Source organism: Buteo buteo, chromosome 2 (assembly GCF_964188355.1).
Source record: "Buteo buteo chromosome 2, bButBut1.hap1.1, whole genome shotgun sequence".
Taxonomy (NCBI): domain Eukaryota; kingdom Metazoa; phylum Chordata; class Aves; order Accipitriformes; family Accipitridae; genus Buteo; species Buteo buteo.
In genome coordinates, this window is record NC_134172.1 from 78,518,916 (window position 1) to 78,653,739 (window position 134,824).

Here is a 134,824-nt window from a genome sequence, read left to right on the forward strand (position 1 = left end):
AGCCAGGGCCTTGCCCGCGCTGCCTGTGCTCTCCTGAGCTGCCTGCTGGTGGGGTACAGAGCCGCAGGGGCCATTTGGGGTGTGAAGCTGCGTGGGGTAGGGGGCTGTACGGGGTCCGGAGAGCCGTACGACGTGCGGAGCTCTATAGGTGTGAAGCTGGTTTGGATGCAGAGCCATACGCTGCGTGCAGCCGTACAGCGCGCAGAGCCGTCACACGGGCTGTGGAGCCACGCAGGGTGCAGATCCTTACGGTGTGCAGCACCGTGCGGCGTGTAGCACCGTGCGGCGTGTATCACCGTGCGGCGTGCAATACCTCGTGCAGCACCGTGCAACCCCCTGCAGAGTCCAGCACCGTGATGGGCAGCCCACAGGGCCCCCCGCGCCCGGCTGTCCCCGGGGATGAGGAGGGTGCTCCCAGCCCTACCTGCTCCCCTCGCTCTGATGCTGACCCCGACCTTCCCGGCCAGACCACGAGACTCCAAGCGATGTTTTGGGATGGATCCTTCATTTGCCACCCAGTTTTTGAGCCTCCAGCTGGGGCTCCAGGCACATTTTCCATCACCCCAAGGACCGGGCAGTTGCTCTTGTATTTCAATGTGAATCCGGCTCTGCCGAGCCCCGCGGGCAGCGCGGGAATTACGGGCAAGCGGTTGGTCCTGCACACGGGGCTTTTTCTGCTGCTGCTGTTGCAGGTTTGGGAGATGCTTTGGCCACCCCCAGCTCAGCACAAGCAGAAGCTTTCCCTGGCCCGGGTGCAGCTCAGTGCCGAGCCGAGCCTGCCTTTCCCTGGGGAATCAGCACAGTGGTACCCGCATCCCGACCCCGCGGGCAGTGCCAGCACCATCCTGACCCCGCGGGCCCATCTTGCTCCAGGAACGACGCTAAGAGGTGATGCTCCTGCGCGGGGCCGGTGCAGCCCAACCGCAGCTCCTGGGGGATTCAGGTGGTGCAGGAGGGACCCAGCCCTGGAAATCTGCGGGATGGGACGATGGAGAAAGGGAGCAGGGGAAGGATGCGGCCGGGGGCAGCCCACACGGCGGCGCGGAGCGGCTGGCAGCAGGAAGAGCGCGGCAGCATCGGCGCCAGCCGCCCCACGCCGTTTTCTATCGGGGCCCTTATCTCGCAGGGGGATGGGAGCAGCTGCCGGGGCTGACTCCTCTATCTCGAGCGGCTGTGGTTTGGCATCGAGCGTGGGGCTGACGAAGTGGCATGAGCGCCTGAAGCTGCCTCCCAGCTTTAACGTCTTCAGCCTGCAGCGGGTTTTGCTGAGCGCCTTGTTTTCGTTTTTAATCTCTTCGCCCGCTGTGATGTAGGGGCAAAGCTGCCGAAGGAAGGCGCGCGGCTTCCTGCCTGCCGCACGGCACGGCACGGCACGGCGGCTCTGCTGCCACAGGTCCCGGCCGGCTCCAGCAAAAACCATGCCAGTGTGCCATGAAGTTGGGCAGCCTCCGGCCGGACCATGCAAAGCGGCTGTGCTACATCCAGAGGGGCTGCAGTCAAACCGGGGCCACCATCGGTGCAGCACCCTTGTCCCAGCACCTTCAGAGTTCATCCCCCAGGCGCATCTCCCGGGGGACACCGGGCATCCCTTGGGGTAGGGATGCCAAACTCCCCGTGAGGAGGAGAGGAGGAAAATTTGAGCCCCAGGGTCCGAGGGTTCCGGGTGCGCGTCCAGCTCTCCTGAGCGTTTTTTGGCACCCGTTGAGGCTACAGCACCTGCGGGAGCGACATGGAGGCAAGCGGGCAGCAAACGCTCCCCAGCTCCGACCCCGACCCCGCGCAGAGCCCCCGAGCCGCGGTTTTAGGCACAGCCACGGTGAATCCCTGCTCCGGGATGGCCCACCTCATTGCAGCAGCTCTTGGCGGCGGCTGCGCATCCCCATCTCGGAGGTGCAAAACCACCCGTGCAGCACGGGTGCGCCCGCTCACGGTTACGCTGCACCCAAAGCCACTCTCCCAGCGCCGGCACCACCGTGTTGCTGCAGCAGCAGCACCAAGCACCAGCACCAGGGTTTTAGATCCAGCTTAAGAGTGTTTTCTCCTGACAAGGATAAACCCCTCTCAGCCTTTTAATGGTGTTTGGGAGACGGCTGCTCGTGGACGCACCCTTGCACGCATCCGAAGGGTGGGAGTGGGTGATGGAGGATGGGCGGTCGCCTCGCACTCCCTTGCACCAAGGCATGGGGCTGGCCCCTGGTCCCCATAACTGGGGACATTCCGTGATGGGAGCGAAGCTGCTCCATGCATCCCAGGAGCTGGACAGGCCCCTGCTCTCCCCTAGGCAGAGGGAGGAGGATGGAGACCCTCGCTCATGGCATAACCCCGCTAATGAGGGGCCTGATCCTGCAGCCCAGGGCCCCAGGACTGGCCCACAGCCCTGCCACCACCCACCCCAAAACACAACTGGTCCTAACCTGGTTCCCACCGGTGGTCCCCCCGGGCTCCCACGTGGCACCCAGCACCCATAAACTGCCCATCTCGGGGCATCCCAACATCAACCTGCTGGCACGGGGTGGGTTGAGCCGGGACAAGGAGGCTTAAAGAAAAGTAACAAAACATATATACAGAATGCAGCCGCCCCAGCGGGCACCGGGTTCGTGTGCGCCCATCCCCGCAAGGCTCAACCCCGTGGAAAACCAGTTCCAGTGGATCCCCCCTCCCTGACAGCATCCGACTGGGGTGGGACCACCCCGCGGCGAAGACCCCGCTCCCTGGGGGGGGATGCTATAGGTTGGTGATGTACACCTCCAGCCCGTTGGCCGCCGTCCTGGTGGACGCTCGCCGGGACTCCGCCGCCCAAATGTCGCCGACGCTTTCGTACAGGTTTTCGGGGGCACAGGGCTTCCTCGGCTTGTCCCGTTTTGCCGCTTTCTTCCAGTTAACGTCCACGGCCTCGTAGTCCGGCTCGGGGCTGCGGCCCTGAGCAGTCCAGGCTCTGTCGTTGATGGACTCGTAGCAGGGGTCGGGGGGGCCTTGGGCTGCCGAGGACCAGCACCCGGCCAGGGCACCCTCCTCCCGGCGGGGGGGCGGCCACCCAGCACCCACCTCCCTCTCGGCCCTCGGGGACGATACGGGGACTTGGGTTTTCTTCTTGGTGGCTTTGCACACTGTCGAGTACATCTCTTCCAGCTGCAAAAGGAAGGTGGGGGGTCGGGGGCAATCCCTGCCCACCGCAAGGTATCTCCACGCCCGTGCCCCCCCGGATTCCCAGACCCCCCCGGAGGATCCTGGCAGCAGATTAACCATGGGGGATCCTGCTTTTTGCACAACCCGGGGAGCCTTTTGCAAGGCACAGAGAGCAGCACCGTGGGCATCGTCTGCCCTTAGGGTCTTGGCTTCATCCTGCCCCCCCAAAAGCTCTGCTGGAAATGCAGTAGCCTAATTTACACCCTGCTCTGAACATGGGCAGGGCATCACATGGCCCCCCACTTGCCCCATCCAGCCAGCACACCACCAGCCCCGTGCCCCATCCCTGCCACCCCCCCAGAGCCGTACCTTCGCCCGGGGAGCATCACCCACGCCGTCCCAGCACTGCAATGCTCTGGGAGGCCCCGCCACGGCCCCATCCTGCACCTCCCCGGGCACCGTCTTCTTCACTTTGCGGACACAGGCGTAATCGGCCGCCCCGTGCCCGGCACGTGGAGGGGGCAACTGGGTGCCAGTGGGCACGGAGGGCACCAGGGCATCCTCCCCTCCCACCGCCAGGCACTCGTAGACTGTGTCCGGCACCGGCTTCCGCAGCGGGGTGAAGAGCAGGTTGGAGTAGGTCTGGTCAGGGGACGGGGAGGCAACCGGGGGGTCGGGGACGGGGATCTGGGGCAGCTCACGGTGCAGGAGGACGCTGATGCCGGGGCTGTGCAGGGAGTCGGCACTGGCCGTGGAGGCTGTGGGGCAGGGGAAATCCAGGCTGGCCGGCCGCTGGGCTGCGGGGAGAAGAGAGGAGATGGAGGGGACACCGGGAATGCAGCAAGCACCAACCCCTGCGCCGGCACCAACCCCTGCGCCGGCACCGCGCGGGCACCGTGGCGTTGCCGCGATGCGCTTGGTGGACCGTGCGGGGACGACGGGCACCCATCAAGGGTCACCAGCCCGATGGCCACTCACTGTCATCCCTGGCCTTCACCCGGTACAGCTCGTGCAGCTTCGTGTCGGATTTGCTGAGCGACCGCAGCTGCGTCTGTCTGAGCAGGGACTGCAATGGGGGGAACGCACGCTGTCAGGCTCCTGGCTGGGAGTTGGGGTGCCCAGAGCTCCCCCAGGGTGGATCCTGCCCCCCCAATGTGCCCTTACCTCGTCCACCAGCTTCACCCCATCCGGAGGCACCTTCTTCCTGCCCTTGCTGCGGGGAGAAGCGGAGCTGAGCCCGATGCAAGTGGCCAAGCTGGGGGCAAGGAGCCGGTGCCCCAGGACCCCGACGTGGCCATGGTGGGCATCGCCACGTGCCCCTCGCCGGAGCAGCAGCACCCCCCCAAATCCACAACCCTGCTCCTTCGCCAGCCCTGCAGCAGGGTCCGTGCTGGCTGGGGAGGTCTCGATTGCATCCTGCACCCCACTGAGCCGTGCCGGACACCGCTGGCATCACCCATCCCGCCCATCCCGCTTGCAGCTCAGCCCTCTCCAGGCTGCTCCTGCAAGGCTTTTGGGTGCAGGGGGTGCAGCGGTGGTGGGGGGCAGGCAGCGAGGCACAGGGGTGCAGGATTAGACCAGGCAGAGTTGTACCGGGGCTGCAGCTGGGGGTTCAGGGCGAACAGAGCAGCAGATCCCAGCGGTCCCAGCTCAGGACAGGCACACGTGGGGTCTCCACGTTCAGCCACCAAACGCCACCGAAGGGTCCCCAGCCCCATTCCCAGCACCAGGAGGCAAAGCAGAGGGGCGGCGGGCAGCACGTACCGTCTGCAGGCAGCGCACAGGGCGCCCAGGTAGACCAGGACACCGAGCAGGGCCAGGACAGCACCGGCCGGCAGGAGCGGGGTCTGTGCCAGCCCCTCGCCGCCGGCTGCAGCCATGGGGGACCCGCTTCCGACACCGCTGCGGGGTCAAGCTCTGGGGAGAAAAAACACGAGTCGGGGTGCAGCTGGGCTCACCGTGGCACAAGATGGTGTTCCGTGGCCCCCCAGGGCTTGCCATGGCCTCTGCAGTGAAGCCCCCCCGGGGAAGGGGGTCTCTCCGGGTGCTCTGGAGGGGGACGTGCACCGGGGGCCCAATTTTCTGGCCGGCTCCTGCCCTCCCCAGGGGTGCCGCGCTGCCTCCAACGCCCTGCCCAGCCTGGTGCGGACGCCCAGCAGCGGATGCTTTGCCACCCCCAGGGAATAACTTCAGATTTTGGTTCCTTTTAAAAAACCCCAAACCCAACAAACCCAGCAGGATTCAAGCTCCCAAGTTGCCACCAAGATGTTGAAAAGGAGATGGGGGCCCTGAAAACCCTCTGGAGACATCCCAAAAGTGCCGGTGTGCTTTCTGGGGACACTGGGACACAGCCCCAGGTCGTGGGGTGGCCCAGACAGGATGGGGAAACAAATGACTCAGCTTCCCGGAAACGGGGTGAGCTTCAGCCTCGCAGCCGCCTCTCCCTCCTCGCACCCTGGGCATGCCGGCATGCACCGGGACACCCTCCTTCCACAGCGGGTCTCGCCCTCTCCCCCTCCGAGCCCCGTAGGATTTGGCTCCATCCACCCGTGCCATGCGACCTGCGGAGTTACGGGGGAGAAAATCCTGGGTGGGAGTGACAGTGCTGCTGGCATCCCGGGCGGCCAAGCCCAGCCCAGCCTTGCAAACCCCACAGCGACATTTCTGCTCTCACGGGAACCCGAGTCGCTCCCTGCAGCATCCCAGCACGATCCGCGCTTGAGCCAGGAGCTGCGGGATCACAACCAAGCACCATCCCGGCCACGTCGGCAATTCGGCACAGGCAGCGCGGCATACACGGACCCCCCCACCACAACCCCGGTTCTGTAGCCACTCTGTGCTGTGACACGAGAGCAGAAAACTCCTGACCTTTTGACTGCTTTCCTCTGCCTAAAGAAAAAGCCGTGCCTTGCCCAAACCCAGCCCTCTTCCCCGCGCCTTATTCAAGGAAAAACGGTCCTCCCCTGCAAACCACGGCAGCGGCAAGGCCAGAGCAAGCGGTGCAGAAGCATGAAGGTGCCGGGGAGCCCGACACAAATCGCGGATGCTCCCCAGCCTGTCAAGATCCCACGCCTTTCCCACGGGGGCTCTCGGTGACGCCCCGTCCCATCGTCCCCGTCCCCGCTCGGCCGTCAGCGTGCTCCAAAGCCCAAAGCAAAAGCCGACACCGCTTCACCTGCGCCGACGTCGAGACGGCGGCTGCTGCTCCCAGCTCTGCCCAAGCCCAGCTCTGCGCACGCCCTGCTCCCCAAAAAGGCTGGTGTGCTACTAGAGAAGCGCACGCCCGCATCTGGAAAACGCCTGGTCCGAAGGGAGACCGAGGCAGATCCCAGCACCGGAGTAAGGCATGGCTCGAAGAAGGCAGTCACTGATCCAGACTTGGCCGGCGGCAGAGTCCCCAGGCGGGACAGGGCTGGCACAGCCGAGCAGGACAGCTTCCACCGACGCAGCTGGGGACACAGAGATCCCGTGGGGCACGCCGAGCGCCTCTTACTCACCCTCTTACATATCTTAATCCGGATGACAAAGATCAGATGAGCGCCGACGAGAAACCGCCCTGCCTCGCACAGATCTCGGGTGCTCCAGCAGCCCCAGCCCCACGGCGAGCGGGGAGGTCTGCGCCCATCGAGGGACCGATCTCGCTCCCCTCTGCCCTGCGCCCCGTGTCACACGGCAGCATCTCTGCTGCGTCTTTACCCCAATAACCGGCAAGCCTCTGCCTACCTGTAGCACCTTTTTATCTGAGAACTTCCCACGCCTTTGGAAAGTTCCCTGACTGAAGCCTTAACCCCTGGAGAGCAATTATTTCAACGCAGAAAGTGAGACACCGAGGTTTTAGGGACTAACCGGGCTGGACAGACTGGCTTAGATCAGAGCTGGGAAGGGAAGGCTGTTCCCTCTCCAACGACATTTTAATTAGACAACACTACTTTTCTGTCTGAGCATACATTAATTAGACGGATTACCTGCAACACGGGCAGTCGCTTTAGACAGTCCTTGCTGAACTTGTTTAGCTCATTAGAGCGACAGGATCGCAGGCTGCAGAAGCAACTTCGTTCAGGGTAGAACTGAGCAGGCTCTGAGGTTTAGCAGACAAAATTATAACGAGGTACGACGGCTGCGAGCTGGTGTTATGTCGGAATCAAAGTGCGAGCTTTTACCACGCTGAGGCAGGCACACACAGGGCAACTTATCCCACAGCGGGTGGATTTTCCATCCCTGAATTTTTAAGATTGAAGAAGGAAGGCAGAGGCTTCCTAAGTCAAAATTAACACAGAGAAATTCTTCTGACCTACTTTCTGTTGTGCAGGAGGTCGGTGGTTGCTCCTGGATTTCTGACCTATAAAAATGCCCAGTGCACGCTCAGCAGTCACTGGAAGAAACCACTTCTTGGGACAACACGTTGGTTGTCCCAAAATTACAAATTTGAGAGGAAAACCCAGTGCCTGACCGAAGCCACTCAGGTAGGACTAAGCAGGTTTGCAAGGCAGAAAGTCTCAAACAGACCTTCCGCAATGTACACCTGAATTCCCTGCCAATAAAGTTATTGATCTCCCAGTCCTGGGGCTATTCTCCGGGGCAGGAGACTCAGCAGACAGCATTTCATAACACGCTGGCTCCACAAGCCAAGATGGCTTTGAACATGAGAGCAGTCGCAGCCGTTGCATACGTGCGACGTGCACCCATGGCCCACCGAGGAGGGAATAACTCCCTTTTGTGATACCTGAGCACAGGCACGATAAATGCAGTTGGTTTGTTACTTGTGACTCCTGCAAAAGGCACAAGTTTCTCAGCTGGGCTTCATGAAAACAATATTAAATTTACTGTAAAATTAAGTGCTGCTGCTGCTGCTGATTTTGCTTGGCCTCTGATTCATCTACCCAGATAAAACCGCACACAGTGTTTGGTACAGGGTGATGAGAAGAAAGTCTATGAAACTACTAAAAGCGTATTTGCAAGAAACCAGGGCGAACATTACAAGCTGATTTCCATCAGTGATTGCGAACACGGCTGCAGCAAACACAGCTCGGGTACCCTGGGGAGTTGCACTGAAAAAAAGTCCCAAGAAGCAGAAGTAGGTCTTTTTTTTTCTTTTCAATTATGAAGAGTGAAAGCCCCGTAACAATTAGTCAACAACGTTGAATCTGCCCTAGACCATGGGATGCAATTAGTACATCTTAAGACTATTTCAAACATGGAGCAGGGACGAGCTCTCACCCACTTCACTCGCATTTCTGCAGCAGGGGGGAGAGATTTCACGGTCAAGGCGTTTCATTTAGAAAGGGCCAACTATATTTCTACACGCCAGACCCAAATGTCACAAAACTTGGACGCATGCTTCTAATTACAGTTCTGATCATTACTCATATGCCAGAGTGGCTTTTGTGAAAATATAGTCTTACGCCTTAAGGTAAGTGACCCGCCTGCTCACACCGTGTGGCTTTGGTCGAGGCTGACATCATCTCAGCATTTTTCTCTCTTCCCGCCCTTCCGTGACTGCTGGAAATGTCCTCACTTGGGCAGAGAAATGCACTTTCAAGCAGAAGCCGAGAACCTGCTAGAGAGATTTTCTGCAGAGCTGAGCCACAGAAGGACACCAGCAGAGACCTCGGTCCTGCAGTTATGGGAAGCCAGATTCCAAAATACAGAAAGGGCATATTAAGGAGAAACATGTTTTCTCGAGAATCACCTGCCTACCACAGTGGTTTTCTTGCCACACATTCAGTAGTTTTACATAATTTCAGGTTTACAGAGGACAGCGTTTCAACGATCACACTCTCTCAAGCCTTCTCACCTGCAGCCAGGAGCTCAGCTGTTCCCCAAGAGCTGTTCCACACGCAAGCAAAAACTCTAGTCCCCCTCCCCACAAGACAACTGGAAATTTTTCTGTTGGAAAAAAAAAAAAAGAATGCCACACACCTCTGAACTCGACAATTCATTCCCCAAGAAAGTAATCGGTTCCCACTCAACCTCTAGATTCAAGCCATGGAACCCCAGCAGTGTTGTCAAGCTCAAGCACCTTTTCTTCCTTTGTAAGCCCAGATGCTTGCAGAGCACAAAGCATTAAGCGGCACAAAGCTCGCAGCCCTCCTCGCAGCCGACTGAAAGTTTAACCCAGCCGATACTTCCCCACTGCAGCATTACGAGTAGGAATCCTGCCTGTCCAGTCTAGCTAGCTGCAACGGCATCTCCGACAACGCTGGAATTTCTATATCGATCAGGGTTTTTTTAAGTATTTTTCAACCCCTGGTGTAGCTGTGGATACCCGAGTTTGCCAGGCAAGAAAGCAAACACCACTTACTTAGCAGAAACTCAAAAGCCAGCGAGTGTGAAGAGTGGGAATCCGATCATGCTCTCTTCCTTGTCAGCCAACCTGGAGAATTTTGTTTCTTTTATCCCACAGAGTTACTCCTCGTTAGGGGTTTCCAAACATTTCAAACATCTCGATCTGAGCTCTCCCACTCCTCTTTATCTCCTTCTAGAGCAGACAGCTCTGAGCAGATACCATGCAGCACACACCACAGCTCGCTTCCTGGCCTGCAGAGGTGGTTGCTTCACCCAATGGTAGGCTGGGTTTCTCCCCGCCTTGGCTGTGAGCAGCGCCGCAGACGGGCTCTGCAGGCACCCGGCACATAAGAGCACCCTCTGCCGCGCTCCACTTCCCACCGAGCTGGTTTTAGTGCCAGCTCTCTATCCGCAGGGGAATATAAGGAAAGAATGGGTCGCCACAGATCATCATTACATTGCAAATGAACAATGCCTTACAAGGACAGAGAGGAAAAAAAAATAAAAAACAACTTTATTCACCAGGGATGTGAACTGTCTTGGGTGGGAGGGAGCAGCCATTCGAATAGGAGTCTGACAAGTAAGGCTGTGGAAATCCCAAGGAAGGGTCAAAATACACCTTAGCCGAGACACAGCGCTAATACACCCAATTCTTAAAGAGGAGATGATGATGTTATACAGTGTCAGAGCACAAAACAAACCCAAGAATTTTCTCTGCCCAGCTTGGCTCACCAGTCATGGGCCACTTCAGCGAGCACCCATGCTAAGCTGGGCACATTAATCCTTGTCACCACTCAACATTTCAGTGTGGGGAACAAACAGTCATTTGTGAGGGAAGGGCACTGAGCAACCATTGTTAAACCCTCGAGTTAAGCCCAGTGCGTGGAGAACACAAATTCAGAACAATGAAGATAGTACGGCCAATTTAGTTAGAAACTGATGGATGCTGAAGTGCTCAAGGCAGCCCACACCACCTTTCACATCTACACGGTGCCCATCACAGCAGGATCCAAGTGCTTTCCAAGAGAAGAGAGTCACTCTAACAGGTTTCCTGAAGACGTCCATCTTGTTTACTTTTGCTGTTGCTCTGTGTTTTCTGAGGTGTGTCTGCAGCAACGCTAAATCCCACATGACTTGAACAACTCTGATCGTATCTCCTTCAGCCTTAGATTTTCTGGTTAGTTTGGCAGCCTGACCCTACAAGTAGGTGCAGCCCCGACCAGGCTGACAGCTTTATAAGTTTCTTAGGAACAGATAAAAAAAGGTGGTACTAAAGGAGCAAAACTTTTCATTAGAAAAATGACTCACAGAATAAAAGGAAATCAATTTCTTAAATTAAGAAAAAAACGTGCCGTTAAGATACTGGCATGAAATTGCAAACAATTTTTTTTTTTTTTTTAAAAAGCAGTTACAACGCACAAGTTCCACCAGAAACAGAATCTGGTGAAACCACCATCTCCTCTCGGGCAAGGACTGGCTGCTGCCAACGCAGAATATAACCTAGGGGAGAAGACGACCTTCCTGTCCAAAGACTCTCCACGCTGCAGGGAAGGGCACTTCGCTTGCTTGGCCTGCTTGCAGCATAGCCTGAAGCTCTCCCACAGACAGGGCTGCACGCTGGGCACATGCAGACCTCCTGATCTTTGTGCTCATCCGGGGCCCAGTCCAACCTGGATCTGGGTCCTGAGGTTTTTTAGTAAAAGGACACGTGTTCAGTGAGCCACCTAGGACAGAAAAACTCAAGTAACGATGGCAAAAAATCACAGGGTTCCCTGTGGAGTTGTTCCTAGCTAGGAGGTTTGAGAATCCGTTAGTCTGCTGTCTTATTCCCCCAGCTTTGGCACTCTACTTGTGGAACCACGCAGCTTTCCATGCCAAGTCAATGAGTTAGGCTATAGCACGTCCTAGGGATACTCTTACAGTCAAAGTGATGAAATATGATGCTTGAGGCCACTAGTACCCACCTCCAAACTGCCAGTTTTCTGTCTATTCATTACACTAGGGCTACAAGGAACTGCTCCCAAAAAACCTCAGTTCTCAGATAAATCCCATAGCAAACACCAGAAGGCAGAGAGCAGTTGAAGCAATTTGCCTTTGCTGTTTTTCATCCAGCACAAGCCTTTTCTGCTTTGCCAGAATGTGCTCGGGACCCTGCCTCCACTTGTGTTCGTCGGTTGGCTGCAAACACAAGCCACAGTTGATGGCAGGATGTGGGGCTTTCAAAGCCCCTCCTCAGCTGGTTCGTAGCCAGCAATGTTACCCCCCGAGTAGCTACAGACTCTGGATGGAGGTGCTACCGTAGTGATAATGGAGGAAAGAAGTGTGCAAGAGAGCAGAGAATCTTATTTCTTGTAGCTAGTCCTTACACAAGGCTCAGGCTTACTGAAGGCTTGCAGGGCTGGACAGATGTGTACTCCTCCCCCTCCCAGCAGAGCTCAGAAGCATCTAGTTTTAGAAACTGCTGCTTTTCAGCCCAGTTTTCAGGCTGGGCAGCCTGAAGCCCAGAGGAGCAGGATGGCTCACCCAGGCTTTGAGGCCACAAGCACCGGGGCTGGCTAGAAGGACAATCACTGCAGTCAAACACCTTTCTCAGAGACTAGAACTCAGTCATTTTCTTATGCGTGTCTGCTTTCTTCTGCTCCCGCTGCAGACTGGCTTCCTGGGCCTGCAGCTGCCCCAGCTGTTTGTGCGCATTAGCCAGCTTCTCCTCCAGCTGAGCTGTAGCAATGCTGTGCCTGAAAGCAAAAAGCATTATGGCAATGTCATCCTGCATGATAAGATCAAAGGCATGTCATCATCCCAGGAGGGTTTGCCCTTTCCTGCGGGATTAGCGCAAGTGACCTGCTGAAAGCCAGGAAGAACCTGATGCTCAGCACAATCGGGGCTAGAAAATGTCCTCCTGTGATGCTCAACAACACCACTGCAGAGATGGGCATGAGAAGGAAAGAACTCCAGTACCTTTCCTCAGAGAGCTCCTCTCTTCGTCACAGCTGAATTCCAGCCAAAGGACCCCAGACACATCTGCCAGTGTCCAAGCTGCTCTGAAGCACACACTAAGGTCTCTCTCCTCCCCTTTCCCTTAGGTCTCATCCAGGTATGTTTCACTTGTTCCTCCTACACCTCATTTCAAGCCCACCCTTTCCCAGAAGTGCCACGAATTCTCAGTTCATCCTGCAGTCCCAAAGAGAATGTTTTCCTACCGTCCAATGTTGCGTGCCAGGGCCTGCTGGATTCCTCTGATATCCCGCTGCGTTTGTTCAATCTTCTCCATTGTCTGGAAGAGGCGGACACTCAGGGCCTTCTTGGTGCTCTTGCTAGCATGGTAGATCTCTTTGCTGTTCCTCTCTGGCAGTGCCATCCCTCCAGCCTTCTCCCCAGTGCTCTTCCCTCGCAATTTCTCATTCAAAAAGTCAAACACATTGCGGGGAGGCTTACGGCTGCCTGCAGGGGACTGTCCAGAGCTGTTTCCCTTTGCTCGGCATTTCCTCGATTTGCCTGGGTCTAGCTTCCCCTGTTTCTTCTTCTGAAGCACCTCAGCACACTGGTCGAGGGACTTCCCTCGAGGAAGTACCACAGCCTGCACCGGCTCCACTCGGCCCTCAGAATTCTTCCCTAACCCTGAGGACAGACACCAAGCGATTACTGTGAGCGAGGACATCCCCTCTCAAGTCACCTCCCACCACAAGCTCACGCTGACAACTGCAAGCTTAGAACAAGTAAACAGGCTTTTGAGGTACAAAAAGCCGTAACTACCATCCAAGTCAAGGGGAGCAGCAAAGGCCGCAGCATGGTGGATGCAGACGCTATGACAGGAGCCTTCTGCAGCACAAGATATGTGACAAAAAGGCCGAGGCCACCCATCAGGTTGGTTTCTGTGAAACTAGGTTCAGCCTCACATTCTCAGCTTCTCAAGCCAGGTTCTTCTAAAAACTGGTTTGGTTCCTCTGGGAGAACTAGAGACAAATGTAAGTAGCAGACTGCCCTCCTAAAGCCCCCAAGGCTCAATACAATTTGTGTAGTGAGAAGCTAGTTCAGCAGGCTTTGAAGTCTGCGTCTAGAGCCAGGACATGCTTTAACACAGACATCAGAAGCTTCATAGATCAGTTCCCTTGTACCTAAAGCCTTTGAACATCTCACACAACAGTTCTCACGGCTTTAATCAGGAACTTGACCATGGTTCCAAATGCCTCCAATTTTTGCTATTACCACACAGGGGCTGGTGCACACATATGCCTGTGCTTCGATTAAGTAAGTTATCCCTTCTTGCCTTCGAACATGCTGTGATTCATCACATAGCTTGAACCTTATCTAACAGGGCCTTCAGCAGAGAAAAGTTTTAGCTTAATCCAAAATCTTGTTTTTCTTCACTAGCTTTAAGATCCATCAAGGCAGTCAGGCTCTCACAGCACCAGGACCGCCTTCTCCTCTTACCTTTTCCAAACTCATATCCCATCTGAACGAGCAGTTTGGAGCCAATACCACGAGTATGGGCTTCCCAGCCACCAAAAGAGGAACTGCATGCAGGAGTCCATTCCCCATTCTCTGGAACTCCTGAGTCTATCACTGTGGCACAGAAGAGAAGAATCAGTGAAACACAGAAACAAAGCTGCTATGCAAACCTTCATCTGGGGCATCCACACAGCATGAAAAGCCTTTACAAAGCAGTGCAATATACTTCCCTCACCCTAGAATCATTCAGCAGTTCCTCCAGCCTTACTTGGTTCCTACTGAGCAGTCACCTTTTACGAAGGCTGCACAGTGAGTTACCTGAATGAGAGACCTCACTTGATTTAATGCACATACCATCTCATAGTTCCAGGCAGAATCATACAGAAGTGCTTCCTTTCCTTCCTTCTAGGATGGTCATACAGACTGACATACACCATCAAAGTAAAATTTGGCACAGTGGCATGTAATACCTACTCTGTGCCTCCAGCTCATGTCTCTGGTATGAGGCTCCCCTAGGCCACAATGCTAATTTTGTGTTATTAGGATCCAATAATCTCTATTAGGCTAAACTAAAGAGCTCTAGGATCACAACTTTGTCCCTGTGGCGTAACTGTGGCACCAGCACAGGGACAGCACTGTCCATGTAATCTCAGCGAAGTCACTTGGGCTCTCTCTGTGCCAGCTCTCAATAGTAAAACAGGACATGGCTGTTACTGCGACCTCATCGAGGCACTGGAAGGACCAAACACACACAATTACTGGGGTCTCATACTCTTGTGTCATGGAGCTACATGGAGTTCCCCAAGATGAGGAAGTCTCCTGATTCACTTATTAGCTCAACTCAGCCAGCCACATAAGAAACCAACTCAGAGCTTGGAACTCAGCTCTAAAATATCACACCCTGTTCTTTCACGTGTTGGAAGTTCCCATGGAAACCTCCAACCTTCATTAGTCCAGTAATTTGCATAAACCAAAGATTTTAGTTTGCAATTGTAACATAATAGCTAATTACTGTTTTCTATCTTTCAGCAACATATAAAGAGACTAGCTACTCTTTCATCAGAGGTGAGACACTTAGAATGAAAGCTCCAGGAGAGTAACTCAGTAGGTCTCGGAGAAAGGCAGACCTAGACCGCTTTTGCTCACACCATCCCCACTTTCTCACCTTTAGCATAACCAGAATCATCAACACTGTCTTCATCAGACTCGGCAGATTCAGCACCATCTTCACTTCGCAGTGGGGGAATGACACTATCTCCTTCCACAACAGCTTCCTTGAGCAGCAGGGAATCAAACTTCACAGTGTAGTAACCACTGTCGATGTCTACAGAAGGAAAAGCAAGGAACAAGAGTTCAAGTAAGTCTCCAATATGCAACTGGCAGAGGGCTTTCTAAAACAGAGTTAGCTCCAGTGGAACGACATGGGAGAGGGGTAAGGCCCAAGGAACACGTGTTTTAAAAAATTCTGTTTCTTCTTTGTGCTTTAGTTTTCTGTCTGGGAGGGAGAAGCACCCACTGCAATGAAAGTTATTTCCACAATGCCTGTGTTGAATACTTAAATGTTTATTTCTAAGAAAGAAGAAAGATGGGCTGCTGAGAAATGGAATTAAAGAGAAGTTAGACTTACTCCTCTCTGACCTAATAATTGTCAAAGAAAGATGGAAAGAGAGACTAAACCCTCACCCATCGCAGGACATAGGGAAGCCTGTATCAGCAGCTGATGGGCAGGGGCAGCTCCCCCAGCTTTTGTGTAAACAAGAGCAGATTATTGCAATTCTAACCTAATACGCATGCCAATTCCTGCAATAACTGCCTCTTCCCTTTTGGTGCAGTTAATGACCACGTAGTCATTTCCTTTCCACATTCCTGCTCTTTATGTCTTCTTTTTGTATAACACCCTCCTGTTTCCTAGCCTATTCCCTTCCCAATCCTGACAAAATTCAGACCGTTTTCTCAGCTATGTCGAGATTTTCAGTTTAGGGCTGCAGCTACATAGTTAATGTTTTCCTATCATCAACCAAAATAGTCAAGTTTTACATTCACTTAAGCATCAGCCTTCATCTTCCACACAGAATCCTGGCAGTGCACTGAAACACGACTCACCAGTTATTTTTGCAGTGTACCATATTCCATCGCTGTGTTTCGCCAGGCAGGCTGAGCCCACCTCCAGCGCGCTCAGATTGGGCTCCTGAAATGGCTGAAGCTCTTCCACAGAGACCACCTGACCGTGCGAAAACCTGCCAGGGAAGGCGGAAGAGGAATTATCTCTACCTCATTTGAGCAGGCTTTAAATAAAAACTCCTTCTCTCCTTAAAGGAAATGCAAATGAGTCGTCAGTGGTGATGAATCTTTACCAGTAATTACGGAAGTTCTATCATGCATTATTTCAATTACATAAGATATTAATTTTTCATCTTAAACATATTATTTATGTCACATAACAAAGAATGCATCCCACCCCAGAGAATTAAGCTCTCCTTGCTAGTGACACACGCAGTAACAAAGTTCACGGGTCCTTTGAGATAAACAGGATCACTCAGACACACAGGCCTCTGGTCCCACCTCCTGCTCAAAGCACAACCAACTTCAAAGACCGATCAGGTTGCTCAAGACTTTATCTAGTTAAGTTCTGAAGATCTCCAAAGACAGAGACTCTACAACCTCTCCGTGCAACTGGAACGTATGCACTATTGACAGACAAGCTTTGGTGTTTATTTTACAATACTTAATCGGTTATTAATTTAGCCAGTTGACTGATTATGTAAAATCTCTCCAGCTTTCCCATGAGATTTTCCACTTCATCTCTGCATTACCTAAAGAAAACAGTCAAACCGATACCACTGCTTGCCATAACACATTTTAAAAACATAAACAAAAAGGCAAAATTTCATTGGGTAAAAAAGCCAAACACGGTACTTTCAGAGGAGGTTTATCCCTTTGAACAACAAGGCTGTTAGCGACAGGAAGGACAAAAGCCCCCTCCCACCCCTTTTTCTTTTTTACCGACAGTTCTCTTTAAATCTGCATTTATCATCCAAGAAGAACGGGCACGGCTTCAGAGACTTGTGAGTTGGATAGAGGTACAGCACTCTGACTCCTGCACTGCCATCTTCTAAGTCCTCTGTCCCCACAATCATGGCATTATGGTACTCCAGGGTGCCCCAAGAACTGTAGTAGGGGGCTTTAACCTTCATCCCACTCAATTCCTCCTCCTCTTCTCTGTCAGACTCCTCCTCCTCTTCACTGTACTTTGATTCACTTCTGTCATCAGTTTCTTCATCTCTCTTTGATGATATCCCATCATCATTAGCTGAAGGCTTCTCATCAGTTCCGAGCTCAGCAATGGCTTCCTTAAAAGCAGCGTACTCCTCATCTTGGGCAGAACTGTCTGGGTTGGTGTCCTGCTCCGGAAGACCTACTGGGGAGGAGGAGGATGCATTTGTATCTAAAGTAGCCAGAAGTTTGCTCTTTTTCACTGACACCAGGCTGGATTCAGTCAGCTCTATCAGCTGCTTTAAATCTTCCTGCAACTGAATCAAGTCCGACTGCTGCGATGGGTCCAGGCCTGCCCCTAAAGCCAGCTCCACTTGCTGCAGCTGGGCATTATAGGTCTGAATGGCTGCTTCCAGACTCTCTTCATCCATTATCAGCAAAATAAAGGTGTGTTTAACAGCGTCCTTTCCAAGAACTCAGAACATATTCCAAGAGTTTACTTAAGATGAGCAACTTTTTGGATAACAAGCCCTTGTCCGCAGAAGCTACCATCTACCCCGCCGTCCCGCTTCTTCCCTCGGAAGTAACCAGGCCGGTGCTCCCGCAGCAAACAGACGGCGAAAGGCGATGAGAGAGTCCGAGGAGAGGCCGGTCCCTGCCCTCCCCCGCCACGGCGCCCGCTCGAGCCCACCGGGCCCACGCACGGCACCGCTCCGCCCGCAGCCCGGGCGATCGCGGCGCGACCCCTCCGCCACGGGACTGGCAGCAACTCCCCGACCTGACTCTGACTCGGCCTCCCCACTCACCCCTCGGCTCCCCCTTCCCCTACTGTACCGCCGCCATGACACCCCACCAACTTCCGGCTCCCCCAGCACCCCCACTTCCGGCTTCTTTAGCCTACGCCTTACGCCACTCAGCAGCGAGCCCGCCCCCCACCACCGCGCTTGCGCACTCGGCGCCTCCTGGCCGTCCGCGACGCTAAGCATCCTGGGAGTTGTAGTCCACCAAGTCGCCCCCGCGCCGCCCCCGCAGCGGCGAGAGAACTACGTTTCCCAGAGTGCCGCGCGAGGGACGGCGCCGGCGGCCGGCGCTGATGGGAAGCGTTAAAGGAGCTGTGTGGCGGGAGGTGTCTCCGGTTCCCGGTGAGGGGTCGCGGGTTTCGGGTACTGTCCTTCGCCTTCCGCGCTGGGGAGACGCCAAGAGCCGCGGTGGGTGCTCGCAAGGCACGGCTGGGCTGGGGGGAGGGCCTACGAGGCGCCGCCGGCCCGGGACCTGGTCCTGGCCCTGGCCCCGGGCCGTTGAGGGGGGAAATGGCGGTGAGGGTCGGTTTGTCCCTTCTGCCCTGTTAGGCTGTGACAGGGAAGGGGGGGGGGGTGAATATCTCGCATCTAGGGGGAGCGGGCCGGTAGCTGGGCACGTCTACGGTCGTTTGCTGGCCCGAAAGGGAAGCGGGCCGGGGGGGGTGGGCTTGTCCCTAGCCTGCGGCCTCGCTGCCTTCCCGGGGGGCGGCGTGAGCCTGCCCCTCTTGCACAGCTGGAGACGAAGGGTCCCCCCTCGCTCGGCGGGTACCTGTGGGGGGTAAATAAGGCCCCTGCGCCCTGAGGTGCCCTGTCGTCACTCTGAGTACCCCAGCCTGAGAAATCCCTTACTTCTGGTCTGGAACACCTTGGGTGTTTTCCCTTTTTTTTTTTCCCTTTAGGCAATGTTGTTTGACTTCAAAGTGATTATTTATCTTCACGCTTGCTCAAAGGCAGTTGCCTCTCAAAGTCTTTGCCTTGAGGTTCCCTTTGTCTGTGTTTAAACAGAAGAGTGGTTGCAATGTTATGTGAGTCAGCTGTAGCACTTGGTAGCAATACTTCCTGCATCTTAGAAAATCTTCTCTGCCTTGTTTGTGCAAATCCAAGAACAAAAAACATGCGGGCTTCTGCAAGTGTTGGTGTCACTTTGTCTGATTCTTAGTCTTGTGCTTTTTGGCTAGTTAACTTACTTGTCTTGTCTTCGTGGCATTGTAAGATGACAAAATACTTATATGGTGGATACCGTAACAGAAGACCGTTGCTGGATAAGGCATAAATTAAGATAAGGAGGGGGTTTTACGCTCCTTTAAGATGCACTGCACCCAGTTCAACTATTAAAGATCCCGTGATACTGTTAACATGGATTGGGAACAAGGAGGGGGGGACTGGCCTCCATATTCTTGCTTAAAAAACCTATTCTGTGTATTTGTATGAAGTTGACTTTACTTTCTGTGGGTCTTACATGTACCGCAGAAGACGTTCAGGCTATTCTTTAGCTCTCCTTTAAGCCCCAAAACAGACAGGATAGTTTTGAAATGAGGGTTGAGTTTGTAGTGGATGCTGTGCACTACATGCGGAAACAGAGGTTAAGCTCTTTGGAAGATCATCCCCCACTTGTATGCATTTGAAAATTTGATCTTGAGCTATTTGCATGATCTCCCTGGGATCTGTGCTTTGTCCTGGGATTGCCTAAATGTGAGAGTTACTCATAAAGGAATAACATCATTCATTTATCTGGTGTTGGGAAAAACTTGTGTTGTGGAATGAGACTTTTGAAAATGACCTGTTTGTTAATGATTTCCTGGTACTTGTTGCAGGAGCAGGATGTATACTCTCCTGTCTGGGCTCTATAAATACATGTTCCAGAGGGATGAGTACTGCGTCTTGATCCTTGGTTTGGACAATGCTGGTAAAACTGTAAGTGCTGTTTATTACCAATTGCATGGAGGACATGCACAATTCTAAATGTCCTCCAAAGATAAAAATTCCAACAGATGGGTCAGTCTTTCTTTGGCTGTATCATGAGATATTTTAGTGATGTCACACCAAAGAATCAACTTTTGCCTCTTACTTAAATTTAGCATAAGCTTTCAGAGGTGTAGCTGAGGCTTTGGTAATCCCGTAATCACCTGAGATCCCTTCTTTCCTTGCTAAAATAGGGAACAAGAAGAGTGGTTTGTTCCAAGGTTAGGTAGGGCAGTATCTGTTGGAGCAGGATTCTGCAGAAATGAAAAGGCAGGTTTGGGTTAGGATTACCCCAGTCAGTAAAATATTTGAGAGTAAATACTTTTTCTTGTTCCTTTTCAGACCTTCCTTGAACAAACCAAAACTCGATTTAACAAGAACTACAAAGGGATGAGTTTGTCCAAAATCACAACCACTGTAGGCTTAAACAGTAAGTAAATCTGTTTGGATTTTTTTTTCAGCTTTCCTGCACAGTTAGACAACAACTCGTTCTTGTTTGAAATATTTAAGAATTGACAAGGGCAAAATAGTTCCTGGAAGTAGAGATTGTATCTCCCAACTCCCCATGTCTTTTTATAGGAGAATAAAATAGGCTTTCTTAGCTTATGAGGCAAAACCCCTGAAGTCTTAAAAAAACAAGTATCCCATTTCAGTGCTATGCTCAGAGGTTAAACTAAATTTCACTGGAGTTCATTCGTTGGCCTGATTCTGGTATTATTTGCACTGACACGACTCTATCTGATATTAGTGGTCACTCTTTGCAAAGATATTGTTCTGTTGTTGAAAGTAGCCACTGCATGTGATTTGTTCCTCTAGAAGACTGTCCTACCCCAGATTTCTTAGGGGTGTGTGCAGGTGTTTGTGCTTTAGAGAACACCTTTAGTTTTCTTTGGATTGTCTTTTCTTCTTTCTCTCTAGTTGGTACTATTGATGTTGGCAAAACTCGGCTAATGTTCTGGGATCTTGGTGGACAGGAGGAATTGCAGTCTCTTTGGGACAAGGTTGGAGACTTTTTTTTCTCTTAGAAAGACTTTTGTCTCTTTTAGAGCTGAAGCAGTATGATCATTTAGTAATCATACAGGCTTATCGGTAACCCTAGTATTTAGCATCAGCAGTTTTCCAGAGATTGAACTATATCTGTGCAAGATTAGCAAAGATAATGATTTGCATTATTGTTTACAGACAGCAGTTACCAACCCTGGTAATTATCTGAGGGTTGTGCCAGTAGAGATAAGCTTTTTGGGGGGACAGATAAGCTTTTTCACCTGTTGTATTCAGTAAGCCTGCAAACAGAACAGGCAATGCATTCTGTGTGCCACCGTTCTTCTCTCCAGCCACATACTGTGGAAACAGCTGGCTCAAACTGGTTGATCTTTTCCATGTATATCAAAATTTTACCAGATTTAAAAAAAAAAAATCAGGAAGAGGAACAAATGGTCCTAGTGGGTAGATACACTAATATCTGTGTTATCCTTGCAGTATTATGCTGAATCTCATGGGGTGATCTATGTTATTGACTCCACTGATGAGGAGAGGCTCTCAGAATCTAAAAGAGCTTTTGGTGAGTACCTTGTGTTTTACCTGTACTGTGATTTCATGATGTATTGTGGCATGGTTCTCTAATTACTGTCGTGTCTGTTCCTGTGTCCTTGAAGTAAGTTGTGCGGCCTGTTGATGACATGCCTGTAGTGCTTTTGCACTTTTTTGTTGAAGTCTGTCTTGTGTGTAACACAGGACTCACTTTTGTTGCCTATAATGACCTTGAATCTCTTTCTGTGTTTATGCTGATGCTATTGAAATTTTTATTCCTTATTCTGTATTTATCACCTCATTAATTCTTAGTAATGTGCTTGTTGATGACAATCAAGTTTGGAGTTTGATCTGGAAAAAAATTCTGTGAAGAAAATGGACCTGAAAGGTTGTATCACATGAAACTGTAATGCAAGAAGGAGCCTCTTGCTTCATCCCCTATGTCCAGATAGTCTGTGTCAGGCATTTGCACAACTTTATCTTCCAGAACTGGCTAAACCTCTGGTTTTGTTTCTGTGCTTTATAGAGAAGATGATTACCAGTGAAGCTCTGGAAGGGGTTCCCATTCTGGTGTTAGCTAACAAGCAGGATGTAGAGGTAAGATTATTGCAGATTTACTTCTTAAGTGAGCAACTAAGCCCTGGAAAGGTGAGCTCTGCATTCATGTTAAATTTGTTTTACATTCCTGTACTGATCCTATCACACTTTCCTACTGCTGGAAATAATCGCTTTGAATTATTTTTAATTTTTTTCCTTTCTCCTCCAACCCTTTTCCAGTGGCATAAATGAGCTTACTATAGGCACGTCCAGCTCAGCTGTTTTCAACTTTTTATGTAAACAGAACAGACTACATAGCTATGTTGGGTCTTTCTTGTACTGTGACTTGGTATCTTGATACTGTTTTTTCCTGTTTATTCAGAAAAAAAAAATGTTTAGTGCACTTTGTTTAAATTGCCTTCCTATTAATGTGGGAATAGCACAACAAATATATGTGAAGCAATATCATCCTTTTCCCATAACTGGGTAAGATCTAGTCAATGAAACATTCTGTTTGTCCTAGAGCATTCCATCAATGACAGCAGTGAATTGCAAGGAATGCTTTTTCTTGATAGTATAATTCGAATTCTTTCTAGCATATCTAGAACTGCAAAACTCTTGTATTTGACAAGTTAGTGGGCACTACGGTGTGACTGTTTAGGTGATGCATCCAGGGCAGTCCTTGTCTCCCCCGACAAGAAAAAAGGGAAGAGAATGCCGAAGGCCGTCGTGGTATTTTCCATGTTTTCCTCCTCCTTTCCATGCATTGTACCTGGAATTCCAGTACTGCAGTTCGGGTGATTAATCTCTAGATGGAGCCAGAGACTTTCAGTAGAATTTGGAGTACCAGCCCTGGCAGCCGTGACGGGTATCTGTTTCAAAGTATGCAAATACTTCCCAGCTTCTTCCCCTGGACTTTACACCTATCTCAGTGAGTGTACGTGTGGGAAATACTTGAGACTTCCATAGAAATCACTTTGGCTTTAAAGGAGGATTTGGTTACGTTTCATGTGTACAACACAACGGATATTTTTGGATGACCATAAGATTATCTAGTCATAGAAATAAAAGAAACGTAGTTAAAGGCAGCATGAGATTGAGACGGAACTCCTGATTTATGATCCTGACTTTGCTGTGATCTCTGGTATGTGGGGAAGTTGACTGTCTTTTCTGTGTGGAAACCAGAATATTAACTTTCATATTTCCATGCAACACTACAGCTTTACAGCAGGGAGCAGTCTGTGCTCTTGCCTTTAGCTGTTGAGAAATAAACTTTATGCAGTGACCTGGAAAGCTGTTCCAATTTTCCTTGTGGCTGTATGTGCATATTTTGTTATGGGCATACTGCAAACGCCAGCTCTTCTGGCACCCTAGCCAGGCTAAAGAAAAATGATTGAACAAGTGGACTTCTTCATATGACTAGAAAGAGTTATTTGGAACAGGCTTTAAACATAAAAACTATGACTGACTCCTTGCACCTTCTGGAGGGTCCAAGACCAGCCCACAGATTTAGTGCCTTTATGCAGTCGTAGAACTGTGACAAGAGATTAGCAAACCTATACTGACTGGAGGTATACCTGTTTTTAAGAAATACCTAAATTGTATATTTGGAAGTCTACTCCTAGAGTATGGTCTTGGATATGGACACAGAGCAAAGAGATATTATGCTATTAACAAAACATTAAAGGGACTATAGCTTATTTTTCAGTAATTATTCAGGTTCATTTAAGCAAGGTTTAGAAAACTACAAGGCCTGTTTCTCTTCCACTAATCTAGCATACTTGAAGACTTCTGGAAGAAAATTGAACCTTACAGGATTATCACTGGTAGAGATTTTTCTACTCTGGATCCCCAGACATATAAATGTAGTGGGGAATTCTCACTGGCATCCCTCTGTCATTTATGTGGATCATGGTAAAGGAGGATAAGTGATATCTTAACCTTGCTGGTGTTTGCGGATGAGAGATAATTCATAATGATTACATCTTTAAAGGCCAGCAGAAGGCTTGTGGTGAAATATATCAGTAGTAGTACATCTGGCACAGATCTTCCTTTTTTTTTTTTTTCCCCGAAGTTTACATTCCTCACAATAAGCTAACAAAAGTTCTGACTCAATGCCTGAAATGCCTGAAATTGCATAAACTAAGAATTTTTGGCCCTGATGCTAAATTACTTGTAGAAAAGAATTCCGCTGTTAATAGGCACCACTACTCTAGGGTAAATTGCATCCACTCAGCACTGCCAAGCATGGGTGGTGTTTGGCCATATCAGGAGACGAAATACAATCATAGACTGCAAAACCAATTCTAGTATTGTGACAATACTGTATGTGATTTTTTTTTTTTTTTTGTTCCAGGAGAATGCTCTGTGTTTAGCAGGGGCTTCAAAAACTGGGTCATTTTGTAATTAATTAAAAGATTGGGTCAAATGTGTGTTGTGGGAGGGAGTTTGTTTTGTTTCTTAAAGGAACTATTGCTTTGTAGGGGAAATAAATGTCTAATATATAATAATTCATGTGCACTCCCTTCAAGTCAGAATGACACTTTGGAAAATATAGGCAGTTTGGCTTACCTACTGTTTACTGCAGAAAAAGCTGCAAAATAAGAATTTATATTTGCCGTTTTGATGTGAATGCAGCTGTTTAAAGGTTTATAAAAGGTATATATTTCCAAGATTTACAACAAACTGTGAAAACTTGAGGATAGAATGGCTCATTTTGGAATGCTATTAAAAATACTAGAAAAACTGAGCTGGAAAAATAGCTTATGAAAATAACTGGGTATTATGTGATGTCTTTGGGAGGAAGTTTTGTCTTCCTAATCTTAAGATAAATTTTGGAAATTTAATTTGAAATCTCCAGAATGTTGGAAAGCCTCCTAGTGTCTTTGGAAAATGAGAGGTGTCATGGTGAGTAGTAGCATATATTTGAAGACTCAGTGTTATCTGTTTTCCACACAGTTGTTAGGAAATAGGCCTTCTGCATGATGGCCATTCTAATTTCCAACTTAAGAAATAGCACAGCTTCCCTGTAAAATTATTTTTCATTTAAATAAGCTTGTGTTAATTTAAACAAGCTTAAGTTTTAATTTAAAATAAGCTTGTAAAAAAAGATAGCCCAGAACATAGCTCAGGTTGGTTAGACTTTTTATTAAATAGTTTTACTTAGGCTATCCACCTTTCTGGTGTTTCTATTATAGTTCCATTCTGCTGACTGATCACTCTTGAGGTGGCTGAAGAGCCTATGCTTCAGGTTTTATCCTGATATGAGACCAAGCAGCAGCATTGTCTTTCCTGCAGTGGATTTGGCGAATGGATAAAGACTCTACAATGCAACTCTTTTTTTGCCTAAAACAGCCATTCATGCTTTTCTACAGGTGGCTCCAGAAATGGAGCCTTGCTGCTTGATATATTTCTAGGTGTACCATTCCTGAGTCTTAATTTGGGTAATGCTGTTCTGAACCCTTCATAAAAGGAATTTGGTTGTGGAGGCAGGTCAGTCCTGGCTAGACTATGCGGTGAAAAGCCTTCATGAAAAGGTGGTTCACAGTGCATTCTTTTGGGGAAGTTGAGATAGAAATATGATTCGTCAAGTTGTATGAGTTTCCTCTGAAATGTATGGTAGATAACATCACTCCAGAAAGGTCATCTGTGGATTTTATTATTGTAATGTTACACTGTTTATGTGATCACAAATCCAGCTTCCCTAGTTTGCTCTTGGTTTATGTGGTGTTGAGAAACAAAACACATCTGTAAACAAATATTTTGTAATGTAGATAGGGAGGTGGAAAAGAGGGGAACTCAGAAGCCGCAGCTGACATTTTCTCCAAGCACGAGAAGCTCAAATGCTCCTAGTTGAAGTGATGGGTAATCTGCCTCATCCTCTACTGTAAGACACAATTCCAGTTCACGGCTTCCCCTTGAACACTAAAACAAGGCTTCTCTGAATTGATAGTTCAGTGGTGTTATCCCCTCTGCTGTGTTACCGTACTTCATCCCAAGGGGGAAAAGCTGTTCCTCAAAATAAGTGTAGTGTTGTGGTGCAGTGATGTCCTACTGTAAACAATGTAAATGGTGCAAAGTCTTCTCAGAAGCAAAACTCTTTCTGATGCAGATTTCTATGGAGAGCAATGGCTGGACAGCTTTGTGGAAGTTAGGGCAGGCCACAATTATACCAGAGGTTGAGAAAGGGAAGTGATTGTAATGGATTGAGCAGGGGAAAAAATGACTACAGCAGTTGTAAACTGCACTGGGAAAAGTGGGTTTCTCAAAGGCCTCAAAGATGGACAAGGTGAAGGAGGTGGATTCTCTGTGCCACTAGATATGTGCAGGTGTCCTGATCTGCTGACAGCTTTTGGGAAGTCCATTGCCTGATTGCTTTGCACAGGCCTGTGCAAGTAGAAGTAAAGGACAGCATGACTGTGGTCTGTGCTGTTACTTCCTACCCTGAACACTTTTTCTCAGTTTTATTTTAAAAAGTTTTAAAAACATATCATCATTCAGAAAAAGGAGAAATTATTATAATATGACATTAAGCTGTGGTAAGCTGAAAGTATATTTCAAGAAATGTTTGCTCAGTTTCAGCTGCCTTGGGATTTAACCTTCCTGCTGCCAAGTCTCATTTACTGAAAAAAAGTAATGACATGAAAAATAGCTCAGATTACTGACATGCAGCTCTTCGTCCTTCCCAGTTGTTGGGTACTTGACTTGTCTAGAGCTTTGGCTTAAATCAAGAGGCAAATTGGACCTGCCTTTCATATTTGGCGGTGAATGTCATACCAAAACTAAAGTAGCATCTTTTACAAACTTGTAGAGAATGATTGTTTGGTGATAATCTCTTGCCTGTCTTCCAGACCTACTGGTATGACTTCCAACTCCCAAGTCCAGTCCGACTCCCTCTAAAGCTAGTACTTGATTTTTTTTTTAAAGTTATTTAACTGTTTATCCTGTGGATGACAGCTCATCTTTATGAATTGCAGGTTTTTCATTTGGCAGAAATTTGGTGCAATGAAGTTAGTAACACTTCTGGATACAGTTTCCAGCTCATTGATTGAAACTGCAAGTTTGAAATGCAACTTAGGTCATAAGAAAGTACAGTCATCAAAGTTGCACAACTAATGGATTCTAGGCCCTTCGCAGTGGAAAATCACAAGTCTGAATTCAAGGGCACTGGGTGAATCGGGTGTCATTAAACTCCTTTCAAGCCATTTCTTAAGAACCCTTCTTATTTATAAGGACTGAAAACTGCTTATTTGTCACATGGTCATCCCCACAGTAGTTTCCCATGTTTAATTTCTCCAGAACCAGTATTTTGCAAAATGGATAGCTGGTATTGTGAATTTCCATCTTTCTGCTAAGTCAAGGCTCAGACTTGTAGAAGACTGAATTCCTGTTTGCAGGTAGCCTGTTCTTTCAAAGTGTACCTACACTTGGACTAATCCTCAAGACTCACAAGGGCCCGATTTGGCATTTGAGTAAACACTTGCCCAAAACATGTGCTTGAGCCTCACTGAAGGTTCAAAATGTCTTTGCAGAGAGAGGAAGAAAGCTGGGCTCATGGCCAGCTAAGGTGCTTAAATGGCTTGTCCAAGGCTTTCTGAGGAAAAAGTGAGCACTGAGATCAGAAAAGGATTTAAAGGCTGGTGATTCTTCTTGTTCCTGCTTCCTGTGTTCAGGGAGGAAGGTGCAAGTCTAGACTTCAGTAGGGCAGGTTTGCTTTTGTTGTGTTTGTAATTCTAAGAGGAAAATTTTTGTGTAACACTGTGATTTATGTCAGGAAAGTAATCCACTGGTTTACTGGGGGGCTTATGCATTTGTGTATTTTAAAACCACTTCCCAGCAATCTCCTAGCAGCCTTACAGAAGTGCAAGACCTGATGGTGATCAAGAACAAGGTGACACTGGGCATCAGAAAATGTGCTGCGCTCAGTGCTGTCAGCATTTTCTCCTGCGTGCAAAATGCAAAGAAACAAGTCCAGGGCGGCCATGCCTTTAATGTCAAGGGATGTGCTGAGAATTTAGGAAAAATCACTTCCAGGCCATTTTCTGAGAATGTGCATACAGGGAGACATCATCCAGGCCATTGGCAAAGAGTCAGCTACATGAACTGACTTGTCTGGGATTCTGGCAGGTATACAGTTTCAAAAGGCTTTGTAAATAGATGCGCTCTTGTAGTGTTCTGGTAGACAACCTGCGTTTGATGATTGGGGCAGGTTGGAAGGAGTATCCCAAGGGTGTGCAGGTTGTACTTATTTTCATGACTCTTATTTGCTTAGAAGTGCACATCTTGTGGATCAGGGAGGTGTGGTAGTGTGTGTATACTGTCTGAAAATAGCATTCTCTTTGGTGAAAAAAGAATATGTTAATTTTTTTTGGAAGGTAAAGAAATTAATTTGCTGTGTTAGTGGGTGAGGGGGTTTAACCTAACAGAGTTGTGCCATCCTGACCGAAGCAGAACTGTGGATGTGGTAGGATTCATTTTGGAAGAAGGTAACCATCTCTTGTAGCATAGAAAGCAAGCTCTTCTTTGGTTTCCCTTGCAGACTTGTCTGTCAATACCTGACATCAAGACAGCATTTAGTGACTGCATTAACAAAATTGGGAAGAGAGACTGCCTGACACAAGCCTGCTCTGCTCTTACTGGGTAAGTATGAGAATGGATGGCATTTTGGTTAACTGAACTGCTGCAGGGTGTCACACAAGTAGAGCAGTACTATAGGATTTAATAACCCCTAAAAGGGAGCTGCTTCCTTCCCAGCAGTGACAGACACTTGTTTGTGAACTTTGGACTTGCGCCAGGTCAGTAACTTCATCTGTAAATCCCGCTGATGAAACACAATGAAAATGTACTACTGGTTGAGAGCAACAGGACTTGGAGTCACATGGAGCTGTTGATTCTTGTCCTTTATCATCCCTTCTCCATACACAATAATCTTCATCATTGGCTTGCTGCAGCTCCTGGCTTTTATGTAAGAAGTCAGTTGAAAATATAGCTGTTTATGACACTGCCAGAGAAATGAGTGGTGTTCCATTGTTGGTGGAGTAATTATGCTCTTGCTTTCATATTTTTTGGCATGCAGATGTGTTTTGTTATATAGATAAGAACACTCTTGGAGATTGTTATATTACACTGGGGATGCTTGTGGTTTAAGATACAGTGACTACAACAGACCAAAATTTGGGACACTGATTCTTCTTCAGACCTATGCAGCTGTATGCCACAGAGCTGCATGCCATGACCTTGACCAACCCACTAGATTCTTGGTATCTTAGTATTACTATTGCACATTGAGTCTTGCAATACTTTGGTTACGCTTTCAGTTCTTTGGGTGAAAAGTGCTATTTGGCATAAGTCAAAAGTACCGTTCCAGATGGCTAGAAATACTCCTCACTGAATTACTGCCTATGCTGAATCCAGAGCTTCGAGGTTTCTTCTTTTTTTAATCTAGCAAGAAATCTGTATTATACAAGCTCCTGCAAAGGATAAGAAAAGCTTCTTAAACCATGAGAAAAATCTCTTGTCTGCATTGCTAAGAATCAAATGCCATTAAGTAGATGAATGACCACAATAACAAGAACAATGGTTCAGCACTGACTGGAAGAGAAGTATTAGATAATAATCTTATGAAATGCAACCTTTTCAATTGTTGTGGGGTTTGTACAAACACTTCTAGTTTTGATCTGTGTGGAATTTCCTTTCAAAATTTCAGTTTGAGTTTGCACAAAAAAAAAAAAAATAATTGTGGAAGTCCTGGCTGGGAAGCTGTGCAGACTAGTGAGTTGGTGACTTGCTTGGCAGCCCCAGCACAGATGATTACAGCAAGCTGGAGCCAGGATTGGAAGATCTGATACAACTAGCCTGAGGCTTGTAGCAAAATAACCTCAAGCCAGCTGTCAGGTGGTTTTTGTTTGATGCTTGTTCATCCCAAGGTTTCCACAGAGTTGATGACTAACTAAATTGGATGTAGACTAGTACAGACACCAGAAAAATAAAGGATGGAGTTTACATACTGAGTTAAAAGAAATCAGATGCCCGTTGTTTGTGTGTATGAGAAACTAACATAGTAATGCCAATAAATAACTGCAGGGCAGAACTCTTCACTTGCTCTTGTAACGGCTCAGGGACTACATGAGCCATGGTTTTGTTCTTGGTTGTTTTTTGTTGTTTGTTGTTTTTTTTAATCTTCTCTACTTATCTTATTTCCTTAGCAAAGGAGTGAACGAGGGAATTGAATGGATGGTGAAGTGCGTGGTGAGGAATATTCACCGGCCCCCAAGAAAGAAGGACATCACGTAAGAAATTGCAAGCCAGCCAAGGAGCAGACAGTCTCTTTCCGCACAGTTTTGTGTTCCCTTTTAAGAAGGTGGTCCACTGGATTCCTATTACACCTGATTCTTTCCTAAGTTTGGAGACAAACATTCTCTTTCTGTGTCTAAAAAAACTTGAGCAAAGGATTCCAACTGGGTGGGGGGTGGGAATCTCTTACATTAAGTATTAAGCTGTTGGCCTGAGAGCATAGACAGAGTGGCAATCTACACATTGTTGCAGATGCAAAGGACTTAATTTTCTACTGTATTACTTTGTGATTCTTGATTTGTTAGTCTAACAGGCTAGAGGCCAGTGACATGAAGGAACTCCTGAAGGAACCGTGTAGGTGAAAAAGAAAGGGGAGGGAGAGCCTGGGGAATGGCTGTCCCTTCTAATGGAGAAGATACCTTGCTGCTCCAGCCCCATGGTTACTATAGGTGGTGTTACTGGCCCTGATATGCTGCTGTTTGTTTGTATAATGGGGAGAGACAGTGTTGATTATAACTCAATTTTCAGTCAGCACGTTGACTTGTAACTTTTACCTGTGGTAAATGCAGATATGGAAGCCAGCAACTGCACAATGGTGTACTGTTTAAAATGGGTATTCTTAATAGGACATGAACTCCAGAAGCACTGCCTTGCTTTGACTGCCAATCTTTTTTGTGCATTCTCTTTAATTGTAAGAATAATTGGTATCTTCTGTAACTGGAATGAATTGAGGCCCTCTCTGTGATCTTTCTAGGCCGAAAGCTGAACCTCTAGGCAGGGAGAAATCAGTATGCAATAAAGCTTCCTACTTCTTTGAACTTCTCTTGCTGAAACAACTGATGTTCAGAAATAATGGTACTTAGCCCTCTAGTTTTTTGAAATATAATAAAGAACAGAAAGCCAGCTTGCAAAGTCAAATAGCACTCACTTCTTATGTAGCCTACCCAGATAGTAATTCTGCTGACGTAAAAAGAGATATTCAGAGAAATGTTAGTGATACATGTATTTCACAGTGGTTTGGCAGTGGGTGTTGCTCTTTGCATGTTTTAGTTACTCCTGGCACTGGTGACCATTCTGTGCTATTTGCTCACACAACTAAGAGGATATTATTCAAGCTCTATTTGAGCAAGTTAGGCAGTGCTATTTGTTTAAAGATGTGTTATTTGGCATCTGTCAAAGAACTTTCTGCTAAATTTTCTGTATGCAACTCATTGCAGTTTTTTTTTTTACGTGAGAACGTAATTCATTCTTTCACATTTGGGTCAAAGTGTAAGGGCAGCTGAAATAATTGCATACTGGAAAGCAGAATCTTACTTCTCAGTAACACTAGGATAGGATAAGGCTAGGCAAACTGTCAGAAAAGATATGAAATCCCTTTCAATTACTTGCTTTTGTTAGAAAAGGTTGTATAACACAGTACCCAAGTTTTTGAATTTGAATGGTGCCAATGTCAAGGCCATATCCCAGAAAAATTAAACTACAATAGATCTAACTCAGATACTACAGATCTCATTAGGCTCCTTTAGACCTAGTGACCTGTGAATATAGAGGATCCTTGAAGATCACTTACCTCCTGTACGAAGTTCCACATTCTCTAGGTGCTGCATGTGGTAGGGCTGAGAGTTTCAAGTGTACAGAAGTATTGGATACTCAGTGGCCATTGATGATAATGGAAATCTCTCTCAGCCATCTCTGAAAGCCTGAGTATTTTCAAGGTATCTCTGTGGTCCTGGCTCTTGTTTTGATTGGCAGGACTGGTGCTAACAATTAAACTGAAGATGTGAAACAGTGACTGGTAGACAGAAGTGCATTGCTGAGAGAAAAAAACACTTTAGTCGAGTAACTTGAAATGTCTGTTTAATGGGACACAAGGGATTTTCCAAACTTTCCACATACTCTTCTCAGATCTCTCCCTATTCCCTAGGAGACCAGGGAGGAAAAAACAGGTTTCAGCTTGAGGCCATAGCTGTTCTCACATGTTTCTAGACACAAAGACTGCTTTGTGACACAATAGTAGCAGGTGGTCTCAAATTAAAGCAAACATTTTGACTTCAGAATTCCAAGTTCTCAAGACTGGGGGAGTCTTTCACCCAGAAAGATGCATCAGCTGCGATACATAAGTATGAGCATGCTTTGATGTCCACAGAAAATCAGGGAGGATTTATCTGAAACCGGCAGTGAAAAGTTGGTTATCATTCAGAGTTAGCTTCTAGAGTTGTAGCAGCAGTTGCTTGATGGGGCACACAGGTGCAGCTGCTTGGCTCCCAAAGTCTGTTTTAAGAAAGAGCTTCGCAGTCTGGGTTTTCCACCATTACAGATACAGTGCACTTACCTGATACTGTCAAAAGATTTCCTGAGTGCTAGGGAAGCCCAGCAGGTAAACAGTGAAGCCAACCGTTGAATTGCTTTGGTGTGTCCTCCATGCTGCAGCATGACTGCAATGCAGGAATTCAGCTTGATCAGCTGTCAGGTGGAAGATAAAGATCTTGCTGTGCAAGCACAACCTGGACTTGGGTCTCACTGATCATGTACTATGTGCAGTTACTTTACGTGAAGCACAAAGATGATGGAATGCTGCTAAGTCAGCTGGGGTTTTTGGTTGCATCTGCTTTATATGGTCATAAATGGCTACACAAGGACACTGATGACTTCCTCCTTCAGTTGGTTTTATTGCAGCTTCAGTCTATAAGCAGGTCTATTCTGCTAATGATGCCTCAGTACAGACGAATGGCATACAGCCAAATTGACATGGAATAGCATTCTGAAAAGGGATGGCAGTCAATGCATAAGTGCCGCTAAAAAAAAAAATCGCACTGGGATAGTCTAAGATCATATGCTGGTAGCCGATAACTTTTTTATATTTTGATGAGTAATTTAATCAATAACTTACCATTTTTTTTGGACTTGTGCTTTAATTAAGCCCTTACAGGAAGCACAGACTTTTATTTAAAATGCTTTTGCATTGCAAGTGACCCCACTGCAAGAAATCCAACCAAAGCGAGGATGTTTCTGAGTAGTTCAAATGTAATCAGTTTTTCAGATTTTTGATGCATTTGAGATGGACCTGTTTTGCCCATGCCTGTTTACAGCAAGTTATTTCTCTGAAGAGCTACTTTATCTTCCCAAGGTGAAACAGATTCATTGTTTGCGCTCAGTAATCACTTTTTCCCTTAGTGTGCTTTACACTGAGATAAAGCTAAGTGTCTAATAATCATGGTAGTTATTCTGCTTACCTTATTTGAACATTGGCAGAAGATTAACTTTCTCTCACCCATCTGGAATTTCCCTGCTATGCAAACATTTATTAGCTGCTAGCAGCGGGAGGCAAGAGCATTCCTTAAAAAAACAAAACTCCCTTCTAATGCTTTTGAATACTGTATGAATCACAGTGCTGTCCATGTGGTGGCAATTTCATCTTCATTTGGAACTATGGAAAGACACAGAATAATTGAGTTAGAGCACTTTATGCTGGTACTACCTAATCCCATCCCATCCTAATGCAAGGCAATGGTGATGTGTTAGCCTTGCTGTAATGGCCTGATGGTCTGCTTCTCAGTGATGCTGATGTCAGATCTTATCCCACTCACCATGACATTCCGTCCCACAGAACCAGGGGAAATAGCGGGACAAATCAGACACGGCTTTGTGCTAAGTCCAACGTCTTATTTAAAGCTCTAGTCAGTACCATCTGTTTCAGGGAAAGGTGAAGAAACAAGCAGAAGGCAGGTATGGGATGTATGCCCCCCGGCCATCCTTCCTACTCTCTGCTAAACTGAAATCAGCCTATAATAGAGAAGTGGACTTAATATCCCTTCCAGTGCTGTAGGGTTGTTTTATTCCTAATTGAGCTATTTTTAGTCTCTTCTTCCTTATGATCCTACTTTTGTACTGCTGATGCATCCTATAACATCATTTCTATACCAATGCATCCAGCATATCCATCGGTTCATTTAAGGTAAAGATCTGCCTTTACATGTTACAGATAACAATCTCAAGCAAAAGGGCCTGGAAGTTTGCTTCTTCTCAGTTATGATATTTTAGCTTGGTGATGATGTTTAGGGCATGAGACTGTTGGGTTAGTCATGATTTCCAGAAGTATGTGGTCGTGAATAACTAACTATGAGGTACCACTGTGGGTTTGGAAAATGTAAGGTTACAACAGTCCTCAGCTAAAAACCTGGATTAAAGTACTTGACGGTAGCCTTCAGTATCCCAGGACTTCTCTGCTGGCAAGTGGTATTAGTTCAAGGAGGGAACTTCTAGAGGTGTCTGCTAAGAAAGGCAAAGAGTAGTACTGTCACTGGTCTTGACCATTATCCCTTTAAATTAAAAAAAATCTGATGGTAACTGACTGGCAGCCAGAGACAGCAGTGTCCACACATACATAAAGGAAAGTGGGTTCTGCTACTGCTTGCAGGTCTGCTTATGCTCCTCAGCTTTTACCAAAAGAAGCACTGCAGACTGAGTTTGCCTTCAATCTTGGGACCATTTTTCAGACACTGAAAGAAATTACTCTTAAGTGTTTGTAGATTTCCCAAAAGCAATTTGGGCAATCAAGAAAAACAGGCTGAACTGACCCTGCCACAAAGACGGGCTATAGGCTGGATGCCCTCTCAAAAATCCCTTTTGGCATGGTTTTCTATTAAAATTTGGCTCAAACCTGTCTCCAGGGAGATAAGAGGCAGTGGAGAGGGGGGCAGAGCCTTTGCCCTCTGCCAAGCTCTCATTGGGACAAAGGATGCCAGAGAAACTAGAGCAGGTGACTTTTTTTTTTCCACACTGCAATTTTATACAAGTTGGAAATCCCACATGAAACATTCCTGGTGTCTAACACTATTTTGTTTTCTGTACCTCAGGCATTTCCTGAAACATTGCCCTTTGGTTTTGTTTCTTGTGCTTCTGAAATCCCTCAAAGAGTTGTTTTGCTGTTCCTCTGATAAAAGCAGCTTCCATGACAAGTATTGGGGGCTTTCCGTTAGTTTCTTTATGCACGCTTAGGCTTTTTTATATCCAAAAGCATGTCACAAGGATATAGTCCCAGCTATGAGTAGTGCCTGCTCTTTTATACAACTTCATCTCCACAACTTAAATCTGATCACAAGCCTTCACACCTGACACCCATTACCTCAGAAGGGAGTGCTGATCAAATTTTCTGCTGAAAGAAACAAACAAAGCAGTACTAAAAGCAATCAGAACCTCAGGTAGGAAAATGACTGAGGACTGGCAGAGACTTGGACAGCCCAGTATGCAACATCACTGGGGAAAAAAAATTACCTAAATTTCTTCCATAAACTACATGCTTGTCAGGTGGAAACAAGAAGAGGAGGAACATTTGCAGTGACTAACTCAGTTGTGGAATTCTGCCTGACATTTAGTTTTAAACACATAAAAACACTTCCTGGAGGCAGGAATCGCCTCATTCCTTCTCAATTGCACTGTCTTTCCTTAAAGCTGCTGATTCCAAACACATTTCCAAAGTTCGCTTTTGTTAGCAGTGTCCTCTGTTGAATATCACATTCCCTGCATACTTTTTTGAGGATGTCTTTGCAGCAGACTCACCTTTCCCACAATCATGTTGTCACATGCTATCAAAAGCAGCTGTGAAGATGAGGCAGTAGATGTATTTGCTTAGGAACTCACAGGATGAAGTGTCTTTTCCTTGCTGAATGAATCTTTACTAACACTATTAACTCATGAGTAATAACTTTTTTTTGGTGCATGTCCATAGATGGTACTGTCTTTCTATGATCCACAAATGCACTGCTTACACTCTGTCATCCAGTCCTCTCTTAACTGCTCCCTGCCATTGTGGCCATGACAGAAGCAAGCACACACCATGGAGGACTCCGGTGCTTAAACCCATCTGCTTAAACCCTCGTTCCTCACAGACAGAATCATCTGCTGCCAGCTGTGCCTGGGACATGAAGCACAAGCAAGCGGCTACACACAGCTGTTGCACTCGCTGCTCTGCTAGGGATTTGCCCAGCAGCTGCCGGCGTACAAGCACAGCATTATTTAGTAGAAGCATCATCATTTGAAGTGTACATCCTTCAGCTGAATGGATGTCACGCTGACTGTTTGGAGGAGCTAATTCAGACCTCTGATCCAGTGCAGCCTTAAGATGTCTGTATCCAGTATATACCATAAGCACTGCTCTGAGGAGAAACTAAATTTGGAGTAAAATTAAGTGTATCCTTAAATGCTTTCCTGAAGCAGACACATACAGAGTTGTTTCTGTTTGTATTCCAGTTCAACTGACAGCCAGGAACTCCTCTGCTACTTCTCATAAATCAAATAGCCTGATACCATCTCATCTGTACATTTCCTTTAGCAATTTATTTTGGTTTTTTTGAGTCACACTCCCAGAAAAAAAAAAGGGTTTCTATAAGACAGTCATAAAGCAGAATAAGGAATTCATTGTTCCCAGAAACTGGTACTGCAAATAGCACCTCCTCACTGCCTAGCCCTTTGAACAGAATGAATACACAGGCAGCCCCTGTACTTCACTCCGAGATTTTGCTGGGTGCCCCCGTTCCGTGACCGAAGCCCACTGCTCATTCAGATGGGCTTTTCTATCAGGGGACCAACATGACCTCTGAGATACCGAGGGTTATCCTGCCCTCTTGAAAGACTTTGCTCCTCTGACACAAACAAAGCTTATTTTTACATTTGACCCTATGCATAATACCCACATATATTGAACACCACGCTTTTAGCAGAAGTTTTTTGCCCTGGAGATGAAAGCAGTGGAAGCAAAAAGGCAGCTGGCCACCTGTGGAAGGGGGAAGCAGCTGATCCCACCCAGCCCTGTCCTCTGCAAGGATTAAGCTCTCCTAAGTCTGCACCCACATCCTCAGTGTGGTGGAAATTTTGACAGCTCATCTCCATGCCACGAGAAGCGGCAGGATCACAGGATAGTCTATGCCACAGGCTGTGAAAGACCTATTAAACGGTTCCCTGTGAGTACGACTGTTGTATCAAAGGGCAGGGGCTCTCTGTAAAGCAGAATCGCTGAATCACGGGCTAGGTTGTTCCTGCGTGACGTCATGTCAGTGCACGACACGCAAAACTGGGTGAAAGAAAAACATGGGTTTGATCTCGCCAGAGCTGATTTGTTCTTTCAGGTTCAGAGTCACGAAGTGGGGAATGTACACTCCTATTCTTATCTTCCGAGTTTCCCAACTAAATAGGCCTTGTCTTAACTTCTGGGAAGACTGAGAGAAGTCCAAAAAAAAAAATAAAAAAAAAAATCACCCACTAAGCTCCAGTATTACAGAAGGAAGTACAGAGACAGAAATAGAAGCCAGCATCAGGGAAACTCTGTGATCTGACTGAGGCTGAACAAGCACATCAGAGCATGTCCCTGAAGCCTATCTGAACTCTCCAAACCTTTAGCTAGTCCCTTATGCTTCATAGTCAAAAATGCCCTTAAGTCCCCATGCCCGAGACTCAGCAGCAGCACCCAGACTGCCCAACGCACAGCCTCGCTGACCTCATTTCTTCATAGCGATAGCTGCGACGTCATCATTCCCTGCACTTCCATAGAAAAACGATCAAGTCTCCCAGCTCCGCTCCACTCCCCTGTGTTACAGCTAGGTCACAGCACAGCTGGAGCTCTGCTATGTTCAAAGCAGCTGGGAAAGCCCCAAACCGAGCATAGGACACTGCTGGTACCTTGTGCTTCGGCTGCCTGAGGCTCTTCCTCGGGTGAGCAGCGATAAGGGACAGCACACGCAACGACCGCGGCCTCGATTCTGCCCCTCATACATATAGCAATACGTGGTCTCTGATTTACAATACTGCTTAGTCATTTAGGCACAGCAGACTGTTCTAGCCTTCTCCCTAAACATTGTGTAAGATGGAAAATGCCATTGTTTTTAAAGGGTAAGCAGAGCTGCTTTGGGAAGACTCCTGGTTTATGCTGACCCGGATCATAGTACATAAAGTGCTTGCGGTTCTCAACAGTGAGGGTGTTGTGTAAGGGTAGTATAGCTGTAGTCATTGCAAGCTTCCTGACCATGTTTCCCAGAAAACTAATGTAAGCAAAAGGGCATCAGAAGGTTTATTAATAAATTCTAATTTTGTTCAAGCTAAGAGGAGGCAGTGCCCAGACCTAAGCATTATAGGCTAAGTACCTTGGGAGCAAATTTGGGGGAACCAAACAAGGGCTGAACAAATAGAAGAAACATGCTTCAGTTGTGACCCTAGTTACTGGATGAATTCCTGTAAGTGACCTTTTAAGCCTCTCAGAGCAAAAGCAAGCTTTTCTGTAAAGGATAACTGGTCTCCTCCCAACACTTACTTGGAAGCAAACACTGGAAATATAAGTGAAAACTAGTGTTGTGCTCTGTAACCGCCACAAGAAACCAGATCCAAGGTTTTGTTAAAAAAGACAATTTCATGCTAGTATTTCTTTAGGTCCCTTTTTAACTATTGACTCAGTGCTACAGCACTGTCTGAACAAGTCTTCTGGGTACTAAATAACTGAATCTACTTAGGGAGATCGTGGATGAAAGGCACTGTCCCCTGTTCTCGCCTTACTCAGCAGCAGGCAGCAATAATTTGCTTTATTGGCACATGCTTACTGCAAAGACCTCCAAACACCTTTGAAATGTGGACCCTAGAAAGCTCATCATGTTTTACAAGGGGGGAAGAAGGGCCCTTTGGGGACCCACGCAGGCAGCTGGGCAGTGAGGGAAGGAGTGGGGGGCAGCGACCCTCCAGCACCCTGAGACCGGACACGGCTCTGAAGTGGGGACCCTTCGGCAACACTCGTAGGGTCATCGGGCTGCCAAAGTGTTTGAGTTTCTTTAATAGGAATAATACTGACAAACCAAACTGTTGTCTTTTCATTACTGTTTTTCATTGAGGTTTTCATATTTTCATTAAAAGGATTTGCCAGAGTCTGGTTTTGGTCGGCGCAAGGCAAAAATTCTCATGTCATTAAAAGAAATACGAGGAGAAGAGATTAGGAGGCAGAGTTTCACCCAGCTCTGGCCAGCTGCAGATCAATGTTTATGAGCCACGCTCACCCAAGAGCCCTCGGTCCATCTCCTACCCTGGCATGCCGAACCGATGCCGAACCGACACCAACCCGCCGCGGGGCTGCCTGGTCCTCACCTCTCGGTTCCCCTGTGTCCGACCGGCCCAGGCTGGGAACGGGTCCCATCCGCTGTGCCGCCTCTTGCTTGCTCTTTGAGACATCCCACTCTCAGGCAGCTCCTCGAACACAGAAGGGAACAGAAATTATAAACTGAGGAGGGGAAGTAACGAGGGCAGGGGAATGAAGTGAGACCCCGTGGGAGAAGAGCACCTCACCGGTCCCACACGTGTGGCCGAGGCTGGCGGTACTGGAGCCCGGCCGTGGTGCTGCGAGAGGAGACCTGCTGCAGGCAGAGCGGCCGAGCTCAACGCCCCGGTGCAGCCAGCGTTGGAGCAGGTCAGCGCACCTCAGTAACTGTTTTCTGCAAAAAACAGGGATGCAACTTCTTCTGCTTCTCCTGCTTGTTTTGAGACTTCACCCCCTGAAAGCCACGGGAGGTTCAGGCAGAAAGAAATGCGTACGAAGAGCTGCAGCAAAGGAGGACTGGAAAGTAATAGCAGGGTGAGCGAGGTCTGGGTCTGGCCCGGCAGCACCACCAGCGCTGCGATACCAGGTGGCAATGGCTTTGTCCTGAGTCAGGGGTCCCCTCTCAGGTCACATTCTCTGGTACCCCAGTTCAGGTACCCCCTGAGCTGAGCACAGGTTGGTTTGCCCTGCACGCTTCAGCTATCTCTCTGCTCCTGCTCTTGGACACGATTGACTTCGTCAGTCTCACCTCTGCTTCCCCGGCACGGCCGGCACTCTCCACCTGCAGCAGGAGCTCGGTCCCATCGTCGGGTCGCTGCAGAAAAAGCACACGCAGCAGCGAGGGACGAGTCGCAGCAGGGAAAGCCTGGGCACGCAACACAGGGCACCCTACAATCAGAAGAAAAAAAAGATGCACGCTTCAAAAGAAGATCAACCGGCACCTCTTTGGAATAGTGATGGGCAAATTCAAACGAGTTCGGTCTGTGTTAGCACTTCCCGAGTCCTCTCCCACAGGGTCTGCAGGGCTCAGGCCACCGTCAACCGCTGAGCGACACGGGAGGGCAGAGAGCGAAGAATCATCTCTAGCAAAACAAAAACATGGGGAAATCTGCAGGCAGAAGAGTGACTTTACCTGTCTTGTGACTCGGTTGCCACCCCAGGGCCAAGGGTGGCTGGAGTCTGTTTCGACAAGCAGGACTACAAGTCTGCACTGGTCACATCCCCTCTGCACCCCTCAGAAAATTCCCCCTCGGTTTCCTCTAGCAATCCCGGCTCTCCGCGCTTGCGACGTCAAGGCGTGAGCCAGCTACGTATGACCTCACTAGAAAAACTCCCACTGACTCCTTAAACTAACGTTAATCATTCACCTAACCCTGTTTCAAACCCTCCAGCGCTGGGCCAGAGCACATGGTGCCCTCGTTGCGTTAAAGCGTAAACGTGTCCGAACCGCTCTCGCAGCGAGCAAGTCGGCTCCTGCCGACGGCGGTTTCGTGGGTTTGAGGAGCCGCTGCCACCCTGAGTCATTGCCACACCTCGCCGCAGCGAGAGGCATCGGAGTCAGCCCGTGGCACAGCCATAACACGTGGCCGTGCCTCAGCAGTTTATTTAAACTGGTGGGTTTGTGGGTTTTTTTTTTTCGTTTTAAGTATTTAATAGCCATATGGTGATAGGGAAGCCTGACTCGGAGAACAGTGTGGACTTGGGGTTTTTATGTAGTGTTCATAGTGTTTGGGGAAATTGTCTTCTGTGGACTAAATATCTGAGTCATTCCTAGGAGGGAGTTACATCCATCTTTAAATGTTACCGTGTACTTGTCCTTAGCCGCAGCTTATAAGGAAAGCAGTCATTTAAATGATCAGGAAAAAGCTCATGTGCCAACTGTTCCTCTTCTCTCTCTGGGCTTTGGAAACTTCAGTGAAAACCAAATGGGGTTTTCATACTCTTCAGTTATTTCACCTTTTCAACTAATTAAACTTACCATCAATCCCCCAGTTCCCCACTGTCACATTATCTGTGAGCCCGTGTGAGGAGAAACTTCACTCTGCAGAAATTCCAACTAACTTGGCACAAGGGGACCCGGCTCGGGGAAGACTGCGGACTACAGCAGCAGGGAGAGCTGGGGAGAGGTCTAGCACTGCCGATAAACCGCCTGCAAACGGCACCGGTGCCCAAACCGTTACCTGCCTGGAAAGCTCCCAAAGGGACGCTCCAACCTGCCCGTGCTGGGTTGTAAGACACCAACACCCAAACACAGCGCGAGCCACCGGCAGGTCAAAACCACCTCGGCAGAGCAAAATAACACGTGGGTGCTCACGAGGTACCTTGGAAGAGCAAGTCGTGCTGGGGAGCTGCCGGATGGCGTGGGGCATCACCTGCCTTCCCCAGACCCTCGGTCCTGGTTGCGCTGGCTGACCGATGGCCGAAGGAACCCGACAGCGCAGAGCCCATCCGACATGAGCTGGGCGATCCCCAGTTATTCGACCATCCTCTCCTGCTCCAGCAAGCCGAGGTCTGCAGCCCCCCCACTGCAATCTGGCACGGCACACGGGTGACAGGACGCCCATCGTCTCCCCTCCCGGGGGGGTCAGACGTGGTGGACCCATGCTCAGTGCTGGGAGGGCCACGGGCGCTCAGCAAGGCAACATTTCTCGGGAGAAGAGGATGGGAGGAAGCCGTGCGGCTCTCCTCTCTCCTGCACCACCTACACGTAAGGGTGTTTGACCCCTCGGAGTCACAGCGGTGGGACCTAAACCGGGAGCCCGGGGACCTGAGCTGGCTGCCAGCGGAGGGAAGCCTCCAACCCGCACCCCGGATTTTGCCTTGTTGGTGAGAAGGGCAACAAGCTCCAAGGACAACACGAGGTGTCCCAAGACACTGAGCTCAGCCACAGTGCCCCATGGGCACTTCCATCTCAGGACTGAGGTCTTGTATCCTAAAAAGCATGCAGAAAAGGCACCACTTTTTCTGGAAAAATTGCCCAACTAAACCAGCGTCCAAGATAATGATTACCAGCTTCTCACCAATAATATTCTCATTTTCTCTCCCTCACCCCCCCCATCTCTCATGGTAAATACATATTTGAAGAAGCGAGGGTGGTGTGGACAAAGAACCAGAGGCAGTTCCTACACTAACAACCCTCTAACTCCTGTTTTCTGTTAAACCAAGGACACTGAATACTTAGTGCTGAGTCAGGACTAACTGCAATGCAGCAGGACAGGAATCCCTCGAGGAGCTGTGGCCAATGCCGGAGTCTCTGGCTGCTCCAGCCTTCAACCCGTCAGCGCCAGGTGTCCTGCCTTGCCCTCTGCCTCAGAGAAAAGCACCGCGCTGCAGCAGTGCTTCATTTCTCACAGGACTCTGATGGAAACCCTCCTCGTCTCCTGCCCGAGCTGCTCTTGGACCGTGCCGTCGGCACTTCGCTACTGCCGAGGGACTCGGAGTAAGTCACGCTTGGGGACTGAGCTGCAGCCCACTGGAATAAAGCAGCTCAGCAGGGCAGAGATTAGACGTGGTGGTAACTGAGCATTGGAAAGGGGAGCTACGGTCCCTTGCACAGCCTCTTTTGTAGGATTTCGAGGCCAGGCTCGACAAAGCTGCGAGGGGATTGCCAGGATCAGTCCTGGCTCAATGCAGCGGTGCGAGCGAGGGGTCCCCTCTGCTGCTTTTCAGCCGTTTGCTTCTCTTTGTCTCTGGCTGAACTGACCCAGGGCAATGTCAGGATCACTGAACTTCTTCATCCCCAGAGCCCAAAACCAGGGTGAGCTGGTTGCAAGCCTGGGATCCCCAGCTGCAAGTCTGGGATCCTCAGTTGCAAGTCTGGGATCCCCAGCTGCAAGTCTGCATCACCAAGCAGATGCGAGCAGACACCCAGGGACTCCGGAGCTACGAGGAGCCGCAAAAAAGCAAGCGCTGCCCCCAGCACCAGCCCCGTTCATCCAGCCTGCCATGGGTGAAAAACTTGTTGTTGCAGCAGGAAGAGCCCAGGACGTGTCTGCAGACAGCAAGGGGAGGTTAAAATCCCCTCGTGTGCTGGGTTATGTCAGCCTTCCGCCCGTGGGGGAAGTGTGGGGACGCTTTCACATAGCACATGTTTCAGAGTGCTTTTAACAGCTCCTAGCTGCAGGAAAATATTCGTCTTTTGAACCACAAACTATTCCTGGCAACAACTCAGCTAAAAAAGAGCTATAAAAAAGTCAAACTCATTCAAGGCAGAACATGTAGGCTGTGTGTCATCATTGCTACAGGCTGAAAGATGCCTGAGAGGGTCATCCTTGTTGACTTCCCTAAGTGACATCTGCAAAGCTAAAAAAAAAAACCACCCGCCTGCAGTCAGCACAAATGCCCCAAGACACAGCTCTTGACTGATTAAGTGCCTCTTTGCACGCCACAGGGTCTGGTTGACTCTGGGGACAGACCTGGGGCTCAAGGTGACAAGGCTGGGTTGACCCAAGGGACATGAGCTTCACCCTGGCCGCACCGGAGGCAAATCCCAATGCAGACAGGCTATATCCCATGTGCAGCCTTGCTGTGGCTCACAGAGGCTCGTTTTGGGGGGCTGTTGTGTCATGTGGATGGCTGATGTCGTGTGATCTCGGGGTGAAGCACGGGCAAAAAGCAAGCAAGGGTAAGCGGAGTCAGAAGAGGATGGTCTGGGACTCGCAACACCACCTCTCTCCTCCAAATAAGACTAGGAAAGAACTCTGGTGACAGAGAATTGTATAATAAAATAACTTCTTTGGTTTCTTTAGAAAACATCTCACACACAGTATAAAACCAGGTAGTTTAGAAATAAATTTAAAGCTGGCTGTACCAGTGACAGCAGTTACTGGTACTGAGACTGAGAGCAGTCCCAGCACTAAACTCCTTTCTCAAAACAAAGCATGACAAACAAATGCAAGTGAATCCTCTGTAGGGAATACTGTTAAATACCTGAAAAAACACCCCAACAAAAAAAAAAACCACACAGTTTAAAACAAAGCCAGTTTTCTAAAGAGGGGGAGCTGGGTTCTTCCCCAGAAAAAACAACCCTGGCCGCATGTTTCTCTTCTGATAAAATATTGACGTTTGCTGAGTGCTGGAAAAATCGGGGGCCAGCACCCGGGGAGCCCCCGGGAGCTGCACCGGCTGCGGGCGCAGGGAAGTTGCCGCTCACAGCATCCCATCCTGGAAGCAGCGTTGCAGCCGCACGCAGAGCGGGACCCGCTGCTGCTGCCATAGCATGGTTTAATTCTGACCCATCACTCATCTCTAGCGCTGCATTTCAAGTTAGGTTTGGGAAGAGTAATAAATTAACGAAGCCACAGAAGAAAAATCAAACCAAAAACCACCCGTAAAGTTCAGTTCGTGTTCTCAGGACAGGAGGAAGCGCTCGCGGACCTTCTCCTCGACGGAGTGTAGCTTGGCAGCTCGCAGCGCGTCCAGCAGCTCCTTGGTGACCTCGTAGTGCCCCTCTTTGAGGCGGATGAGGAAAGCCCTGAACTTCTCCTGCATGGCTGCCTTGGTCCCCAGCGCCTGCTTCCTCTGTGAACCCTCCAGGATTTGCTGCAGGCGCTTCAGCTTTCTGATGGGGATGTTCTGGTACGCCACAAAGTCTATCATGGCTTGCTCGCAGTCGTCGTCTCCTAGAGCTGGTGGGAGAAAAACGCCCGGAGGTTAGAGGGAAGGGGACTGTGGGACACGGGGAGAGCAGGTCACAGCCCTACCGAGCCTCTCGGTGGGACATCTGCCCAGAGAGATGGCTGATGCCCCAACCCTGGAAACATTCGAGGGCAGGTTGGACGGGGCTCTGAGCAACCTGATCTAGTGGAAGCTGTCCCTGCTCACGGCTGGGGGGGGTTGGATTAGTTGACCTTGAAAGGTCCCTTCTAACCCAAACCATTCTATGATTCTGTGACGTTGTCCTCACCTGGGCTCCGCTCTCCAGCCGCGGCTCGGACCAGGGGTCCCAGCCCAGTGAGCCCTACCAGGACATCTGAGTCTCACAACCCATCTTCCAGATTCGAGAGGGTATTTTAGCTCACACGACCACCTACATCCATGAACACGAGCTGGGGACCGCCTGCCCGCCTCTGCCCACGCACGCGGGTGCCCAGGCAGAGCACGGGTCCCTGCCCGAGGATGCGGCAGCATCTGGCTTGCAGCAGGGTCATCCTTTGCCTAAGTCAAAGGGGCAAGAGGGAGGGCAGCCGGCTCGTGCTGCTGGCACGTGGGTGGTGGAACATGCAGGTCAGAATAAGCATTTTGCAAGTAGAAAAAATGAGGTTAGAAGGAAGAAGGAGAAAAGCACCAAATACTGCATCATTAACTGGCCAAGGCCCATCTCTGCTAGCTAATTGTCCTGGAAGGCTGAGCCCAGCCCTCGCCATAGGCTGGATTTCCCAGCAGCAGCCCATCATATACAGGCCAGTTAGAAAACATTGTGTAAAAGTTCCTGTAATTCTGAAAAAAGTAAATATACCTTTTCCATGCTCCTCTCTGCCATGGAATAGGGGAAGAGTGAAACTCCAGAGGAATCTGAAGTAACTGCAGTAAGTATTTACACAAGTTATTTTTCCTGAAAGTTTCTATTCTCCCATGCAGATTTTTTACATCTTGGGACAGGACCAGCCCCAAGTGCAGCCCAGATTGGGGCTTTTGGACATACCCAGTCCCAGCTGGCTAAAGCACCACTGGAGCTTGTCCAGTGTAAGGAACAAAATCAGAACGAACTTTCAAGAGACCGAAGACAAATGTTTACTCAATCAGGGAGAGACTAGCCAGTTTTGTGCCATCGTAAACTAAGGACGGTTTCGCTGGTGATAGTGGGGTGGGTCGAGCTCCCTTGCCCAGACTCTGCCTCTCCTGCAAACCCAGGGTTTATATTGAATTGCTCCGGCAACTGCCGTTGCAGCAGGGAGGAAGGCAGGTGCCCGTGCGCCTCCAGAGTGAAATCATGATGAACCAGAGTTAAAAATACTCCTCAGTTCCCATTGCTCACGGGCCTCCTCTAGCTCTATAAATAGCTGAAAGGCTGGTCTGGCCGTGGGTGCCATTGCCTAACAAGCGGCAGCACACGTGCTGCTGACGCAGCCCTCACCTGACCACCCACCCTATCCCCGGGACTGAGTCCCGCTGATGACAGAGTTTTCCATCTCCTCTCTCCGGCGGGATCACGCTACTGGCAAGAAGCTCGTGGCATGAGTCAGGCTTCATAAGGAGAAATGCCCTGCGTTGGCAGTGCCAGGAGAGGATATGGAAAGGCAAGAGTTTCTCTCGCGTGCTGCTGACAGTCTCCTTGCTCCGTCACCGCGGAGGAAAAGATTTCTTTGAAGCTCTTCTATCAAGCTTTATCTTGATGGAAGAAAGACTTTTTTTTTATACTGGAAAAACCTCTGCAAGGATGCGGTGGAGTCCCCATCGCTGGAGGTTTCAGGATGTGGCTGGACGTGGTGCTGGATATTCTTATCCAGGCTCCCTTTCCCTTGAAAGGTTGGACCAGATGAACTTTCAAAGTCCCTTCCAGCCTGGGCTGTTCTATAGCTCTATGACTGATTTTTTTTTTTTTTTTTTTTTTTAAGTTTGAGAGTGCAGGTTCACTGCCACCCAGATCAGTCACGTTGAATTTGTCTCCCATGTATCTTGGCTGGATGCTCAGGGCAGAGCGGGTGGTTTGAAACAGCTGCCTGCCTCACCTTGACTGACATCAGGCCCTTGAGATGGTTTTCAGTCCCTTTCTCATGCCCTAACTTGATGGGGTGCCTGTTACAAAGCACCCCCAGAGCCAGCCCATTGCTCTCCTCCACTCCTTTGCCCTCTGCTTTTGCCAAGAAAGGTCGGACCAGATGATCCTTGAGACCCCTTCCAACCTGGTATTCTATGATCCGTGCCCGCTGGTGGCTCCTGCCCAACCTTCAGCCTCCGCTGAGGCTCAGCGCTACATTTGCACCATCGCGGTGACACAGTTGACACCACGTCTCTACTTTTTCACCTAACAGGTCAAAAGCCACCCTACGCTCAGCTCCAACGAACCATGGACTCTGCTCCATTTAACCTGCACGAGACAAGGTTGCGGCCACAACAAAAGCTTCCCGGAAAACAGGCTGAAAGCCCGGGAGAAGTGAGCGCAGGAGGCACGCCAGGACCCGAGCTGGGTGGCACAGCCCTTCACACCGCGTCTGTTTACGTGACCGCCAGGCACCAGTTATCACCGCGAGCTATCAATCAGGCACAGCCGAACAGCTGCCAAAACTGGCCTCGTGTCCCACAACCCCACTTATCACAGTCCTTGGTAAGAACGGGCAGGATTTCACTGCCAGCTCTTTGTTCTCGCTAAGCAAGGAGCCTGCACGGGCTCTGGCTGAGCAGAGGCTGTTGCTTAAGCCGTGCACCCTGCCTTTGCCCTATGGGACCGACCCTGGAGGGGAAGAAAGGCAGACAGTCTATATTTTATCCATAATTACTAATAATTACAGATCACTTCCTACTTTTACAAGCCGCTTCACCTCATTTTCCATCTAATTAGGAAAAAGTCACCAGAAAGTTCACTCTTGCCCCGGCAGCCTCGTGGTCCCAGCATCCCCCCGCCAGCCCACAGAGCCACGGCAGCTCACCTGGTCCCTGCGTGCTGTTGCTTCTCCCCAGTCTGCAGGAGGTGCAGAGGGTGTCGTGGTACTGGTTGCCCTGCACGTTGGTCACCTTCCCCTGCTGCTCGCAGTCTTGGTGCGGCTGGCACGGTTTGGTGCTGGAGTTGGAGGAAGAGAAGAAGCCGCGAGGGCAGGCGCGGCACTGGGTGTTCTCGAAGGGGGTACCTGCACATGGGGAGGCAAGGGGACCCTTAGCCCGGGGTGATAAGCTGGCAAAGGAGAGGGGCAGGAGCTGGGGACCATGCCGGCAGAGCAAAGAGTGCCAGACACCATTCGAGCACGAGGGTGACGTTTTGGAAATGATCATTGCTTGCAGCTCCCCTGGGCATCTCGTGTCCTCTTGTAGGGCAAACAGCAGTTCCCCGGTCATCTCCCAGGCCAAAGCATTTGGCACGTGCTGATAAATTGTCACCAGCCTCCAGCCACAAGAGGAGATCTCATCTGTTACTGAAAAGGGCTGCGTCCTGGGCGGCAGACACCAGCTGGGACGATGGGTAAGCTAAGTGCCAAACCAGCCCTTTGATTCACAGCAGAGTCAGGAGGCTCCTGGCCAAGTGAAAGTAAAAGTTGCCGAGAAGGTGAAAGCTCTGCTCGCTTCTGCAGCGCTGCAGTTTCCCACCCAGGCTCCGGGCCAGACCCACCGCCGTTTCACAGGGACGGTGCCACGTGAGTGAGATTGCACCAGGGTGTCTTGCACGTTCCCTGGGAGAAGAGGGAATGGCCCTGATGGCAGCAAATTTCACACCCCTTTTCATCTCCTCGTCATATATCTAGTAAAGAACAAGGTTTCTACCTTGTTGCAACCCACTTCAGGCCATAGCTTTGGCTTTACCAGAAGTCCTAGCTAGCCCAGCCGATGACCCCAGCACCCGAGTCAGTATTTGCAAATGGGAAAGCCAAAAAAAGCCCGCATCCCCAGAGGATCCGCACACAGATCGAAGGACCCATCCAACCCACACAAGAAGCCATTTATAAAAAATAACTAACAACAACAATAAAAAATGAGCTTCTCCTCAAATGCCCCAGCTTGCTCGCACGGCTCCTCAGTCCTACAGCCAGCTCTCCGGCCAAATTTGATGTTTACTTTCAAAGGGCTTCCCTGCATTGCTTAGAGACCTAGTTCAGCTTTTGCTGCATTACCGCATTTTATAACAGTCACATCCTATAGAAAAATTAAACCCCGAACCTCAGCCATAAGCATCAGCTAAAGACAACAGGTATTTCTCCTCTGGCCTGTGAGCCTGGAGCTCTTCTGTCCCGTGCATGGAAGGACTTCAAAAGCCTCCACGCTTCGAAGCGTGAAGCAAGATAACGCTGTTTTTGCTGATGCTGCCCACGCTGTTTTATTATACCCAGCTGTGGTTTCCAGGCAGAGCCCAGTTCTTGGTGATTCAGGGGAGAGTGAGAGGGAAACCCGCTCATAGGCAATTTGTATTTTTAGAAAGTATGCACGTGTACAAATGGGGGCAACTAAGGGACCGGGCAAATTTGTGCTGGGGAAACAATGGGAAAACAACACCCCTAAAAATCTTTCGTGACTTACGTCTCGCCAGGGGACAAAGTCTCAGACTCATGAATCGAAACAAGGCTGATTTTGGAACCTGTCCATGTCGCCATTTCATGTTTTGAATACACCCTTTCCCAATTGCTCAATAAAAACCACAAAACTCAGCCCTAGAGCTACATGCATTCATACTGGTGAATGTGTCCTTGCATCATTAGCAGTCTGTTTCAGTCCAGATAATTAGTGCTCTGGCTACCTGCCTGCAAGGAGAAGGGAGCTGGCAGAGAAGCAGGAGCCCCTCAGACCCCTCCACCTGCCGAGAGCCCCGGCAGGGCGAGCTGCTGCGCCAGGGATGGGTAAATCTCTGGATGAATCAACAGGTTCTGCCTGTTGTGGCAGGAGAAGCGGGTAACTAGGACTGCCATGTCCCATGGAAGCATGGTGCTGGGGGATTTAAAAGGCCTTCAAAGCAAAAGCTAGGGAAAAACCAGACCAACCACTCCCTGGAAAAGAATCCAGGAGCAGTTTCACACACCAGCAAAGCTGGCACTGTGCTGGTGAGCAAAAAGGGAGCCGGTCAGGCTATGGGCAATCATTGACCACTGTATTTCTCCGTGCTTTTTAGCTCCAGTGGAGATTTCGGGATGCAACAAGAGCCTCAGGAGCATGCAGACCCCTGCCGGAGGGTACTTACCCAGTTTCTCTACGCCAGAGCCTGGTGGGCACTTGGAGTGCCTGATGCAGAACTCCATCTCCGAGTAGTAGCCCTCCTGACACTGACAGACACGGTTGTGGGTGGAATTGCACTGCTGCACCTCCACCTGCTTCTCCTCGCAGATGACATTACAGTACCGGCACTTCTCCAGGTAGTTCCAGTACTGCGTGTAGTGCAAATCCGGGCAGGGTTCGCACACCGTCTGTCTGTCCCTGGTGCAGTGCTGTGCCACGAAGGTCCCTGGCGGGCACTGCTGGCAGACGAGCTTCTCGTTCGTCACAGCATCTTTCCATTGGTAAGTGGGCTGGGCGCTGCAGTCGAGCTCAGCCAGGAAAAGGAGGAGAGGGGCAAACATCCACTACAGCAAGGACAGCACAAAGAGCCCTTAGCTCGTCCTCTCGCAGAGGCAGAAGCAGCAAACAGGGCTGCTGTGTTACAGAATTCGTTACTGTTGTAGATGCAAGAAGTTATTTTCCCACTTCATGCTCTCCCCAGCCCCAGGGGTGAAGCAACGGTGGTACCGCGGACCAGCCGCTGTCCCCCACGTGCCTCCCCATCGCCCTCCGCTTGCCATCCCGGGTGACAAAGCGTCCTTCCCAAACGATGCTTCTCAAACCCACTTTGTGGTGCCTTCACAACCCTATTTCCCTCTTTCAGTACTGAAAGCAGCTCCAGCACATCCTCCTCCTCTTTTCACCGCAGTCAGTTCCCCACCATTTGGGGTAAGAACTTTGCAGGTCAGGAAACAGAAGGGAAGTTCCCCAAACTAGCAAATACATAGCGTGCTCCATAGGGACTCTAAACTGTTTTGGAAACCCAGAACCTCGGTATAGGACTGGAAAATCCCCAAGTCTTGTTTATCTTTCCTTTGAAAGCACGCGGACCCAACCTTAAGAGCAGATGGTACATTACCTTGGATGGATGCCTTAAATTTGGCATGTGGCGGGATAACATAGCACCGGGGGCTTCCGAGCGCTGCGATCACAAACCTGGGGAGACAGGGAGGGTTCCTCAGAGGCTGGCGCTGGCTCTGAGGACAGCAGCTGGGTTAGAGCTCCTCTGCAGCAGCAGCGCCAATCCGGCTGTCCGGCTTTAGAGCAGAGAAAGAGAGAAACGGGTAAGGACTGCGAGGAAAAGCTGAGTTTTCCCCTTTGCTTTTCAGACAGCCCTTCCTCCAAGGGAGAGGCCGGTTCTCCCCAGCCCGGGACAGCAGCAGACTCTTATAGCACCGGTTTACCGGTGGAAGGCTGCGACCGACCGCGCTCCTGACGCACCCATCGCCCCGATATGAGTAAGCTCTCGGGGCGGGGGGAGAAAATCACCCCCCAAGCCCGGGCGGGACCCACAGCAGCGGCTGCGGCCAAGGAGGGGGCAGAAGGGGGCGAGATGGTGGAGCAGAAGCCTTGGCCTCCCTCCCCATCCCACCCCCCCATCCCTCCCCATCCCCCGGGAGCGGCTCCCTCCACCCTGCCCCGCATCCCCGACCCTTACCGCACCGCACCGCTCCTCTCCCCTGGCCGGGCAGCACCTTTATAAGCCCCAGCCCCTGGGAAAGACCCCTTTTGCGCAAGCGGCCGGCGGCATCCCGGCCCGCCCGCCCCCCCCATCGCCCCCTCCCGGGCTGCCGCCGCGGCGGGCACCGGCTCCGCTTTCCCGTCCAGCCCCGCCGAGCCCCACCGCTCGCTCCTCCCCGACCTCCTTTTTCCCTCCCGTTCCTGCTTTTTGCACGTCAAACAGCGAAACTCTCGGGGGGGAATGGGGGGGGGAAGAGAGAGTTTTTACCTGCGAGGAGGCAAAGGCGGGGGGGGAAAGGCAGGGAAATGCCCCTGCGAGTGCTTCCCTCCCCTGGCTGTAAATGCTAAATAACTTCGCAAGAAGAGCACTGGTCTCTCGCAGTTGAACCCCCCCAGATGTGCCAACCCCCGTCCAGCCTCCCGCACGCTACGAGGGTACAAACCCTGCTAAAAAAGCCCAGGTTTTTAGTGGTCCGGTAATGCATTTCTGAAGCTGGCTCAGAGCTTCAACCCTCTCCTTTCAGGAGCACTGGGGATGACACTAACTCCAACTGTAACACTGAAACACTTTTATGGGCTAACAGCCCCCAGCAGCTGAGCAGGTCAGCATTTCAATATCTTACAGGTGACACTTTGCCATAAGTCTTGGACCCCAAGGAGTTCAGGGGGAACTGAATTTAGCCTTACATGTACAGCCCTTAGCAGAGCCACACAGGAGTGCGTTTACCAGTGCCTGCTCTGCCCCTGCTTAAATACATCAGATTTTGTACTCCTGCCCCGGCTCACCAGGTTCTCTCTGAAGGTAAAAAAATCCACGGCCACCTCTGCAAAGTGCTTTACATGCTAGAAAGGCACACGGTGGAGAGCTCACTGTCCCTCCATTCCAGCTGTAGCTGCTCTGGTCCCCCCACCACAGTCACAGGGGGAAGGAGAAAAAGCACAGAATTTACCTAGTCTTTGGTGTAAATGCAGGAGACCACCCCCCCGAGCCCATGAAGAGCACAGCGTCTTCTGTACCTGAAAACCTGCTTTTTCATTTCCTCCCTGACACCATCTCTCCTATCAGCAACGGTGCAGTGAGGCAGAGAAGAAGGGGAAAGCTGCAACCAATTCCAAATAGCGAGCTGACAAAAAAGTTTAGCTTTTTTCTTGTTTTTAAACTCTCCAATCAATGGAAGAGAAGAAAACACACCTACATACAAATCACATCCTAACACACAGAGCATTCAGCGGGGAAATCTGATGATTTTTGTACTACACCCCTGTTAACGTCACGGCTTGCCATCTGCATCTGTGAAAAGCGCAAGAGAGCGTGCTGTGATCTGCACGCTGGGCTGCTGCCGCTGCCCGTCACCTAAACGCTGCCGGTTCCTGGGTCACAAACTCCTCGTGCCCTGTCCCACCGGCACAGCTCGCAGCTCCCGGGACCCCCAGCCACGCCCTTGCCTCTGGCAGGGCTCTGCCATCCCTGGCTTGGCACGTTGAACAGGCTTATGACTAGGAAAAAAACCCAGCTAGTAGGATTTATACCAGTAAAGCACCACTACCAGTACTATCTCTCAAGATAAAATAGGGATAACAACCATCACCCAGCGAAGCCTTGCTTGCGCAGAAGAAAAACATATAAGAGCAGTCTGAAAACAGTAGCTAACCCATAAACACACTTGCTTAAAATGCACAACTTCTCAAGCATCGCCATGTGGAGACACTGAAGGGCCTAAAATATCCTCCCACAGGTCATTTTCCATGGAACTGCTGTTTATAGCCTCGCTGCTCTCAGGTCAGGCTTTGCTGTCTGCTCTGAAGACCTCTGACGAAGAGGACACCAGCCGCTGCCTCGGAAACCAGCAGTACTCGTCTGCCCCACGCTGGGGCTCTGAACACATTTCCCACCATTGTTTGGGCTACAACAAAGGAATTCCACTCAGGAATGCAGCTGTCCGCAAGGAATATAGACTGTTTTTATAAGCCAGCCCAACATCCTCTTAATAAGCTTCTCTGGCAGCTGTCACAATCTGTATTTTTCTCAAGTGTCTCCCATTCCCATGTATGTCCTCTGCCCCATCACGTGAACAGTTATGAGTATCAAACACCAAATACAGCATCGCAGAAAAATTTAGTTTGGAAAATTTTGTACTCTGTTCTGCATTGGGAGGCCCAACACCCCAGTCTGTGGTGTTCCTTACATTTTTAGAGTTGTTACATGTATGACCAAGCTGTGGGTCCGAACTGCAATCCTACAGAGCAGTATCTTTCTTCTGTGAGAACTGGGCTCCTTATGTCCTCACGTCTCAACACTCAGTGTTCCCAAATACTCTTTTCACACTTGTTCCCCCCGTGTATAGTCACATCTCTTACGTTAATATTATCCCACGCATACAGCCCAGGCACGAACACCCTGTTTACACCCAGACACTGTCTAGAAGGTGTCCTGAGGAGCAACCTGTGCTGTACCTAGAGCAGACGCGTGGGCACTTGTGGGTGAGGAATGAGGAACGGAGAGCTCGTCCCCAACAGCCTCCCCTCATCCTCCAGCAACCCCCGAGGAGGAGGAGGCAGCATCTCATTCTCAAAGAGACTCTCTGGACGGGCATTCGCAAATAGTCAAAACCAGATCAGGCACTCAAAAAAGCAAATGCAGTCTCTGGAAACGTGAAGGAGCCATAGTGAGGAGGTGAGAGGATGTGGAGGTTTTTCTCCTCAAGAGCAGCAGCCAAATTATTTTGCATATTGTTACAGAGAATTAACATTTGAACATTTGCCTTCCAGAACACCAGAATAAGCCTTTCCCCTCCAGCTGTCAGTCAGTGGATCTGTGGATGGTAAATTTCTTGGACTTTATTCTTAACACTGTTAAAGATCAAATCTACAAGAGCTAAACACACGATTTACAAAGAAAGAAAATCAAACCCAGTTTTCTGCTGCCTGGAAGTAAACCCCGATGGTCAGAAGGAATCCAAAGCTCCTTCCAGTAAGATCAGTTTCTATCCATCGTGGTTAAAGAAAAAACTCTGACTCTAGCTGGAATCGAAGGGGCTCAATGTTTTGGTCTGAGCGTGCTGTTGAATAAGTGGAGGGCACAGCCGGGGCCACAGGTATTTGGGCTCTGCACAGAACACGTGATGGGCTGATCTTCACAGGCCACTCTAAAATAGATTTTAATTCTACTGCTGGTTTATCTCAGTCACTTGCAGCTCCCCAAAGTAATCCTGATGATTTGTAACGCCTTTTGACATAATCCCTGAGCTAAGGGCTGCTAGGGCTTTGCTTCGTCAGTATGCATCATCTCAGTAATTAAAAGCATCGATTAATCCTCCAGCACTCCCGTGGGACTGAGGCACATCCTCTTGAGGGTATTTCTTCTGGGTGAAACTCGCCCCTAGTCTGAATCAAGCGCGAAGCCCTGCACTGCAGCTTACCCAGCCAGAAAGTTTAAGCAAGACGTCTTTTGCCCGAGGGTCACGCCGGCCGAAAACAGCCTGGCGTTTTAGAGAAGCCCTAGTGCAACAGCAGCACGTTTCCTTTTCTGGTAGGCAGAAAGCTGATCTCAGTTTTCCTACCATGGTTTTCACATGGTTCTTTAGCCTGTTATCAGCCCTCTCGCTGACACATCTAGACTTTTCCAAGAAGTTGCAACAAAAATCAGGTCATCCAGCCTTTTGCAAGCTTGGGAGTCGGTTTGAAGTGATGAACAGTCAATACCATGACATTCATAAAAGGATTACTCAAAAGTAATCTAAACAGCTTCATTTCTTCCCTGTCTCCCTCAGTATTCTGCTTTGATTGAAAGAAAACCATCAAACCTCATTAACACCCTTTCCTGTGCTGCCTGCTAAGAACACCTGACAGAGGAACTCACAAGACATGTGAAGCGAACGTAGGTGGCATCTCCTGGATGGCACCTCATGGCAGTCCTGTATCCTAGTCACAAGAAGTGCTGGGACGGACCTAATACGCCACAAAACTCTAAGCACGCAGCTCCTCACCATACCGCAGTGTAGCATCGTCAATTAATTTTGTCCTGAATTAAACAAAGACAAAAAATCGTCAGATTGATATTCAGAGAGTGAAATACCACATCAATGGGACAGAAAGGGCTTCCCCAGGCAATCTCTGCCTTCTAGGGAGATAAGAGTCTGGGAGAACAACAACCTCCCATTAATCTTTTTTCTGTCTGTTTTTTTACTTGCCCAATGAACCTCCCAGAATGGGTTTACAGGGTCACTGCCCGATCACTGGAAAGCAACAATTCAACTCACTACTGACTTTCTGACCCGTGGAGGGAGCTTAGAAAAGGAATTCAGCATCATATTCTCATGGCTCTGATTTCACTTCCCCACACAGGACATCATTTCACACTTCTGAGAGCTTCAGGCTGTCCAGCAGCACAGCTTTTCAAAACTACTCTTGCAAAATCAGGTTTCTTATTAATATTTAGAGAAAAATCCAAAAAGCAAAGAAATTCCTTGTTCTCCGTCAGTAGCTGCTTCTCCAGGCAAAGACACAATTAATCTCTATCCTCACACAAGAGTTGCTTTGTTATTTTTGGTCTCTTTCCCAAGTCCTTTCAGCTTTATTTGGGAAAAACAGTGGGAAAATTTTTTTTGATGACACATCACTAAAATTGGAGACAATATTGCAGGTATAGTCATAGCACTGCAATGCAGGGGCAATAAAGAGAGATTAATATCTACTTCCTTCATGATCCGTAACTCATGTGTCATTTGCTTCCCAAAATCAGCTAGGAGTGTCCGTGATAGGTTTTCCTCTCCCTGAGCACTCAGTTTGGATCAGTTCCTCTACTCACACAGAGCAACATAGATTTTTCTGAAACAATTCTTATTTTCACTTTCTGGTCTTCATAAATCATGTACGATCTCCATCTGTCATTCCTGTAAATTCAAGTAGTTTCGAGATGACAGAAGACTGCTATCTGCAGCATGTCCTGACAGCTGGTTCCTGGAGACCGTCTTCTTCAAGGTTCATTGGAAGCAGCTTTATCACTGGGGCAGGCGTGGGAGGAAGCAGCACTCTGAACACATTTAGGAGGACCATACTAAAGTCACCAAAGCTTCGGTGACACACGAGCCTCTGAACATTTCTTTGGAAGATGGGGAGTGGAAACACGCATGCACTGTCCTTGGTGAGAAGTGATTCTCGAGCAAGCTGCCACGGGGAATGTGTGGTTGACACGGTGCTCGGCTGCTGGGCAGAGGCTGGAGAGCTGATCGCAGGTCAGATAACATCGCTGCCAGGCGTCTCCCGTAAACCAGGGAAGGGTGCCCTGGAAGCCCCAGCATAAACACTCTCCTAACAGGTAACGGGGCTGCTATTTAGTGACACCAAGTGATCTACAAGAGTAGAGGCCTTAAGACCTACCCTCAAGTTCAGAATCGTGTTCTCCCACAAGAGGAGTTCCTTCAGGTTTACTCCTTGGTGAAGGACAATACCGTGTAAAAGCCTATTTGCTCACCACTAGTCAGGGGTGCAGCAGCTTGCTTCCCCAACCCCCTCCCAATTGACGGGCATAACTCTTCAGCAGACATCTCCAAGATAGGTCAGGAATGACAGAATCATTAAGTTCTGTTCATTATTAAAACTAAAACTAAGTGATGAGCGGATAAGGCACAGACAAGGACAACCTCCTGCTGACTGGATGTTCTCCCGTCACCAGTATGTGTTAGTGTCCATCTGTCCTGCCCGAGACACCGACAGCAGGGAACCAAGACTTCCAGACCTGCTACAGTGCAACTCCCACCCCACCAGAAAGCAGCAACAAACCCAGACCAACTCCAAATCAATTCCCTCTGCACATAGCAGATTCACTGACGGGGACACTGAAGCGTTCCAGAGCTTGTCAGGGTGGGTTCAGCTAGTGAAGGCATATAACAGTAAATCTTTTCAGCAAGATGATCCAACTGCTTAAGAGTAGAAGAAGGAATGTGTGAATCTCTTGAAGGCACCGAGATATTTTTAACACAGTTCTCTGCCCTGTCTCACTAGCAACAGACCATTCCCAGGTAGGAACAGTCTCCAGACCTAAAACAACTCCAGTGGCAAGGACAAAGAACAGCTAAAAAACTACTCTAGTTAAGAGGAAAAGAGTGTAATAATTTTTGTCCCAGCAAATCACACATACCTTTTAAGTGCTTCATTCAGTCTTGCTGGATCTTACAGCATATTTGCAGCCCATAGCAGATTATTTCTTAGCAGGCAAACCTAAACAAAACCATCATTTCACTGCCTCTCTGAAGATGTTCAAAGCTCATGTCCTGTGCTGTGGTTTCCCTCCAGTGGCATAAGCAGTAAGCTGCAGTTCTCCCCAAAGAAAAGACTTCATGCAGTAGACAAGGCACTGAACTATCTTACCACTAAGTAACATTTTACTGTTCACTACTCCCAGCCTTCATTCAGCTCTTAGAGTTCCCATTCCACTCCTCGCCCAGGCTGAGAGAACGCACCAAGAATTCAAAACGAGCAGCCACAAGAAGTCACAGGGACCTGCTCGGAAGCAGCTGTGAGCCTTACCCCACACGGACAATTCAGATTGCCCCAAAGCTGCCAACTGCAAAACATCAGCATTGGCCTGATCTGCTTTCCCCCTCGAGAACATCAGCTCCCCCCGCCCCCCCCCCTTTTTTGAACTTCTGTAATGCAATAGTTGTTGCTATACTCGTTAAAAAAAGCAAAAGAGAACAAGTGATGATAAAGAACACTCAGGGCACAACTTGTGAAGGTGCGACCTCAACAAAAAAAACCACTTGACCAGCAAATAAAATGAAGCATGGTTCAGGTATGGAGTTGCTTTGTTTTTTGGGAAACAAAGCTGTCTTCTTCCACGTTTCTGGCTAGATTTCAGTCCAGCAAAATGTAGCTTTTCCATCATTAAACATAACACAGTCACCAAGCTACAAAACTCAGAGTCCTTTTGAAGGATGAGAGTTTAACGCTACCACCTTCTTGACACCATTGCTTCAACCCTTTTTCTGTTCATTTTTACAACGTATATACACATACATACATATATTTTTTCTGTAATTTTTCCCACTTAAATTTCAAATATCTAGGGCTTTCTCGGCATTATTTATTCTTGTCTTCAGAATCTAAACCCCTGTCAGTAGTGCACAGAATAGATACGTAAGAATAGATAGAAGGTAAAATTCATTCACAGATTTAAACGTGTCAGAATATGCTAGCCCCAAATTTCTAATTGTCAGTTCAATGAAGTATGGAAAGTTCCTGTTTCACTGCCATTTAAGAACACCACTTTTCTTGTTCTTCAGATAGTCTGACCACAGTGAACCCCGACTTGAATACACACATGTTACTCAACACTGTAATGCCCAAGAGGCACAACATCACACATACTACTAGGTTGCTTCTGTGTAAAGTGGATTCCAATCCGGAAAAAGAAATTTCTCAATTAGGACCAATCTCCCAGCAACTATGAGATTTGAAGTGACGCTGGGTTTGAATTCTGTAATGGGGGGAAATAAGAACCTTTGAAATTTTTGTTAAAATGCAGCTCACTTTTCAATTTTGAGTTATCAATTATTAACATAAAATTTTCCAAAATTCCATTGGTATGAAATCCACCTACAGGCTGAGGAAAAAAACACCCCTAAAACTATTAAAGAATATATTCTCCCAGAAAATTCTGAAAACATTTGCTATATGCAGTGTCTCTGTCATCACAGGAACTCCAAAACTAATTAGCAAGTAAGAATACAATCCTTTGCTCATTTCTGTCAAACAAAAACATTCAAGTGTCAAAAATCCCACAGTATAAACCTTTCCGTTCACTCCTCCCAGGGCCATTGGGACTCAATACCCAATGTTTTTATATCTGGTAAAAATTAAAAACAAACCAAAAAACAACAACAAAAAAAACCCCAAAACCAAACCAACCAAACAAAAAAAACCCCAAACCACCAAACCTCAATTAAAACAAAAATGGTTTGATTTATAGTTTAATTTACAGCAGCTACTGAAGATTTAAAATTGATACAGTTTTTCAGGTTAACCACTTATATCCACTACTCATAGAGAGTGGAAGTATTAAGGAATTTTTTTTTAACCCATCTAACTTGATTTATTTTAAAGTTTTAAATTAATTAGTTCCTTTTTCTTCTTGGAAAGTAAACATCAGATAATACAGGGACAGCAGAAATATCAGTACTGAGCAGAAAATAGAGTCTTCTTAGAAGCATGTTCTGAAAAATCCCAGCACAATGGAAAGAATCAGGCTTTGGGGTACACAGCAGATGCAAGGGAGTGTTTCTGCTCACTATCCAACCGCTGGAATTTGTTTTTGAAAAACATCCTTTCAGTGTTTTCTGCTATTGGAGACAGCAGCTGCTGCCAAACACCAATGAATGTGAATCACTTTTTCCAGGAACACCAGTGCAATATGGATGGGTAGCCTGGCCTTCTTATTTAGCCAGCTCAGTTCCACTGCAGTAGCTAGGGCTCTGCCAGGCTCTGATATTACCTGATGGGCCCATGAATGACAGCCGCCTCTAGGGTATAAAATTTTGGCCTAAGAGTGGCCACAGTAGCATTTACTGGCTAAAATAAGGAATAAATTAACCTTCTTAGTTCCAACAGAAGACAATATTCTGCTTTGTCTTCTGCTGGTGGTTGAAGAGAGAAACCTTTCAGATTTGATCACCTTTGTAGGAAGAAATGGTATGAGTTTGTGCACAGCATGTAATCCAGAGCCAGGGATCAGAGATATATAAATGAACCTTCATCCTGCTTCCATTCAGCTTGAGAGCCAGAGTGCAGTGATTTCTTTCTGCTGACATGAAGTACTTTCTGTCGGTGAGACTATGACCAGAAGAAAACTTGGATTAATCGCTGCTTCTTCACATCACTGTAGCACTCTGGGCACTTCTTCACCATCTATATAAATAAATGCACAAAATACATAGATAATATATTAAATTTCTCTATCAAGTTTGCAATTGTCCAATATGAACTATAAGCCATGCTAGTCATTTGACAGTCCCCAAGATACCCTATCTCTTATTTTTACAGGTGGTGTTACCAGGCAGTCATTTAACTGCTAGCAATAAAAAAATAAAATGAGGAAAAAGAAAGCCTCCCAGTGAAGTAGCAACAAATTTTACAGCAGTCATCTCATTAATTACAGCTATGACATATCAGGAAGACTAAAATACAGGAAGGAGGAAATACAGAACTGCAAGAGCTGTTGTGAAGTACAGATGTACTTGTTATTAGTAAAATCCTATCAGATGGCTGGTGAGTTCCCTGAACTCCTGCTTCCTCTTGCACAGATGAGAAAGAAGTGATCTCCTGGGCATACCAGGACATCGGTGATACCTGTGGTCATGACCAAGAGTTTTGTAGGGGAACCAAGTACATTTATTTCTTCCTACCACCCCACACCTTTCTTGATTGACAGCAGAAGACTGGGTACATGAGGCAATAATTTCTCCACGCAGGTTTCAGTTTGCTTCTTTGGTAATCTGAAATTTTGAAGTTGGTCTTCAGCCATTTTTCCTACAGATGAACCCCAACTGTTCTTTTTATATTTTGCAAGTTACCGGTAAAACTAAAATGCTCTGCTTATTTCAAACATGAGATAGTAAAAAAAAAAAAAAAAAAAAAAATGTTAACAATTAATCTTTATGAGAAAAATGCCAGCTCAGTAGGCTAAAACGATGGTTACCTACATCAGTGGTGCTGCACAGGCTTCCCTACAGTATCAAAGTTAATCACTGCAACAAAAGATGTAGACTGCAAAGTAGGCTCAGGCACTAGTATTTTGATTCTAGAAATATTAATTGAAATACCATAAATGGAGGGGGAGAGGAAAACTCACTTTACCTCCCAGTAGACAGTGATTTGTCAAAGAGCTCTAAAAATTTTAAGTGTAATATATAATTGTGAAATATTATATTATTTGCCCATATTACAGATAGTCCAAGTGAGAATAACTCAGGCTCTCTGGAAGACCTGCAAACAGAGCATGATAAACGATGCATTTAAACACTGAAAAGCAGCAACAGACCTCTGCACAGAAAACTAAAACTAAAAGCAGCGTATACTGGCACAGTCTCTGCAAGGCTTCCCCTAATGCACTGAAAAATCACCCAACATGCACAAGCACTAATCCCGCTAATACCCCTCCAGCTGCAGGGAATTCTGTCTGCTCCTCCAAAAGCTTCTAAAATGTTCCAAAATTGTTCACCGCCTCTCCCCACCACTAAGCTATTTCAGTAAAATAACAAATTGGAAAAGACATCACAATTTGCAAAACCAAAGTAATTGTATTTTGAATGATAGGCTGTTTAGTCACTTCCTCATAGGACAATATGCACAAGAAGTGCTTTTGAGTTGAAGAAACATAGTGAGTAACTTGTTAGCAAAGCAAAAAGCTGTTTTCAAATTAACCCCAGTCAGTGGTGACAAAACCCGATGCCATCTGATGAGAGTTCAGAGCTCAGACACAACAGACATGGTTGCTCATTTCCTGCTGGTAAGGATACCTCTATCACAAACACAGCCCTTGCCACGAATGGAGGCAATTGGCTGTACAACCAGCCAACGCATGGGTAGGAATGTGGATGGAAGTACTGGGAGATGGTTCCTCTGGGATTGGTTCCAGAGAAACATGGAATAATCTTCTTCCTGTTTGCAATCCTGTGTTCTCAACCAAGCTGTTCTTCCTCCTCATCTGCATGACTAGCAGAGAACAGTTTTGTCTCATCACTGGGAGAACTATCTCCCTCCATCAGTCCTCAAGTAATATCCCAAACTACAAGATAGTTGACTTTTCATTAACCAAACTACATTTGAATCATATCATAAGCAAGCTAACGTTACTGTATACTGAGAACCATTCATCACTACAAAGGTATGACATAAGTAAGGTAAAAAAAGGTGATGATACCATGTAGTTTCATGTTCTCCATAACAAAGGCTACAGATGCCAGTCATGCTGAACCTTGAGGGGTGCTTGAACAGTAGAGCAAAAGGTCTCAGCTGGTAAGAAGATGCTTCTTACATCCCTCACACCCAACAGTTTGTTGTTCAGAGCAAGAAAAAGAAAACTCAAAAAACCCCAAACAAAACATTCTTAGAAATAAGGACTTTGATGTATGTTGTCTATGGAGAAGGCAAATGGATCACACTGTTGGTGTATGTAGAAAGACTCCAAAGGGGCACTTATGAAGGACAGAGTATCCATGATGCGCTTTTCTTGAGAACTGGAAGAATATCTTGTTTGTCCTTTTCAAACAAGCTGGGCATTAAACTGAACTAGCAAGAAGCAGGTTCAAAATGACAACAAAAAATGAGACGGTTCTTCACATAACATTTGACTAAGCTGTGGAAGTGCTTGCCGTGGGACATGGATGACAAGTTCCTTTGTTTTCAAAGGGAATTAGGCAATGTGGTGGAAATGCTTCAGAGGTTTCTGAATATACAGAAGCAACCTTTAGCTCAGGGAGTTCTCGTGCTGCAAATAGCTTCAGGGCTGAGAAATCACCTGCAAGAATCATCACTCATGCTTGTCATGTTCCTCTTTCCTAGCTGTCATTTTTTGGCCACTGTCAGAGACAGGCTGCTGGGTTGGACGGACCTGTACTCTGACTCAGTACATCTGCTATTATGTTCTGATTATTTGCTTCAAACTCTGTCTTTCCCTATCTTCACAAATTATAAGACTGTATTCACCTCAAAGGGCTGTGCTATGCTACCACAAAGCAAAGCTCTGATTCACCTTGCTAAGAAAAACACAGATCTTTTCTTTCCTCTGCCGCCACCTGGTACAACGTGGGATGAAGTTTCACTGTAACTAGCAAGATTATTCAAGGTAGTGACTCATTTCCCCAAATACAGTTTTGTATTGCATACCTGAATAGAACAGAAAGAATACTTCCAGTTGGAAGGGACCTACAATGATCACCTAGTCCAACTACCTGACCACTTCAGGGCTGACCAAAAGTTAAAGCATATTATTAAAGGCATTGGGGCATCGACCACCTCTCTAGGAAGCCTGTTCCAGTGTTTGACCACCCTCTCGGTAAATAAATGTTTCCTAATACCTAGTCTGAACCTCCCCGGACACAGCTTTGAACCATTGCCACATGTCCTGCCACTGGATCCCAGGGAGAAGAGATCAGCATGTCCTTCTTCACATCCCCTCATCAGGAAGCTGTAGAGAGCAATGAGGTTGCCCCTCAGTCTCCTTTCTCCAAACCAGACAAACCCAAAGTCCTCAGCTGCTCCCCACAGCACATGCCTTCCAGCCCTTCCACCAGCTTTGTTGCCCTCCTCTGGATGCATTCAAGTACCTGAATCTGAAATACAGTCTAATCTAGTAGATCAGACTATTTTAATCCCCAGTCTAAGAGATGTGCAATCAGATAAAGGAGTGATTAAAAAAAGATCTAGACTGAGCAAGTTCTGTGATTTATCTATGGGCCATGAAAATGCACATTAACTTGGGGATTAAGGAGAAAACCAGACCTCAGAATTACCAATTTCAAGACAAAAACCACAGAACAGGGCTATAAAATTGCTCAATATACAACAGTTCTAATTTTGTGGATTCATAATTGTTGTTTCGTCAGCTTAAAAGTTACATGTTACTGGCAAAAGGAGAGAGTTTTTCCCCAGACACTTAAAAGATGAAAATTTATGAGCTGAGAAAACATAATCTCCCTGTGGGATAATAAATGCTTGCCTAACCAAAAAAACTCCCCAGGGAGCTCCTTCTGTTCCTTCATCAACTCAAGTCTCAAGCAGCAGAGACTATAAACACATGCTAGTAAAATTCTTGTCATGACTTTCCTAGAGTCTTTTCTGAAGTGGAGTATGCCAACTGTCAGATGTTCATCCCCGTATACTTTGTCATAAAAGGAAAAATTGAGTATTCAGTGGTAATGCCTATTCAAGGCAATTGGTTTGACTGCCCAATCTGCAGCAAACATGAGATGCCTTCCTTTGGCTTTCTTGTACTTTCTTTCATATATTCCTTATAATCCAATACTTCTGGATTTTAACATTTTTAAAGAAATATGGCATAGCAGACTGAGGATGAAATTTAGTCGAACAGCTATTCTGAATTCCCTCTAGGAGATACACATCTGAAAACATCAGTCTGGACATTATTCTATATTTCTCTTGGACCAAGTCTGTCTTGGTCACTGTATTTTATTTGGATGTTCGTATACTGTTTATTTTCGACACTTAGCTGATGTAATTCAGTGTCTTCTTCTGGAGAAAAAGACCTTTCTCTAGAACTCAGAATGACTGATTATTTTGTACTTGCTTATAGATTCACAGGTTGAAGAAATTTCTTTTCCTTCTGTACTGTTTTTATAGGTTCCTGAGCTCCATTGATTAGTAGCCTTCTTCATCACCTATGAATGTTTAGAAATCACTCCACTTTTGTATTAGACTTCCATACCCAGGGTCACAGATTATTAATACCTGGCTGCCGAATCAAATGTTGGGCAAGATGCTATCAAACACATGCACTGTGGGATCAGTTACATCCTCTTACCTAAAGAATTTCAACCACCAATTTACTCATCCAGGAAAACCAAAGGACAGGATAACACAAGAGATATTTGAGCATAAATTTAGAGTCACAGATTCACAGAATCGTTTAGGTTGGAAGAAGTCCCTTAAGATCATAGAGTCCAACAATTAACCTACCACTACCAAGTCCACCACTAAACCATGTGTCAGTTCTTTAATGAATGTTTGAGACATTGACTATAATTTGTCAGACTATCACACCATGGCCCTAAGCGCCACGTAAACTTGTCTTAAATACCTCCAGGGACGGTGATTCAACTACTTCCCTAAGCAGCCTCTTCCTGATTTGTCTCATCTCATGATAGTGCTTTACAGTAGGTTTTTAGATAGGGAAAAATATGAAACTAAGCAAGAAAAAAAAATTAAAATAAAGGTTCAGATGTAAAAAGAAAACAAACCCAAACATTTTTCAAGATGACTCTACAGCTTGTTGCCTGTGTAGCTCTAGACAGGAAAACATGTGGAGGCAGCTCAGAAGAAGATGCAAAGGTGTAAAAACCACAGCATAAGGCAGAGGTCTGCCTCCAATCACATTGCAGAACATGGTAATTAATGAAATAAGTGGTAAATCTTCCATCAGGATTTGGGTGTTCTCCCTGTAAACAAAGGAATTCTGTTTCCAGGGCTATCCACATGGTTCTCCTGAAAAGCATTAAAAAATTCACCAGCAGTTTCAGGAAAAACTGAAACCAGTAAACAAGATAACCTTTAAGAACTGTTCCCAGCATGTTTTGCAGCAAGTGAAGTCACATAATGGGCATTTAAAAGGCACATCATCCTCAGATTTGCAGTTAGAGCACTGGAATCTTCCTAGAACAGGGGCAGGGAGAGGGGGAGAAAGAAAGAGAGGGAAGACATGACTAAATTCCAATAACGACGTGTGAAATTCTCATGCATACATGTTTCCACTGCAGTCCAGAAAACAACCACGAGCTTTACAAACTACCTTAACAGTGCAGTACCTGGCCCTGTTACATTATTTCTTTCACATGACCTCACTCAAGTCTTTTGGTGCTGCAGGTCCCCATTCAGAAACTGGGGTTACATCCTCGCTTTACAAGGAAGTTGTTGAGAAAAGTCTGTAAGTTCTCAGGAAACTATTACACCATTGTGATAAAGACAGTGAAGTACTTTGAGAGAACATATGCAAGTGGCAGAAAGTACAATTCTATTTAGCAAGCCACAACAATCATTATTGCACCTTAGCAAATATAGGCATGAACCAGTCATCATTTAATAGACCATCAGCATAATTCTCATTTCTATAATGTATCTTTATTCCAGAATATTAGAGAATTACATCCAAAAATCTCACCTATACCTACCACACTCTGGCTCCATCTCCAGTGGAAAGATAGGCACAGCTCCAGAGCCTGTGGGTGCTCTAATGTTACTGGTTTCTTTTGATACTTTGGTCTCTGGCAATTCAAGTTTGCTTTTCTGGTTAAAGTAGAAGGAGGAAATCTTCCTCTGAATTTTTTCTGGTGCCTCACCCTTAGAAGTGGCTGCATCTGATTATAAAAAAACCCAAACAAACAAAAAACTCACACCAGCATACAAAACACTATAGTGGAGAATACAATACACAGACTCCACAAAACACAATTAGCAGTAAGTTCAGTAAGTTCTCATTGTATAAGAAGAAAAACACAAGTTGAATAACTATTTTTTTATGTCATGCTGCTTGGTAACAGAAGTTTCTGATGTTAACACATGCATTATTACTGAAAGTGACTCTTTATATTGAAATAGTTCTGTGGAAATTCTTCCTAGACAGAGCAATCTCGATCCACTCCTGCTCCCACACCACTTAGATACAAAAATTCTGCCTTCACCCATAACGCACTTCACAGTTTAAAGAAGATGGCATTATAACAAATTTTTGTCTTGTTTCCTTGCAGTGCCCCATCTCACATTGCCTTCTATCTTACACCTATTTTGTTTTTTTAACACAATTTGGACATGGCCAATTGCTTTGATCTTCCTTTACACACCCAGTGCAGGGAGGCCTTAGCCCACAGCTAAGGCAGCTGGACACCACCCATCATAATAATAAAGAAGATTCTAAACTTCAGACAAATGTTCCTTCCCAACCTTGTACGTGGCTGTCTTCTCCTTTAGTGCACCAGCTCTCCAAACTCAGAGGGCTCCCTTCACCTTGCACCTGCTGTTGCAGTTGCTTCTCTCCCTCGCCACAGACCATTCCAGTCAAATCTTTACACATCTGTTTGAACTGCTCTTTGTGATGAGGGCGCACAAACATGTAAAACCCTGTCCAAAAGAAAATACAGTCAAACGCATAGGAAAATAAATGCCTGACCATGGAAGACTCCTTGCTTTGGAGGGGATAAATTCTTTGGAAGCTGAACAATATCAGCCATATTGCTCAGAGTATTTTCAGGTTGGTGGAACACTTGATGTTTTTATTGATTTTATGATTATGGGGTTTTCCTTGCCAGAAGACAGATGAGTAGTTAGTATTGAAAATAATCTCAACTTACTTCAAAAATCTTCTGTTCTCTACAGCTAAGCATAAATACCTGATCCAGCCCTTCACCTGACAACTGATCTACTGAAATCAGGTACATACACAGTATCTGAAAGGACTTTCTCAAAAAGGACATTTCTTTTTACTGTTTGATTGACAAGGATTCACAACACATATACAGAAATTCTAAAAAATCCCAATTATGACTTACTGCCAAGCACGGACAATTCTACCACAAAGTCCTCTGAGATCAAAACTTTTGCTCAGTAAAGATACTGACTCTCTGTCTGTGGTAAAGAATGCTCAGGGGGAGATTATGACTCATGGTGCCACACAGTTCATTTCCCTCCCACTCTTCACTGTGTCAAGACTAATCTGACTAGTTAATACACCACAAAAAACCCACCCTATTTTCTAAAAATTTGGAGACTGTGACTTTTATTCAAGGTCAATGGAATACTTACTGTTATTTCCTAAAGACAACAAATGAAACTACATCAGCATTTCCCAGCATACACTGTATGCATCATTTCCTGTGGAGGAGTTCACACCAGAGACACAGAAGAAGATGAAATTGAGGTGCTACATAGCAGAGGAAAAGATGGCTCCATCAAGGTGATCAAGACAAGCATATAATCCCCCCTCCTCTTTTTTTTTTTTTAATAAAAAAATCAATAAAGCCTGATTTCAAATTTTGAAAACATGTAGCTTCCTAAATCCTTCCGTCATTAAACCCATGAAAGGAAAAAACCAAACCAAACCACTTCTGAGAACATAAGTATCAGCTTGAAATTTCGAGAAGATTATTATGAATGATAAGGATACTGAATTATGACACAGTTCCATAACTATTCCCAGGTAAAGCTCTGTAGAAGAACAGTGAATCAAAAGTGTGACTGCTTATCCGAAAACCTGGAAGTGATCCAAGAGCTTAGCAGCAGTGCAGCAATCAATGCTCATTGAAAAAACTGAGTCAGTTCAATAGTCAGCACTGTCTGTTCTAAAGAGCAATCACTTCTAGTAATTGAGGAGAAAAAAAGGTAATTAAGCCATTTGACTGAAGTTAGCTTGACTGAAGGTTAGGACTGGAATTACTGAGGTCTTATCTAATATTTTTAATGAACAATTTCTAACTGAACAAAGAGGTATCTCTGAATGACATTAATTTAACATATCTTTCCTGCTGCTCCATTTTTCTGGTCTGCTAAACCAAAAGATGGGAGATGTGAAGTTTACCCATGCTAAAAGTTTGTCCTAGAAATGGAGAATTTGCAAACTAATGACCAGTGAAAGGTTATTGCTCACACAAGATCACAGCACCTACATCTTCTTTTCAACTAAATTAAAGTGATTAAATAACAAAAAAAACCCCAACACCTTACTTTGCAGGAGATGAAAGTCTTCTGGCCTCTCAGTGGTGAGGGCTGCTATCACTGATATCATAGCATCATAGTTATCTGTCTTCTTGTAAGCTAACAATGCTTCATAGAAACGGCTGTAAGTGCTTTTGTTCAAAGCCCTTTTCACATCGTTGAGATAGGTAGTCCTGAGGACCTGGTGGTGATCTCTCCTAGAGCTTGAAGCTTTTTCAACATCTTTCCTTGGAGCTCGACTGGCATTGTGCCCTGAGAGACAAAGAATGCACATGAGCAGGGCTTGGGGAGGAACAAACAGGTCACTCCTTTGTATCAACTTCTCTTTTCATTCAGAAGGGGGTTCCTGGACTACTTCAAAGTGGCAAAGCCAACACTGCCTGCACAGCCACACACCTCCCTCTGGCATGGTCTTGGGCAGAGCCAAGACCTGCACCTGGAAATGGCAATGGAGCAAATTAATTCTCAGGATCACTTTTAGCATCTTCTGGAGGCTTTTTTGATCTTTTAAATGGAGAAAAGTGTCAGTCACTAGGGAATGAGAAAAAGGTGACACAGAAGACACTGTGCATGGAGGTCAGCAATGAATCAGGTTTTGTGATATACTGAAGGAGTAGAAGCATTTTAAACAGATGGCTTAACCAACCCTGCTGGCCTGACACATGGGCAAATAAACAGTTGAGAGCAGTCTTTGATTTGTGATACATTTTAGAGGAAAAAGTTCTCATGTGGATCTTGTAGGCATGCAAATATGGATGAAGTATATGATAAGAAACTGATTTAAATTAACCAGCCACATCTTTTGGTATTTAGATCTTTATTCTCTACTAAAAACTTTAAAAGAAGTTAAAGAAAATAATTAAGTTTTAAAAGATGGGCTTAGTTCAGTTTCCCGACAGAGAAAAAACTTGGGTGTGAATTTTATAATCTGTGTCTTTTACTGCATATCATACAGCTTTCTGACACTTTCACAGGAGCATACTCTACTTAAGGAGTGAGCAACAGAAATAATACATGCATTTATTGCTATTATTTTCTCAATAACTTTTAGTGGAAAAAAGTTTCTGCAAAAATCAATCTCACGGACCTCAGGACAAAATAATCACCAAAGATTCTATTCTGTTCGAATGTTCTTAAAATACAAAACAAAACAGGAAAACAAATCAAAAGAAATAATGTGGCTTCACACATGAAAAGCTTTTAAAGCCTTCCAGGAAGCATCAGGTTTTTTTTGGTGGTGGTTTTTTTTTGTGTTTTTTTTTTTTTTTTTTAAAAGAAAGGATTAGCCTTTGACTATTCTTTACCCTCTAAAGACTTCTAAGCTGTCCAACTATCCTACTCATTTCCTTGTGAGAAATACAAAAAAATTCCCAGCTGTTCTCAGGAAGATCTTTAATCAAATGATAACTGAGCCTTTGACTTCAAAGATAAATACTGGACAGTATGAGATTAGAGGGATGCATACAGAGATTACGTGCAATTGTGAGAATATGTTTGAGGGTCTGTTTCTGCAGAAAAAAAAAAAGACTATCCACATGAGGAGTGTCCACATTACCAATAACAAAACAGGAACTGTTTTCTTCTTCGTACCTGGATTCATATTGACCTAATCTAAAATGGCATTCCTTAAATGGCTCTTTCATGAGCCCTAGACAAACAGGAAGCCCAGCAGTCTTGTGCTCAACTCACCCTTTCCCTCACTGACGTATGCCAGCTCAGTCTCTAGTGCAGACTTCTGGCTTTAGTTGGTTTCTTTCATATCCACCTTGATTTAATTTATTGGCTTCTGTGTTTTGTTTTGTACAATGCTTGCTGAAAATTCTGAATTACCATCCCTCCTACCTACAGATAGTGAGCCACTGTGCTAGGTGAACACAAAAATCATTGGTTCCCACTAGAATTTACAGTCAGTGATTAAATAAAACAACACGTATTACCATGGGACTGTGTTTTAATTTAACATGAAGGGTACCTGCACTATTCAGACCTGCTGTCAAGTGGGATCCTCCCCGGTTCAAGTGGAGGCCAGGGTTTAGCTGAGCACACGAGTCCTTTGAGAATGCAGTTTTCTGCTGACTCCGTTTTTCTTCTGTTAAATCAAACCAGTCCATTAACAGTGAACTTAGGGAAGAATGAACATAGAATGGTGCATTTCAAAGCATGCCATTCTATGCTGAAAACACCAGAAGTTGTAGATGTATTTCTCTGATAAGAGGGGATGAGCTAACACACCACTGTTTTTAGTACTTTATTGTTCCAGGGTTTCAAAGATTTCACAAGCTCTCCGAGGACATGATTACCCTCTATTCATAATTCTGGTGGCACTATGTGGGTAGCAAAGAGGACACAAAGTTTTAAAATCCACAGACTAGATTCATGATTTAAAAAGATCTGTAAAATCCCCTTTTGAAATAAAATGGCATCATTACTAACTACGCAGTGACTAATGCTCAGGCATCTGCATATGCTCACAGGAAGGCAGGCAAGAGGATCATGCAGAGCAGAGACTTAGCTCAATATTGATTAAATTAAATTGCCTTCCATCCTTGCATTTCTACATTAGATGCATCTTGCTCCATGATTGGGTAATGTCCATCAAACTATATACAACTGCCTGCAGAGTGCTGAAACAAGCTCCTCACCTATTTTCTTGGCTAGTATCTCTCTCTCTTCCCGCAGGAGGCTGTGCTCAGGTTTGTAGCCACAGCCCACTCCAGTCAGATTGCAACATGCTTCATCAAACTGTTTTTTATGTTGAGGTCGAACAAACTGGTAAAATTCTTTTATTAGACAGAGGGAAGAGGGGAAAAAAGAAAAAAAAAAAATCAGTCCACAACAGGTAATAAATGCCACAGAAACCTACAATGGCAGGACTTCTAGGTTAGGTAACATGAAGATAAAAAAAGTGCAGCTAAATAACTTAAAATCTAAGTGTCCTTATCTAATATTTATACAATAAGCACACTTACAAGTTACACAAAGGTCAGCTATCATGCAAACTTCCAGCAATATTATTACTGGCAGGCAATAACTGTAATTTTTCACTGTAAATATGAAATAGCTTACCCCTTGGTAAACAGGTACTTACAGCAAAAGGTCATAAACTGTGGGGTCAAAGTATCTGCTAGGCCAATACACTGAATAACTGACATACTGTTAATTTTTCACCTCATCTTACTTACTTACCATAAAAAGCTTCCCAACCAAGAGCCTAAACATCAAATGAACTTTAGGTTTCAGGTGTGTGCCACTTTTGAAAACTAGACTTAGGCCTTAATTCGGCAATCAAATATTTTCTTATTTATATATATACTAAGATCAGCAAATTGGGAAACAGACTGTGGCTACTATTAGTACTAAGTGGTCATATTGAGCTTCCCATTCCTTAATTTTAAACAATTTACAAGATGCATAACTATGTTTTTTTATTTTAGTAGATGAAAAAAGTCACAGAAAAATCTGCCCATTTTCTCACAAGTTGAGAAAGAAATTAAATTCACAGAGAAAACACTGTTAAACTAGAAGAGGCGTTGGTGGGAGTCCAGTTCCTGTCAATGCAGTTCTTAAAAGCCAAGAAAATACAAACTAAACCAGTAAATATTCATGCTTGCTCAGATCACTTGCTTTATACTCAGCATTATTTAAATAGATAATTTCTCTAGATATTCTGTCTACTTATTTACTGCTTTAACACTGAACCCTTATGAATGCATCTATCCAACTCACACAACCACACTCTTGATCTCACCTCCTAGATCACAGGGAATAAGCTATACTACTTTTAGGCAAAGTTTAAAATAACACGAGCTTCCATGGAATGTGATTTTTTTTCAGGCCTGTCAAGATGCAAACTAACATATGATAATTAGATTGAGAAGATTTTCTGTGTGATCTGGGATATAGAGTGATGAACGTTCATGATTATCATCCTGATTGATCTGTACTTCAAATCTAAAACACTTACCTCTGAAATACTGAATTCTCTTAAAAAAAAGACAAAGGTCATGTCATATAAATATACTAGGGAAGTCATCATACCTCGTAACAAGATATGCTTTTTTTCATCCTCTATAAAGAGAGCGCTCATTTGGGATAACATAGCATGGAAGTCGTCTGTCTTCTTGTAGTGCTGAAGAGCCTTAGAGAAGAGATCATAGTTCTGTTGGCTTAGGGTGTCCTTCACCGTTGCGATGTACAATGTAGCTCGGGCCTTCTTCGGCTCTGTCAGGTCTGCTTTCTTATCAGCTTGCTGCAAAGACAGGAGGACTTTTCAGTAAACAGTATGACTTGAGGAGTTACTCTCATGTGAATTCAGATAGAAGCAATATATTTACAATTCCATCAGCACACAGGACAATGAATGCTTTCGACTAACAGGTTACTGTCTCTTGCAATTATGGTAGTTGCCCATGTATCCACATGCTGTTTCCACTCCCCCCCCCCCCCCAAAAAAAACCCCACAACCCTCAGCTTCAGTACCACAGAACAAACATATCTATTTCCAAAACATTAATCCCCCTAAAGCCTGTGAGCCTTCATTCCCTCACAGAAGAACAATGCTATTCACGTTCTGAAAACTGACTGCTTCAGAGAAATATTCCTAGAGAAGGGAGCCAAGTCTCATTGCACAATTCTCTTCTTAGGAGAAGACTTAATAAGAGAGATAGCATTTACTCCAAACCTTGAAGGCTAGGCTGACTCATCATGATATCAGATAGCAACAAATTGCAAACACAACTTTCTGCAATGAACCTGCTCCCTTCCTCACACCTTAGATATTATTGGCTTCAGGATCTGTTACTAATTTTATCAGTTTCGTTTGCTAGGTGACTGGAAGTCTGACAGGCAGCACCCAGTTAGGACAGTACCTTGGATGACTACTGGCACACACAATCATCCAGGGGATTCTCATGAATTTATCATGACTCAAGCAACTAGCTGCATAATGAGCTAACTGAGTTTGGAGACAGGGCAAAACAATAATGTAGAACTGCAAACATAACACACAACAATGACACACTGCACATGGTGTTAGGATGTGATCATTTACTCAAAACTGGTCAGTATACCATTTGAGGCTCTACCAGCAGCTAGACTAGATTATCATTGTAGGTCCCTTCCAACTGAACTATTCTATTCTATTCTAATAAAAAAAAAAACCAAAACCAAATGAAACCAACCTACCACACCTGGTCAATGGGAGAAGATGTTCACAAGGTAGTCAATGCCAGAAAACAATTCTTTTCACCTACTAGCCCTACCTGGACATGTGCTTGATTGGGTCTGTGATGTCTAGATTTGAGAAAGAGTGTGACAGAAATAGATTTCAGATGTGCACTGACAAATATTTATAATGTGGAGAAACAAACATAATTGTTCTGGCATCAGTTGTCTGTCTGCCTGGAAATTTCCAATTCAAATTAAGGCAGTCTACAGATCAAAGGGATGGCACAAACACATGAAAAAACATACTGTATTGCTGACTAGCTTTATTTTCTTCCTTCCTCCTTTCTGCTCATCTGTTAACCTCTTCTCATACTGAAGGGAAAGTGTTGACAGACGTTGTGCCTGTGAAGATTAAAAGAAAAGAAGAAAAAAGTTAAAAAAAAAATGCTTTTCAAAGTTACTGTCCATTTAGTTTAGCCATTTCCAGTAGTAAAGCTTGTTAACCCAGTTTGTGACACCATTCAAGAAAGTGAAAGAAGTCAACCTAAATTATTGCAACAGAGCCTGGGACACATACATGTTTCTAGAAGGCAATCACTTAGTGGACAATTCAGAAGTGACCAAAACAGAGGAAATTAAAGACAAAATTAGTCTGGAGGGTGCAGATTCCCAATTAAGCAAAGCTGGACTTACAGCTAACTGTTTCAGGGTAGCCCTGGGAGTGTACACTTACCTGTGTGTAACTGATGCCTCATGTGCCCCTTCACTTTCCTGGCTGGAAGTACTTCTCTTCTGAAGAAAACCTATATCAGGCTTTTTTGCGTTACTGAGAAAGGAAGCTTAGGCAGTCTTGTAGAAAATATCAGGGCAGGTAGGATGAGACAGTAGCAGAAACACTTGTGGCTTGACAAACTCTTTAGCCTCTGCCATTCCCAGTAATAAAGAATTGTGCTTGTACTGCAGTGACTGGGAATATTGGTATATACAAAGCTCCAAAAGACAAGTGAGCAGGCATAAGCAAGAAGAGTGGAACTGCTTAATAGCAGAGTCTCCAATATTAGGTCAAGCCAGTATCAACCACATTAAAAACAATCACCTAAGTAACAGAAAAAACTGTGAGATAGCCCCATATTGCCAGTTGGTTTCTACATACCTGTTGAGAAAGCAGGTATGTGAAGTGATTTATTTCTTTGCTCTTGGTCAATAAGAGAATTTCATAGCAAGTATGTGACTATCATTTACAGAATAGTGTTGTTGATTTGTGAGAGGAACCAGTGAAACATAACAGTACCCCTATATATTCCACTGTGACTTCTAAATATCTCTATTCAGATCACGAAGCTTCTGAGTCAAATTTAACTAAATACAACTAAAACAACAACACTAAAAATAAACAAAACCCTAACCCAATAACCTCAGATTCGCCAGTTTGTAAAGTCGGCTGCTGATACTCAGAAATACAACCTTCAGTGCACTCATAACACTGCAAGAATACTGAATTCCAGAAAAGCCTGACCATGATTTAAATGCACATTTAAATGTATTTTATTTAAGCATCATGCAACAGAACGAAGAATTGGAATACAAGCAGCAAGTCAAACATTTATGATACATGCCATAAGTCAGAAAAATGAACAAAAAAATTTTCTTAATCCTGGACTATGTAAGGGCACCACCTTGAATAGCATGATCCAGAAGAAACAAGGCTCTGAAAGACAAGTTTCCATAAGGCATATCTCACAAGGAAAACTGATTAAGTGGAGCTGTCAAATTATTCTTTAAATGGATTGAGAGACTATTTCTTGTATTTTGAGATAACAAAGGCTTCTTTTCTTCTTTTTCACCCCAGGCAAATTGTTTCAGAATGACAGCAGCTAAATTTCCATTATTTAGGGAACAAGGGTACGGTATAACCTTGATGAAAGAAAAAATGGTAACACAGATACTATGATGGATGGGGAAGAAAGATATGAAAGCACGTCAACCCCATTATTAGTCCAAATTCAGTGCTTATTAAAATCAGCTCAGTGCTAGAGTCAGAGTGAAAGCTGGCTCCCTCAGAGGCACTGCATGTCTCAGGACTACACTCCGCACGTCTCTGGTGCCGGAGGTCATCAATTTAGGTGCAGCACATGATGACCGCACAGTTCTCTGCAAGCCACAGATGAGTAGTAAATACCAAATATAGAAAGCGGACACAAGCTGACTCACTGCCAAGCCATTAGGACCACCAACTTCTCTGACTTAGGGAGATGCAGAACTATGCTAAAAGCAGTGCAGCTGTGTTAACAAGATACTGCAGCTGAGTTACCGAGTCCCTGGAGATGTGCCAGGCTTTCCAAAGAATAAGTTCTGGTATCTATGACATGATGGCCCATGGGTGATGGAGCCAATTTCTCAATCAGCTGCACACAAGTTAAATATTCTCTATCCTTGTTCGTTTCTCCAAGTTTGTACATTCCGTCTGTTTTGTACATGCCTCCAGCCATCTCCCTTAGGCCTCCTTGGATATTTCCCAGATACTCCTTACACCTCCACGCTTTCCCTTAGGCATTCTTCCCCTAAGCCAACTGCTTAGGTATGTTGCAACAGGCATTCCTGGAGTCCACACACTTCGTTACCAGCCAAACTGAGTCTGCAAGCCAGGAGTTTAACATTCCTGCTGATGGTAGCCAGGTAAGGGAGCTACCCCACCAACAACTGCGAACAGGGATTTTGGGAAAGCAAGAAGAACACAGCCTAATCACTGATGTATTAAAAATACCAATCCAAGAGGAAAGAAAGTGAGCAGCATAGAAGCAGCTTTGTTGATCTTAATGCAATAGTGGATTTTTGATTCAGATAAAATATTCTGCAAGTCTGCAATATTCACTCTCTGAAGCAAATCAAAGATTTTCACCTGAAAGTGCAATTTTTAATTCATAAGCCCTCCTCCCACCCTTTTTTTAATTCAACAGCTGGTCACATACCAAGTGCTGACAGATTCCACCCAGGAGGAACTTCTTCTTTGAGAGCTCTTTGCTCTCCAGAGAGCACCATTAACTTCCAGGAATCTACATGGTCAGCAGCTATAGAACACAGTACAGGCACGTACCTGTTGGTCATCTAGTTGAATGCGGCAAGAAAACCCTTTGATTAAGCTTAATTGTGAGAACTTGCAGTTACCAGTGACAACTACAGTAAGTTTTTCTTGAAAGACAGTTGAACTGGTACTCTTAAATCAATGCCAAACTTACTTTGCTTTTGAGCCTGCAATTTTTACTTATGAGCAAGTATTTTGCTACACCATTGCCATTACCTTTTCCTCTCCCAACAAGTCACTTTCCTCCTCTGCATCTTCGCTGCTCTTCTCATTGCGCTCCAATGCATCCAAGAGCCCAACACATTGTCTTCTAGGTGAGATGAGCTCTTGTTCATATTCCATGCATAGGCTGGATGCTCCATCTCCATTTACTGGCATCACAGCATAATACAAATGACAAATTAACATTACACATTATCTCTTGCATTTTCTTTGACTTAGTAATACCTCAAAATCTTACACAGCAATCCACAAAGATGTACTGGTTTATTTCATCTTCCACATCTTGCAAAATTGCATTTTATGACTTAGTAAGAAAACTGCTTTGGTTAATCACTCCCAAAATTGCTCAAGCATGTGTTCCATAATGTGGTGGACTTCTCTCAAACTTTTCCTTAAGTGGTGGTCACATTTAACCTCCAAATGTCTTAGGATCAATGGAAAAGAAAGGTCTTACTGCAATGGTTGTCTGTCTAACTACTTTAGCTTTATGGATTTCCCAAAAAATTGAGTTCCTGTTTTTAAGAGGTTCTGGCATGAAATATGATTTATTATTTTTAAACAGGACAAGTTTTTCTTTTTTTAAAGCCTACATTTCTCACAGTATCAATACCTATATGACAGTCACCCTCAGGTCCCAAGAATGCATATTCTCACTAATCAGGATCCAGGTATATTTGGTTTTACATATAAGAATTGAGACCTGTAGGTAGTCTTAAATTAGCATCAGTTTGCTACTTCTAAAAGGTGTTCTCTTCAAAATATATTTCCACTACTTTGTGAAATCACTTCAACAGTCAGTTACTAAGAAAAGTTACTATCTTGAGAAGAATGGAAGTATATTACGCTATAAATTAAAAAGTCAGTACAAGAAACTCTTTAGCCAAAACTATGATTACATGTGCAGTTTGATGTTACAGATGATGCAATGCAATTGAAAATCTGTATCAGAAGAGGCAATGCAGCTTCTTCCCTTTACCTCCAGTCACACATTCCAGCCCATCCTCTGAGATGGGTCTACCAGTCATGTGGATGAAAGGTAAATTGGTTCAGCAAGCTCTACTTGCTCTGCAGCTGCACAATAGATGGATTCAAATCAAGGGAAGGAGCATAAGCACACGGTTGGAAACTGAGGGAGGAAAAAGTGGTGGCCAAAGTAATCCCTTTCAACGACAACTTGCAGTCACATTGGCTTAGATCTGATGTGAAATCACCCACACACTCGGTCATAACTGTTTTGGAAGCACAGTTTTAAACACAACTTCATTGTTCTGTTCCAAAACAGCAAGCAATTTAGAATGGAACATTCTGAAATAATATCTGACATGAGAAATACTTTATTCTTTGGCCTTAGCTAACCACAAAATTTAAAATGCTGTTTTGTTCCAAGGTCAATGCCCTCTTTCTATTTTCTTAGTCAGACTACTGTGTAAGAGTCATTTATACAACAGGATGGAAGAAGGACATATGAAAGCCAGTGCTACTCAGAAACAGACTCAGTTCTTACTTTTTAAGCTACCTATGATATTCCACCAAATGCCTCCTGTTCTGCAGGACACTTTCAGGCCCCATCTGCCTCTTTGCTCTATAGTTGCAACAGGTTCCCCCATTTTCTGCTGCTGAGCTATGTCCTTCTGATCAGACTTTTACATTGGTCTTTGAGCTCTCCTTGCTTTCTCTCCCATTCCAGTTTCTAGTCTCTTGCTCCTCCTCTTTTAGTTCAGCTTAAAAAAAAAAAAAAAAAAGTTTATCTGCGAGGACCCAAACCTACCTTTTCTTTTCCTCTTCAAACTGGGAACATGGTCATCCAAGTTTTTGGCTTTTTTCAGGGAGTGGATGTGCTCAGATGAAGTAGATGGTACTGTATCGCTTTCACTTAGGGAACCAGCAGAGCCAGAACGGCATTGTGGCAGGGGTGGGGGCATCTGCAAGCAGTTTGCAAAATGTTAGTAGGCAAAAGCTACTCTTCCACTCCACTTCCTTTGCAACCAAAAATCTCAGCAACAACCCAAAGACATCTCCTTTTTCCCAAATAAGCCCCGAGGCAAGATTGTTAACGCATTCTGGCTTTATGTGCTTTTGAAAAAAGGACCCAATAACTAGGAAGTGACACAGACAGATGAAATGTAGAAAGCAGGCTTAGAATTGACCTGTTTAACAAAAAAAAGGTCATGACCCTGCTAAAGAACAATTGCTTCCTAACACTATCCCTGCAACATAGCTCATTCTGGCAAAGCACATTGGGTTGTGATTCTTATTCACCATGAAACTCTCATTTATGATCAGAAAAGCTCAAGTCATCCAGTATTATCCATCTGTAACTTAATATTTTGAACAACTTGTATTTGGCTAAAGCATCTTCCAGGAAGTCAGCCAAGCTGGCATGTGAAATTTTGTTTATATAAATCTTAATCTCTGTTTTGGGGACAAAGAACTCCTCATGCTGGCTTCCAGCCCATTTCTTCTTATGACTTTCCCCAGTCAATTAGAAGTCTTTTTACAATATTACTATTTAAATCAAGGAACTACTACTGAGAAAAAGAGCTTCTTAATGTTAAAAGAGAAGCCATATTAGTACAGATGACCCACTGATGAACTGTAATAACTGATGGGTTTGTCTTACTCTTTATACCAGTCAGCTTTGATTTAAATTTAAGGGTTTGACTGATTCTTCCACACATATACCCTCTCCCTGAGGGTGAGGTAGAAAGCTTTTTGCTTCTGACATTAGTTCCAGTATTTGCACAACATCCAATGAAAGCTGTGTTTATTTAGGAGGAACCAGAAGAGGAAGTTATTTTTGTGACCTAACCTAATGAGTCGCCCAGCATGACAACACATCCTCTCCCAGCTCGGTCTTCAAGAAAGACGAGGTGTATCTCCTTTCCTGTAAAGCTGCCAATGTGTGGAAGTGACAAGTGACTGCGTCGCATCTCTCAACTGGCTTAGTATTTCCAGTTTCCAATACTATCAAGAAAATTTGCTGGGTTTTTTTGTTTGTTTTTTAAAACCACTTACAATGTCTTGAGCTACACGAAAGAAGACAGAGACACTTCGGACTGCATGCCCAAAGTTGTCATAAACATTCACATAAGGACGGACCCATGAAGGCAGCTTGCCTCTTACATCACCCGTCGTGAACCTGTGTAGGATTGGAAAAGGAGAGAATTATTTGCCAGCTTGGCCTAAATGAATTAAACAAATGCTAGATCAGGGTCCAAAATGACAAGGGAGGAGCAGCAAGACAACAAAAGATTGAAACAGTGCAGTAAATATAATAGGGTGATGTCTTCACTCAGGAGAAAAGGGCTTTGTTGATACCATGTACCATGCAATCAGCCAATTCCCATCTTTCATCAATAAAATCTTTAAATGTGCAACAGTAACAGTAGTACTGAACTGTGATGCGCTCACTGGCCCCAGTTGAGCCTCAGGATTGAAGGCTATCAATTAAACTCTTATTGCCTATTATATACATATTATATTAATTAATGTTATATTACTGGATATTAATGCAATATTAACATATTATATTAATTTAGATTATATTTTTTCAGTAATATAATCTTTCCTCATTTTCATCTCCCTCCTCTCAAAAAATTGCAGTGCTTGTGACTGCCTTCTCAAATGAGAGATAGAGAAAATGCAAACTCATAAGTTATTATCACATAATTTCCAGTAGCATTACAAACATGAATTCAGCAAATTAGCTTATTTTGCATTAATACCATTAATCTCTTTCTGCAGCTCCCAGACAGTACATTTTGGGAGCAGAAGATAATCTAGTTACTTTCTTAAAGTAGTGCAGTATTTATATAACCTGTTATATAAAATAATTTAATTACTTATGAACTGTAGCTTTCCCCAAACAGTAATATCAGTACATTTATATACAAAATACCAATACCCGTGTTGGGATATAAAGATGTTGATCTATGTTTATGTTCCAGAACCAAGGTTTTACCTGTGGTCACACAGGAAGATAGCACCATAGTCTTGGCGATGTCTGATGACCCTGCCGATCGCCTGATTAACAGCCCGGGAAGCTTGCTGACTGTACCACTCACGTCCAGATAAATACTGCAATAGGTGGGAGGAACAATCAACATTACTTACCAGGTAAAATGTAATCACAGTGCTGTAAAGTCACTATTTCTTTCTAAAGAAATATATAAAAAAAATAATAATAATAAAAAAAAATGTATCCAACAAGATCTACTGACAAATCTCTAAAAGCCTAGGAAAACCAAATACAGGTTGACTCAAATGTCACACAGAAAACTCAAGCAGTAATACCCAACTTGAGGAGCTATTTAGTGTATGATGCACTGACAGCTTTGGTAGTACAATAGACTCACCATATTATTTAAGACCTAACAGCTATCCTGCAGAACAATAAACTGAATTTATAATGCCACTCATTCTCATGCCTGAAGCAGCAGAAAAAAACCCAAACAACACAAAGCAAAACAAAGCCCAAAAGCCCAAAACCAAACAACACCCTCCCCCCAAAACAACCAAAACAAAATTCCCCAAACCAGCCAGCACAGGCAATTCTTCCTGCCCATCCTCTCTCTGGATGAAATAATTCCCTTCAAAAGACAGATGGATAATGCCTACAAAGATTTTGACTGAAACTTTAATTATACCATTTTTTGAGCCTCTATTTGATTGAGGACATGTCACCAGAGACAGAATTTGGAACCTTAACATTATTAAAAGGAAAAGGTGGCTGTATTTGTGACAAATTCCCAAGGTTGTTTGACTTTTTCATATTCATGGTCCCATGAGGCTGGAAGGGTAACAAAAGCCAAAATCCACAGAGACAAGAGGGAGAAACAATAACACAAACCTCCAAACAGCCAACAGTGAAAAGTTGTCCAGCATTACCTGTGCACCTGCACCACTTCTTCTCATTTCATCCAGGAACTGCATCTTTAAAACGACTCTGGGCTCCATACGAGGAGGAAACGGAAGCCCAGTAATGATGACTCCTCGTCCATTTATGTCTGCAAAGTCCAAGCCTTCACTGGCCTGAAGAGATAGTTTTTTCCATTATCAACAGGATTCGAAGTGACAATTCAGAGCAATTCAGCAGTTATTGGCCTTTTTTCACCATTAAATTAAATCCCTAGCCAAGCGTAGTTTATGAATATGTAATGAACAGTTTCAACTAGATTTGTTGCTTTTATTACCAGGACTTTAAACTTAGCTTTTTCCTCTAGGAGGTCCTGGACAAAGCATTCCTTAGCCAATGCCATTAATGCACGTCTTATTCCTGGATAAGCAGAACATCTGTATTCAGAAGATACCTTAAAAGTCAGTCAATACCTCTGTTTAAACCTTCCATACCCTGAATTGTTAACAAGACGTGATAAGAACACAGCAAACCTTATCTGACATTAAAAGTGAATAGAATCATTTCAAAGCAATAACAGAAAGCTATCAGGAATCTGCTCAGAATCATAGTGTCATATTCACCAGCTACACTGCTTACTTCGACTCAAGTATTTGTCACTTATGCCCCCTGTACATGGTCACGTCCCATGCTGTGCTGGCAAATCGCTTTGTGAAATGAACAAAATCAGAGAGTTGAACAGACTGAAAAATAATTGGGGTGGGAGGCTAAAAAAAGTTGGTTTGTTTTTCAGCTGAATCAATTCTTTAATCTCATTTACCATGCCACACAAGCAGCTGTGATGGAATATAACATCAGGTATAGATGGGTGGGTAGAATGACCAACTCTGCTTTTAGTGGCAGCGCTAGCTTAAGCTATCACAGCTTGCACTGTAATCCATCTGGAGCTAGCAATCATATAGTTGTATTTATGCACATTTTATCTTGGGCACAAAGGAAATTCCTCAGGCTCCTAAGAACCTGAAAAGACCAACCTTAGACAAAACCACCAAAACAAGCCTGCCTTTCACCCGCCCAAAACAGGAAAGAAAATTCCCATGAACTTTTAAAGACACCCCAGACCTAGATACAGCTAGCAAAAAAACTAGAGCAACTGGGACAGAATCTCCTCTTCATAAAAAGGACTGGTTTTTTAGGTTTCTTTCAGGGAACAGAGAACACAAAAAGCTTGCTAGAACCTACTGCCAATGTAAAAGCTGAGTAACAACCTGGGAGGGAATCTTGAAGTGATGGCTGAGAAGGGAGCTAGTTTTAGAGCTTTTGACAACATGACTCTCTTGGTTTATCTTCTCAAATATTTTTAATTTTGCAGTCATACTATTAAACCTGTGACTACAACAAACTGAACAGTCTATCCTTCAACTGCATGTTACTGCAAACCATGATCTCTCCACAGACTCTACTCCTCTTGGGGTAATACACTACTGTTGGAAGGACAGGCATATTCAGCTGAGAGTCCCACCCAAAAAAGAACTACATCTTTTCTTCACTGACCCAACAGCCACTTTGGAGACTGGGACTGAAGGTTCAAAAGAAGTTGAATCTTCTCTTGGTACGCAGTAAGCAGCAGCAAAAGTGATTTTATGATTTTGCAGATATTTACACTGATAATCATACATCAACTTATCAGCACTGGAAAATGTAAATGAAAGGCCATCAAATGTGTCCAGAGGACCTGAAGTTAATGTAAATTTTTTAAAGGTAAGCAATAGTTTTGGTTTTCAGCAGTGGTGTTCTAACATGCTTGATTACAAATGTTTCTCTTTAGTTCTCCTCCAAAACAGTTGTTCTCATCTAATGGGTTGAGTTTTCAGTGAGCAGCTACCAGGAAATATAAGTATGATGCTCATCCCCTTTAAAGAACTCAAAGATGTATCCCTCTAATAAAAACAGGATTGAGGCATATGTAAACCTGACATAATTCTGAAAAGACTTTAGGGCATCCTACTTCTCATGGGTTTTTTCCACATATAATTACAGCCAGATAACAAATGTACTGAAATCCAGAACGATGTTTTTTCCATCAACTATATAACCTGATCTCAGATGAAACAAATTCTCAGTTACATTACCTTCCCCCGACATACTGCCAAAAAAGCAGCTCCGTTGGACTTAGGACAGACAATTTTATCATAGTAGGCATCCATTACCTGAAAGATAAACTAGTTTAAGCAAGAACAGGAATGGTATTATCCTTTGCATTTGCATAAGTAGAAAGCTGTACTAGCTAAATTTGACTTGTACACCAAGATCTAAAATGTGATTAATTTGGCTTAGTGTAATTTTCTTTAGTTTTACTAACTGCAAATGTGAGAAGCAGTTTACTTAGCAAAATCTTCACATTACTCCGAAATCGAGAATGCATCTGGGTAAGCACAAAAGTAATATCAGATACTTCTGATGAGAAGGTAAAACACGGACTGCCCTGTGTTTCTTCAGATCCTGGAATAAAATAGGCAAACCAGGAAAGCAGTTCAAGAATATTATTTACTCTAAGAAGCAAACAGAGCAGTTATAAATAAACAAGATGACACTGCACAATTCCTTAACACCCAAAGCACGAGAAGCTGGGAGAAAACGTCCCACGGAACATTCAAAGATGCTGACTACTGAAGTGACAGCTTTCTACCATCTTGATTATGCAGTACATACGTATGTTAGCCACTGCTACATCACTGTATTTCAAATGAAGACTGTGCCCCACACAACCAGCCAAAAGAGTAAAGGAAGGATGCACAGAAGAACTATACTTCAAAGAAGCACTGAGAGTTTTAATTTTATCCTAGGATAAAATTGGGGTGTTTCACACCCAAACACATCTTAGAGAAGGTATTTAAACATAAAAACCAGTTTCTGAAAAATGTTACAGGTGTGTAATGCAAATAATCAACCTCTGCAAAGCTTCCTTTGTTCCTGGGTTCCACAAACATTGGCTTCACTTCTTCTATTCTTTTAGCAAAATCATGTTCCTGTTAAACAGATAATGAACATATCAGAAATGGCCATGTGAAAGTAAGCACATACCAGAAGTGCCCACAAGAAAGGAAGTGCTCAGGAGTGGTCACCACAGACTTCCCTAACACAGTCTGTTCCTCTCTTGCCAAACAGAGGAAGAGATGGAAGCAGAAACATACAATCCTAACAACACTAACAGCAATTCCTTGCAGTTGGTGCAACTCAGACATTATGCAGACAGGAGATCCATTTCTTTTCTTTCTGACTTGCAAGTTCCCAACATCCACCTCCCAGAGACCCACTCTGCAGTATGATACCTCTGTCCCAGTACTCACTTTTAAGAAGGAGGAGCATTTAAAACAGAACTGTTCTACCAAGTCTCATGAGGGACACTCAAGTCATGAGCATAGCAGTTACAAAAGTTACAGCTGCAACAGTTACAAAGTAAAAATAAAGAGAAATGCTCATATTGGGGTTCCCCCCCCAAAGAGTTGGAACACTTAGACCAACTATAATTTCGAGGTTGAATAAAGAGAAGTCTGGTGAAATTAAATGAACTCTGAGATCAGATCAAATGAGATAATGTATCAAGATTCTTTTGGGTTTGGTTTCTGCAATGCTGCATTTCAGAGTATTGTGGTCAAAATAAAAGAAGCTTGACCTGGGTTTTTACTTCACAGATTTTATAATTTACTTATTAACAAAGAATTTTTAATGACCATGGTTAGATAGCATAACTACAAACTGTCTGAGGTGTGTAACTAAGCCACCTAATAAAAGGCAGAGCAATTAACATACTTTCCAATATTCCAGGCTCTTATCCATGACAGGATATGATGGGAAGAACACCAACAGTCCATGCGGTACAACTCGCACAAGGTTACCTGCAATGAGATAGGCAAGTGCATACTGAGCATATTTTCATCCTGGGATGGAGTACACAGACAGCAGAGGAAAAATAACAGCATGGGTTGCCTCCAAAATCTTTTCTACTTTCTTGACATGAATGTCCGTGTATTGAAAGTTGTTCCATTTTCTAAAATAATTTCAATAATCTTGTCGTCAAGGTATAAACTTTAATACAGATGCCTAACTAGCTTTCTAAAGGGTAGTTTTAAAAGGATAAAAGATATTATGAGCTACACCAAACACTATAGACAAGATACATCATCTGCCATATTTTCCCTTGTGACAGTAGGATCTATTTTTAGATCATTTTCTCCACTCTTTGTGCACTGCTGTCTAAACATTCAAAGCAATGGATGAGGTACAAGATTGCTTTTGAGAGTTTTCTGGTCAAATAGTATACACTTTACTGAAAAAAAACATTAACCTGCTATTTTGTGAAAGCATTTTCTTAATTTTGGCTTTTAGGCCAAGCTGAACACCTCAGAGCACTTTCCTCCATTTCCTTCAAACATTTCTAGATGTAACAGATTCTTTTCAATCATATCTCAGCCAAGCTACACAAACGCTCTTCTTTTATTCTGTCATATACTAAAATTTTGTAGTTCTATTATATTTGTAAAACATTACCAAAAGAATAAATGCTGACATAAGGACGGGCTTGACATGGTGCCTTTAAAAATATCACAAGAAATTACATTGACTTCTTGTGATCTTTAATTGCTCTGCAAATGATGCTTGGCTGCATCATCTCTGTGCATTGATTTTCTAGTTTGCACCACTTTCTGACCATGTTTAGGAACCACATTTTTGACACAAACACAAACACCTGACAATAAAAATGAACTCCTAACCTAGAAATATTAAACCAAGGACTCAAACTCATTTTTGTATGCATTATGGTAGCCAGCTGCCTGAGCAAACAGAAGCATATAAAAACAGACAGCATTTAGGTATGCAATGCAATCATTTACCTTTCTCCATCTTGTCTTCTTTAGTATTTCTCCTTCTAGGAGATTTCTAAAAATCCTGTGCAACAACCCATTTCCGAAATCCGAACACTTCACTTACCAATTGTTTTCCCCAGAGAAGATAAATAATCCTCTGAAAACCTACAAAGAAGAAAAATCAAGTAACATCATTGTATTTCCTTCTCTATGTTTTTCATACATGTTGACTTCCTTTGATATTCATCTAAGATAGCATATTCATACTCACAATTGCTCCCCTTCCTGTGGCAAGCACCCATACCAATGACACAAAATTAGTAATACCTTGATTACACATTACTATTAAATATTCTTATTATTAGCACTGAAGATGATCTAAGCTTCAATATTATCAAAACGTAACAAGTAGAAATAGGCAGCCATATGAGTTTTATGATTAATACTAGCAATTTAATGGTGAAAGTTCTGCCAGAAAAGCCTGCAGATGCTGTCAAGCCTGACTAACATTACAACTATTTAAAATAACTACTGATGAATTAGGTGTGGTGAGGCTGTAGGGGCAAAAAGAGTGGATATGGTTACTATGGTTATTATTTACTTGTGGCATAAGCCAAGTAAATCACTTTTGCTTTGACTGAAAAAGTACTGCTCTACAAAAAGCAGTATTTATGTTTCTTCCAGCCCTGACCGAAAAGTCACCTGTTTCCTCATGCCTCTGTTTCTTTCTTTTTATTGCCCTGTAATTTTGCATACTGTTTTCCCAGGAAACTTACATATAAAGGGAAAAAAAAGAACATATTTATTTTTATAAGACCTACAAATGCCAGTATCACCACACAGACATTGTCAAAACGCAGCAAAGACTATGAATTCCCTTCCTTCAAAAAAAAAGATGTTCTATGCCTTAGGGAGGGGATCTCCAACCTTGCCCCTTTGAAAGATGGTATCTTCATGTGGTGGGTTGACCCTGGCTGAATGCCAGGTGCCCACCAAAGCCATTCTAACACTCCCCCCTCCTCAGCTGGACAGGGGAGAGAAAATATAACAAAGGGCTTGTGGGTTGAGATAAGGACAGGAGAGATCACTCACCAATTACCATCACAGGCAAAACAAACTCAACTTGGGGAAAATGAACTCAATTTATTACCAATCAACAGAGTAGGGTAATGAGAAATAAAACCAAATCTCAGAACACCTTCCCTCCACCCCTCCCTTCTTCTCAGGCACAACTTCACTCCTGGATTCTCTACCTACCCCCCACCAGTGGCACAGTGGGACAGGGAATGGGGTTTACGGTCAGTTCGTCACACGTTATTTCTGCCGCTTCATCCGCCTCAGGGGCAGGACTCATCACGCTCTTCCCCTGCTCCAGCGTGGGTTCCCTCCCACAGGAAACAGTCCTCCAAGAACTTCTCCAACATGGGTCCTTCCCACGGGCTGCAGTTCTTCACAAACTGCTCCAGCATGGGTTCCTTCCATGGCACGCAGTCCTTCAGGAGCACACTGCTCCAGCGTGGGTCCCCCATGGGGTCACAAGTCCTGCCAGAAAACCTGCTCCATGGGCTCCTCTCTCCACAGATCCGCAGGTCCTGCCAGGAGCCTGCTCCAGTGCAGGCTTCCCACAGGGTCACAGCCTCCTTCGGGCACCCACCTGCTCCAGCGTGGGGTCCTCCCTGGGCTGCGGCTGGAGATCTGCTCCACCGTGGACCTCCATGGACTGCAGGGGGACAGCCTGCCTCACCGTGGTCTTCACCACAGGCTGCAGGGGAATCTCTGCTCCGGCATCTGGAGCATCTCCTCCCTCTCCTTCTTCACTGACCTTGGTGTCTGCAGGGTTGTTTCTCTTACATGTTCTCACTCCTCTCTCCAGCTGCCGTTTCTGTCTGTCCCGCAACTTTTTTTTCCTTCTTAATGTTATCACAGAGGCATTACCACTATTGCTGATTGGCTTGGCCTTGGCCAGCAGTGGGTCCGTCTTAGAGCCAGCTGGTATTGGAAGCTTCCCCCGTGTCCAACAGAGCCAGCAGCTTCTTACAGAAGCCACCCCTGTAACCCCGCCCCCCACTACCAAAACCTTGCCACACAAAGTCAATACACTTCAACAAAATACTAAGCTTCTGAAAATGAAAAATACAGTCTGAGGGTTTTCCAGACTACTAGTTCTCTGTACAAATCAATTACAATTGCTGAGTCCCTTTCCAGTGCTGTGGAACACCTGGCATTTTTCCCTTTTCTCCCCCCCCCGCCCCAGTAAAAGCTCTCCGAGATCTATTTTTTAATTTTTCTGTATTGCTGAAAAAGAGTAAGTCAGGCCTGCAGCAGGTTAAATTACAGAATTCTCAGCCAGAGACTTGTCCATAATGTTGAAATTGAAATAGATTTAAGAGTGTGCCAACACATAAAAATGTGTGCACTACAGGAAGAAAGTTAAATGGAAGAACATGTGTACCATACACAAGGAACTGATACTCATTTCAAAATACTACAGGAGGATTACATGCCTAAACACAGTACTCGCACTAATGTAATGCCACCCTTCAGTAACTTCAGAGAACTGGCAAGCACAGAACCTTCTGCCATGTGCAGCAAAGCATGAAACTGCCTTTTAAAATTATATGCAGAGATGCTAATGAGACTATCATATTGCACAACAGAAGTCAATATACAATGAAATTAAGTTTTGGCCTTCCATGCTGGCAGTATATTCTGATGGGAGCAGAAGCTGCAACAGAAGCACTGTCTACTCTGAAGACCAGAAAGACACAGCCAAAATGATGGAAGACCAGAGAAAAGCAAGAAAAATAGTGATGAAAAGCTTGACAAATACTTGGATAAATTTTCCTTAAGAAGGCAATGTAGACGTAAAGGAAAGGCTGATCACGGTGACAAGTGTTATAAAAATAGTTGTTGCAAAGGCCAGTCATGATTCAAATCAATTAAGCTTTCAGTAAGGAAATTTAGGTTGGGGCTCCATGTCAGTGAGGGTAGACTGCTCTGTAAGGGACAGGGCAGTGGTACCTGAGCATGATATGAAGGCGTACAGGGTAGGGGTCTTGCCAGCCAGGGCCCAGACCCACAGTAACAGAGCAAGGCAAGCAGGAAAGACTCAGATGCAGTAGCCAGGCTCAATCACAAGTCCAGATCATCAGGCAAAGTCATGGTGATGGAGAAGGTCCAAGGTCTAAGCCAGGAATGTAACTCAGTAAACCAGGAGCAGGTACAGTGACAGTAATGAGCATCACAGTCCAGGCATGGTGAGGCAGGACCATAGTGACAGACAGGTCCGAGGTCAAACCGGGAAATCAATCAGTAGGTCAGGGTCAGATCAAGAGGGTCCATGGCCAGGTGTGGTTTTGATGGAGCTGGAGACAGATAGTCCTATAGCTTGGGCAGTGACTGAAGGTCTATGCCAGACATTAAGTGGAGCTCCTGGGTGATGGTTGTGGGTGGAGGTCTCAGCTGAGGCTGGTCAGGGCCAACAAGGACTATTGGTGCACTCAGTGCCCTGACATTTGATCCCTTCTACCCCTCCAGTTCTAAATTTTTAACAGTATTGGTTAGAGAGTGTTGTTATTCAGCACAGTGTTTATCCAAGAAAAGAACTACAGAGACCACTTATTTCACTAGCACTGTCCTGTAAGCAGAACCCAAGACTTCAAAGCAGAATTCTGCATGGAAGTTCATTACCTTCTTTCATAGGTAGAAGTAAGCACAGTTCCATCAGGTCCCTTAGGAATGATCCCAACCCAGAGCTGGTGTTTATCAATAACATGAGGATTCTCCAAGCAAACAGGAAAAGGGCTAAAGAAACACAAAAGTAAGATCCCAGTCATACTCATTATATGATTCCCTAATGGCTAGCAGTTCAGAACACTCAAAAATCCAGAGATAAAATCTAAAATCATGAGAGCAGATTGTGCATTTTCAGTAATGGTACTGTTCACACATCTAGGTACTTACATCTGCATTTCCATTGTAAATGATGAGAGGGGGGAGAGAGTCCCACTAGTAAGGATAATTGTCCTGACACCCTGTCGAACAAGTTCATGCATGCTGTATCCAGGGCTGAAACACCAATAGCTTAAGGTCTTTCCTGTATAAAATAAAGAGAAAACACTAAGAAGCAAGTCTGTAAGTGGAAACATTAGAATATGAATAGCATATAAGCAGAATGCATCTGAACTTCTGAAAGTAAAACAGCCAGCATTTGAAACTAAAATTCCAGATGTATGGTATGTTCTGCTTTGGTCCTTCCCAGATTTAATTATTACACCCATTCAAAAATATAGTTTAAAAGGTCATTGCTCCCTCACACCTTAAGTAGATTATACTTTTAATCAAAAGATGGTTATGGAAAAGACAGAGCATCAGATCTTTTTGTCGGAAAGTACCAGGCAGACTGAGCAGATAAAACTACTCAGTCCTCCATCCATTGATTCACTTCCTGCTGTCAAGGGCAATGGGAAGGGGAAGCATAGTAGAAGAACTGCAGAATACTGGGATGAAGGACAAACAACTGAAGTTACTAAAAAAGAAAAAAAAAAATCTCCAACTCCGCTCTTGCTTGAAGAGAAGAACACCTTCTCCATCAGGAATTTCCAGTGGCTATAAACCTTTCACCTAAACTTTTCATTTTCCCCACAGTCAACTGCCAAACATTTCAACTTCTGCTCAAATCTTCTGAGAGATGTGGATATATAATATGCACGACACTGAAAATCTAATCTATAAATTATCAACAGAAAGGATATAAAGAAAAATGGATAGCTCACACTAGCCATTTCTTTCATTGCTCAGCTTATAGTTGCACCATTGCTGGTCTTCCTGAAAACTTAGCACCACCTTTTCAGAGAGTTTTGCATGATTAGTTTCAGTAAAAAAACCCAACTATCTAGCATCCATATATCACGTGCATGTCTTTCAAATGTACACACTTCATTCAAAAACTATATTTCTGAAAAGGAGCTGACAGATTCAGGAAATCCCCACTAATATGTGCCCAGTGAGTCACTTACTGCTTAGAATTACAAGAGAACATTTATTATAAGGTAAAGTTTTAGCCTTCTGTCTCATTTGGGCAAATCCATCCAGATGACATCCAGATTCTAGAAGAATCACATTCCAAAATTTAGCAAATTCTGTATCTCTTTAACTCACACTAAGAATTGGTGCAAATTACAGTTAGGATCTGTATATGGACAGGCCAGTAAGTATCTACAGACAAGAGCAAAGTCACTTATGTCAGGAGCCTAAGAAATTCCAGCATAAAAGCAAACTGTGCTGATATGGGATGGCCTAGAAGAGATGAACACCAACCACTCACATGTGTCTCGCCAATGCTCAGTTTGAAATATACCTCTCTGTAACCCTGCAGGATGACTGCCAGGCACCAGTTGCCCAGTTCTTGGAGAAGCTGGAATTGTACATTTTTAGCCTGGTGTTATGCAATTATGTCATTAAGCTCAACAGCTTAAATCCATTTTAAAGGTCCCATTCACCAGCAGGAACTGTTGGATGTTAGACAAAGCAGACTTCTGCAGCAGCTTTTCCCATTCCTGGTACAAAGAGCAGCTAATCCACGGAGAAACAGTTTGCTAATAGTTTACAATATGGTTATTTAGAACAAAACAAGAGTAAGAGCATTTTATCTTATTGTAAAACTGCAACAGTTCAATATTGCATTCATAAGTGGCATCTGTGCACAGAACAGATAGCTAGGGCAGTCATCTCATCAGTTATCCCAAGCTATGCCACTTGTCACCAATTACAGTTTGTAGAGAATTACACTTGAGTGAATAATTTCCACAAAAGCCTTTGAAAACAGCTATTCTTAAAAGTTTTGCATTACTTCTATACTATCTGCTATACCACTACAGGAAACTGGAGACTTGATCAGTCTTGTCTGGCCTCTTTTAGGTTTGCACATAGTGCAAGTCTCAACAAATTGCTAGTCTGTTGCATAGGTACTTGCAAATACTGTTTTTATTTGAAAAGCAAATATATCAGCAAGTGTCTACTAAGTCACAGAATTCTGTGACTCCTTTGTATTGTTTTTATGTATAAATCCTCCAAATTATGCAATAAACCTGAAGTGTTTCTATTGGCCTTTTCCTGCACACGTATTTAACAAAGTCTACTTAGAATTATTCCTGCAACTTCAAACTCCAATTGAACAATATCTCAGGAAAACAATATTTGCAGATTACCAAACAGCATGCCTCTGTTCATAAACAGAACTTACTCCGTGGAACACTGAAGGGGATATTATATGCAAACCCACTAAACTCCTGGAAACTCATTCTTTGCAAAATATTACTCCTCTCCCTAAGAAAGGGACTTCTGTGAAACAAATACATTCTCAAGAACATTTAACTGAGTAATTAAGTAGATAGTTATGAGGCAAGGTATTTACAAAGATCCCTGGAGAGTATTAAGAAGGCTTAGGTAAAGGGATCTGCATCTGTCTTCTCTAATCAGAAAGTGATTTGTTTTCTACCCAACTGTATTTATTAAAAAACAAATAAAAATATCAGAAAGAATGAATGGTGAAGTCCAACAAAGCCAAGCTTGGTGCTGCTTTATATGAGCCTTAGGATAAGCCTTTGATTCAGAAGCCAAGTTTCTTTTCTCCTACATGTTATTTTGAAGCATGGTTATATTGAGGTAATTCCAGATACCAAGTTCTCCAGAGCATAAGGAACAAAATAGGTGGGAGGAGAAGGACAAGGAGGGGGAGAAATCTCAGTTGAACAAGGACTGAATAGTATAGTTGAGGCTGAAACCATCAAGAAGTGACAACATGCCCTGAAGAACTTAGGAAGTTGCTCAGAAAAAGTCATATCTCAGAAGGTAACAGTACCCTGAGGCTGTTACCTGTCATGGCATTTTCTGGCTAAGAATTCACATTCTCAAGTGTTATTTCACTGGCACATCACATGAACCTTCACTACAGAGCTTCAGAATGAGGCAACCAGTTATAACTCCTCCACTATATATGAGCAATTTCAACAGAGATTAAGAACTTTCATGGAATTTACTTTTATAATACCTTTGGCACACATTTTCAGTATCAAACCTATACATGAATCTCCTTCTTGTAAAAGGTAGTTACGGCCTTAGCAACACTAATTTTGTGTTTAACACAACACAGTTACATGGAGAAATATAGCTGATATGAGGATAACAGAACTTTTCATAAACCTGAACATCAATCCTGAAAGAGGGTTTCCCGTTCTTGGTCTGAAGATTTTCTCTACACCAATACAAGCAACCATTCCATAATGGAGATGATTTTCTTTCACTGGAATAATTGCACTAGAAGAACTCCAGCAGTGCACAATGCAACACTGGTACAAGAATGCTTTATGTTGAGATTGCTATGTCACCTCCCCTTTAGAAGTAACTATAAAAGTGAAAAGCACCTCCCCGACGCATTTTATCCGCAACAGAGCTGTACTTGGAAACATAAAACTGCAAAAGGAACACCGTCAAACAATCCTAGAATTCTTCAAACTTAAAGTCCCAAAGCCTTAAAAATCTACCCTGTTCTAGAGAAAGAGAGCTCTGGGGCAACACTAATGCTCCAAGTCTCTTCATCTTACAGAAGATGACCAAAAAAAAACCAACCAAAACCCAAAACATTCTACAACCAAACCACACACTGGTTCTCTGCTGAGTGGAAGGGGGGGGAAAAAAAAAAAAAGTCCCAATCCCAGATCTACTGATGGTTTTAACTTGGACCATGGCAACAAAGCATACTAATCATGCACTTAAGGCTTTCCAGCTCTGAGGAACACTACTATGCCATTTGGATTTAAAAAATTTTTTGCATATAGGCAGGTCTGGAGCATGCCTTCGTCAAGTTATTCTGTTCAGCCCTTTATTCCTCAGAGTCGTTTTTAACATCTAAGATAACATAGGTAGTGTTTAACTCAAAATCCTACAATTGCATTCCAAAATTTGCCAGAGGACTCCCTGTTCACAAATGTGAAATAATGTAGATTGGGATGTCTTCAATTGTTTTCTCTTATTTGAATCAGAAAGGAGCAGCTGAGTAGTTTTCATGACAGCTTTGTTTGAGCCTCTCCAAGACCAAGTCCTGTACCTTGTTTTTTTGCAGATGATGAATTCCAGAGATCTGTCCTTTGTTTCTTCTTCTGATTACTGTTATCCAGATGAATATGTACCTGAAGGGAAATAACAGAAACATTTCTTGAGATGGCTACAGAAATGAACCTGCACTTCATCCCTCAAAAAAGCCAGACCATATTAAGTGTAGTTAATGTAATTAATGTCACCTTTATAGTGTTACTAAGGTCATATTATTTCCTGCCTGTCTTTCCTATTTTGTTTCCAGTGTTTCATAACGTATCTAACAAGGAGCAAAGAAGTGTACCACCATTTAACCAGCCATTTTGAGTCAGTTTATAGGAGCAGCTTTTCATGGGCTGCCCTGAGCGGGGACAAAGAACCCAATTATTTGGGTATTGTCCACCAGAATAAAACATGCAGACTAGAAAAAAAAAAAAAAAAAAAAAGTATTGTGTTAGAAAGACTTGCTTCATTTGGCAACAAAAATAGTATCAAGTCTTAAACTTCATATGAAAGTTACCTTTTATCTAAAAAAAAAAGGTCTGTTCCTAAAATTCATTATAGTATCACAGCCCGTAAGTCCCAAACTCTAAATAGATTCTAAGGACTTCGGGAGGGACGTTCAGTGGCTCTCCTGTACTTGCTTGGTAGGAGGCTAAACTTAAGTCAAGAGAATGGTTATTGGAAGAGCACATAAATTCCTGCACAATATGCAGTATCAAAGTTTTCAATAATTCACATTTGCTGCACTTTCCTAATTTCATTTTAGAGTTTCTTTACAAACTAAACTACTGTATAGCACTCATTTTTCCTTGGAACCTACACTAACCACAGTTCCTTTGGTGTTCTATTTGCTTGTTTGTTTCTGGAAGAACTTACATATCCTCCCTGTAACCAACATCATCATTTGTTATACTATCCACATCCTTCTGAGTCTTGGATACACTAAGCATGGACATTAAATGCCAGCGAGGAAGAACGTAGATCACAAAGCATCCCATACCTTATAATATTTAGATATCGATTGATGTAGCATAAAACCTGTTGTGCCTTCTGAAGAATCAATGTTGAATACTGTCTGGAAAACAGTAAACAAATGTAAAGATTTTGTAAAGATTGATGTAAACAAATGGAAAGATTTAACAACTGTTTCCAGCAAAACCCCTAAGGTATCTTTGCACTGAGAAGTATCTCCACAAGTTACTGCTGTGATAACCTTAAATCTATCTCCTTGCTCCTGTTATTAAATACAGAGAATCTTGAATAAATACATTCTTACAGGCAATTCCTGCTAACTACATGGCTTTCTCATTGTTCCAAAAAAAAAAAGCAAGCCAGTATCTAAACGTATTCAAACTATACAAATGACAGTATTATTATTCACACTGTTCATGACTTCTGGCTGTGGATAAACACAAACACACTACATGTTCATGAGATCACAGTGTTACAACTGGGTGTAAAAGAACTTTTTGAATTTCCTTAGTTTAAAATTTCAGCCATGATACCCTACGCTAATAATACTTTGCTTGGAAAAAAAAAGTTATAATCATATCTGGTTGTCCATATATTAAATTAAAAGCTTCTATCAACTCTTCTGCATAGACTTACGCTTCTTCCCCTTTCCTGTATGTGATGTCTTATGCCTAAGGGTGATGCTTTTTCAAACATATGGCATTCCAGTGCAACTTCAGTGAAAACAGCTGTGGTTCTTAAGTATTTATAACTTCTGTTAATTTTTCTAAACAAAATTTCTCCAGACATTTAAGAGGAATTATCCAAGCTCATAAGAATATCAGCTAATTGCAACAAGAAAGATGTTCTCCACCAGTCAAAAAAAAGTACAATTCCTGCAAATACTAACTTCTGAAAAACAGCCAAAGATAGGGTGTACAAAAAAGATTTTGCTAAGTGTTATTCTAAAAGGAAGAAAAAAGAATTATTATTAATAACAACAAGTTGGTTATAAATTAAGTCTTGAAGACAAGGCTCTGTAACAAGAAAGCACTGCATTTAACCAGTGAAGACTCTGTGACCCAGTCCTACTTGAAAGTATCTCAAGATAACAAACTATCACGTGGCAGATGATTTGCAATAACTGTCCATGTGCATGTCCTCAGCAGCAGCAGCAAAGGGATCTTAGCTTTCAGTGAAAGACTGCTCTTCCAATTCAAATAACCTTTCATCTATTCACAGGCTAGAAGAGCACATACAGACATTTAATTATTCCCCGTCCTGCAGCACACACTAATCTGTGGGCTCCAGTCACTGGGATCAGGAGACCTGGCTTCTACTTCTTAATCTTCTCATCTCTCAGCTTTGAAATGCTGTGAAATTAATTTAAATTAAGCATACCTCACCTTCCCCACAGAACAGGGACACTCACCTTCCAGTACAAATCATTTTGGTATCAGTGTATGCAAATTGCTACTACTGTATCAGAACATATACATAGGTTTTGTTGAACCACTGCTATAAAAATTAAATACTGCGTATGCCGCTGCAAATACACCCTCACAAACATCCATGCATTCGATGAGTTCAGTATTGCAAACCTACCAGGACTGTTCAAAAAACAGCTAGATAACTTGTCTTTATCATGCAGGTCTGCAAAGTTCAAATACATTTCTTCACTTTTAGTTTTACATGAGGTGTTATTCTGCAGTGTCATTTTGGACATGTATGCTCTCCACCAGCATAACAGGTGCAACATGACTTCATACTACTAGACAAAGCACAGAAAGAAAAATGAATCATCTATTGGAATTACTGTGTTAACTGGAGCTGCCTGTTTTCTCACAAGCTTCTAATGTTTTTTAAGAAAATTTTAAATTACAAAGATTATACTTTTCTATTAAATTCCAATTCTAGAAGAAGAGGATTCAAAATTAAGCTAAGACAGCAAGTAAATTTAGGTGAAAAGCAACGATACTGAACAATTCACACCTCCTCTCTGTAAGATTTTCTAGCAGTCAGCAGGAAGACTACCTGAATGTTGTCAGTAGATTTGACCTGAGCAGTGTCATTCAAAATAAATAAATAAAATAAATAAATAAAATCCAAGACTCAGGATAGGACTTATAGAGAACATGGCTAAAATCAAATCTAGATTATTTAATCCCTCCTAGTTTACTTAAAAGGGACACTAAAACCTATAAACAGTAATAACCTCAAGTAAAGGGAAATGTAAGTGAGACTGTTATAAATTCTTCAGCAAAAAGGGAAAAACAAAGTACATGGTCAGTACCACACCCAGATAGAAAAGAATTTTATTACAAATCTTCTAAGAAGTGTTCTGGAAATAAGGAAGAATGTTGAGGAAAGAAAAAAAGAGTTCATTTGCTGTTGCCAAATGCAGAGCCAGACACAGAAATAATTAACTTTTCAGATTAAATAAATTGCTGTGTTCTTCCTCATTTTTGCTCTTGCATAGATTTTACTCTCCTCCTGCCTGTGTTTCCATTATTTTATCACCTTTTTTGACATTCCTGTGCTTTCTATAAACATAGATGATACTTGTAAGCAGTACGTTTTCCAGAAGAAAGATCTATCACATCAAGGATTTCTGAAGAAGTCTGGCAGCTAATCTATTAGGCAGGCTACCAGCGAGTAGAACAAAACCAGAGAACTACAAAGAGGCTGAACATTGCCAGCCACAACAGACTTAACATCATGGAATTTCTTGCATCAGTGGCTGCATTATAATTTTTAATACAAAAAAAAAATTTAAAAAAATCATTAAACCAAGACAGAAAAACAATGATTAACATACATTAAAATGTCATCATTATTATCACCCACCTACTAAAGATGGGGGGAAAGAGACCTTTTTGATCCAAAGAACTCACAAGCATTTGGGAAGTAAAGGTCTTGTTTCACTGTCAGGAAAACATCTAATTCAACCTGACACTCAGTAACTCAGGCCAAGATGATGCTCTGGAATCACCAAATTCTGGGAATATAGTGAACTTAATCCCAAGCGTCAGCAGATTTTCCAATATGTAACACTATAGCTAAGATGCTATTTTGTTTGAACTTCAAGCTGTCCAAACATTACTCTCTTTTTGAGTACCACTCAAGACTATTAGAGCTTTGGTCAACTTCAGAGGGAAGCCAGAAGTTGAATTTCTGGCCACTGGCCCATTGCACCTTCTAATTTTATGGGGCCCAGGTTTTTCATAATCAATGTTTAGCAAGTGCAAAACAGGGAGAGGACTGACAGCACCATATGGATACCTACAAGTGTCACATTCAGTTCCTGTGGCACTACAAAGATTTTTATTTTACAGAACCCTTAATTTAATAGTTAAATGAAAAAAATAGAGTTAAATTATCTTTTGTTTGCTTTTTTTAACTTAGTCGGTCCTGTTATTTCATGAGAAGGTCTCATATTCCCAAATATTGCTGCTAGAAAGTAAACAGCTCAATAACCCAGCTCCACCTGGTGGAGGCTAAAACCAGACAAATTTAAATCAAGCATCTCCAAAAAGGGACATCAAAACTGTAAAAGAACAGCCTGGGTAAAAATCAAAGTAGAACATCCCATTAGGCAGCAGCTTTCTCCTCAAAAACCCATAGACTTCCATCACTGCACAAGCGTACATACAATCAAGAATAAAAAAGGATCCAATGTCTTTCCACGTTTTTTAAACGAACTCTTCTATCCTTCAGACATATATAGAAGCAGAATTATTTACCTGGATAATATCTGAGAGCTTATGCAATCCAGACGTATTGACAAATATCCCAGTACCTAGACAGAATAACACATGATTACTTCTACAACACAAGCATACACCCATTTGTATACATTCTTATCTCATCTGAACAGCACAACACACTGCATACAATGACTTGAAAATATCATCTGAAACAAATTATTTCAAGTTTTTCATCATTGTTCAAGATGCAAGGAGAAATGTTAAAACTGGCATTCCAAAGGAAGTTTCATGTCTCTGACGCATTGGGAAGCTGTCATCTGAGACAAATTACATAAACTTCTTAAGGCTCCTCTACATTAAAAATTGGAAAGGAGATAATTAAAACAAAGATAAGCATGATTAAACTGTTTGGTTACTTTTTCAAAAGCTCATAAAACTAATATTAGTCTCATGAAAAAAAAGAATAGAGCATTGACTACCCCATTATGCAGAGAGACAAAACTAACCTTTGCTATAGCTATAAATAGCCCTTTACAATCATCTCCAAGCTTCTAGGAAGAAGTAGAAGAGGGGACTATATTTAAAACAGTGACTACAGAGGAGCAGTTAAAAGAACGTTATGAAATACACTGAAGACAAGAATTTGACCACAGAAATGATAAACATATGCGCCTATTAAGCCAGAGCGCAAACAGCCTAAAAGGAGAAAGATGCTGGGGGAAAAAAAAAAAAGGAAGGATAGATGTGTTCTCAAAGGATGCACTTGCAGAACTGACAGTCTATACTCTAGTCTCCATGGAGTGGGCTTGCTCTCTTCAATGATTTTTACTGAAAAGTCTGCTAGTAAGAACTAAATTTTCTTAGCACATGTAGAAGTTGGAGATTTTTCTTTGCAGAAGGGCAAATTAAGAACAAGATGCTGATAGACAGTAGAGCAGAAGCTTGCTAAATCAAGAAAAAAACCAACCAAACAAACCCCACATTATGTGACTCCCAGCATTCCTGTTTCATAACTCCATGACCAGGGAAGAACTCAAGACACTAAAAACACCATCAGCAAAATGTAAACAAGCTCCACCCCACAATCCTTCTGGTTTTAGAGAAAAATACTGTTGTGGGCAAAAACCCTCTACGTATGCACATGTATGTACACACATATGTTGGTACACATTCAGGTTTTGACACAAAAGTGGTTCTTAAAACTAGTTCTGTTGCAAGAACAGATATAAAACATGTTTCCCAGCAGAGGATCTTGCAGCAAGTCTTAATAAAGACACAGGTCCTCAGTGTCAGATTTTAGCTTTTAAAAGCTTTATAATTTAAATTTAAACAAGCCTTTCTCCTCCTCTCCCCAAACAATGCAAACTTCCAGTTACTTATATCAAAGAGAAAAGTCTGAGTGAAACAACTAACAAATTTACACTTACGGCCTGAAAGAAACTGTAAAATCTGCTCTAGTGACTCCAGGAGTGACGATTTGGTCTGGAATGTTATTTGGGCCTCTGCAAACAGATCAAAGATGTAGCTGCAATTTACAAAGAAAAAGCACAAGTGGGTAATCACTGTAAATAATCATATGGACACAATTACTGTTACTCTTTTATAACAACAGCAATTTCACCATCTAGTAGCAAAACATGTTCTTGTCTCCATGACAAAGACAAATTTACAGGAATAGAAGTATTTCGTTATAAAGACAGCAGACAATATTGACATGACAGAAAGTATACTGACTACGTCCTTCACATCTTCCATGATTTCTCTACAGCATACAATACATACTAATTTAGAAACAGATTTGCATGCAAGTTCCATGATTTTTTTACAACATACAATATGCATTAGTTTAGAAACAGACTTACAGAGCTCTGAGGTACCTCAGACCAAATCACTGCAGCACTAGTACCTCTGTTTAAATCATGATGCAAAATTGAAAGAAGCGCAGTGAGGAGCTTCTTCCAGTTCAGAATACCTGACAGGCATACACACAGCATAGGATTTTCCACTCTTGAAACACTTTAAAAGGGACTTCCACCAGAAATGATTACTACAGAAAGGGGATTTAAGGAAACCCAAACCCCTGAACAAATACTATTCCCAGAAACTAGAATAGTACTATCAATCCTAACAGCTGCTACCAATCCTAACAGCTGACCCAGTTTCACCTGGGTCTAGAATCTGCTATACTTTTAACATGTAAACATATTAACAAGAAGAAATTTACCTTCCCTCTTTGGTGACTCCACTATCATTCGGTGGCAGCTCCACTGCATCAATAGCACTTTCTAGCTGAAGAAGAATTTCTTTAAGAGAACCAAGAGGGATAGAAGTTAGGGTTCACAGAAACTCACTTCTGGAACACATCTAAGCCTTTTTTTCAAATGTACTTTATTACAAAGGCTGTTACCAAAGACAGCAACCTAGCTATTTTCTTGATTCTGTAAACAAATCAAAATGATCAAAAACAGTTTCCTAGATATCATCTCTAAATATTCGTATTCAACTTCAAAAACTTTTATGACCTCAATTCTTAGATGAAGCTTAAGTTATCAGCTCAACGTTAAACTCCTCCCTACAGAAAAGGAAAGCTGTTCTTGGAAATGCTTTGTAAACATGAGACAACAAGCCCTTGCTATTAGCTTTATACAGCATTGCGTTCCTACAGCAGAATAATGCAACTAATACAATTCCAGCACACTGACAAGATTAGAAAACAAGGGGATTTCTAGCAAAGAAGAAAGTAATGCATTCATCTGCCAAATATCTCATCTTCTCGGGAAAAAACTGTAACTAAATGTCCCACAAAATTCTCCGGAAAAAAGAGACAACATAAACTTCCATGAATTTCTCAGTTATGAGCAATGTCTACAGAAATGCTACGTGAACCTGGTTTATAGTTGTTCAGCTTTTGAAACTGTTTCAACAATTTTCAACAACACAAAAAATAACCTTACTCTTTATCTTTGCTATATCTTCAAGTTCCATGTTCAGTCCTGTTGAAGAAAGGAAAGATTTCAAAGAGGATGTTTCATGTCTGTTTCATTCCTATTTTTTTTACGCCTTTTCAGAAGTTATGGGCATGAAGGCTAGAACTGGGTACACGGAAAGACATCTTCTGTACTCCACTCACTGTTCTCTTTCATGACCCCTCGTGTCACATTGGTTTGGCCAAATCTTTCCGTGTTTGTCTGGCAGTGATTACTAATTAACAATAATTTATCTTCTAATGAGAGTAAATTTTCCAGAAACTGTTAGGAAAAGTTATTTCCCAGTTCTTGGTAGTGGCACCCTATAATCCCAGTGAAAGAGTGGTTTGTGGTTGTCAACACACCTGAATTGGCCAACTCCATATTGAATTCAGCATTTATTTCATTCTGTTGAACTACTTTTGCTTGTTCTTCCAGAACGACATTTATAGCATCCATTGCTGAAACCAAATCATAGGGTGTCAAGTCAAAAGAAGATGACTCCTCACACAACTTCTCCTAAAACATCAAGGAATAGAAGCATTACTTGGACTGCTCAATGTGCAATTTGCTCAGGCAATTTCATAGATGATAAAGTCCAGATGACCAGGCTTGATTTGATTTCTGATCTCCAGCTCAGACCAGAGGACAATTTATAAACACCTGAAGATTTCAACTATTACTAGGCATTCTTTTTTTCTGAAATGTAGAAAAGATTTTTGCCTCTTCCACATTATCAACATTCTACCATTCCTATCTAGTAGCAAATCACTGTCATCATTAAGATCCCTTTTGTTTTTAATAGGTGCCACCTCCCCTGTGTTCTTAGTGTTGCTGCTAATTGATTTTTCTTGACATTCTTCTGTTTCTCCCATGCAGTTGCCAAATAGCTTGCTGCCTGACGACAAGTTGTCCAAGTAGAACATTTTTTAGTTAGAGAATCAGTTTGTCCTTCAAAAGAGCTACTTCCTGGTCCCTCTCACACTCTAGGAAATACTCATATCCCTATATTTGCTCATATGAAAAGACAGTCCTTGCCCCTCATGATCCTGCAGAGATGTGGGCATGAAGAAAAAAGGGAAGGGGGGGGGTGTCATGAAAAAAGGAAAAAAACCCCAAACCATAAAATGCATATTATTCATATGTAGAATTTGGGCCAAAATGCATGCCAGAACAAATATTATAGACAAGGAAGGAAACATAATGACTTCCTATTAAAAAAAACACTCACCAAACTGGTAAGTTTGACAAAACTCTTTATGACCTTGAAAAATAAGTCACATTGTTTTGTCACAAACTTTTCTTTCACAAAAAGAATCATTTTCCCTGAGGAATGAAGAGAAATAGTAAGGACTACTAACCTACACAAAAATTTTACTGCAATACCTATGAAGAAATAAGTTATAAAGAAAAAAATGCTGAACTAGCTCCACGTGTAAACAATCTAATCAGAAAGAAGTCAATTTTATTTCAGAGTAATTACTAAGTTTCCACATATTAACCTAGAACAGACAGTACCACGGGAGAACTATTGGAAAACAAGGAGTTCTAGAATAGCTGTTCTGGTTAATTTCTGCATCAATTAATATTTGTTAAACACTGCAAAGGGAAAAAAACCCAACAAAACAAAACCCAAACAACTATGACTGGATTTCCACCCATTTTTCAACAGAAAAAAAGATGTTCTGATAAAAGGAGCAAATACTGAATGCAGCTCTGTGACCATCTCTACTCAAACATAGCACACCCTCCCGCGGCCTGCTTACTGAAAGAACATGCAATCAGAAAATAAACTTTGCAGCTGTTTAGCAGAAATCCCACTGGGAGGCTACGCGTGTGGCAGAAAAAAAGGGACATGTTTCAAATGTTCCTTTGCACTTCATTATTTAGGCAAAGGGCTGCAGTTTTGAGCCAACTAAGAAAAAGATCTCATAATGCAGCATTTTTTTTTTTCTTCTTTTCTCTACGAGTGAAGACCTGGAAATATTACAAGAGTCATGTTTGCCATCTACTACACTTGGACAGCCGATGCAGCTGAGCTTCAGGAATGGATATTACATGATTTCTTACATCCTGGACGAGAACTCTCCAAACAAGAAAATGAGTGCCCTCATAAATTTGGAGACCCACCCTTCAGGAAGAAACTATCGCCTTGTGGAAAATCACAGTAGTGTCAAAGGACTGTTAATTAAACTACAAAGCCTTAACTGTCACAGAAACAAGAAATGTTCATGACAATGAACATTAACAACATATAGCCGAGTATAGATTTTACAGACTGTTTCTAGCAGGGCACGGGTCTGTTATTCTCTTTGGAAGAATTTTGAAAAAGGGCAACAGACCAGAAACAACTTACCACATTGTGAGCTTCATCAAGTATTACCACAGTCCCCTTCAGGTCCAAGTTGTGTGCTCTCCGGCTCTAGAGACGAAAAAGAGAACAAGGGAATGGACAAAAAGGCCACAGAGAAATATAGATTTGATCGACTGAGAAATTGCCTTATGAGACAGATTTAGGCTTTCATGTATTTTGAACATTTACTTTTTTTTTTTTTTTTTTTACAATACAGCAAGTAATCGCTGTGGCTACCTAATATATAAACACCAGAATCGTTTTCTCTGGAACTGAAGGTGCTAAAATGCATCATGTAAAAGTTTATGGAGTTTACAACTGACATCGTAATAAAGAAGAAAACAGATGTACCATACCAGGATGCACAAGTTTATCAGAATTATTTTCAGTCACTATTTTGGCTAACAGGAATGTGGAAGGAGTGGGGTGCAAAGCAGGGGCATTTGCCTTGTTTTTACAAATTTATGCTTGTGTCATCTTTGCAAGAAGCGGATGCTGTGAAAACACCCCCAACAATACCAGAACACATAACTTCATTTTACAGTGCTTCTTTGCTTAAGGTGGTCAGAGATTTTTTAAATTTTATTTAATTTATTAAACATTTGGTCTTTCTGCTTTTTGTAGCAGTAGAATGTAATCTGCCTTTTACTATAATTCATTAATTACTCCAAGTTGCATGAAGATGTCAGCAGATTTGTTTCCTCAACAGAGTTTTCAAAAGTTTCATTTTCTATCCATGAAATATGGACAACTTATTGCAACAGCTTTTTTTACAAAGCCAGCAATTATTTCCAAGAGAGATGTCCAATCTCTACTGAGAAAGTTTCCTTATTCTAGAAATCATGCAGCTGGCTGCAGAAACAAAAATGTCTCAGAATGCATGCAAAAATACCGCACAGTATGTGACTGAAGATTTGTATTCAGGAGGTGAATATCACCGAACAACAAGGACATCACATTCTGTAAAGCTAATTCTATAAAAATACAAGACCTCAAACAAAAAAAGAAAAAAGAAAATATTTCTTGACTGTGGGGAAAAAGCTTTATAGAGAAAAAACACAAAATGGCATCCTCTATGGTTCTGAATTTGAACTGGGTTTTGATTAGTTTTGAAGTATACCACATAATGCATTCACCTGGTATGCATCAGTTCTTCACAGCTTATCCATTAAAAGACAATATAAGATAAATAGAAGAACAATTGCATTTAAAAGCAAAGATATATGTTACCTTTGAGTCTAGTAAATAGTTGTAAGGCATAAAAATAATATCTGCTTGCTGCTTCAGGCTTCGAGAGAGATAATAAGGACAAGCTCTGTTTAAAAAAAAGTAGTACAAACTATAAAGTAATACTTGCAGAAATATTAAGAGTGCTTTCAACATTCATCTATTAGGTTTCATACTCTCAAGGGTTTCTGATCAACTTTTTAAGGAGTTGAAACTGGCATGTTTAATTTTAGGGCAGATGGTTAGCTCCATTCACAGAAGACAAGTAAAAAGAAGTGTAGAAAATAATACCTAGCTGTGCAGCTCAACAAAACAAAGAAAAAATAAATTAAAATGAGAAAGAGTGGCATTTATTACCGCATTATCATTTCACCCCTTTAAGCTAGAAGTAAATGCTGCACTAGACTATATTATCTCAACAAATCAGTCACCTCATCCTCTTGCATCTGAAACAAAACTGCAATATCATTTATCATGTCAGATGATATTGGTAGCCTCTGCTCAAGTGAGAAATAAAACATTGGTGAGCCTGACTCTGATCTGATTCAGTCTTTACACAAGTAAGGATTGAAATAAATTGCTATATGATGAAAACTGCAGTAACAGAAGTTAAGGCTTTAGTGTACACATGATTTTGTTGGAAGCTGTCTCCGCAACATATTTAGCCACTCTACTTTGCTCTCATCATTGTTCTGCCACTTTAGTGTATATCAAGTTCATACCAAGGTATTAATAAAAATAAGCAGAGAAATACTTTTCACTACTTTCACAAGTAAGGGGGAGGAAGGTCAGAGGGGATCATTCACCTGTGCTTGTTTCCATTTTTAACCAAGTCTTCAATATCCATGATTGAGTCAATCAGTTCCTTCTCTGTACTCTTTTCTGGCAAAAATTACATTAAAACCACAAGCTTAGATAAAGGTATCACACAAAGATTTGTTGTTACCCTGATCATCATGCTCATCCACTTCCTAACATTTCATTCTTGAAAGACATTAACACAGAGCAAAACACACACCCACACACGCATGCACCTGCAGATTCTGCCAACTCTTCCAAACTTCTCTACCTGCCTAGCAAATCTCTCCCTCTCCAAAAAACAGGGCTTTACTTCCACAGCCAAACTCACCTTCCACATTGTTATAGAAATGACAGGCACGAGCCATCACTTTCATTCGGCACATATAGATCTGTAAAACATAGTATATTTTAGCCAAGAGTTGCACAGCCCATCAAGTACTGAAAAGCGTGTTAAGGTGTGAAGAGCTACTAGTTTTCTGTAACACCAGCTAATGAATAAATGCTAATCACAGTTCAGTTTTAAAATTATGTGTCCCTTTGTCCACCTTAAAGGTTAGGCTCTCTTTTATGCAGCACAGAACACTTAGATGCTCAGAGGAAATTTTGTTGTATTTTGCCACTAATACTTTTCAACACAGTAATCTTTGATATTACTTGTAAAAAATAACAGGTAAATCAGTCACTGAAGCACTACTTTGAAATTGTTGTTGCTCTTGAAAAACACTTCAGTGGCAGATCAGAAAGTAAATTGCAACTATTAACTCTCATGTTCTACACAAGGACATCCTTCTCTGGATGGAAAACACTACCAGAGACTCAGAATTAAATTTTGCACTCACAAAACTAGAAACTAGAAGTTCCTCGAAACACATTTAGAACTACTGTCTTTGTCTACAGCCTCAAGTAGTTAAACAATGTCAGAGTTAAGAATTACACACAATACGCCAAAACAAAACACCTCCACGTTCTCACTGCACATGCTTCCAAGGCTCTGTTCTCACCTGCATGTGGTTGCTCTCCTGTCGCTTCACTTCAGGATTGATGCAAAGCTGCTCTCTGGAACCCAAAACACATATCTTCGGTCTATTCAAACAGAATACACAAAACTGATGTTAAAAATAAGGCAAGAGAGAAGAACACAGTTGTACATGCCTAGGCTGGGTATAATATATCAAAAGTGAAAGGTTCAGGAGAAATAGATAAGCCCAAAATAAGGGTCAGAATCAGAAACAGTAAGTAAGTTTGTCTGTCTGTAACAGCTATATATGTTATTTGACTTTATGGTACTGCATTTCTACTGGTAGCAGTGGGTGGTAATAAGCAGCAGTTTACAGCAGGAGGTAATGAGTAGCAGCTTACATCATCCAGTATAAAATCTGGGTTCTGTTATGACAGTTCAGCCCAATAAACTGGGACCTGTCATCTATTACAAGTTACTGCAAGCTGGCTGTGATTTTTAGAGTAAGAACTAATGCACTACAAACATTCGCAATACTTTTTTTCCTATGGCAAGGCTGCATCTTTACAAGAAACTTACAAACAAATGATTACTGCCTGTCCAAAGAGCTTGGTCAACACACTGGCATGTCAACAGCTGAAAACTGTGACAGACATTGGTATAGCAAAACCACAAAGTTCTTCATAGATTTACACCAGCCTAAGGAATTCAGCTTTGTAATGGCTTCCCATTGCGTTACAGAAATGCCCCCGAAAAAAAAAAGGAAAAAAAGGAAAAGGAAAAAAAAAAAGGAATTTTGGAAGTAAATGTGTGAAGTAAAGAACCAAAACCAGACCAAGATCAGGAGATTCTATAACAAGAAAGGAAGGAGACAAGAGAGGCTGTGAAGTATGAAAAAAAACCAAACCCCACCCAACAAGAAATCCAGGTTCTATACATGCACATTAAGAGAACTACATTTCAGTGGATATCTGTTTTTTATACATTCATCCACATAAATTCAAACAATAACTAAACGGGTTTCTCCACCTTTTCTTTGAATAGGAACATTATCCTAAATCATATTTACCTGTAGACTGTGTTCTTTAATTCATTAATGACCTGTGTAAGTTGTGAGTGAGTTCTGGAGGCATAAATTATTTTAGGAATGTCAGTGTAATAAGCTGCCAAATAGAGGAGAAAAAAAAGCAGAAAAACATTATTAGCATGGAAAGAAGAACTAGAGATATTATTAGCCTCCTTTCCCAGCTGGTACTATGGTAACAGTTTGCCTTGTAGAGACAGCAAGAAATTTTCTCATCTAACTATACACACGCACAAAATGAGCTAAATGAGTTTCTAATGTTCTAAGAAAACATAAAAATATGTAAAACACCTTTAAAATCTATAAAATGGTGAAACCATGCTTCAGCTGCTAAACAATGGCTCCATGACTTTTATAGTTACATAATTATTACAAAAGATAGATAAAAGCAAGTGTTCATTAACATTCCTGTATCACCCCTACTGAGCATAAAAATCACAGTACTTACTTGGGATATCAGCATCTGTGGCAGCATTGCCCCAGGATGACATGGGTCTCTCAGGAAAGAGTTCCACTCCATTCATACGCTGTGCAATTTTGCGGGCTGAGATAGTGTCTTTGAAGTGTTCCCGCCAAGCCAGAGTGGAACACAGCAGGCAGAGGGTCTTTCCTGTGCCTGTAGGACTCTCCAGAATGCCATTTACCTTCTTTATTGAAGAGAAATAAAAGAAAAAGGGAACAAATGAAGAATTTGGAAATTCAGCTAGCAGGTCTTTGTGCAGTACTGCATTTCCTCAGTAGAAAAAACCAATCACTACCTGGTAAACTCTACCATACGACAGAAACACACATATACCTCACATAAAGTTATTATAAACGTGTGACCTGCAGGACCCTCTAAACGACTTAGTGAGGCTCAAACTAGAATCCGGAGCCAGCTATTATCCTTTATGCAGCAGAGGAAGTCTTCACTCTTAGAGCAACTAGAGTGTACCACATTTCAGCATAAAATACATGAAAATATTAGAAGTTATTGCAAAAAAACCCAGAAAGTGACTCTTAGATTACAGACTGCTAGTTTCCTTTAGAATTAAGGCCATATCCCACGCCATAGTTTAGGCAGAAAATCTTGCAAGCACTTTTAACACCTCATCCTACTAGATGATATGATTTTAAAGAGCATAACAACACTACAAGTTGCAGGAAAATGAGCAGCTGCGCTTGCACTGCCATGACAATTTGCATTCAAGTGTATGAAAAGAATTTATGTATATAATAGGCTTACAACACTTCTAATTTAAAACAAGGAGGTACCAAGCAGGAACCAAGCCACTGCCCAGGACATGGAGGGAGGCTGAGCCATGTGGAAAGCCGAAGTTTCTACCAAAAGTTTGTTTGATCTCTCAGAAGAATGGACCACAGAGATCTTTTAACCAACTCCACAACGAAGATAACTATTGTAAAAAACATTTTCTTATTTGACATTCATTCAGTAAGATTATCCTAGCATAGATAAAATGTTGAATTACACTAACAGTCGAAGGACTAACAATACAAAACCAAACCCTAGACAGCTACGAACAAACTGCATGAACACATGGCCTACTTGCTCAGCTTTTCTTCCTTTTCCCAACTTAGGGAGAAACAGCCTATCTACATTTCTACTGACCGTCACCCACACACTTCTGGGTTTTTAATAAGTATATAGTAAAGCAAAAATACAAGTAAAAGAAGGTCAGAGAAGAATTGCAAAAGGCAGCATACAGACAACAAAAAGCAAACTTGAATTCTGACAACCTCTTTTCAGAGAAGCCCTGTATTAGTTAGAAATAAAACGCAGTAAATGAAGCTAAACACCTCCGGGCAGGGAAGGCACTCACCTTCTGCAGACACTCGAGCACCTTGGCCATGTAGGCTTCCTGGCATTCATAGGGTTGGAAGGGGAAATCCACCGTGATGCCGTTCAGCGTTATCTTGGGCATGTTTCCCGTCAAGTCCCTGCAACGAACCGCAGGCCCGCCATTTACCCTGCCGCCACGCCAGGAGGGGACCCTACCGCCGGTATCATCACGTAGAGCCACGGACCGGACCGGCGGGGGGTTCATTTGCACGACGAAGTACCCAAAGGCCCGGATTTTACCTCATATTTCGGGACGGGACGTTACCAGCGGACCCGCACCGCAGGAAGCTCACGGCCACTTCGGGGCCCGGCCGCGGCGGTGCCGAGGAGCCGGTCCGGGGCCTAGGACCCCCCTCAGCCGCTCCGACCCGCGTTCCCGAGACCCCTCAGCCGCTCGGGCCCGAGTTCCCGGGACACCCCCCCCCCCAGCCGCTCCGGTGGCGGTTGCCATGACAACGCGAACGGCACGGCGGCAAACCCTCACCTTCCGCTCCCGCCGTTCGGAATCCCCGCGCCTGCATCACGTGGGTCCGCCCCTCCCTCACGCGCGGTGCGTAACTTCCTGCCGGGCGCTCTCGCGAGAGCTGCGGCGTTGTCATGGGAACGGGGTGGGGAGGTTGTTGGTGGGCCTGGGCCCGGTCCCGGGCCGGTCCCTGCGCCCCTGACAGGGGCGAGGAGCGAGCGGGGCTGAGGGGGTGGGTCTGGTGCTGTCTCCTGTGAGCTGCTGTGGAGGCCCGAGGGGCTCTGGGCAGGAGAGGACCGAGTCCGGTGGGGTTTGGGCCCTGGAGGGAAGTGGGCCCTGGGCCTGGGGAGAGCCCCCCCACACCCCCAACACCTCCCTCAGCCGCTTCTCCCCGCTGTGCCCCGGGGCAGAGGCCAAGGTTTGGCCCCGAAGAGGCAGGTGATTGGCTATTTGGTTGCTAAAAGTAGGAAAGCGGCTGCATTTTGAAAGCCTCTCGGCCCTGGTTGGTTCCCCTGGAGCTGTGAGGGCTCCTGGGCCAGGGTCGCCAAGGACTGCCGTTTCTTCCCTTCATTAACAACTCAGGGAAGAGTGATAAAGGATGCCCTCAACCAGAATTTGCCTCCAGTGCACTGCTGTGCTTTGTGCTGCGTATCTGCCGCCCTTCAGTGCTGCTGCATATAGGAGAAAGCAGAATACTACGTGACTCTCTGCTGAAATTCTCAGCATTTAAGATAGGAAGGTTTCTGTCTCATTGTGTTGAGCCTTTTAGCTTCTGCTTCAAGAACCGTAATGAATTCTGACAGGTACCTTTTGTTAGGGGTGAATGTGCTGCTCCTTTGTTCCCTGCTTTGCTTCAGCATGATTCTTTCAGCCTTCAGTTCCCTGTCAGTGTGTCCGTGCACATGGCCAGGAACGGCTGCGTCGGCATTTCAGTTGCTCAGGCTGCAGGTTGGTTCCACATGTATGTGATTGTAGTGAACTCCGAACTGCTCTGGGTTGATGGACTGCTCAGTTTGTAAGACTCAAGTGTTTTAATAAATGGATAGGCATGATTTACCTGGATCCCCAAATTTTACAAAACCATATTTTATGCAGCTGTATGAGGAAGAAGGTCGGAAGAAAATATTTTACATGCATCTCTGTACTTTATTGGTGCCTCTCACGCTGTTAGATGGTTACTGTGTAGATGTACGACAGGATGTGGCTTGTTCTGTTGTAACCTTAAAACGCCTTTATTCCTAGCAAGCTGCACAGCTTGTTTTTATCTAGAAGTGTTCTAATATTTAAAGAAAGAAAAATAACTACTAAAAGGAACAGACCTTAATCTTCAGTGTATTAGCTAACCTGTTCTCAAACTTCTGGTATATTCTGTGTCTTCCAGGTGTTCGGTTAGGGGACTGTATGGGTGTTGCTGTTTTGGTTGCTAGCCTTTAAACTCCTTGAGCTGAACTTGCCTGGATTGTAAACTGTCTTTAACTGTAGCAAAGGGGCTAGAAAGCACTGAATTATCCCTTCGGATCTTCACAGCGCTCCACACAAAATGTAACAACTGATTTTATTTGTGTTTCTGACTGTGAACTCTTTGACTTGATACCAGCCGTGCAAGATTAAGCTGCAAAAGAAAAGACTTTGTAAAGCTTGTAATATGAGAGTGTGGGATAAGGTATTTATAATGGAGAGTAAAGGTTTAAAACTCATCATAACTATATCGAATGCTGTGTCGTTACTATTATTTCCTGTAAATATATCTTTCCTGCATTGAAGAATAATATCAATAGTGTATCAAATCGGATTATTTTAACTTATTTAAGTGATATTGATTGAACCTTCTGAGAGAGAAGAGCTGGAAGGCTACCAAACCCCAAAAGAAGTGTGAGTCAGCAGATGTGCTGGTGTCCAGCGGCAAACATGAGTCAGCACCGGCTGAGGGCTCTTTATCCTTCTGGAGGGTTGTTCCTCTGCACCATTTACCTTACTTGACCAAGGCTGCAGCGCCAGCATTGGCAAGTGTCTCTTCAGCATTGCTACACCAGTTTCTTCTAAAAAAAGAGAACAGAGAGAATAAAATCTTGTAAGTTTAAAGAGAAAAATTTATTTCTTATTAAGGTTGCAAAAGAATTGTGATGTTTTACTGAAGCTACAGCATCTGTTTATGTCAGGATATAGACATGATAAAGGCAGGCATTGGTGTTACACCTGGATAGTCATTGTGGTGTTTGGCCCCCTAGGATAAACCCTGAGTTCTTACAAGGCAAGAGTTTGGAGAGGAAGGACAAGGGAGAAGAGGAGAGGTTTAAAAAGTTGGTCAGAGCGGCACAGAGGATTATATGAAAGGCCAGTCTGTGCACCTATAACAGCATCTACATGCCACCCAGACAGCAGGAACCAGGGCGTCTCCACTCTTCACTCGTTAGTGGATGGTGAAGGTCTTGAATGAACTATTTTTCATTTGAAGTGGTGCCTTCAAGGAAAAAAAAAGTGCACAAAAGAAAAATCTTGGAAAAGATAATCCTTAAAACTCTGTGGGGAAGCGGGTGTGTGCGTGACTGAACCGAGCTGCAGAGAACCCAGCAAGCGGAAAGCTTGTTCCATACAGAAACACAAAATGAATAATCATCATTTTTGTTCAGAGGCTGCCTAGGCAGTATTTCTCTTCCCAGACAAGCAAGAATCTTCAGGAATGGGACAAAAGAGTTTGAAGAGCATCAATGGCAGGCTGTGAAACTCCCGCAGTTCACATGAAGGTTATTTTTCCCCTTTCAGATAGGAGAGGATTAAGTTGCCGTTCATTGTCTTTCTGAGGAGATGTGATGGTTCCCATAGCAACAGTCTAAAACTTTTGTTTGACCACAAAATTATTTGATTCCTTTGAATCCAGATAATCCAGAGCCTTTCCGTCTCTCTACTGTTGGGAAGTAACAAAATAGCTTTCCACTTTGACCCTCCCATTTTAATCACATTCATCCTGTTATTAGGAGGGTGAGTAAATACTCATTTTACAGATGAAGGTGGGATTAGTGATTTGGTGGAGGCCAGAAGGGAACCACTAGAGCAGAGTTCACAGCTTCATGTGTTCAATGTTTGCTGCTCTTCACCATTTGTAGTTGCTCAGTCATCTAGCTTGGGCCTGCTAACTTTATGTACACGCAATACCCATTGTAGCTGAGCAGACCCCAGGGTGACCCGAATTCCCAGCTTCCTTTACACCTCTACGTGACTGAATTAGTATAACTCTTCTTCTTCCTGATCCAGATCCTTTGTACAACTTGGCCTCATTTCTCAAGTGCACATGGTAGATAATGAAGAGGAAACATCAGAAAAACCCTCTTGTTTCTTTTGCCTTCAGGGAAGCATTTTCCTGCATTAGTGCTGATGTTGCTGTCACTGATTTCTCTCCCTCAATTCTTTTTCTCCTTTCCCTTTTACTATTTTACAGTTTCAGGGGGTTGACCACTGCCCTGTGTGGAATTTTTATTATTATTATTTCATGCCAACTAAGGGAGCTTCTCCCAGCTTGAGACTGCAAATGGTACTGGGAGGTCTCACACTGATGCTATTGCCTGAGCACCATGAGTTACAGCCTCCTTTATCGCAGCCCATGCTCTTTCTTTCAGACCAGATGATTTTCATCCTTCATATTTCATTAGTCACTAGATAAAATTGTTCCCCAAATATTTCTTGTTGCAAGCTATGCTTCTGCAGGTTTGCAGCCACAAATAGCAATATGAGGTGTGCAGAGCCCGTGACCCTTTTGGTAACAACCACAACTTGCAAATCTTCCTCTGTGAACTGCCCTAGGTGAATGTTCCCTGTAACGAAACGTGAGGAAACATGAGGATTGTTGCGGGTCTTTGTTTTGGGATGTGTTGAAGAGAAAATCTTTTCTGTCAGTTTGGGAATTCTTCTTTTTCCAACACTGTTGAAAGTACAAGTTATTGGAAGAAGCCCTTCCTATATTGAAAGACATCTAGGAATTTTTAATTGTTAAAAATGTTGAAAATATTTGCAATGAGGTAGTGAAAGAAGTGCGTGCTACAAAACCAACTTCTTTGCTGATTCTCCATGAAAATCTGTTGTTTCCTGTTAGTCTGCCTGGTTAGATGTCCTGTGTGATGGAGGCATAGGACACATTAGCCAAATACTCACCAATTTTCCCTAATCCCTTGAAAAAAAATACTCCATGCCTTCTGATGCTCCCTAGTGAAAATCAGGGAGAACTTGAAAAGATAATTACATTTAAAATGAGGAAAATAGATTGCCCAGTGTTATAGACAGATCCAGCATTAACTGTATTAACATTATTTATATGACAGGTTATCTGGAAAGCGTGAACAATATTGGAGCTAAAGTGTACAATGTGTGGCGTAGCCACATAAATCGTTTGTTCACCATTTCTCATACAGGGTATTCCACTGCGATACATGCCATGGCAGCTTGGAAGCATTCTGTACCTTTTTCTGAATAAAAGGAATAAAATGCATACCAGGTTTATGCCCAGAAAATCCAGGACGTTGCAAGAGGTAGACAGACCCTCTTAGGTCTGCTGGGTGAGTCAAAGCCAGAGCTTGTCCTGAACAGAGAAGGGGAAATTATTCCAGCATTCAAGTGCCTGGGACAGCCGCCTTCATCTGTTAATGAGGAGTGTGCTTTTGAAACATAGACAATTCAGCCTGCTGGCTTCAAGATAACCTATAAAGTCTTAGAGATTCAACCCAAGGAGAAAGTAGAGGCAGTTGCAACTACAAAACAAGCCTTGGACAGATCAGGGAGCAGTTAACGGTAATTAAAAAGCTCCTGTTGCAAACACACATTAAAAACTTGTGGATAGTGTTAATATTATTCTGACTCAGACTTATTTTCTATAATATTTTTCTTCTTTTTACATACAGTGTTGAAGGAATAGGACACTTGGACATTGGGCAAAAACATTAGGAAAAAGGGGAAATCTCTGTCTTTTTAACTGAATTTAGTAGGCACTGCCTGTGGGTTCTGCCCTGGCCAAGCCAAAGCGCCGGCAGCTACTCCAACAACCTGTAGTTCCCTGCAGCAGCTGGAATTGTTTGGGAGTGTCTGCATTGCAGCGTGCTGGGAGATTTGGGGTGTTTTCAGCCAGAGGGGATGTGCAGCCGGCAGGATAACGTCTGGCACGAGAGGGCCAGAGGCGGGGAGGATCGCGTGGGATCGCAGTCGCAGGCCCCGAGGTGGGGTTTGTGCAGCCGTGGTCGGATGGATGCGGCTGGGCAGTAGGGACTGGGGAGGGCTCCTTGGTCCCAAATGTGCGTGTGATACTCTACAAGCACAGGTGCGTTGGCCCCTAGCAACAGCCACAAATGGAAATGATAGAAATGGTAGAAAACAGAGCAGAAAAGGAAAAGAAAAGAGGTCCTGATGCCTGGAGGGGGGAGAAACCCGGAGAAGTCCCATTGAATTCAGAAGGCTCCGTTCTGCTCTTCCTCATCTACTTTCACAGCAGTTTCCCCCCCAGCTGCAGCCCCTTTTGTGCCCCAGTGCTGGTACAAAAAATAAGATGCCTAAAAATGCCGAGCCTGTCTGGGAGCCTTCCTCCCTTCGCTATCTGCCTGAAGCTGCTGCAAGATTTGGGTTTTACACCTCAGCCTAGCTAAGCTAGACTCCAGACCTGCCCCTGCAGGTGGGCACAGCCTTGGAATGGATGGTTTAAAAAAGAAAAATGTTAAAAAATTCAATTAATTTGCTTATTTCTGCTTTCAGCAAGGGAAAAGGCAGTTTCGCCCATCTAGAGCAGACAAGAAAGGGAAGAAGAGGAGGAAAAATCATCTTTTGCCAGAGCCCGGCTGGGTGTGTCTCCTCGCCCCCCCCCCCGCAGTGGGTCTGTGTTTCTGGCAGGCAGTCTTGCCTGGGAGGGATCTGCCGTCAAAGCCACCCAGGAAAGGAGGCCTGATACGCTAATTAATATTCTGAACTAGTGACCCTTCTTTTTCTTTCCACCCCTTCCCTTTCTCTGGGCTCTCCAGCCTCTCCCTGCCGCGGATGGCTGCAGCCCCCTCCAGCTGAGTCAGTCCTCCCTCCCCGCAGCATTGCAGCACCTCCGCAGCTCCCTGCGCTCCTGCTCCTGCAGCACCCGCTCCGCTCCCACCGCAGCAGCATGGCCAGCACCGTCTCAGGTAGGACACCGTCTCTTTTGGGGGGGCTTGTCATCAACCCGCTTATAGAACCATCAGGTTTTAATTTTTTTAATCGTTATTCTGAGGGTTTGGGGGTTTTCTTTTTTTCTGTGCGTTTCGGGGGAGTTTTCTGATGAGGAGGCAGCTGGTATGGCAGCATTGTTCCCCTTCCTCCCCCATACACACACCCCTCTGATGCAAGATAGCAGGTGGGCTTTTTATTTTAATATGAATACACATGCGATAAACTTGCCAATTTAAAATACTGCTGCCGTTACATTGTGCCATAAGAAGATGCTGCTGCATGCCAATTAATTATTATTTTTGTAATGTGATACAGCTTTTTTTTTCCTAAAAAAAATGTACGTGCGGTGTAGCTGGATGCAGAGAAATCAGAAATTACCTTTTGTTTTGTGAAGATCGTGTATTACCTAAACGGTAATGGAAAGAAAGACATGGAAAAGAGACTGACAGTAATGCCCTAGAAAATCCCCCCAAACCCAACCAGAGTAACCTGGATGTGTTTCTGTGTATTCTCAGGGCTTTCCATCCCTAGATTTCTTCCACAGCTCACATTTCTTCGTTAGAAGATGCTACAGGGGAGCGGTCCTCTGATGGCGTTGGGTGAAATCAAATGCTGCAAGGGAAGCCCTTCCTCCCTCCTGCAGCAATAACAGGACTCACAGCGCGGCTGCCCACGAGCCTGGCGCCGGGGTCAGGTTTGGCTGCAGGATGGCAGTCTGCCCCTGAGGATGCTGTCCTGCTTCGGTCCAGCCATTTCCTAAAGATGTGTCTTGCCCCTTTTAACTGGGGAGGAGGGATTCAAACGGCTGAAACTGGGAACGTAGGTGAAGGAGAAGAAAAACCTGAAATGGTACAATGAACGGTGGGTTTAGAGGGTCTTTTTCTTTAAAAAAACCCCAAGTTCTCTCTTGAAATGGTTCTGAATTCTGCAGTCTGTAAAGAGGGGCTTGGGCGGGGGAAGCTAAATCCTGGAGGGCTGAGGTGTAGGGCTGAACAGGAACAGCAGACAAAAAGGAAAAACGGGCAGTGCTTTGTGCCCCCCCCAGCCAGGGAACCAGCCAGAAGGAGACTAGGCAACACTTCTTGCTTCTTTCACTGGCCTTTTCCCATGTCTCCTGCTGTGCATTTTCTATTCCTTTCTCCTTTTAAAAGACCAGTAGATGCAGGGGAGAGAAGGACAGAGAGATGGGGGGGCGGGGTATAAGAGTGCAGCTGATCCTGTTTGGGCTTTGCATGCAATTAAAGATGGTAAAGCAGCATTGTAAAAATGTGTTTCTATGATAGAAAATCTCCAGTTATTGTATATATTTCTGCGAGTATCCCTGTCTCAAAGAACGTGTGCGGCAGTGCACGCTCGGGAGTCCCACCCATCTCCCTGCCGTCCCTACGGAACAGGATTGGACCCTGTTTGCAGAGTGGGGGTGGGAGGGACGGCTCAGGCTTACCAGCCATCTAAACCAAGGTTGCATCGAACTTGAGATGGACGAGGTGGCGGATGAAACATGCGTAGGCATAACATGCATTTTCCAGTTGGTGCATTCTCACCCTCCCAACCCACCACATGCCTAATGGCATATTTCATCTTCCCAAAGACGCAGTTTTACTGTCTGAGGATCATGAGACTTAGGATCATGAAGAAGCGCGTGCGTCAGGGAAACCGTGCTTCCTTGTGGCTCAGATCAAGTAGAGAAACAATTTCAAGGAGTAGAAAGTCATGAGAAACCAGTGCTGTGGCAGGAGGAAAGAGAATAGGGCAGCATTTGCCAAGGGAGGGAGTGGGGCTGAGCCTCGCCCAGCTGCCTTTGCAGGGAGCAGCTCTCCATCGCCTATAGCACTTATAGCAGGAATGGAGAGTAGCCTGGTATGGCAGGAGAAAAAGGCAAGCAAATCCTTAAATTAAGGAAAGAGTCTTGTTTGCTTTCTTCTTTATCTGCAGCAAAAGCAAATCCGTGCTGAAGGGAGAGCAGCTGCAGTTGTCTGCAGCTGATGCTCGGGGGCTTATCCCCCTTGGGAAGATTTTCTTGGGTTTGTTTAAACAAACAAACAAATCCCTGGGATGAAAAGAATTGGGGCTTGCTTCCCTCAGCCCAGCAGTCCTCTCTCTTTTCTTCCTGCAACCTCAGGCGTTTTCTCCTGGCCGAGGTGGTTGTTTTTGGTGCTAAAGCAGCGGAATCGGTGGCACATGCTCAGTGCAGGCTCAGCTGCGGTGCTGGTCCTGCTACCGGGCAGACCTTGCAGGGGCAGAGCCCTCGCACCTCCTCCCCACAGCATCTGCACAAGGCTTTGTGCTTTTATACATCATGGAAGGGGAGCCTGGCTGGACTCTGCAGGACTATATGACTTTCCCCACAATTTGTAGGCATCAGGGTTGAATAAAGAGACATGAGATTATGAAATGATGCAGTAAGGTGACAGCCTCATGGGCTTTTCTCCGACGTTAGCGTGTCTGAGAAGGTGGAGCCAAGAGGAAACACTGGTTTGTCATTCCTGGTCTCACGACTGGGCATGGTAAACGTGCCTTGACAGATCCCAAGGTTTTCCCCTCCTACACTGAAATGTGAGAGTTGTGTGACTTTTGTAGGTCTGGGTTATCCCCTTAATCCCTTTTCTGGATGGTATTGGTGGACACCATATGGTATTGCCCTGTCCTGACACTTCTACTGCCCATGCTGGAGAGTCAGAGTCCATTCTATCAAGCCTTCCATCTCTCCGTGTTCTTAAGAAATCACTGTTTTCTTTTTCTTCAGGTGTTGATGGAGTCTATATGGCCTTAGAAATGTATGGTACTTTTATTGGGACTTCAGTTTTACAAACCAAAAGAATCTATTGTAGGCATTTTTTGTGGTTTTTTTTTACCACTGTATCCAAATGATGGATCTAAATCCTTGGAAAATACCTGTTCTTTCTAAAATATAAATCATGTCTTCTTTGATGGCACCATGTAGACTCTGTGAGGATCCCTTAGATATCTCAAAAGAGCCCTTTCTTGGAGCCTATTGATGTTGTTTCAGATCTGGTGAATGCATTGTTTTATCAGATGAACACATTCTCCTTCTGCAAAGGAAAAGCTGAGATTTTGTGGTCTGATGTGGCAACTGGAAGGCTGCAGATAAGACCTTTGTGACAGCAGTGTGGACAGCAGGATGGATTGCAACTTCAAGCTTTCTTAGGGTGAACGGGGCTGATGATTCTTGATTACAGTACTTGAAGGAGCCTGAAGCTCACTAAAACTTCTACACCCCTAAATTAACTGGAAACAACATGCCTGGCTAATCCCTCCCAGTTGCCCTACTGACATGGGCTTCAGTCTTCCAGGTGTAAGATTACATTTTTTAAAAAAAGTCTTTTATCCAGAGGGGAGTTAAACCGATGGCCAAATCTTTGTCTGTGATTTAGAAATGCATAAGAGCTAGAGAGCAACCAAAGACCATGTGCATATGCTGTAGCACTTTGGCACATCCCAACTGATGAAGAGGTGCTGAGCATATTTCCAAACAATCCTTTTACTCTTTGAAGGTACCTCTACATGTTTAGTGCCGTACTAGAGAATCTTATATTCTCTGAATGTGTTTACGCAAATAATACCCCTGTGTAATGGGCAAGTACAATAATCCTCAGTTAGTGCAAAGGAACCCAAGATCCAAAGAGACCAAATGACTGTCTGTGGTCACACAGCATGTCTGTACCTGACATGCTGTGTGACCATGACACATCATGGCATTGGACTCCTGTCTTTGACTGGCGCCTTATCCGGTCCCTAGCCCCTTTGTAGCGTTTTGTGTCATCCAAACCTGACCGTCTGAACCTATGTTTGCCCCAAATCCACAAACACTCTGGGACAGCTGCCTCCATTTGGCTCCTTCCTTTGCTTTATCAAACAACCCAACCCATGATTCTCTCATTCCTGACAATCAGTCACACACCCAGCCCAGGCTGCCGGCTCTCTGCTGCACAGCTTGGGCCCTTCTCTCTTGCTGAGCCCATAGAAGAGAAGATTTCTCTGGTTATTTTGCTGAGGGCAGCCCACATGTTCCAGTGCTACAGCTTGAGTGATTTGCAAAAAATCCATTGGCTGTGCATAACATGGGTTGATGTGCCATTCATGAGCTGCAAATGAAACCTAGGGGGGAAGGAGCAGGGCGATTGGAAATCGTTCCTGGGTGATAGTTTAGCAGATGTCTGACAGAAGGCAGAGTAACCCTCGCATCTGCCTGTTCTCATGGATGATTCCACATGAGCCCATGGTAACTTCTGGGCCTCAAATCTCATGGTGAGCAGCTGAGATGGTGTTTGGCATCAGTGTGGGGTACAACTGCTGATCAAAAAAAAAACCACCCACTAGTGTTTTCTGGTTGTGTGACCTGTTTTTGGAAGTTGGGGAGCAAGAAGGTGGAAGTGAGTTAGACTGAAGTGTAGGTCTGGCCATTATTTTTATGAAAGGATTCATAGCAGGTGAGAATATCTAGAGTCTGTTGTACTCCTAAGGCTTATTGAGGACTATGGTTGCTTTTGTTGTGTATGTGGCATTGCAGTCTTTGTGCTCAAGGACTCGATTCCCTGTGTCTCTAGCTTCTCTACCTTCTGTTTGTCCTTCAGCTACATCTGTAATTGGAATCTTCTCATTTTTTCCTGATATAATAGCCTTTATAGAAGCAATTTTTACTTCTCCAAAGTTATCTTTGCAAACCAAATTATTTTCTTATAATAACCTTCCTTTGACCTTGCTATCAGGCATAGAACATCCAGTCTCATCCATTTAAATTGCCTGAATTCACATAAATTAGGCACATAAATGTGCCTCTGGTTCATTATGAATGACTCTGTATCGGTGTTGTGCCTAAATGGCCTCAAACTGTTTTGCTGGACATCATTAAACACCAAACAAGAAGACTGCTCAAACAGTCTACAGTTTAACTTTATCTGGTTAGGAAGCAGAGAACAAAACTTTTCAGTGAATAATAAGTGGTGAACCCCACTGGCCAGGCACATCGCAAGCGAGAAGATGGTTCCTGTCGCTTGCGCACCGCGCCCGTCCCCAGCCATTCCTCTATCTCCTGCACCGCAGCCGCTCGGGGAGCAGCTGGATAGTGTCTCCGGGGGTTAACTTGGACATAAACACTTTACACGGTTAAATGCGATGTATAGTGCTCATGCGGAGCAGCGGGGTTATGAAAATGCAGTATGTACTGTACAGCACTAGAGGGAGCACAGGAAATGAGTCGCTAGAGAGAAAGCAAGCTGAGAGCACCCTGACTCTCTTGGAGGCTTGGTGAAGGCCCAGGTAATCTCTCTTCTTGCAACAGGGACAATGTAATTGTGCCCATGCAATATATACAGTGCAGAGAAAAGTTAGATGAAAAATTTTAATAAAGTTTAATTGTTGCATGGGGTGTGCAATGGAATATAAACAGAGCAGGATCAGACTGTGCTGATTACAGGGCGTGAAATTTCAGAAATGTTGAGGAACTGACTGCACCTTTTTAGATAGGATTGTAGCTTAATCACTAGCCAGGGTCCTATGAAGCCAACAAATTGTCCCACTTCACAGGATGGGACTTGGATACATTTTCTATAACTTCTACAGTTTATTCACTTCTTAATTTACACAGCTCAGTTATTTGCAGTGTTTCACCCCAATTCTAATATGAAAGCAGTGGAGTGTTATGACTTGGTGATGAAGACCATGCCAGAGTGAATGAACTTGCTACTGATCTTTCTATTGCAGTATTTGCCTAAAAAGAAACGTAAAGTATCAGTAATTCACACCTGAGTGAGCAGCCTCTTTTAATCCTCTACCCATCACCAAGACAAAGCTCTTGTTGCACCTCTGAGACCAAAGTGATGCTTTGGTATAAAGTCCCTTAGGAACTGAGTCAGATAGGCTTACTGATTTATACACATAAATAATATTTGCTCAGTGTAAGCTGAATTTATTTTTACTAACTTAGCAGAAGTAAAAAATGCAAATAGATGCTTAAATAAAAAGTTCAGCATTTCCTGTCTAACTGTTCTTAAAATATGTACATTTGTGCACTGGAAGACATACAGTCTTTCCTGGAAGAGACTTGTTGGCCATGTCATATTCTAGCCAGCCTTGGTTCAAGGATATTTTCCACTGGCATAAATAATGTCCTCAAAATCTTATCTCTATTGGCAAATGTGTGTGCAGATATTTCTGAAGTAAATTGTAGTGCTGAGGTTTGCCGTGCTGATCTTTTAGCCCTGAGAGTTTTAAGCATGCCCTTTCTGATGCAGCTGTGATTGAGACATCGTCTTGCTTGAGGAAATCTTGGGTTTGATCTTCATTGACACAGTCTCCTAAATAGCAACCCAGAGGTTATGTTTCTTACTTTCTTTTACTGAATCAGAGGAGCTGCCTCTCCTCATAAGATGCCTTTTCTTATTTTAGCCTATTAACAGTGTTTTGGACACACTTACCCCCTATTGTTTGTCACTGAATGTGTCAGATCAAAAGCGCATGAGGACAAGAGCATCACTGTGAGTGCTCGTGTCCCACGGGTGTAACCACTGGCTCCAGAGCAGAGGTGTGGGAGTTTCAGCAGTCCATTTCTTTCTCGGGGAGTAGATCAGGAGTGATTTCTTCAGGGGTCGGTCCTTCCCCCTCTTCCTGCCGAAGCCCCCCGGCCTCAGTGCTCCTGCCTGGGGGGCTCCCCGGCGGTGGTGCTGAACGGACAGCTCCCGGGGCGGCGGGGGGCGGTGGTGCTGAACGGACAGCTCCCGGGCCGGGGTCCCCGGTACCGGGCCGGGGCGGGGGGGACGACTCGGTCCGCTGCTGCCGCTCCCGCTGCTTTCCCCGTCCCACCCCCGCCGCCCTGGAGCGGCTGGTCGGCACTCTTCGGGATCTTCCCCCCACCGATCTCCAGGGCCGCGGGAGCTCCCAGCCCCGCTCCCCCGACCCGTGTGCCGCCGGCCTGCCGCTAATTGCATCTGATGGCTGGCGCCGGGGTGCAGCTGCAGGCTCCGGCGTCGGGAGGAGGACGCACAGCACTTCCACAGCTCATTAAAGCGCTGCCGCAGCTCAGTGAAGCGGTGTCCTTTTGTCCTCTCGCTCCTTTTCATTTTAATTGACGGAGAGGGACGGTCAGTTTGCTCTACAGAAGGGAAAGCGGGACGGGGAAGATCCCGATGGAGTGGAGGCAGCTGCGAAATCACTACAGCAGACCTCCTGAAAGGCAGGGACTGCAGCATACGCTCATCTACACAGAGGACCGTGAAACCAGTACTGGGCAGACCTGCTGAAGTTCAAGCAATGAAATACAAAGCACTGTGCTCTGGAACAAGTGCTAGGAGACAATTAAGCGAGTGGATCAGGGGTGTGGCACATCTGCTTAATGTCTTGGTTTCACCCAGGACCAGACATAATGGTGGAGCAACGACCTCGGTGCACAGTTTGTTTGTATTTAATGACAATGTCTCTCATTTAGCCCAGGGGACCCTCCTCAGGGCTCTTGGCAGCACATTATGAGATACATTAGCTTACTGCTGCATGCCACGACTTCTAGCACCATACAGCACTCTCAGAGGCTTTCCAAAGACTTTTTTCATTAAGAACAAAATCAAAAATGTCCTGCTCTGTGGCTGGCACTGCTGAGGTAAACTGTTCCTCTTTGGTTTCCATTTAACAGCAGGACTGGGCAGGGTATTAAAATCAGAATGGAATGTGTTCAATAAAGATCTGAGCTTCAAGGACTGTTGATTAGCAAAAGGCAGGTGTTAATTAGGACGAAGTTCTGCACCAAGGAGGAAAAATAAGTGCAAGTATGAAGTAGGTGTATGACACCACTGTTTTCCCACCTGAGTAGCTGTGGGAAGGCAGAGGAGAAGATCTGAAAGGTGTTCCTGAGGGCATATGGTACACAGGATGATGTTTTTTTAAAAAAATTGTTCTTCCTCTAATGCCTTTTCATATGACAAAGTTTGGGGGATTTCCCTTTCCTGGCCCAGTGGAGGGTCTTGCCCTCAAGGTGGCATTGGCAGCCAGGTTGCAGATTCACCTCTGGCTGGAGGTCAAATCAGGAGTTCAGTGAGGAAAGGACGAACCAAGGCCAGAAGCACAAGGACATGTGGGAAATCTAGAGGCAGAACCAAGGCTGGACACCAGAATGCCTGTGCCCTGTAGTGGAGGCAGAAGGAAGAATGGCACGAGGAGGCTCAGGGCAGGTTTGGCAGGACATGCAGCCATGAAGACTCTATCCCCACATGCCTGGGTGTCCTCTGAGCAGCCAGTCCAGGGCAGAGCCTCACAGCATCCATGAAACAGCAGCACCCACTGGTGAGCCATCAGCTGCTGACCTGCGACATAGCAGTGATGCTGTAAGGGTTACACTGCTAAAGAACTTGACAGCCTGACAGAGCACCTCTCTGTTTTCAAGTTCTTTTTCTGAGGTTCTTTGTTAGGTGTGTGCTAACAGTTCACTGCCTTAAATGTGCTAAACTCCAAAAATAGAGGTGAAGATTGCCCTAGAAACAGACCCACTGCGAGCTGTGGGTGCTGCTGCCATTAGGGCAGCACCTTGTGTCCTTGTGTTCACGGAGGATGCTGTGGTGTGTCCTCCAGTCACAGGAATGTTGAGCAAACTGCAGGGCTCGCAGCAGCAGAGCTCGAAGGGATTATGTATTTCCCTGTCCTTTGCAGGGGATGGCATTTACTGTGATTGCAGACCAGTATCAACCTCTGCCTGCGTGGGCCAAGGTGGTGACAGAATCCACTTACATTCTCCCTTATCTCCTTCTGCAGGGAAGGAGGTACCTCGGGAAGTTGGGTTACAGCACTTCCCCCCATTAGCAGCACCCCTGAACCATTTCTTCACTCAAATGCCCATTTGCTCTCCACATAGCTGACTGCTTCTTGCCTCTTCACTCTGATGTCAGAAATGCTGAATTGTGAAATATTCCTAAGTTGTCAGGGGTTGAGCAATGTTTCCAGGTGTTGGTGGGTGTCATTTTACCTCTGAGTGTGGAAGTGGAATGGGGAAAGGGTCTGGGCAGCTGTCCCGATGTGGTTAACTACACAGGCTGCAGCATTTCAGCTCCTTTGGAGGGAAAATCCTCCACAGAAACTTATAGCTCTAGATGTGGTAAATTCCTACTGTGTGTCTTCCCATTACATTTGCCACACTGGCAGCTAATTTAGTCCGCTCTAGAACAGATGCTTCTTGGGGACCTTTTGGCAAGCTATGGCAGCCTGGAAAAGACTCCATAGAGTTTGGTAGATGCATATGGGTTTCCTTGTGTCTATTTGCTTCATTTCTCCATGAAAAAGAGCTGCCATTACCATTAGACTCTCTTCTCATTGCTATTTCTTATTTTTCAGCCTACAAGGAGAAAATGAAGGAGCTGTCTCTGCTCTCCCTCATCTGTTCCTGTTTCCACACCCAGCCCCATCCTAATACCATCTACCAGTATGGAGGTACGTAACCTGCTCCCACAGGAGCTACAACATCATTTGCATTATGCTTCTGCAGGCAACATGGGAGCTCGTCAGCGTGCTGGGCTGTCCCATGCCGGAGCAGCAATCCATGTCTCAGCCTGGGGTCTTTCTGTTTAGCCTCCTTTCACAGTTTATTTTATTAACATAACCCACATTTTCCAGAAAAGAAACTGCTTGCAGAAGCTGTCTGCTTTGTACTAGGGTGACATACATGATGGTAACAGCAATATGGCCTTTCTGTAATTATGCCTGAATTTAAATTAATTGCATTGACTTGGATGAAGCTGATCACTAATTGGGAAATTTTGGAGCTAGAACAAAATCACCCGGGTCGGGACATGGGAAATTCCGATGTGAAGAGCTTGGTGCCCTCAGGTGAACGCTCTCCTCCTGAGTGTCACAGGTCCACAGAGCCTCTGTTTTTTTTTTTTTTTCCTCCCCAAAGATATGGAGGTGAAGCAGCTGGATAAGAGGGCATCAGGCCAGAGCTTTGAAGTGATACTGAAGTCCCCTTCAGACTTATCACCTGAGAGCCCAATCCTTTCCTCCCCCCCCAAGAAGAAGGACCTGTCCCTGGAGGAGCTGCAGAGGAGGCTGGAGGCTGCAGAAGAGAGGAGGAAGGTAACGAGATGTCCTGCAGAAGCAGTGACTTTTCTGTGATGGGTACTAATTGCGCCAAACCCTAAAACTGGCTTAGCAGGAGCAATCTAAAATGGCTGGGAAGAGCGTTCTTACACTTATTGTTATATTCCACTGTAAATTGTCAGGTGAGACATGGGAGTCATGGAGTGAGGTTCTGCAGCCTGGTTTAGGCAGGGAATTGGACTCAGTGATCATCATCGTCCTCCTGTTCTTAAAACCACACCGTATGGGGTCCTCTCGGTCCTCTGTGTGTGACCTGGCTGTGGGGGCAGTTCTCACCAGCTAATGCTGCAGGAGATGTAGCAGTTGGTCACACATCAGACTTAAACTCCAAACCTAAACACAGCCTTGTGTTTCTAACAGCTGGCTGTGCCACATTTTATTTTAAGTGCGGTATAAAATGTCTTCTGGTGAAAAGTATTGAAAAGGAGAAAACCAGCAGATTAAAATGAAGTACAAATGTTACAAATGTTGGTGGGTAAGAGGAGAACCAGCTGAAATAATTCAAAGAATGAGGTGACACTCAGAGAGGGGCCTCTGCGCCCACACACATCACCTCGGGTTTGCTGAGCTGGTGGGCTCAGCATTGCATCGCCTGCCCACCCAGAGCCCCAGTCCCCGCAGACATTGCCCCATAGCAGGAAAAAAGGTGTCAAAGCGCCTTCCAAGCTAAGAGCACTATGGGATAGAGGGGGGTGGCAGAGGGGTTTTGAGCAGAGGAGATGGTCAGAAAGCCTCTCTGGGGAGTTGAAGGCCAGCAGAGCCTCTTCGGTTGCCTTACACCTTTCCCGACACCTTGCCTCGGCAGACCCAGGAGGCACAGGTGCTGAAGCAGCTGGCGGAGAAGCGGGAACACGAGCGGGAGGTGCTGCACAAGGCGCTGGAGGAGAACAACAACTTCAGCCGCTTGGCCGAGGAGAAGCTCAACTACAAGATGGAGCTGAGCAGGGAGATCCGCGAAGCACATCTCGCCGCCTTGAGGGAGCGGCTCCGCGAGAAGGCAAGTGCGGTGCCCTGAGAGAGGGCTGGGTGCTGGTGCCCACGGCGGGGTTTGGGGTCTGGTCCCTGTGGGGTCATCCCAGTGCGATGGGCAAAGGGGAGCGGGTGCTTCATTGCTGGTGGAAAGCGGGCTGTGGAGCAGCTCCACTCTGGAGCAGCACGAGGAGGAGGGGGGATGTGTCCTTCAAGGTCAGTACAGAAAATACCATCTGGCTGATCTTGCAAAGTGCAAGCTCAAAGGCACAGGGTCAGGCCCACCCCACATCCAGGGGCTGTGTGGCCGAAGGGCTTTGCAGAGAGCAGCCACAAACGCGTCCGCTGTAGGTTTGCATCACCTCCAGGCTCTCGCAGATGAGATGCTTCACTCCTTGCAGGTGTAACCCACCATCCTCGGGTTGCGTTGGATGGGAAACTGTTCTCTGTTTTTTGTCTGGTGCAAATCCTGTGTGCAGGAGAGGAGGAAAATAGAGATTGCAAGAGCAGAAAGTGTTAGCCTGGTGTCATCTCTCCCATCTTTGCAGGAACTGCACGCAGCTGAAGTTCGCAGGAACAAGGAACAGCGGGAGGAGATCTCTGGATAAAGGGCTTTTCTACACATCTAGCACCTGATTCCTGTTAACAAACCAACCAATCGACCAACCAACACATTTTATTTTGTTTGTCTAGATGCAACATTCGGTTCTCCATCCCCCCCTCCCCTGGTGTTTGTCCCCCAGCTACACGCTTCTCTATCTCTGCATCCTTAATCGTCAGTACTTGTGGGGATTCACAGATCATAGGGACCTCTAAGCAGAATAGCAACTAGTTCACATGAAATAGAGAATCAATCGATCAATCAGTCAATCAAACAGCTTCTTTGGAGGGTTTTGTCCTTTTTTAAAAAAAACCATTTCTTAAACTGATGTAAAAAAACCTAAGATATTAATAAATTCAACCAGCAGTGTCACGGAGGTACGGATTTCTTATCCGGGGCTTTTACTCCTCTTGGTGTTTGCTCTGAGCCAAATATCAGTTTCAGAATAATGGGAAGTAAGTGATCATTTCTGTGTGTGAAATGGAATAGGGAACAGCCCCACGTTTGCCAGTGGTAGGAGAGAGGAACGAGAGAGGGATGGATGGCTCAGGAGACGTGGCGTGCAGACCCCCCCCATCTCTTGGCTGCATCTGGAGCCAGCCCAGGCAGGCAGTGACCCAAAGTCCTCATCTTTGGATGATTCTTTGATAGCCCATGTGCAAGTAGGTGAGGGTCTGCACCCAGAGCTCGGTGCCGGGTGCCACATCACGGAAGGTCCCCGTCATGGCAGGCACCGCCTGATGCTTTGGTTGAGCCACGGGCTGAAGGAGCCCGTAGACTGAGCCGCCCTCTCCTCAGCAGACCGGGGACTGAGAGTCTTGGCTGAGAAGCCCGGGAGAACCGCAGACAGCAATTGCATCCCTGGCTCCATGAGAGCCCTTGGAGAGAGTGCTCGGTCTGCGGGCTCTCCGGTGCTCTCACATGAGATTTCACTCCAGTAAGAAAGCAAATCCAATAGAGACGGTGCATGGTTGTGAAATAGCCTTTTAGGGAACAGAATAATCATCCTTCCCTCTTTCCAAAGATGGATGTGACTCTTCAGTGCCATTACAGGGCAGACACCGAGACCAGAGATCGCCAGGTGAGCCCCGGAGCCCTGGCTCATAGGCAGCACCCTGGGAGGCAGGGCACGCCGGCTGCCCGCCTGCTACCTCCAGACCTGCGGCTTTGGATGAGATGGAGCCGAGAGGGGAGCAATTCTGCAGGAAGGGTGAAAAGATGTCCCCATGCTCATTCCTTGTCTATCTTTAGCTTTTCAAGGCCTATTTTTGAGAAAAAATTGTTTCTTGATGGAGGTAGGAGTGAGCAGAAAACATGCAAGCGTGGCAGTAATGTCTGATCCAAATAGGTGACGGTCAAAGCCCATGGACTTCCTCATCTTTGAGTGTTGCGGCTTATGGAGGTAGCCGAGGTCCAGGCAGTCACCACGCACTGCGAAGGGCTGCCATCCTCCCGCTGAGATCCACAGACCTGCTCACCTTGCCCCAGCTCTGCTTCTGCTGTGAAAAATTAAATGGAAAAGGTGCTTCTGAAGAGCAGGGAACGGCCACCTTCTGGCAAGCGGGGCCTCGTAGGATGCGGTGCTGGGGACTCAGCCCTGCAGGAGCACGGTCCTACAGCAAGGTTTGGCAGAGGAGACGGTGGAAGCTGCTTTCGTTTGAAGCAGAAGGTAACAAGAACTCCCCTCTGTCGAGTGCTTAGAGATTACTGGGCTGTTATTTTTTTTAACAGACCAGTGCAGTGTTTTGGGGACGTGGCGCAAGGTGCCTGGGTGGTATTTGCACCAGGGCACCGCTTCCCTCCTCCTCGCGATGGCCCCTCCATCCTGGCTGCCCTCTCAGACCCCAGAATAAACCAAAGGGGCATCCAAGGCACCAAAATCTTTAATTATTAGTAATTGGTATCCTCTGCACACTGTGCCTCCAAAGAGCCATTCTGTGGGTGGGAGGAGGGACTCCCGCGGTGGGCTTTGCAGGATCCTTGGGGAATAATTGAAGTGCAGGAGGGATGCAGATGTGGGCACGGGCAGCCCGGTAGCGGGGCACGGGCACAGCCCAGCCCGGGGACCGTGATCTGCACAGCCATGGCAGGCAGCAATGGGGAGCTAGAGCAGATGAGGGGTCTGCATGGGGAATAATGATCCCCTTGCCTCTCCTCCCCGCTGAAAAAGAAAACATCGCTGAGTCTTGCCAGAAGCTGAAGTTTTCTGTCTACCCTGTGCTTTAATTAGGTAAGGAATTGATTACGGCCTGTGGTGAGCATCAGGCAGTCGCAGAAACCCCATGGAAAGCCAAAAAGCAGCAGCTGCTGGAGATCATGTTCCGGGGCTCTTTGCTAATCTCCCCAGAAATCCCAGCTGGATTCGGGAGGGATCCCTCGATGGCCACGGTTTGATGTTAGGGGACTCTGCTCCTAAAAGGAAGGGCTACCTTACTCCCAAACCCCTCCGCCTGGGCCGGGGGGAGGACAGGACTGTTAGAAAGCCCCAGCGCTGTCAGTGACAAAAAAAAATAAGATTTAGGGCAAAGAGAGAAAAGGAAAGGAAACTGAGGGTTGAATTTCTTAACAGTAGCTAATGATCAGTTTATAGTAGCAGCTGTCTTAGATAAGCATCTGTGTAGAGCGCGACATCACCGCCAGCATCACCTCATTCATATAGTGACAAGAAATTTTAAAAAGTTTAAAAAAAAATTTAAAAGTAATTTAAGTGAAATGTTTGTGTGTAAGAAATGGTTGAAACTGTCAAATGTCTGTGTCCCGCGTTGGTGGGATCTGAGAAGGTATCTGCGAGATATTAACCCTGTCCTACTCTCTGTGGTGCTGAGTGTTTGCTTGGTGTGTAATTCTGACCTGGAGCTTGTTGTAAATACTGTTTTTAGTACTATGATTATTATGATTATTATGATTATTATTATCAGAAATGTTGTACTCATGAGCAGGAGTTTAAAATAAGGGAGACGACCGTTTTCCCGCTCTCCTGGGGGCTCAGAAGGAGTCGGAGGCTGGGCTGGGTGAAGGCAGGGTGCTAGTGGGGTGGGATGCCAGACCAGAGAGCAGCTGGAAAATCACCGGAGTCGGGAGCTGAAGGCAGCTGAGTCCTGCAGGCAGGGCGGTGAGAGCGGGGACAGGCTGCTCCTCGTGCTGGGAGGAGAAGGAAAGGCTGAGAGGTGGAACAGAGGTGATGCTTCAATTCTAGTACATATAATTTAATGTTAACCCAAACCTCCTCGTGTGAGAGGGTCCAGGCTGTTCCCTGCAGCCCCGGGGGAAGCCGGAGGAGCCGTGAGGTTTGGCGTGTGCTGAAGGAGGAGCGGTCGGTGGCAGGTTGTGCTGGGTAGAGATGTCCTCCCCGAACAGCTACCAAGTCTCTGGACTCGGTCCCTGCCTGGATCTTCCATCTCGGTCCTTCGTGCTGCCCCGTGCCCACTCTCCTCCCCTTCCCTGGAGGCCAGCCTGGATCTCAGGTGGGAACTTATTCTTGCAATAGCTTTGCCTGGCAAAAAAATCCCATGGGAAACGCACAGGAGAGTGGCCCAGCACACGGTGCTCATGCAGGTGTGAGCACTGGGAAACTCATTTTTCTCACCTCCCTCGGGTCGGTGCCGTGAGGGACAGTGGATGTGGCTGGAAAATGTATTACTGCAGGGTAAGCTCCTGCGTCAGAGGAGCAAGGATGTGCAGGGAGAGTTTTGCATTGGTGACGTCAGGTAACTGCTGCCGAGACGCGTTATGCCAAGGAAACAGCCTCATCCGTGGGGCCAGATGCTTTAGGCGTAGCAGAGCAATGTTTGCCCAGTGCAGATGAATGTAGTGGGGATGTTAGGGAGCTTGACGTTTGTCCAGTGCCGCTGGACGCTATCAGGGAAACGTGTGATTGCTTTGGCTGCGTGCACCAACTCCCGCGGTTTTGGCTGGACGAAGGGTGTCCACCCACCCACCGCGCCGCTCCAAACCCCCGGGGACAGTGCTGCCGGCGCCAGCAGCTCACGCGGTGCCGTGCCCAGCCGGCAGCACGCGGCACAGTCTGGAATCACGGTTATTTCATGCCTCTCCATCTCCCAGGGTTGCCAATGGTTGTGTGCAGCAGCATACTTCATGCCTCAATTGAGACTAATTAAGTATCCTCATTAACATCCTTACCGTCCCAGCCTCCCTCATTCCCGGACCGTTCCCACGTACCGTGGTCGCGGACATGGCATGCAACCCCCCCAATTCCCAGAGCCACCTTCCTTATGGTAGGGCTTCAGGTTCTTCACCGATTCCCGTAGATGTTTATGAATCAAGCTTTGTAACGACAGTTAGCAGCCCCATTTTTGCAGCAGCATATGAACACGAGACTTTGTGCCTGGTAGGGCAGCATCCCTGCCCAGACCACGAACATTTGCAGTTGTGTGAGGGAGGAAAGACGAGATGGTGACAATTTATTACGTGCATGCATACACCTTTGAAAGAGCACTCCTGGAGAAGGGCCTCTGATTCGAGCAAGACAGAGAAGCTGAAGCTAAATGAGTTCCCAGCTGCCATCAACAGCCGGGCGATGAGCAGAGCTGCGCAAGAGCCGGGACAACTGGTCTCGTATCCCAGATTAAAGCTCTGTGCTCACGTTATCCCTTACAGCAAAGAGCTTGGCTCTGTCCATACATGGGTGTGCTGGCCCCTCAGGCTGCTTCTGGACTGAGCCTATTCCTTGTCTTGTTATTTTTGAGTCATTAAAAGATCTTGCTGTAACCCAGACAGGGGATTACCTTTGAGTTGACCTTCCGGGAACGGTGGTAGTTCACGATTGCATGCATCCTACCTTGGGGGTAGGTCAGTATTGCTGCTCCTTTTAAAATGTAAACTTCAGCTTGCTTGCTTTTGCTTAGCCTGGTGTGACTCTCTGGTCCTGGCTCTGCAAAGCCCGTCTCATGGGGTTCGTTTAATTCCCTCCCGCTGCATTACTTTCCTCCCTCGCAGTGGTTGTGCACTCGGCTGTGCACACGCGCACAGAAATGTATACGTGGAAACGATATATGCACATACACTCTTATGCCACTTGAAATGAGTCAGGGAATGGCTGTTTACGGTGCTAGAGATTTCTTACTATCCATGCTAGGGATGAGATGACATAGTAAGACCAATAAATTCCACCTTTGTAGTCAGTTGTCTTTAAGTAAAGCAGAAGAGGGGCACTGGCCAACGCCTACATTCGGGTGCTCCGTGGTCCCCAGGGTGCAGGGAGGCAGCCACCCCCCTCCACCACCACTGCTGGGACGGTGGGACCTGAGCGTGGAGGGCAGCCGGGCATCCCAGTCCCG

The 134,824-nt window shown here is 44.9% G+C and overlaps 5 protein-coding genes across 21 annotated transcripts; 2 read left to right on the plus strand and 3 right to left on the minus strand.

Moving 5' to 3' along the window:
* Positions 1-1,860: 1,860 nt before the first annotated feature.
* LOC142027390 (zinc finger CCCH-type with G patch domain-containing protein-like) lies at positions 1,861-17,899 on the minus strand. 4 transcript variants are annotated; one of them, XM_075021510.1, is made up of 9 exons: positions 16,864-17,899; positions 15,964-16,097; positions 15,026-15,184; positions 13,843-13,974; positions 12,612-13,029; positions 9,428-12,146; positions 8,921-9,012; positions 6,624-7,344; positions 5,108-5,687 (listed from the first exon to the last, which is right to left on the minus strand). In XM_075021510.1, the coding sequence occupies exons 1-6, from the start codon at positions 17,502-17,504 to the stop codon at positions 12,008-12,010; spliced, it is 1,623 nt and encodes a 540-aa protein (XP_074877611.1). In that variant the 5' UTR covers positions 17,505-17,899; the 3' UTR covers positions 5,108-5,687; positions 6,624-7,344; positions 8,921-9,012; positions 9,428-12,007. The 4 variants fall into 4 exon arrangements, with proteins under 4 accessions (XP_074877620.1, XP_074877629.1, XP_074877603.1 ...); XM_075021502.1 differs by having other exon boundaries at positions 5,102-7,344; XM_075021519.1 differs by lacking the exons at positions 5,108-5,687; positions 9,428-12,146; positions 12,612-13,029; ... (2 more) ...; positions 15,964-16,097; positions 16,864-17,899 and adding exons at positions 1,861-3,129; positions 3,496-3,923; positions 4,105-4,192; positions 4,291-4,339; positions 4,891-5,043 and having other exon boundaries at positions 6,302-7,344; positions 8,921-9,389.
* Positions 17,900-18,112: 213 nt separating this feature from the next.
* On the plus strand, positions 18,113-31,945 carry ARFRP1 (ARF related protein 1). Of its 3 annotated transcripts, none has more exons than XM_075021544.1 (8): positions 18,113-18,215; positions 19,688-19,787; positions 20,178-20,265; positions 20,754-20,836; positions 21,315-21,396; positions 21,892-21,962; positions 28,441-28,541; positions 30,107-31,945. In XM_075021544.1, exons 2-8 carry the CDS (start codon positions 19,695-19,697, stop codon positions 30,192-30,194), a joined length of 606 nt encoding a protein of 201 aa, XP_074877645.1. In that variant the 5' UTR covers positions 18,113-18,215; positions 19,688-19,694; the 3' UTR covers positions 30,195-31,945. The 3 variants fall into 3 exon arrangements, with proteins under 3 accessions (XP_074877645.1, XP_074877663.1, XP_074877655.1); XM_075021554.1 differs by having other exon boundaries at positions 18,124-18,281; XM_075021562.1 differs by lacking the exon at positions 19,688-19,787 and having other exon boundaries at positions 18,120-18,281.
* Positions 31,946-44,042: 12,097 nt separating this feature from the next.
* On the minus strand, positions 44,043-51,689 carry TNFRSF6B (TNF receptor superfamily member 6b). 3 transcript variants are annotated; one of them, XM_075021584.1, is made up of 5 exons: positions 51,596-51,689; positions 51,017-51,194; positions 50,084-50,462; positions 47,853-48,050; positions 44,043-44,891 (listed from the first exon to the last, which is right to left on the minus strand). In XM_075021584.1, the coding sequence occupies exons 2-5, from the start codon at positions 51,056-51,058 to the stop codon at positions 44,614-44,616; spliced, it is 897 nt and encodes a 298-aa protein (XP_074877685.1). In that variant the 5' UTR covers positions 51,059-51,194; positions 51,596-51,689; the 3' UTR covers positions 44,043-44,613. The 3 variants fall into 3 exon arrangements, with proteins under 3 accessions (XP_074877685.1, XP_074877695.1, XP_074877676.1); XM_075021594.1 differs by having other exon boundaries at positions 51,017-51,093; positions 51,596-51,624; XM_075021575.1 differs by lacking the exon at positions 51,596-51,689 and having other exon boundaries at positions 51,017-51,501.
* A 6,893-nt stretch (positions 51,690-58,582) lies between these two features.
* On the minus strand, positions 58,583-111,772 carry RTEL1 (regulator of telomere elongation helicase 1). Of its 9 annotated transcripts, none has more exons than XR_012649132.1 (36): positions 111,472-111,578; positions 111,212-111,329; positions 109,840-110,038; positions 109,377-109,470; positions 108,351-108,432; positions 107,678-107,738; positions 107,355-107,430; positions 106,552-106,636; positions 105,325-105,390; positions 103,334-103,487; positions 102,957-102,995; positions 102,227-102,305; positions 101,430-101,527; positions 100,039-100,094; positions 96,345-96,419; positions 95,355-95,436; positions 91,211-91,343; positions 90,938-91,051; positions 87,372-87,412; positions 86,193-86,278; positions 85,331-85,408; positions 84,512-84,589; positions 82,412-82,555; positions 81,486-81,601; positions 80,540-80,663; positions 79,293-79,446; positions 77,519-77,673; positions 74,527-74,622; positions 73,093-73,303; positions 71,697-71,834; positions 71,027-71,143; positions 69,064-69,306; positions 67,288-67,464; positions 66,509-66,704; positions 65,900-66,003; positions 58,583-60,522 (listed from the first exon to the last, which is right to left on the minus strand). XR_012649132.1 is itself a non-coding variant. In XM_075021636.1 (36 exons), exons 1-36 carry the CDS (start codon positions 111,474-111,476, stop codon positions 60,448-60,450), a joined length of 3,939 nt encoding a protein of 1,312 aa, XP_074877737.1. In that variant the 5' UTR covers positions 111,477-111,577; the 3' UTR covers positions 58,585-60,447. The 9 variants fall into 9 exon arrangements, 6 of the variants coding, with proteins under 6 accessions (XP_074877764.1, XP_074877737.1, XP_074877746.1 ...); XM_075021636.1 differs by having other exon boundaries at positions 58,585-60,522; positions 66,519-66,704; positions 111,472-111,577; XM_075021627.1 differs by lacking the exons at positions 58,583-60,522; positions 111,472-111,578 and adding exons at positions 60,529-65,789; positions 111,716-111,772 and having other exon boundaries at positions 66,519-66,704.
* Positions 111,773-117,654: 5,882 nt separating this feature from the next.
* On the plus strand, positions 117,655-129,780 carry STMN3 (stathmin 3). Of its 2 annotated transcripts, none has more exons than XM_075022609.1 (5): positions 117,655-117,837; positions 127,196-127,291; positions 127,758-127,933; positions 128,763-128,954; positions 129,475-129,780. In XM_075022609.1, exons 1-5 carry the CDS (start codon positions 117,819-117,821, stop codon positions 129,532-129,534), a joined length of 543 nt encoding a protein of 180 aa, XP_074878710.1. In that variant the 5' UTR covers positions 117,655-117,818; the 3' UTR covers positions 129,535-129,780. The 2 variants fall into 2 exon arrangements, with proteins under 2 accessions (XP_074878710.1, XP_074878711.1); XM_075022610.1 differs by lacking the exon at positions 117,655-117,837 and adding an exon at positions 118,513-118,723.
* The last annotated feature ends 5,044 nt before the right edge of the window (positions 129,781-134,824 follow it).

Bases quoted from the DNA above. Each gene is read 5' to 3' on its own strand.
- LOC142027390 (XM_075021502.1), bottom strand. From the start codon at position 17,504: ATGGATGAAGAGAGTCTGGAAGCAGCCATTCAGACCTATAATGCCCAG. The intron at 13,975-15,025 runs GTGAGAAAGTGG...TCTGTGCCACAG, and splicing joins TGATTCTGGTTATGCTAAAG to TGATAGACTCAGGAGTTCCA. The intron at 13,030-13,842 runs GTAAGAGGAGAA...GTCTGTCCTCAG, and splicing joins GGGATATGAGTTTGGAAAAG to GGTTAGGGAAGAATTCTGAG.
- ARFRP1 (XM_075021544.1), top strand. From the start codon at position 19,695: ATGTATACTCTCCTGTCTGGGCTCTATAAATACATGTTCCAGAGGGAT. The intron at 20,837-21,314 runs GTTGGAGACTTT...TTATCCTTGCAG, and splicing joins TGCAGTCTCTTTGGGACAAG to TATTATGCTGAATCTCATGG. The intron at 21,397-21,891 runs GTGAGTACCTTG...TGTGCTTTATAG, and splicing joins AGAATCTAAAAGAGCTTTTG to AGAAGATGATTACCAGTGAA.
- TNFRSF6B (XM_075021584.1), bottom strand. From the start codon at position 51,058: ATGTTATCCCGCCACATGCCAAATTTAAGGCATCCATCCAAG. The intron at 50,463-51,016 runs GTAATGTACCAT...TCCTTGCTGTAG, and splicing joins ATTTAAGGCATCCATCCAAG to TGGATGTTTGCCCCTCTCCT. The intron at 48,051-50,083 runs GTAAGTACCCTC...CCCCATGTGCAG, and splicing joins CTCTGGCGTAGAGAAACTGG to GTACCCCCTTCGAGAACACC.
- RTEL1 (XM_075021607.1), bottom strand. The intron at 105,391-106,551 runs GTAACATATATC...TTTCGTCTCTAG, and splicing joins ACTATTTACTAGACTCAAAG to AGCCGGAGAGCACACAACTT. The intron at 96,420-100,038 runs GTAAATAATTCT...ACTGTTTTCCAG, and splicing joins AGCTCTCAGATATTATCCAG to ACAGTATTCAACATTGATTC.
- STMN3 (XM_075022609.1), top strand. The intron at 127,292-127,757 runs GTACGTAACCTG...TCCTCCCCAAAG, and splicing joins TACCATCTACCAGTATGGAG to ATATGGAGGTGAAGCAGCTG. The intron at 128,955-129,474 runs GCAAGTGCGGTG...CCATCTTTGCAG, and splicing joins GGGAGCGGCTCCGCGAGAAG to GAACTGCACGCAGCTGAAGT.